The sequence below is a fragment of the Lissotriton helveticus genome, chromosome 12, assembly GCF_964261635.1.
Source record: "Lissotriton helveticus chromosome 12, aLisHel1.1, whole genome shotgun sequence".
Lineage (NCBI taxonomy): Eukaryota > Metazoa > Chordata > Amphibia > Caudata > Salamandridae > Lissotriton > Lissotriton helveticus.
This window is the reverse complement of record NC_136073.1, coordinates 652044242-652188420: the sequence shown is the minus strand read 5'-3', so window position 1 is coordinate 652188420 and position 144179 is coordinate 652044242. Positions and strand designations below refer to the sequence as shown.

The 144179-nt window shown below is 44.5% G+C and overlaps 1 protein-coding gene across 1 annotated transcript; it reads left to right on the top strand.

Annotated features, from left to right (window-relative positions):
• The first annotated feature begins 37810 nt into the window (after positions 1 to 37810).
• Positions 37811 to 116618, top strand: LOC144798523 (C-signal-like). The gene is made up of 6 exons (XM_078669445.1): positions 37811 to 38016; positions 65395 to 65446; positions 74941 to 75128; positions 90811 to 90972; positions 100970 to 101080; positions 116402 to 116618. The coding sequence occupies exons 1-6, from the start codon at positions 37870 to 37872 to the stop codon at positions 116513 to 116515; spliced, it is 774 nt and encodes a 257-aa protein (XP_078525571.1). The 5' UTR covers positions 37811 to 37869; the 3' UTR covers positions 116516 to 116618.
• The last annotated feature ends 27561 nt before the right edge of the window (positions 116619 to 144179 follow it).

The window sequence follows — 144179 nt, the reverse complement described above, 5'->3', positions numbered from 1 at the left end:
CTGCCGTATCGTGCTAAGATGGACCAGCAGGAGTAGCTATATCAAGAAAGAAAAAAGACAAATTGTAAACAATGTTCTGTGCAAAACACTTGTTTTAAATTATGTAGTGGCACAGTAGCAGTACATTGCTGGTCCCCTATGGCCTTTCGATTTTGATGTGATTAGAGTCACAGCAATTACCCACACATGCCTCACATAAAACTAAAGGCAAATAGCAAATGCACTAACTGTCTGAAAGGAATTAAGGCAGAATAAACAGTACACCAGTTTAAAATAACTGTTTTTTTTCATTATAAGGATTTCCTGGTAAAAAAAAACCTAAACAGACACTGCGTGTGGAAAAATAAAAATAAATTACCTGTCATTAATGAGTAAGGCATTATGCAATATGGAGTATAAGTATTCTCACTCTTCTTGTGCTAAATTAATGGAGGCATGCTAGCTGGCGCTCTAGTCGTACTCGTTAGTTGTACTTTGCTGCTCTCTGCAGTCTGTAGCTGGGGCAGCTGTAACAGACAGTTATCTTATTCCAATGGCCCTACTCTTCTCCAAAAGGCCTTTCAATTGTACCCTGAGTACTAGACAGATGAATAATACTGACACATGCATGTCATGTATACAATCCTGCAGACATCCTGTCTGCCATAAGTAGACTGTGGGAAAAGCAATGCGCTGCAATACAGGAAAAGGATTAAGGAACAGGATAAAGATTATATTTGGCACGTTCATCACAGACTTTCTCACCCTCAAAAGTCAAGACACTTAGTCCCACTTTACTCCCTGGCCTCACCCTCAACCACACATTCTAATAATTTTTTCCACCATATACATCTGCTTGGCAGTAAGGAATGGAAACGTAACTTATTCTACTGCAGGGTAAATTATTGGGATTATGCCAGGTAAGTAGACATTTTACTACAGATTAGTGGGGTGCCACTTATTATCCTCATATGCCTAGGCTTTGGCTAGTAAATCACTGTGGTTGATAAACGTTGAAAGGGAAAAATTTGAACAAGCATAAATCTATTATGGTTAATAACATGTCAGGTCTGGCACCCTATTCCTGTTTAGGAATATCCCATATTTGTTGCGGGTGAACACTCCAATGGGGTTCAGAACCTTGTTACCCCAGTCATAAAGTCGTTTGGTAGCAGAATAGAGGTGTCGCCCCTTTCAAAATAAGTGGCATCCATTCATTGTTAAACATGCACTTCTTTATTTTCAAGTGAATAATTCCATGTTCAAGTGAGAATAGGATGTGCCATTTTATGTATGGTATAACATTTGAGAACAGCTGACACATGTTTTTCACTCTGTGGCTGTTATGCCCAGGCCTTTCTCACGACTGTAAGGATAGAAAAGACAAAAAGAATAAAAGAAAAGATAAGGTAGTTAAGGTTGTGGCCCTATGTTCCAAAGTGACCATCACTAGGGGCTGAAGTGAAAGGACACCCATTCCTCCTTATGAAGAAAAGGAAGTAAGTTAATCAATCCAAATCTCCTGAAGTAATCGTTGGATGCACGTAGTAATCGCGATTAAACCCCATGTAGGGGAGAGGAAAGAAAGCAAGATTCTACATAGGATAGAAATAATTAGGTTTATAGGTGCCTGCAGGCCTTGGTGTAAATCGTTAATTAGGCTTTGCAAGTAAAAAGAATTTGAGGAAGTTAGGATAGAAGGAATAAATAGATCTCATGTGTGATAGTATTGAGATCATTCAGTTAGAGCAACAGATCAGAGATGTAAATCCTAGCCTAAGTTCAGCCTTATTCAAGCTGGCTTACCTCAAAAACATAACATATTCATGTCTTCTATACAATCAGTCTTGATCTATGTATATCTAAGTAGAAATCCCTTTTACACTCATCTGCCCATTAGTCAACATATGCCCTTCAACAATTCCTATCCATAGTAAATTAAATATAGAAAATAAATTATAGCAATACTACATGAAGACCTTGTTCACATTCTCGATGTGCAAAGGTAAAAAAAAAATAACCTTTAGGAACCAGGAGGAAGATACATCTTCAAGACCAACAAGTGGCTGATATGATCGTACATAAAAGCATCAATTGCACTTTTTTGGAAAGGTAACTGAATTAACAATTAGGGCATCAGCTGCATGACTTTAAGAAAAACATGTATTGATCAGATTATACAGAGCCAAATATGCAATTATTATTCTTGAAAAGCATACGCATGGCATCTTACTGTCGTTGGCAGCCTCTGAATAGACTTTGGTTCTGTTTAAACATTTAGAATGTGCTATGATGAAAAGGAGGCTCCTTACAGTTTTTGTAGCGGGTAGACAAACGAAGTATAAATGAATATTAAGATATGTTGTCTACTTCAAAGTAGTAAGGGGGACTCGGACTGGAGGAGTGAAGAAAGAAGATGTCCTGCCCAGATCGGTTTTATTGCTGGAGAAGCGCCTTTAGTGTTGTAATGCACCTGATGCCCAGATTTATTAGAGCCCAAAAGTATCACTGTTAGGTTTAGGCTGGGCATGTCAAGAAAAGACAAGTTGTGTGCTATGCATTGTTGGAGTGCACTAGGGCAAGGTATAATGCCTTGATAAAACACTGTAGCAGTAGTCGGGCACAATAAGATTTGTTTTTAAACCAGAAATATGTCTTGCATTAGTGACGGATGAGATCTCGCCTTGGTCTACGGGTTAATCCCTCTTCAGAGATGATGCCAGGCGTGGTGTTAAGATGCCATGTTTGAAAATAGTGAAAAGGTTGTCTTTTATGTCAATTCAGCCAAAGTGAAAGGGAGCACTCCTGCATTAACATGGCCGCCACGTTGAAATTGTGGTAATCGCCATCTGAAACTGATTTACTGTATTGTGAATTGCTCTAAAATTATAACTAAGAATGTAAATATCCTTTTGTTTGACTGACCTTTAACTTTGGTCCTTAGTTTGAATTCTTTCGCTGATCAAAGAAGAGAAGCAAAGCGGGAGCTGTTCTAACCGTTATGTTGCCGACATAGTGGAGAATATATTACTCTCCGTCTTTCAGTAGTAGTAGCTACATAGGGATCACATATTGAGAGTTAAAGAGGATCAATGATGATGTTTCAACCCAACATTCTAGGGCCATCTTTTCTAATCTATCTTATTCCTTTTGACCAATTAGGGTGAAAAAGATGAATGAGGGAGAGGAATAAGAATAATCCAATCAAAATGAGGGGAGAGGAAACATGTTCTTGTCCTATGTAGGTAGGAGCTTTTACTATCAGGAAAACAAATTTTCAGAATTAGTATAGACAGAGCAAAAAAAACTTGAGTCAGTTAAAAGAGACCTAGCAGCTGGTTAAGGACAGGCTATCTTGGCCAATCCTATCTTCATAGTCTAAGGAAGTATATCCAATGGCTCTCATAGAGGTATTTGGAAGACCATAACCATTATGGATAAACGTAGTTCCCAGTTAATGGTGGGTGGGTGTTTTAATTATTCCCCTAAAATAAAGGCTATGATTAGGCCATATCTAGACGTTTACAGGTAAATAATTACTGATTCTTTTATAGCCAATGGTGCCATTCCACATCTTTTTTTAAGCCATAATCAACTGTGTCAAAGTGGATGATCAGAGCACTTTCTTCCAGTCGTAGCTTTAATTTTGCATCTCCCTGAGTTGATTCTGTTTCACTTTGAGGGGGCCTCAGAAGGAAAATGTTTGTTGATGCTTATGGTGTGTTAGGAAATTGTCAACTAATGGTAGTTTATGGTCATCTTTGTGGATGCTTTGGTAATGTTCCTGTATTCTTATTTTGTGCGGTCTGGATGTAGTTCTTATATAATGTTGGTTTCTAGTTAAACCACAGTTCTACTTTCACAGTTTATAAAGTCCTATATTGTGAAGGGGCTGCCATTGATTCTCAGTTCTTTTGTTTTTGATGTTACAATTTGCGGATCGAACAATTCCGACAGGCATAAAAGCATTGGGGTGGTTGAAGGAAGTGGAAGATGCCTTTATGTCATCTAGAAAAGAAGGTGCTCTAAGATTAGGCCCCCGTTTACAGCTAAATTGTGGAAAGGAGATGAATGGCATCTTGAAAGGTGGAATTGCATATGAGGAGGTTCCTGTGTTTTTTTCAGAATTTTTCGTATGTGTTAGGAAACCTGCATTGGGAAACAACGCAGTTTATAAAATAAATAAAGTAAAAAATAAGAAAAACATCTGTACAACACGGGGTCTCCAACACACCGCACCCAACGTCTGCCAGAGCGAGGGGTGCAGCCTCGTGGGCTGTGTCCCCTGCGCCTGTGCAGTGCGGTTCACTCGAGAAGGCCCCTGTGCCTGCTGTGGTATTGAGCTTTCCTGCAAGAACTCAGTTTTAAGGGAACGGACTGAGCAACCTAAAGCAAGTTTCAGAGGATTTTGTAGATCTGTGCCTGGAATAAAAAGGTATAAAATCCACCCCAAATGAAAACTGCAGCTATTTACCTTGTAAGTACTTTATTTGCTGTCTTTTACTTACTTCGGTGCGCTAAATACGAGTGAATAACACGTGAATTCAATTACGCGTTTTAATGGTTCAAATGAGTTATTAAATATTACATTTAAAAAATTAAATGTTTATTTTGTATTTGCTTTTGTTTTCGGGTTCTGGCTTTCCTACCATTTCCCTATTAAATACAGGTCAGAGAGACAGCAGTGTGAGAAAACTTTTATTTATGTTTTGGTTTTTGAAACACAAAATAAAATGCATTGTTATTTGCAATGCCAATAGCTCAAACTCGCGTAAATACGCGATTTGTTGCATTGCAAATGCAATAGGTCTCGCATTTGCGAGAGATTAAGCTATTGGCATTGTTATTTATCTGTTTTCAAAACCAACAGATAAATAAAAAGTTTGTTATTTACAATGCCAATAGCTCTAACTTTTGCAAAGGCGAGACCGTTGCATTGTAAATGCTTGGTATATATGGCTGAACGGAAGAGGAGTGGCGCCGCGGCCAGGGCGACTGACGCTGGAATCTGGGGACCATGGTTCGATCTCCGGCTCCGGCAGCAGGTTAGCCCAGCACCATGTGACTCTGGGCAATAGCTCGCTTAATCTTCCCGACGGCCCCCAGCGCCTAGAGACCCTTACGGGTGATTGTGCGCTTTACAAATGTGGACTTTACTTTACTTCTTATAAATATATACAAACAAATGGCATATGGAGAAGTGATTAAGGTGAATAAAGTGATACTGGTCTGGTTAGGAAAGTCCTTCCCTGTAGAATGTGCACACTTGTTACATGGAAAAACAAAGGCTCCTTATCAATACTTGAAATAACGTTCAGAATAATTATGAAACCATTTTCATGATGAGTTCAATCTTCTTTATTTTATTTTTCAATGTTTTCAAAAATTCTTCATTTGCTCAATTTAATTCAAATCCAATCAATCACTGTGTATGCATCACATGAATTTGATAACCCAATGCATTTCGGGTCACTCCATGGACCCTTTCTTAGGGGTAAATAAAAGTAATAGACAAGAAGTTAATTAAACATAAAATATAAATCATGTATACACATGAAATTAACCAAACTGTTGAATTCATACAGGTAGAGAATCACTAGCTATAGTCTTACGCAAAATAATTTGTCCTATTTAATTATTGTGTCACTACATGATTGTGACTATACTATTAATCTTAATATCCATGTTACAAATAGCCAGGTCTGATGACTCTATCGTGAAAGACAGTCTATCTGATTTTCAATATGACACACAAAAGAAAAAACAATGGTAAAAGAATAATGTGATTAAATGCCATGATCGTTATAAAACCATTATTGAAATGTGGTTCTTTACCATTGCAGTAGCTGTAACGTACTTACTTATCTACACTCAGCTGTGCTTACAATCGTCATTGCGCATATGCTATACCCCGTGGCTCAACGGTTACCGATAACACATGAGTTCACGTGTATTTAATGAAGTCCACCCCGTTTCAACTTGGCATGAACTGAGCTGAAAACAATACGTGTGCTACACCTCAAGGAAAAAATCCTTCTTATTCCATCGACCTCAATACGCGCTGCCATATTTCCTTAGCAGACTTACTCTAAATTCACGAGTGCAGATTTTTTTCGAAGTCCGCGGACTGCAAGCCATCCCTTCAGGAGAGTTATAAACACTCTTCCTGTGTACGTAGTACGTGATAAACACCATGACGAGGTCACATGTCTACCTCGCGCTGTGAAATTTAAATGGGCCCATTCTTGCTGAACGAGTGAAATAAAGTTGTGTGGAAAGAAAAAACGAACAAACAGGCTATAGTTACTGATGTAGAGAACCAATCAGTTATAGCTCAGGATAGACTAAAAACGCTGGCTATTTATAAAGTTTCTACGCTCATTTGAATGCAAGAGAAGTGATAGCATTACCATATTATATGCTATAAATTTCAAACAATAATTCATAAAGAAATACATGCTAATACCGATAAAAATTTAAATTAAAAACACAAACTGGATAATTTAATACGGTTGTTCAACCCAAACGGTTGTAAGTGTTCAGTTTTTTTATCCAAATGAATTCTGATCTTAATAGCTGTTTATGTGAATTGAAGCCTGGCCCAATCTTTACAGCTTCCAGCACAGTGTATCTCAGTTGGGACACATTATGTCCTGCTTCTAACCAATGCATTGCAATCTTCGATTTTTCATTCTTCAGCCTTATGTTGCTTTTATGTTCCATTCTGCGAATTTTAATTTTCCTTTTCATGATGTCAACGTACATTTTGCCACACGGGCACTTGATGGCGTACACCAAATTTTTTGAGTCACAAGTGCTAGTGTGTTTCTAATTAATTTTAAAACCTTTAAAGGGATGTGGCAGTTCTTTTCCTTTAATTACATTGTTGCAATGCGTAACATTTCCACAGATTTGCATGCCTTTAAATTTCATAGGCGATTCTTTCGTGGCTTTTTTGGATAGCAGTTCCTTCATGTTCCTTGACCGTTGATAAGCAAAAATCATCTTGTGTTTGTTGATACATTCTAAATCTGTTTCATTCTCAATCAAATGCCAATGTTTTTTAACAATATTTTTTATCTTATTTGCTTCTGTTGAATACTTTAAGATACATATATTGAAGCTCTCCTCTGTTTTGATTCTCTGACTCAACAGAGTTGATCTTTCGATCTGTTGCACTTTCTCAATTGATTCATTCACCAGTGTTTCAGGATATCCTCTCTGACTGTACCTTTCAGCGAAGATGTTTATAGTTTGTTTGGCTTCCTCTTCCGTGTTAGTGATCCTTAGAAATTGTGAGAGTGGCAAATGTCTTTTCAGTGATTGCTGATGAAAACTTTTAAAATGTAAACAATTATTCCAGTCCGTAGGTTTTGTGTACACGTTGGTTTTAATAGTACAGCCCTCAATTTTTACCAAAACATCCAAAAAAGCTATACACTCTTTGTTGATAGTGTAGGTGAACTTCAAATGTTGATGACATTCATTCAACCTGCTGATGTTATCAATGAGGTGTTTTTCTTCTCCCTTCCAGATTATAAAAATGTTGTCTATGTATTGTTTAAACAATACCAGATGATCACTCCATGTTAGTTCTTGGAGGATGTTGTCATGTTCAAATTTGGACATAAACATGTTTGCGTAGGCTGGGGCTTCAGCAAAGCCCATGGATGTACAATTGCATTGGGCATAGAAGTTGTTGTCCCATTGAAAATAACTATGATACAATGCGAAATGCTTTAATTCTGAGAGAAAAATCTTATTTGCTCCAATGCATTCATTGTTGAGTAGAAACCATTCTATTGCTTCAAGGCCCTCATTGTGAGGAATTAAGGTGTATAAAGAAGTTACGTTGATTGTACATAACAACCAATCTGTCATTTCATCTTTCAGTAGTGTTTCCCAAAAATTTTAAAAGGCAGTAGTGTCTTTAATGTAGGTCTTTTAATTCTGTACCATTGGCTGAAAAAAATGGTCCAAATACCGACCCACCGGGATCCACATGCCGACACTATGGGTCTAAAAGGAGGTGATGTTAAACTTTTATGAACTTTTGGTAGCATGTAAATCTGAGGACATCTTGGGTGTTCACTATCCAAAAATGTATGTCTTTTTTTGCTGATCCAGCCCATCTCCAAAGCTTTATTGAGAATTTGTCTGAGGATCATTTCAAATTCTATAGTAGGATCTTCGTCAAGTTTCATATAAATTCTTTGATCTTGTACATGCATCGACACACTGTTACAGTAAAATTCTGTATCCATGGAGACTAACGCGCCGCCTTTATCTGCCTTTTGAAAAGTGAGATCAGGATTTTTGGCCATGTCTTGAAGTATAATCCATTCCTTTTTAGTGAAATTTGTTCTTTTTGGTTTGCCAAATCTGATTTTGTTGCAATCTGCCTTAACCAGATGTTCAAAAATATCTATTGTTTTGTGAGAAGATGGTGCGCACAAAGTACTCTTTTTTAAAAATTCCACATACTCTTGATTTGGCACCTTCTCAACGGTAGGAGGAATGAATTTTGATTAATTTTGCGTAACAGTATACAATTAAGTGTGCACAGAGAACCATTTAAAAATCTACTCTTCTATAAGGTGAATAAAATGACATATGTGACAATGTGATATTATATATGAGGTGTAAAGACATATAAGCATATATACAATAGTGGAATTCAATAAAGAACTGTCCTTTAAAGTTTGTTTCATATTTTTAAGAACCCCTTCATAGTCCATATCTTTCTCGGAGCAGAGAAAACTGTAAGACATGAGTTGGTATAACCGTCGATGTTTCGACCCTGTAGTATGCACAAATGAAAGTACGTCACGGCGGATCTTCCTCAGGACTAAAAACAGTGGAAGACAGCCAAAGCCAGAGAATGGTAAATGTTATCACACATCAAATGTGCATTAATGGAGGAGGCCAAGTGTCCAGACAACATCCATCAAGTGTGGAGGCCTGTGATGGTTATTTGTTGTATTTGGTTTTCTTAAGCATTGCAATGCTGGTGGTATTATTATTAGGGATATTTATAAAGCGCCTGGTTTACGCCCACAGGCGTGTCCCCGCGCTATGATAAGTGAAGTAAGCAGTCCAAGCAGCCATCACAGCCGTCTACCGTCTAAATAGGTGAGTCTTAAGTTTCCTTCTAAACATGGATTCTGAAGACTCCAAACGTAACTCTGACGGTAGGTCATTCCACTGCTTCGCAGCCAGATATCTGAAAGACCTTCCCCCATACGCGCTTTCTTGATTTTTGGGATTTTCAGAAGTCCTGTGCAGGAGGAATGCAGATTCCTTGTGGGCTCATACCTGGTGACCAGACTCTGTAACGGGGCAGGGGCTTTGCCACCCAGAATGCGGTGACACGTGGCAAGAGCTTTGAATTCCACCCTGCTCCTAACAGGAAGCCAGTGCAAGGCCTGGAGCGCTGCCCTTGAGGATGATCTTCTAGGAAGCCTCAGAATAAGGCAAGCGGCAGCATTTTGCAGCACCTGGAGGCGACTGAGAGCCTTTCCCGTGGCCCCCAGATACAGCAAATTGCCGTAGTCCAGGCGTGAGGTGACTAGGGCATGCACCAGCGTCCGGCGAGCTGTAATGGGCAAAAGATCCAAGACCTTCCTCAGAGTTCTTAAAACTCCGAAGCATGCCCCCACCACTCGGCCAATCTGGGGGCCAAAGGCAAGGTCAACGTCCAACCACACCCCAAGATTCCTTACTTCCTGGCAGGGAACCGGTGTCTCTCCTAGGCAGGGTGGCCAACATGCCGACGACCATACAGATGGGCATCACCCCACCACGAGTACCTCGGTCTTACTGCCATTAAGTTTCAGGCAGTTGGCGGACATCCAGGCTGCCAGTTCTTGCATGCACACTCTGAAATTGTCCGCCACCAGACCAGGCACACGTGAGAGGGATATTACCAGCTGCGTGTCGTCGGCATAGGACACAAGGCGTAATCCATAGCTTTCAACTATGGCCGCCAGCGGGGGGACATATAGATTGAACAAAGTCGGGCTCAGGGACGAGCCCTGCGGCACGCCCTGGCCCAACCCAATCTCCCTAGAATAGCACTCTCCCTGGCGGACCTGAAAGCATCTGCCTGACAGGAAAGACCGAATCCACCCAAGCGCAGCCCCTGATACCCCTCCATCATTCAGACACTGTAGCAAGGTGGAATGAGCTACAGTGTCGAATGCTGCGCTTAGGTCCAAGAGGATCAGGGCCATAGTCTGGTCCTCATCCACTCCCTGCCGTATGGACTCTACTGCCATGAGCAATGCTGACTCCGTCGAATGCCGTGGACGGAAGCCGAACTGAGAGTCATGGAGTAGGGAGGCTTCTTCTACAAAGCCCATCAGCTGGAGGTTTACAATTTTCTCAGCAACCTTTGCCATGTATGGCAACAGAGAAATAGGGCGAAGATTGTCTAACCTGTCATAGCTGATGTTGGGCTTCTTTTGGAGAGGAAGGACTACCGCCCGCTTCCAGGCATCAGGGACTGTATAGGTCCCAAAAGAGATGTTCAGGAGGTGGCGGATATAAGGCTCTAGTATATGCAGACTGCCCGTCAGGCGCCTCGGTGTAGTAGGATCTCTTGGGGAGCCTGATTTTATCGATCCACAGATCTGAATAAGTTTTTCAGTAGGCGGGGTGACGAGTGTAGTTAACACCTGGTGTCCTCCCTTTACCCCGCATACTTCTACAATCTCGGGGTCTATGGTAGCCCGACTTGGGAAGGCCGAATAAATAGTTGCTACCTTGTTAGCAAAAAACTCCGCTACTCGGTTACAACTGTCCACCGTACAGAATTCTTCAGGGACTGCTGCAGGCTTCCCGACCGAGAGTGATTTATAAATTGAAAACAATTCCTTCGAGTAGTTTTCTGCTTCCTTGATCCTGGTGTCATAATACACCTTTTTAGCCTTTCTGATTAATCTATGGTAGTTGCGCCTACTTACAACATAGTCCATTCTAGCTTGAGTGGCAAAATCTAATCTCCACTGCCTTTCTGCACGTTTGCACGCGCTCTTGGCTATGCGCACCTCTTCTGTATACCAAGATGCCGTTTTCAGGGCACGTCCCTCCGTTCTAATCAGGGCAAGCGGGGCAACCTGGTCCAGGGCAACCATAATGCGTTGGTTCAGGTTATTATTAGCTTTCTCCACATCCTCTCCCCCCGGATCACCCCCCATCATGAGTGCCTCATTAAACCTGGCTTGGGAGAAGTTAGCCCATCTCCGTCTTGGGTGATGTAATGCTACCTGTTCCGGTACTCTAGCTCCCGGAATGTAGATCGAGAAGGGCACCAGGTAATGGTCCGACCAGGGAATGGGTACGGGGGTCACGGCCTCCACCTGTCCCCAGTTGGCAAAGATAGGGTCCAATAAGTGGCTCCGCAAATTGGTGGGAAGTTTACCTATCAGCTCAAGCTGAAGCGCACTCATCGCTTTACAGAGGTCCCCGGCCGTCTTATCCACAGGATTGTCCAGGTGTAGGTTGAGATCACCCAGCACCAGGAACTTATCCGTGCGCAGGGCTACCTCTGTGATACCTTCAACCAGGCTATCAACGAATCTGGCAGATGGGCCAGGTGGCCTGTATATCAGGAGGCCCTTCACAGTGTACCCCCCATTGACTTGAATGGAGAACTCACCCGCCTCACTATCTGTGATAGCCGTCGGCTCCAAATGGCAGCATAGGCCCTGCCTGGCAGCAATGGCTATTCCTCCACCTCTACCCTTCGGTCTATCTTGCCTTACCAGTGTATAACACTCCGGAATGGCTTCGAGGGCCTCTGGGGAAGAGTCACAGTCCAGCCATGTCTCCGTGAAAAAGACTAGGTCCCATTGTTTTTCGCTAAGGAGATCATAAATATCTAGTCTGTGCTTGCGCAGCGACCGGACATTTAGCAAGCCACAAACCAGCTTGTGATGCTCTCTTTTAACCATCTTAGACAGGTCAAAAGTAAACTGGCAGTGACTACAACCCGTATTCTCTTCAACGCTTATGCTATGCAGACAAGAGCTGCTAGCGCACATGTTGCGGAAGGACAACAGGTCAGCTTTGCTCCAGCATGTGTGACCACTCAGAGGGGCAGGGGGCATGGCCCTGGCCCGCGCCCGGCCGCGGACGGGCGCAGACGGGCTTAACTTAGGCGCAACTTCGGCGCGCCTTCGTCGCGCCCGCTGCGCTGTCGGTAACACATCCGCCTTTTATCCCCCCAGCATCCCAACAACTAGAGCGCTGCACAACGCTACTGGAAGTAGCTGGCTCGGACCTTCCACGCCCTCTGCTCGAACGGTGCTAGTCACCGGCGTCAGAACGAGGCGGGAAGGAGGGACGAGTCCAGCGCTGTTTGTACCGTTGTTGCTACTGCCTGCCTTCAGGTGAGAGCATCAGCAGAGCAGAGCAGAGTGCAAAGTTTCCCAGACCGGTGAGCAACAGTAAATATGCAGATCAAGCAACATACGGGGGAGCGTACACACTCACACTCAGACAGTGCCCCTGATAAATTAAAAATGAGCTCACACGCTCTTGCAATTTAAAATGGTAGTAAATCACCAATACGCCGGGTAACCGTGTTGTAAAAGCAGCAGGGACACTGCCACCGTCCACTTACCACAAAGGGGCCCAGGATCCAGTGCCTTATATCCCCCCAGCGTCCCAACAACTAGAGCGCTGCACAACGCTACCGGAAGTAGATGGCTCGGACCTTCCACGCCCCCTGCTTGAACGGTGCTAGTCACCGGCGTCAGAACGAGGCGGGAAGGAGGGACGAGTCCAGCGCTGTTCGTACCGTTGCTGCTACTGCCTGCCTTCAGGTGAGAGCATCAGCAGAGCAGAGCAGAGTGCAAAGTTTCCCACACCGGTGAGCAACAGTAAATATGCAGATCAAGCAGCATACGGGGGAGCGTACACGCTCACACTCACACAGTGCCCCTGATAAATTCAAAATGAGCTCACACACTCTTGAAATTTAAAATGGTAGTAAATCACCAATACGCCGGGTAACCGTGTTGTAAAAGCGGCAAGGACACTGCCACTGTCCACTTACCACAAAGGGGCCCAGGATCCAGTGCCTTATATCCCCCAGTGTCCCAACAACTAGAGCACTGCACAACGCTACCGGAAGTAGCTGGCTCGGACCTTCCACGCCCTCTGCTCGAACGGTGCTAGTCACCGGCGTCAGAACGAGGCGGGAAGGAGGGACGAGTCCAGCGCTGTTCGTACCATTGCTGCTACTGCCTGCCTTCAGGTGAGAGCATCAGTAGAGCAGAGCAGAGTGCAAAGTTTCCCAGACCGGTGAGCAACAGTAAATATGCAGATCAAGCAGCATACGGGGGAGCGTACACGCTCACACTCACACAGTGCCCCTGATAAATTAAAAATGAGCTCACATGCTCTTACAATTTAAAATGGTAGTAAATCACCAATACGCCGGGTAACCGTGTTGTAAAAGCGGCAGGGACACTGCCACTGTCCACTGTATATGGCTTACCACACAAACAATGAAGGCAAGAAACCACCAGCTTGATTGGAATCTTGTCTGGAAGATCAGACTCAAGGTGGAATAACTTGTCTCTCTGTCATTATTCTTCGTTGGGGTACACAATGGATGTGCAACCTTTGAGAGGCTGCACATCCATTGTGTACTCCAAAGAAGAATAACAACGCTTTGAAACAATGATAAAGTCTGCTTATCTGTGTTCCATTCAAAGTCTATGAATTAATTTTTTAGACTTTGAATTTAAAAACAAATAATATTGTATGTACACAAAAATGTTCTTTGTATGTACTAAGGAATTGTTCTCCCTGACATAACCAATTGTAGTTATTCTTGCTATTAGTTTGTTAGCATCATATCCTCTTGAAATCAAGAGCATAGCAATTTCCCTGGCTTGCTGGTCATAATCGTTTGTTTACTACAGTTCCTTCTTGCACGTCTATATTCCCCAGTCGGGATGTTGGAAATGATGTGTCGTGGGTAGCAGCTAGTAGCATAAAGTATAATCTTCTGTGGGTGGCAGCTAGTAGCATAAAGTATAATCTATACTCATCTAGACACAACGTTAAAGGCTTAGAAGCTCTGTGTGCACAAGTTCAGTATTTCTAACTCAATTCAATCACTATCAACGCTCAACTCTTAGCGGTCCACCACTGTAGGACCACAATGAAACAATATATATAAAATAAAAAGAGCGTGTATTTTCACACATCATAATTCTCAATCAATTATTGCACATTAATCTAATCAATACAGTCCACAGACCAACTATTTCCAATTGCTTTCCAATGTTGGAAAATTCTTTATTCATGAAAGTTCATTCAATTTTCAGATCCATCAAATTTCTTGAAATTAAATATAAATGTTCATCATTTCCATATTCTTCACAAATTTCCAGATAGACCCATATATTTGTTTACAGTCATCAATTCTTAACAGCCACAACCTACGTGTTTCGTCCTTACAAAGGACTTCATCAGGGCTGTGAAAAAAAATAAATGAAAATACACTTATCCACATGTGTTTAATTTCTTTCATATAAATAATTAAACAACCAATATCCCTTTTCAATTACTCTCAGTTTGGTCTGCCTATCTCCATTCTACAACATTATTTGTTTTGACATAACAGGATGGAATCACCGCTACAGGAAAAGGATAATCACTACATCTTTTTATATGTATCCACATTTGATATACCCCACATTCCTAAGGTAGACAACCCCAAAATACTATACACGAACCTAAACCCAGTTTTTCTAAAAATCCTCTGTATATAATATTATGGCTGTATTTTGATCTAATTCGATTGAACAATGTCCAGGGGGATTTCCCTGAATTTCTATTCATGCACATATTACATAGTATGTGTTACCTCTATTATTCTCGCTGATTTGACTGTTATCGATCCACTGATCACTTCTATTCAATATTTGTTTCACTTCCTGTACTGTAGTTTTTGATTCTGATTAAAAAAAGGAATTATTGTTGAGTGGACAACCCTACACTAGTGGCCTCTTTAGCCAAAATGAAATAAATCTACATACCCAAAGCATAATCTGTTATGGAAGTGGTGCTGAAAAATATAATTTTGCCAAAAACATGTGGCTCACGCCACAAAAGGATTTTTCAAATTTTTGGAAACGCTAGGACAGAATTTAGGAAAGGATAAAGGAGGGAAGTACTAGGAAGTGACTGAGTGGGCACTAGGAGGGAAGGGAAACACACCTTGTTTTCGCATTGCCATGCAGTGAAAACTTTGTAAATGTCACATTAACTCAAGCTGACACACATTGCCCAGCCAAACTGGAGTGCCAAATTGAACCATGCAGCAGTTAGGTCATAATGGGTTGTACTGGCAGAATGCCATGGGTAGGGAGGAAGGTGATGAGTAATGATGGGTGAGAAACATAGGGCCTCATTCATGAAAAGTGACGCATCGCTGCGTGAAAACAGCGATGCACCACTTTTCATTGCACCCTCCTTGTGGCTCCAATGATGCGTCAAATTTACTATATGATGCATCATGTCGCAATGAGTTACAGAAACATCAGTATTTCTGAAGTATCTGTAGGCGTAAAAATGGCGCATTGCTGGAGTGTGTCACAAAAGTGACGCAACTCCAGAAATGGGTTATTACACATGGGCAAGGCCAATGTCCCTGCCTCAGTCTTACGTCTGCCATGAGGCAGGCGTAAGATATTGACGCATTTGCCTCCTTGAAGTGGCGTAGTGAAATCTTATAGATTTCACTGCGTCACTTCTACGACCCTTTCTTACTTTGGAACGTCGCTCCTGCATACATTATACCTGGTGCAGGTATAATGTGCAGGGGGTTACAAATTGGCGCATCTGCCTAGATGCGTCACTTTGCAAATATGGTGCAACAAGGTGCATTTTTTACTCCGCTAGTGCGTCACAAAAAGTGATGCACCGGCACGCAAAAGTGTCGCAAGTGCTCATAAATAAGCCCCATAGTATCTGCCTTGCTTAAAAAATATGGTGGGTGTGAGTGGGACAGGCGGAAGAAAAAACGAGGAGGCCGAAGTCGGGGCTCAATAATGCTAGGATTTATTTAGAATGTCCAACACAGAGGAACGATAAGAGGGTATGGGGTCGTCCTTGTCTCCTTGTAGTCATGGCTGCTGTCTCTCTCCGCCACGGGCTGTTCTTCTTTTGGTGGGTGTCCTGGGAGGCTCATGAATGAGAGGAGAAAACAAAACAGAAAACATCCGTAAGTTAACCTGAACCTTGATAAATCAGGCAAGATAGAGCCCTTCACCTCTCTCACAGGTTGGTAGGCATGCAGTCTCCAAGTAAAGAAAAAAACAATATATAAAAAAAAAAAGGGACAAAGAGCCAAGGTTCGGTTCGTCTGACATTTTCCTACCAAGGTCTCTTGAAATGCTTTCTGTGTTGGTGAGGGGGGAATTTCTGTGACGTGTTTAAGTGCAGGGCAGGTCAGTGGCAGGATGTGAGAGTTTGGGCACAGTGTAAGAAAACGGTGCAATCAGTATAAACAGTGATCCCGTAGCGGCTTTCCCCTCGTCCCCCTCCCTTTACTACATCCCTTCACTCCCACCCAAGTCACATACTGCATCAGCCGCAACTCTCCTGAGTTGCAGCAGCCCTCCAGCGTCCTCCGGGGGTGTATACCACTCATCCGACCAGACATCCGGATCTCCGCCTTCGTCCGGATCTTGAAAGTCGAGGTCTTCTGGTCTTTCCTGCTCTTCTCCAGTCAAGGGTATTTGCTCTCGTTTAGGCACTTGTAGCGTGGTGTCTGTTCTCCTGCTCCTTCTCTTCCGGGCTCAGCGCGTCTTCCGGGTCCTCTGGAGTTTCCCCTTCAGATTTCCATTTGTCGAAGTCTCCTAGCTGGGTCACACGTCCCTGCACGCAAGAGGCAGCAGGCAGAGTTAACTCTTGCTTTCCCGGCATTTTTGAACAATTAGTGCTTTGTACGGTGTGCGGGGGACATAAAGATAGAGATTGCGTCTCTGCGTCCCCGTCTGCCCTCTCACATCGAGTCTATAGAGTAGACAGAAATACCACCCCAAAACTTTGAATCAAAGCTTTGATAAAACCATTCCAAGCAAAAGAAGTAGGTGAGCACACCCCTATCCTGAAGAGCACTTTCAGTATTTTCATCCAAGCAATTATCATTTCATTGTTCTACTATTCTTAACCCTTGGCTTTGATACACACCATTTAAGCTTTACATTCTCTCATTCAGTCTTTCACCATTGAAAACCATCATTCCATATGTATCCATCTATCCATCCAAACATTGCTCTCAACTAACCTTTCACCAACATCCATTTATCGACCCACACATCCTTTCACTCATTCTGCTTTAACCCACCTGAGCATTCCTTTCACCCAACAAGGCAGGCATCCTTTTGCCCATATACCCTTGTATCCATCCTTCACCCACCCTTACATCCTATCACTCACCTATATGCATCCTTTCACCCATGCATCCTTTCACTCATATTATATTTTACCCATCCTTTCTCCTTCCCTCCTTTTCCCCTTTCCCATCAACCCATCTTTGCCATAGTTCATTATGAATAAGGCTCCTGGTTTTCCATTTAAACAGATTTTTACATATAAATATACACGGAAAACGTTTTGGTTTTTGTCTATATTTATATATAAAAACGGGAAAATACTAACAAAACCAATGCTCCTCCTGCCTCTGTGCTCCTCTGGAAAATCCGAGTCAGAGGAGCACAGGGGCGGCCAAATGAAACGGGAAACTGCTGCCCTGAAACTGCTCCAGAGACGGGGAAACTGGGAGAGCTGTGTCTGCGGAGACACTCCAGCACCCCTCAAAGCGGTAGTTCACGCAAGATAATTGTTGAAGCAGTGCAAGTAGCCAATGTCCATTAAGAGGTGTGAAAACACCGCAGGACATTGGCTTTTGTTGTTTTTTTGTATAGGAGGGTGAAGGAGGTTGATGTGGCAGGGCACAGGGGCAGAAATGTCTCCAACAACTTTTAGCATAAAGCCTGGCTGCATTTTTCAGTGACTATGCACACTGTTGGGCAGTGAGGGTGAGTGAGAGGTGAGCAAGTCAGTTAGCATGACTTCATTTTTCTATTTAATATTTATTTAAGTGCTACTTAAATAAAAAAATAAAAAAACAAGAACAAAAATAACTGTTGCACCACCTGTGCTCTACATTTTCTCCATAGTGTCCATATCAAAGCACTATTCTGTACAGATGAAGATGCAGGATTCTTTAGATATTTTGGCGATTTACAATGCGTCGTGGGGTAGGTCGTCTTCTAATGCACACTAAGAATGATCTGATGTTCTTTGAGCAGACACTCTCTGTGATGGCTGATTAAATGTGAGTAAAAGAGGTAGTAATGCGTTGAAATTTTGCAAGACATCTGCGCAAATGAGACCTACTCAAAATCACTAATTCACGCAACTTTTCTTAGAGGACAGGGAAGAAATTTGTTCCCAATATGTAAAGTGCACTTAGCATAGACTCCAATTTAAAACAAACAGCTATAACAACCTAGTGCAAGTGTGCATGGCAACTTAAATAAATGTGAAAAAATACTAGCTTTATCATTTTTTTTCTTGCGTCAAAAATAAATGGGGATAAATACAGATAAAATGCCCAAGAAATAAATATGGATAAATACAGACGGAAATGTGAAGAAAAAAAATACCATAAAACCGGGAACCCTAATTATGAACCTTTGTCTGCTGAGTTGCAGATAGAAGAGGCCATTAACTACTCAACTTCCATTCTATCTGCTAAAGCGGGGTGTTCACGAGTCAACTCCCTTGCATTGAGAATATTACAAACTGTCCTGAATTTCTTGTTCCGTTTCTTTCAATAAATCGCTGGGTTTTCCAGTCAGTTTGTGTCCTGGTGGTTTGTTGTTGATGAATGCCGGGGGTTTCTTGGGTATTCTCACTTTTTCATGAATGGGAGGAGCACAGGAGGGACCTTGGGGTAATGCCCTATTACCGGTAATCTTCATTACTCCTGGTCCCTTTGTCATGGTCCTATATTACTACCCACCCTCCCTCCCGGACTTGCAGGCTCTCATCGGTGGCTTGGTATTTTAGTAGGAATGCTGGTATAGGTACATATTTGTACACCCAGGGGTAGGGGGTGGGGTAGTGCCTAGATTCCTTCGTTTTTTTCTGTTGGTGAGATATTATTATCCCACTTTTTCACGAATGGGAAGAGGACAACAGGACCAGGAGTAATGAAGATTAATAGGGCATTACTTTGCAGTAGGGAGGCATTCCATGTGTTTTCCCATACATCCACCCATGTATTTAGGTGCAGTCACACATTTACTAAAGATAGTAAGCCTGGGAAAGCATCAAAATTCTACGTCCCTCTAAACTAAGCGTAACGAGGAGAAATATCTTTATTTCTCCTAATTAATTCCTCTTTCCATGTGTGTTGCATTCTGCAGAACACAGAAATAGGAAAATGCCTCTGAGGACTGTCTTTGTGCAGGAAGATGTACCCGGCTGGGTACATCGATGGCTCACATGTAACCCTGCATCAGACCGAATTGAGTCTATCTGGCATTCGTCCTTAGGAGACACATTTCTCTATTCAACATTTGAAGAGTTGTTTGGATCAGCACAACTCTTTTAAATAAATATACGTGAATATGCGTCCCGTCTTATTTAACTAGAAGACTGAGTACCATTGGGATTTAGCTGACACATAACATTTAGCCTACCGGACACCATATGTGAGTGTTCTAGAATATGCATTATAATTAAAAGACACTGTTGTATACCATGACAGCAGTCTAGTGGCCATTTCTATTGATATAGCACTTGCATCTATATAGCTTATATTCCCTGGGTGCACTGTGATTCTTTGGTATCTGGCAAGGTCCTGAGGAAGGTGGCCGCGCTGGCCTTCAAATGCCGCCGAAACGCGTGTCGACCTATATTGTTCAAATCCTGCTGAACACATCCATCATACATGGTCATGGAGATTTTGCAATCTATTGTCTCACTTTTTTCCAGATATATGTGTTTGTGAATGTTGTATGAGTCTGTATGAGTGTGGATGGTTTTGTTTGAGTATATATGAACATTTCTCTTTTGTATGGTTTCTCACTCAGGGGTTATTTGCTTAACAGTGTATTGTATTGTCTCTTGTAATTCCGTTTAGGACCTTTGTTCACTTGTATGTATATTTATATAAAAATAGTTTTATAAAAAAAGGAGAAAAAAGCAATTACATTTTTGATACATATATCTTCAATATTAAATAAACAACTATGATAAAAATCTATTTTATCTTATTAGTCTTGTTGATGTCAATATATTGTAGTTTAGCCTATGCTGAATTCAGTTCTATGTTTACGAAAGTAATATAGGTCACAAGGGAGCTCTTTATTGTGTGCCTTCCTGCAGAGAAACAAACCTTCCTGTAACGCTGATACCCTTCCACCATGGTGCAAGGTTGCCTGCATTAGTGCTAGGCAGCACACAGTACGCCAGTGCTAGGAGACAGCACATCTTAGTTGATAATGGCACATTGCTGTTTCCCTTTCATGCAAAGCAGCACAGCAACTTTGCTTGCTGCGCTGCGTTGCCTGAAATGTAAGCAAATATGACACCACTGGGAAATGACAGGAATGTACCATATATTGATGAGTATGGCAGATTCCTGCCCTTTCCCTATCTCACAGTACAGTGCTGCAAGGTGACTTGCTGCGCTGTGCTACTTGATTATTGGTTAAATATGCCCCAATGTGTTCTCTAGCACCAACGCAGGCACCTTTGCACCATGGTGCAAGGGAGCCTGGTTGTAAGCAGGATTGTTTTTAGGCAGGAAGAGGCAGCTTCCTGTACATAACCAATCCCCTGAGGTATTTCCCTCTTTGTATGTTTGCTGCAGAATGCAACACACATGAAAACAGCAATTAAATAAGTAAAATAAAGATATTTCTCCTCGTTACACTTCCCCTGTGGATGCGTAGCATTTTGACGCATTCCCAGGTCTTCCAGTAATGGTAAATCTGTGAATGCATCAAAATCCATGGGTGGATGTGTGGAAACACCCACGCTCCATCCCTGGAACCCCTACCTGTGGCAAAGTAACACAACATTGCGATCTGGACTGTGTTACTTTAGATTTATCAAACCACACAAGGTAGCCTTGTGTGGCTTGATAAATCTAACTTTAGTTTGCTTCGCCCTTGCCCTCCCTTGCCTAGTGCAGGTCTGACACAACACATTGGTAAATATGCCTCTGAGTGGGGAAGAAACCAGTTCCATGCCAAGGTGGACCAGAAAAGTAGCCCAGTCGATCTAATAACGTGAGAGACAATGTGTCTGGACCACTACTATGGATAAACAGAAAAAGGGTCCACAGCGTTCAATTATGGATCGAAAGGTGGTGTGGTGGGATCACTCGAGGACCCAAATAAAGATTACTGGATCTCAGCAGCTGTGAGTAAGCGCCCCTTCCTAGGGCACTGGGTATAATCCTGGCTGCTCGTGCCATGCCTCAAATGTAGAAGAGATAACATTTAAGGGAGCGGGCCAGCCAGGATATAGCAATCCAAGACATAAAACAAACATAGTAGGACAGGAACAAGGGAACTCTACTCACACGGAACCAGGGTAATAAACTTATTATCATAAAATAAAGGCTCCTGTGGACACTTAATGAAGTAATCTCAATGTATATGGGCACAATGGCAATATATTGGGTTATAGTGATATTGGAGAGAGAAGGAAGCAAATACACCTCTGATGAGTTTTTTAAGCAAAAATATTTATATAATTCTTGAAATGAAATACTGTTACAAAGTAATACATTTGAACATATAGTTCTGAGTGAGAGGTGTCCCAGTGAAAAACGGAACCTAGGAAATTAGTGACATATATGTGAAATATATACAAGGATTCCAATGCTTCATATAAACGACCATTAACATATATATCTACAGTGGACAGCGCTAGATACAGTGATCAGTGCTGGTAAACAATGGTTTGTTTATGCAACTTGTCGACGGCGTTTCGACCCTGTGTGCAGTGTAGGGTCTCTTCAGGACCTAGGATCGTAGGGACACCTATGAGAAGATGAGGGAGAATGTCAGTATGTGGCTTATTTCAAGCAACTGGTATTATATAGGGGAACTAAGGTTTCATTTGTATAGTACCTGAATATTAATGGACCAGCTCGTGTGGAGGGTGTGGCACCGTGCAAAGGATAAGAAAAAGATACTCACATGGGTCCTACTGCTACACATGTGAGAAAAACGAGTAATTAGTATTCCAATAGTGGGGGTTGGAGGCATGGCATAGTATTGCAACTGTAACCAGACCTGGAACTTACCCCAAATGTGAGGTGAGTGGTGATCCAGCTATTACGTGAATGCGCACAATGTAGGGAGGATGGCACGATCAAAGCGCTGTCATGACGGGTCTGTAGAGAGTGGGAGCATATGCATTGGTAATAATATGGGGACACTTGTAGTGGGGTGACAATAATATTAATTAAAAGCTCAATGCTTACCGAGTTCCGATTCTGAGCGCATGAATGGAAGCAGGCTACTTCCTTCTGTCGTCAATCACGACGAGGCCATACTTTTATCATATGGAGGGTGAGAATATTCTCACTTTGGTGTCTAAAAGAAGAGGTCAATGCATTAAAGATTGTGCGCTCGGGGAAAACGTGATTTAGCACTGCGCTGACAGCATTCAACCGCAGGGCGTGTGCCCACTTACCTCTTATGGAGAATGAATCAACTGCAGCCTGTAGCAACCCTTCCAAGTAGCAGGACAGCGTGTGTCTGTCTGCTGAAGTACGATGACAAGGGGTCAATGTTTGCTCTGGATTTATGTAGGCCTGCCTTCTCGCCGAAAGTCTGTGTTCAGACCCGGCTGCCGAGTGTTATCCGTGGATGAGATCTATATTTCTGTTATCAGTAATGAAAACCGAAAACAGACCTCTGCCTGACGTGTGTGTAAAGGCCATCCAAGATCTTTAAGGGCATGTAATGTGCGTGGATATTAATTATAGATTGCGGACATTTACACTGTGATGAATTGATGATTCTATTGAGTGTGGGGACAGGCCGGGTGTCCAGGTTTTAATGCGCGCTTACTTATATCCAATAACGATTGTGTTAAAAGGACAGTGATGTGGTGTGTCGTTTGCATGGTATGTATGCCTGTGCAAAGTCTTGTTCATAATAGCGCCAAGACGATTGGTGTTCCTATTGCCTACGGTGTGCATTTTGGTGGGTATAACAGGCTCCCCCACTTTGCGCTAGCCCATTGTTTGGTATTGGAGATCAAGACAATTACTCCACATTATTTACTTAGTCAAGAACATGATAAACAGCATTCATAACACATGTGTGAAGAGGCATTCAGGGTACACGATTGACAGTTGTGCCTTTATAGATTGGTATGACAGTGTAACACACCATACAATAATCCATTAATGGTACTTGACATCAGGACACTAAATTGCGTGTTCTAAATATTTTATTATATCACATGTATGACGATCCGCTCAGTGTACAAAACTTTACAGATGTAAGTGAGAATCACATCATATACAATGCTAATGTTAATATGTACAATTTCTCCATCCTATTGGGCTTATTGTTTACGACATGCCGAAATACTCACATAGCATTGTTTTGCTTTCCTTTATCAACAAATGCTCTATTGGATATGCATTGTAGTGATTGCATGCAGGGTATTTGACAGGTACCCTTGTTCCAATATCAGGAATATTGTATGCTCAATGTGATTTGTAGTGTAGCATATTTGTGACATGACAGCCGGTTGCAACTCTATACAAGTATGGCGGAATTACTACACGTTTTGTTACAATAGAGTGCCCTGTGTTGTGTTTTCTAGCCAACCCCGGTGATGAGGCCTATGTGTTATACAACCATTAGTACTGGCAAGGAGTTAGCTAGGAGTTATGTTCAATATAACCCCCTATTTCCACTGGCATGCCATTTCCAGTATTGTACATGCCATGTGTGTGTTTTACCCAGCTAAAGCTCAATTTACATGTGTAGAAAAAACAAACACAGTGCTGTCTGATTGTACAGCTAGTTGAGATCTAATGAGGTTAGTTGCTCAGTGTAGTGACAAATCCTCGCAACTCCTCTGCTGTATTCAGTCCCGGCGCTATCGAGTCAGTACGTTCTATCCAACGACATTCTAGTCGTTGGAGAATTTGTGAAAGATCTCCTCCTCTTTCTGGAATAGAGGCTCTGTCTATGACTTGCCACCTTATGTCATCTGCTGTGTGCTTTTTTTTGGTGAAGTGGCTGACTAATGGGGCGTTGACTACAGAGTGTCTGATGCAGCTACGGTGTTGGCTAATCCTAGCTTTTATCGGTTGCTGTGTCTGTCCAATGTAAGACAGTTGACAGGGGCAAAGTTCTTACACTTTATCCCTTTTGAAGACAGCACAACTGTTGCTGAAAATTATTTATCGCAGCTCCACAGCCGTCTTGCGTTATCCCGTCCCGGCTACCTTTTTATTATTTACCATTTTGCATTGTTGGGTATTTAATGATTATTAATCTAGATTGCTAAGATCTTTCTAGATGCGTTATTGTATCTTTTGATCACTACAAGCTTTTTTCAATGAGGGATATTCCGACTTAGCTGTGCATTTTCCTTCCTTTATCTTTCCTATTGACAAACTTGTCTTGCCTTAGTGTTATTTCTGTACCTACAGGCACCTTGTCTTCTTTCCTCACTAGGTTAGTTTGGCCACTGGGAATGACTAGGCTAATTTGAACATGTCCACTTATATAGTTGAGTATGTGCTGCATTTTGGGTACCCATATTTTAAGCCTCAGTTTTGTAAGGGACTCTTGTGGTGTTGCTTTCTGTTTAGTGCTTATGTTTCTTTTATTTATTATCAAAAAACAAAGGCTCCTCCAGGCAGGGCAAGATGGCATCTGAGTAGCAGCTACCCGACTCAGCTCTGCCGATCTGACCCTTAAACAGTTTCAAAAGTTATTTTATGGTACCGTGACCGCGACCAAGAGGGTGAACTTAGCTGCTAAATCCCCTGACGCATGGACCGGCTGTGTAGCTTAAGGATTACTGTGATCTCCGCGCGGAGCAGAAGTCAGAATGGGCTGTGCGCTGCAACGAGGCGTCTGTCTGGAGCTTCAGTGATGGTGAACGGCTCGGCTCCAGCATCTTTGACCTGCACTGTCCTGCTGCGGCTCTCAACGACTTGCTGCCTAGGGGAAACCATATTGGTCTTCTACAACCTCCTGACAGCTTCAATAGACACTGTTAGAGGCGTCAAGCACTGCAGTGGGTCCCAGTGCATAAACCGGGGGCAGAGGACACTTTGTTTCCAGGATTCAGGAGGCAATCAAGTAAGGATGACAGGGCGAGGGGCAAAAGCACTGAAAGCAAAAAAGTATAACCTGACAGCCCTCGTGGCAACCGAAGTTATACAGCAGAACCACACATTAACATCAGAAATCCCTCAGAAGCACCTGGAAACATGGGGGAAAAAAATAGGGAGCAAGCAGACTAGGCCTGACTTTGCCCTTGCCACCGTTGAGCGCAGATGGAGGTTGAGACAACTATTTGCTCCCTTACAACAACTTGGGGCAACCGGTTTTTTGCAGAATCCAGCTCGCCTAAAAGTTATACATAAGGGTGCCACAATCCGCTTTACTCCTGAAATTCAGGCCCAGTCTTATCTTCGAGAGATCACAGAGTCAAGAAGAGACAAAACTAATGACTAAAAACGTAAGACTAAAGGCTCAATGTTTCAAAAGTGGGGTTTTTTAGCAGGATTTTATAGTAATAGAATGATTACTGAACAGATTTACATAGCTGGAAGGCCGGGGTCACAAGGTGATTCTGTTTAGGGAGGGGGTTGGACCCGGGGGGGCACAGGGTCCTGATTGCTCAGATGCCCTCATCCTGGCTCTTGCAGAGCCAAGTAGCCTCAGTGGCAGGTGATGGGTGATGGGTGAGATCCGAGGGCGGAGAGGTAGAGGTAGGGTGGGGGAAGGGGTTGGCACCTGGAGGGATGACTCGTATCCTTTTTTCTTATTTGGTTTTTGGTCTTGTGTATCTGAGCAATTTTGCTATATATAATGAGTAAATTACGTCTAGTAGCAATCAATGTTTGAGGCCTTAACAAACCCAAAAAATGACAAAATACTGCTGCAGCACTCTGGCTACTTAAAGCATATATCATATGCTTGCAGGAAACGCATATCGAAAGAACCCAGATTTACTTAGTAGACTCACTAGGCTACACAGTGGTAGGGGCCACAACACAAAACTTTAGGACACGGGGTAGCAATATTGTCTGCCAAACGCTCGCTTCAATTCACACGCACAGCAGTTGATCAAAACGTGAGGTGGGTTATTACAGAATGTCGGAGAGAAAATGGAGAACTACTCACTGTATGCATTTTAAATGGAAGTACCTTGGATGATCCCGCATTCTTTGACTATATGACTAATGAATTGGCCGCTTGGCCGCTACCCATAATCATCTGTGGAGATTTTAATATAAATCTGCCGCCAATAAGAACATAACTCTAGATAAAAATTGGAGTTATAGCGGTCGGAAACCAAAGGTATTTAGAGCCTTGAGGACTCTGTCGTGAACAGGCACTTACTGACATTTGGCACTCACAACACCCCTTATGTTTTGGTCACACTTTTTATTCTTTTCCACACAATAAGCTTGCGAGATTAGATTTTATTTTTGCATCTCACTCTATTCTCCATGCGTGTTGAATAGAAAAGACCCCGCGCATAGTGACAGATCACAATCCCTTAGTTGTAGAAGTAAGAGGGGTAACAGTGGGTAATAGAGGTATGACCAGCTTGACTTTTGAACGATCTTTACTTTTAAATAAGGAATACTGTAACCATATGAGGCTATGGATTCCCCAATTCATTAAGGAAAATCTAGGGAGTAAAGGGTTTGAAGTATTGTGGGATGCATTGAAAGCAGCGATAAGAGGAGAGACACTTAGCTTTTCGCTTTCCCTGAATAGAGAAAAATGCCAATTGCTAGACGAACTGCAAATTCGATTGGCTGTAGCAGAAGAAGATTTAATCACTGCTCTCTGGGATGGCAGTGATTCTGCAGACGCACTTGCAAAAATAATGTTAGCTAAATCGTCCATCATGGAGCTAATAGCTAATAGGGCTGTAGATAGATTAGCGGTATGGAGGGAGGAAGCATACGAATGTAGCAAGCAGGTCGGACACCACCTTGCGATTAGGGCGCGACAAAAAGCTACACGGAATATAATCGCTGCAGTTAAAGACTCCACACAAGGTCTAATTTCAGATCCAGAGGGAATTCGAAAAGTGTTCCTTGCTTATTATCTAAGCTTATATCATAAGACCACCACGGCTCATTTAAAAGACATCACAATATATCTTAATCAAATGGCAGCAGTGCAACTATCTCAAGAAGATCAGTTACAACTTGAGGAGCCCCCCCAATGAGTCGATACTTAGCTATGTATTAATAGCCTCCCTAGCAGTAAAGCTACTGGCTTAAATAGTATTCCAGTTGAATTTTATAAGAAATTTTTGACTGAACTGAAAGAGTGCATGCATCAGCTATTTGCACATTTTTTCTTGAAAAAGCACAAAACAGAGTTAGACTCTGCCTCTTATCACTGATAAATTCGGACAGAAAGATTTATTCTAAAATCTTAGCTATTTGATTAGCTGGGGTAATCCATAAAATAATATCTCTCAGACAACATGGTTTTATCCCAGTATGCGGCACCATTAACCACATTGGAAGAACTATCTCACTCTTTGATGCCACCATCATCTCCAGGGATCCAATAGCACTTATCCTACTTGATGCCGAAAAGGCCTTTGATAGGGTGTCCTGGCCTAATTTATGGGAGACCCTGTCAAGGGTCGGAATAGGCCAGTGATTTATACAGGCATTCAAGATGCTGTATTTTCAGCCTACCGCAAAACTATTTTTAAATGGAGCCCTTACTGATACTTTGTAAATAACTAGAGGTACCCTGACTGGGATGCTCCAGCTCACCTCTCTTGTTATCACTATATATAGATTCCTTCTTACGACATCTGGAGGCTAATCAAAATATTAGCCCCATCATCTCCCCTGGTTGGGAAACCAAGGTATTGGCTTATGCCGACGATATTGCTTCTAATCCTGGAACATCTATGGCTTAATAGATCTAAAACCCAAATCATCTGTAAGAATGTTAGTATGGGCAATGACACCAGACAGGTAGAAAAGTCTACGTATCTTGGAGTAGATATTATGGCCAGTGTAGAAAATATTGTGGATGGTAATATTGACCCCTTGATAGACAAAACCAAATCCAAATTAGTTAGATTACATCATTTACTTTTATTGATAATAGATAGATGTAATATAATTAAAATGCGTTTTTTCCCCCAAATTTTTGTATTTTATAAGAGCAATCCCGCTAGAATTTAGTACTACCTGTTTGAAAAAGATTGAAGATTTGTTTTTCTCATTTTATCTGGGTATATAAAAAGCCCAGAAGAGCATATAAATATCTCTCTCTGCCAAAGGAAAGGGGTGGGTGGGCTCTACCAAATATAAGATTTTATTATTGGGCAACCACTCTTTTGTATAACCTTACTCTTATTTCTGATAAGCCAATAGGTAATCCACTAGAGGATATACCTACACCCATTGAACTTATAATGGGCAAAGACGCATGGGGATAGATTTGGAGGTTCCTGAAGGATTCCCATTATAAGAAATTACACTTCAAGATGCTGGTCGGTAGTTCAGAACAATGAAATTGGATCATAAAATACTAGGATTGAGTCACCTGAATTATTATACACCGATCTCTAATAATCCTAACCTGCTGGAAATCTTTAAAGACTTAGGGCCAGATGTAGGTCACCAAATACCGGTCGGTAATGGCCGATTTCGGCCGTTACCGATCGGTATTTGGTGATTGAGATGTAGGGGGCCTTAAATTTACTGATTTGGTATATTTACAGAATCGGTAAATTTACTGATTCTGTAAATTACCGAATCGGTAAATTTACTGAATCTCAAATTTGTGATGTAGGTGGCACTGAAAACAGTGCCACCGGCCCTTAAGAATTCGTCATTTACCATGACATACTATGTCATGGTAAATTAAGAATTCCTGTGTACATGCACATCTGTGCATGTACACCTGTGCCATGTGGCACACATACATGCCCTAAGGGCATGTATGTGTGTCACATGGCACACAAGCCAGAATCAGGGGTGCAACAGGATGTCAAAGTGACACCCTGTCCCCCTTGCAAATTCGGTAATTTTACCGAATCGGTATTTACCGGTTCTGTAATTGACATTGATTCCTATGGGCCTCAAGGCCCATAGGAATCAATGGCAATTACAGATTCTGTAAATACCGATTCATTCATTACCGAATCATACCGATTCGGTAATTAATTCGGTGAAATTACCTACATCCCGATTTCCAGTTCTTAAATACCGAATCGGTATGATTTGGTATTTAAGAATCGGTAATCTGGGATTACCTACATCGGGCCCTAAATAATTAAAAAGTGGCAAGACAACGGTCTGTGTAAACTCGGTGATTTTTATTCTCTAACTGATATAGTTTCTTTTGAAAATCTCAAAGAACGGCATGAATTAGATTGGAGGGACTTCTACAAGTACCTCCAAATGCGTAATTTTCTAAGCAAAAAAGGTGAGGGCCCATCAGGATTTATTAATAACCCTATTATAGATAAGAAATCGAAAGAATTGAGCGCCACCTATTGGAGCTGTGTATAACTCTTTTAATTCATTAATGCTGGATGATCTGAATACACGTGCCATTAAATGGAAAAAGGAAATTGGTATTTCTGAAGATTTATTTTTCCACCCAACTGAGCTAGCACAAAGACTGTTAATTACGGCGCGGCTCCAAGCTCAGTATTATAAATCCTGCTTCTCACTTTATTACACCCCGAAAAAGATTGCTAAATGGAGGACAGGGAGAGGGACTCTATGCCCCAGGTGTTGTCTGTATCAGGCGGATCTCAACCACATGTTTGCCTCCTGCGATACTCTAAACAATCTAAAACAGGAGATTGCAATTTTTTTTAAGGAGGTGTTAGGGGGGGATTTTTCTCTTTCTCCTTCCCTGATCTGTCTTGGTGTGGATCAGGAACTCCAAGGGAAGCCGGGAGAACAATTGGTTTTCATAGGCATGGCTGTATTTCAACTTTGCTTAGCTTCAGCTTGGCTAGATCCATCCCCCCCCAGGCTATCATCAATGGTTATCATGTGTATCGGTGAACTATAATTTTGAAAAAGCTATTTATGAAAAAAGAGGGTTACGGTCCTGCTGGAAAGGCCTAAAAATGTGGGAATCACTGACTAGATGGCTCAAGAGGTAGAGGGAGTTCCAAATCCATATCCGTTCTATCGCTTTATTTATCTATTGTTTTATCTGTTTTCTTCTTCTTCTATAAACTGATGATAAGTGTATGCCTAACTCCTGCGGGTGGGATGGGTAGGACAGGGTGTTAATAAATTAATAAAATTGTGCATGAGGAAATGTTGCTGATTCAATATATGCTCTTCTCTTGCAATTGTTTATCTGATGAGTTGGTACGTGTAATTCAGAACTTTGTGATCTAATATATGCATTTTTTTCTTTGCTGAACTTGTAAATTGCTTGAAAATTGAAAGGTGATATATGCAGTTTTGAAATCATGCACCAAATAAAAAAATTAAAATAAAAAACAAAGGTTCCTGTGGACACTTAATGAAGTAATCTCAATGTATATGGGCACAATGGCAATATATTGGGTTATATTGATATTGGAGAGAGAAGGAAGCAAATACACTTCTGATTTGTTTTTGAACCAAAAATATTTATATAATCCTTAAAATGAAATAGTGTTACAAAGTAATATATTTGAACATATAGTTCTGAGTGAGTGAGAGGTGTCCCAGTGAAAAACAGAACCTAGGAACCTAGGAAATTAGTGACATATATGTGAAATATATACAAGGTTTCCAATGCTTCATATAAACGACCATTAACATATATATGTACAGTGGTCAGCTCTAGATACAGTGATGAGTGCTGGTAAACAATGATTCATTTATGCAACTTGTCAACGGCGTTTCGACCCTGTGTGCAGTGTTGGGTCTCAGGACCTATGATCTTAGGGACACCTATGAGAAGATGAGGGATAATGTCAGTATGTGGCTCATTTTAAGCAACTGGTATTATATGGTGGAACTAAGGTTTTGTTTGTATAGTACCTGAAGGGTAATGGACCAGCTCGTGTGAAGGTTGTGGCCCTGTGTAAAGGATAAGAAAAAGATACTCACATGGGTCCCAGCCGGGAGCTACACTTGTGGGAAAACAAGTAATTAGTATTCCAATAGTGGGGGTTGGAGGCATGGCATAGTATTGTCACTAGAAACAGACCTTGAACTTACCCCAAATGTGAAGTGAGTGGTGAGCCGGCTATATAGCGAATGCGCAGAATGTAGGGCTCCACGTGTGCGGAGGATGGCACAATCAAAGCGCTGTCAAGACGGGTCTGTAGAGAGGGAGAGCATGTGCATTGGTAATAATACGGGGACACTTGTAGTGGGGTGAACATAATAATAAATAAAATCTCAGCGCTTACCGAGTTCCAATTCTGAGCGCATGAATGATGGTAGTGTTCTGTCACCTCCGTGACGCTGATCTGGTTTTCCTGTGGACTGCACCCCGTATGCCTCTTCCTCTTCTCCTTGGCCTACCCCGACCACGAGGTTCCTTGCTGGTGGTCTGTGGGGCTTGTGGGGTTCAAGTTGGCCTCTGCACTCGGTCCGGGTGCATCCATGGTGCTACGCAGTTTCTTATTTTCCCCCTTTTTTTGTTGCTTTTATATTGCATTTTCCCGCCTGACATGTGGGAATTGCAGGCCTGTCGCTGGTTTTAGCTGATTTTTGTATCGCAATTGGCCTTACCGCAACTTTTATTGTGTTTGTGTTTCGCATTTTTGCAGCGGCGCGTCAACTTTATCACGGACATTTGACGCTTTATCATGGGCCTCTCGAATGGTAACGCTGTGTTGTGAATACAACGTTAACACTGCATTATTTTCCCGCGATAGACTGCGATGTGAAGAGTTGCCTTAAGAAAATTGTGCGGTACTTATCACACGTTCTTGAAAATTTCCCCCATAGTTCATTCACGCTCAATTATGTGATCTGCATGGTACTCGTTCTTTGCAGCAGGCACATTAACCCTCCGTGCTACTTTACGATGACCCAAAACTGCAACTAGACTAAATTCTGAAATCTCACTAGTAGGAACATTATTCACCAGAGTTATCTTGATATTTTTATAGTTGCCTGAAAACTACTTGATGCACATGGACGTCAATGTGCTTTTAAAGCAAAAGTTATTTTTAAACCCAGCGCACTATCCCCAAAGTCAATGCCACGTGGGTATGCACCAGTCACACCGCCCTAAAGCCAGTCCTGCTCCCAGCAACGGGGAAGAACAAGCATTTCGAGGAATGGGGTGACAGCTAACTTCATACCCGTTATTTAAGAAAAATGATCTATGTAAGTGGTGGGTGTGATACTTCCCCAAAATTCCAGCAAGCAAAATAAGTTACCGGATTTCTTGTAGTTGATTTAAGGGAGAGTAGACATCTCCCCTGAGAATTTTTGGAAACTTTTGGAATCAAATTTGCTGAAACGCCACAGACCCTTCTGGGCATTCATGAAATATTCCAGTACTTTCATGCCTGCCCTTTCCTAGGAGTACATTTCGTATTTTTCATACGTCCTGGATCAGAAATTTCTTCCACTATAGCAAGGTCATCATTTTTTCATGGGTGAGCTTCTTATGCCAAGACTACATTCAATATGACAGTGACAGAAATGTACCATGGATACCTCAGCCACAGCCATGGGTACCTCTAATAATTCCCTCCGATATACAACAGTCAGCATTTTGCCATTGACACCCCCTATAAAATGAGTACAGGAAAGCTTATGACAAAAGGTACCACCAATATCAGTTCAAACATGTTGCTATGGATCCACCCATATGCATAGAATTGTGTGCATCATGTCAGTGCCTTCGGCCAGGTCAACTGGTGCATGTTCTGTGTCCCTAACGCTGGGCTAGCTGCTTTCTCAGTTAGACAGTTCGAATCCCCACAGTCAATGATGGTGTCTTAAAAGAAGCATGTCAGGGCCGGCAGTTTTCCATATGTAACACTTGCCATCCATATTCTTTTAGTGCCCTTATCCATAAGGCAATAATAACATCCAGTATGCAAGACCAATAGCATAACACGCATACACTGACACACACAAACACACACACATTCTCACTATATCTCTTGACCTCTTTTGTACATTTGTCACCTTCACACAGACACACCGCCATTCACACTTCCATTAGTCAATCTGCTTTTATTGTGTTAGAAAAGCTTGCCCTGCTGTTTCTGCTATACCTGCCTTTAAGTGAAGCTTATTTAAAACATATTCTCTATACGCTGTTTAAAAGTAATAATATATTGCCTTGTCAATGTTTGTTACAAGTATAATGTGCATGAAAGGTACACCTCTTTAAAATAGCTGTACAGGGCTTATATTTGGTTTCACGTTGTGGATCAAGCAGTTACAGTATAGGAAATAAACTAATCCATGTTCTAACATATAATATCACAGCATCCATCTGATCTTATGAAATGCTTGACTTCTTCGGCAGCCATGGATTTTTATCAAGTAACACTTTGCATTTTTGGGTTTTTGAGACCCAACTTAGAATGTGAGAAGAAAGCTACAAGTCCCAGAATAAAGCATTGCGGTGAATGGAAAGCCAGTAATGGCTGACGGTGTCACGTAATCCTCAATCCATCACTATACCCCAAAGTCTTGCCCTAGTCTATCCCGTGCCATCTCACATTCTCAGTTCACTCTCCCCTCTTGCACCAACCCCCTTGTTGCAGATGGAATTAAGTAGGCATTTATAACTACAGAAAAAGCAGGAATTCCTTTGTAGAAATATGTAAGTGCTGAATGATAGTGAACAGTGTGAGTGAGTGCAGCATGAGTGGTGTGAGTGTACTGTGAAAAATGTGCCAATGTGAGTGTTGGGTAAGCGGCATGAATGCAATGTGAGAGAAGGGCCCATGTGAGTGATGAGTTAGATGAGTGCATGCAGAGTGAGAGGAGTGACAGCAGGGTGGTGTGAGCGGTGTAAATGCAGGGTGAGTGATGTGCATGTGTGTGTGGTGCAGGTGAGCAGCAAGAGTGATGAGTGATCTGTGAGATTGACTAGTGAGTGCATGGTGAGTGGTGTGTCCCTATGAGTTCCAGCAGACTATTGTCCCTATGTGAAGGCAGGATGAACAGAGTGCCTATATGAATGGAGGCTGAGAGGTTTTCCCGTGTGAGTGCAGGGTGAAAGGAGGAAGTGCAGGGTTGTGTGGTGAGACTTCAGAGGGAGTGTGTGCTTGTTTGCATGCTGTGAGTGCAGGTTGAGCGCTGTGCCCATGTGAGTGAAGGGTGAGCTGCGTTAGGGACAGGAGGGCCCATGTGAGTGCACAGTGAGCGATGTGACTGTGTAAGAGTAGGGTGAGAGGAGTGACTGCCAGGTGACTGATGTACCATAGGAGTTTGGGTGCGGGTGAAAGTACAGAGTGGGAGGAATTAATGCATGGTAAATGATATGCTTGTTTGAGTGAGATTGCAGAGTGGGCAGTGATAGTGGCAGGTGAGTGAAGTGTCACATGAGTGCAGGCCGAGTAGTGTGCTCATGTAAGTGCAGGGTGAAAAGCATGAGTGCATGGTGATTGGTGTGAGTGTAGTGTGATCATTGTGAGTGCAGGGTAGGAGGAGGGTGAATGGTGTGCATGCATGGTGAGCATTGTCAGTCTAGTGTGAGCAGTGAAAGTGTAGGATGAACATAAAAGTGAAGGGTGAGTGGTGAGAATGAGAGAGTTGCCTGAATGCAGGATTGGCAGGTGCCGTAGTGTTTCAGATATAAGTTAAACTATTTCTATTCTAGCATCAGTCAGGGGTGGAGACTGGAGAAAATAAATAATGCTCTGATCCTGAAATAAACTTTTAGTTTCCTGATTAGGGGTGCCAGCTGATAGGATTGATACGGGCAACACCGGTAATTTAATGTCCCAGCCAGTACAAAAATAAGCAAAATCACCTATGCATTAACAATCCATGACTAATAATTAAAGAAACAAGACAGAAGAGTCATGGTACAAATTAATACATTCAATTGTATTTAAAGCCCTATTTAGTGTCAAGACGAGACCTTTGCAGACTCCTTAAACAACAAATGGCTGGTATTTTTCTCTGGGAAGGGTGGCATCCCCACTCATGAAATGCTTTTTTATGATATGCATTCTACCACTGTGGCAGCAAAAATAAAATACAAATATCAGGAATAGGCAGAATGAGGACCCAGGGAGTACTGGAATCAGTGAAAAAACATAAAGGGGCCTATTATGATGTGAGTCAGCAAGCCTCTGACCGCATGTCAGAGGCTTTCTGACTCACATTATACGTTTCAAATCCGACAGCCTTATTATGATGTAGGGTGTCGTATTTGAAACCGGCCAGCCCATCGGCCAGTCGGAGGCCACTCATAATCCCATGGGGATTATGATGCTGGTTTCCGACAGGCTTTTCAAGTTGGGTTTTCCGATATTAAAAGCCTGTCAGAAATCAACTTTGGGGGCCCCCAGCAGGGCCCCAATGTCTCACCAGGCTCCGGTCGGGGCCACCTATTGTGCCCCCCTGTAAATCCCTGCAATGTGAGCTGCCTGCCACTTGGTGCAGCGATTTACACAGGCTCCCAATTCTCCATGGGAACTTGTGCTACCGCCGGTTTACGGCCACAGCACAAGCTCCCATAGGGAAATGGGAGTATGCGACCGTAGCAGGAGCAGTCGCACTGTAATGGCGGTGTCTGGACCGCCGACCAGAGGTCGGTCAGTCCTGGGAGCGCGGTGATGACGGGCTGACGTGAGTCCACCCGTCATTGTAATCAGAGCCCAAACCTTGTTTAACCAGTTCACAAAGGCATGTAAATGGTCTAAAACCTGTGAAAACACTTGGGTGCGGCAGAGATAAGACTCCAGACTAGTGGCTGATTTGTAAAAAAAAGAAGTGCCTAGGCTTTTGTCAGGAGCCCATTTATCCTATTAGCACTGCATAAAATAAAACCAACTGCTAACCAAGAAAGTGGTGGGGGGATGTGGTGCAATGACCAGACCTGCTAACCTCTGAGCTGGGGAACCAGGTTCGAGTATGGGCGTCAACTCAACATCCTGTGATTCTGTGCAAACTACTTAATCTCCCGGTAAAAGAATGTGGGGGATATATACTAGGAAGTGGAGGAGAGAGGCGTTAGCCTTCCTGGCTTAACGCCTCTCTCCGACACTTCTGAAACGTATGGCTGCACCATATTTACAAGAATGTGGTGCAGCCCTGCGTTTCTCCCCTGCGATGGCGCTAAGTTTAGCAAGGTAGCGCCAACCCAGGCACCCTTGCACCAGAGTGCAAGGGTGTCTGCGTGCAGGGGAGGATAGAATGTGTAGGAAAGTGTCCCTTCCTACACATAAACAATCCTAAAATGCAATTCTGTCACTTTCTTGCATGCTGCTTCGTGCAGCACACATAAAAGTGACAAAATTGCTTCTTTTTTTTAAACATCATGTGTGCACAAGGCAGCACACATGGAAAAAGCAAAAACTAGGAGAAATAATGCATTTCTCCTCGTTTTGCCAACTTAAGACCAGTTTTTACCTGGTCTTAATTTTGGCACTGCCTCCTATGTACGCCATTCTTGTACATAGGGGGCAGCGTTAAAATGAATGGGTGTTGCGGTAGAACGCCCACCGCAACAACCACTGCCCACCCCTTCCACGCTAAACATAGCGTGAAAAGGGGCCTGATGCACAAGGCAGCGTTAAGCCATGTTAAGTGGTTTAACACTGCCTTGTACATAAGGCAAGGCCACTATCGCCACGGGAACGTCACAAAAAGTGACATTCCTGTGGCGATAAGGGCTTGTACATATGCCCCTGTGTGTTTAACTGGGGCTCACGAAAAGCTCCAGTGTTGATGATTAATTAATTAGGTGAGGGTGATGAACACTCCGATTAAGCACTGGCACCAGACACTGCCCAGCCGAGCCCATATCAGCTCAAGTTGCAGCAGCCCGGGCTCCCTAAGACACAGGAGGGGGGTAGTAAAGTCCATTTAGTCCTAAAGGTTGAGGTTGTGTGTGTCTGTGCCAGTTTACAGTATTTAGCTAAAATAGGGTTGGACTGAGGAGACCTTTCAGGTGAGTTTTGAAAGTCGTTTGCGCTCACCTCTCAATCAGCCCCCATTCTTTGTGACAAAACGCAGCGTTGGTTAAATCCTTTCTGCATACGAGAGGCCTAGGCACGAGGTCCCATTTAGAGAAGGGATGGGTGCGTTTGAGAGAGATTGCGCGCATTTTTAAAAGCAACCAAAGCAGGCTGTCAGGTAATGCGAGACTGAGCTCCAACCAGGTGCATGACGAGGCAAAAAATCCACGCTGCCTCGGTGTTAAGTGTTGGAAGAATGGAAGTGATTGTAGCTGTGTTTTTAAAACCTGGTCAATCCACAAAAACAGGGCGAGGCTGCCAACGGTTGGGAGAACGAGTCAAGTTGCAGCACCTCGAAAGGGTTCTGCCGAGATGACGCTGAGAGCGAGGGGCGGGGTGAATTGTGTAAGAATGAGTGGGCTGAATGCTTCGACTTATAGCGGCTGCAGTCAAGGAAATTTTCAGTGCAAGAGATCTTACCGTGCAGTCAAGATAACTTTTAGCTAGAAGATGTCGTCTCCACTAGCGCGCACCATTCTTATAACCGGCTGTAACCGGGGCCTCGGGCTGGAAATGGTCCGACAGCTGCTGGCAAAGCCCAGCGCCCCCGAGCAGATCTTTGCCACCTGCAGGGCCCCGGAATCCCCACAAAGTCAGGTAAAGAACGTCGTATCGTATAGTTATAAATTGTGCTGGAATGAAGGAGGTGGTGGTGGGGGGGGGGGGTCTATCATTTTAGAGTCTGCGTAATTTCCCCTCTCCGGCACCAATTCAACAGTAACCGCTCTATGGAGCAGATTTTTTAAAACTTTGATACGCCTCAAAATCGTGCAAAGCAGCGCACAATCTTGATAATGGGGCAGATTTATGTTAACTGGCGCATCCCCAGGGATGCGCCAGTTAATGTGCGCCACAGTGCGCCACAGCTCCGCCACCCATGGTGCGCCGCATTTACAATGCGGCGCACCATGGGGCAAAACCGGCACAGATGCGTGACGCATCTGTGCCGTAAAGGTGGCGCATTGCTGGAGTTGCGTTGCAAGCGCGACGCAGCTCCAGCAAGGCTCGGGGGTGCCCCATCTTCACAATGCTGCGTCAAGACCTACGCCTGCTTCAAGCAGGCGCAGGGTTTTGACGCAGCATTGTCCTGAAAGTGACAGAGTGAAATCCTATAGATTTCACTCAGCCACTTTCAGGAGGCGTTCCTGCGCAGGAACGCCCCCCCCTGCGCAGGAACGCCTCCTAATGGCGCAGGGGTTTACAATGTGACGCATCTCCTAGATGCGTCACGTTGTAAATAGGGTGCATTGTTTGCGCCGCCGTTGCGTCAAATAAAGTGACGCAATTGCGGCGCAAGGAGGCGCAAGGGCCTCATAAATCTGCTATTTAGGGGCATATTTACGTCTTCTGGTGCATCTCTGCAAATCAGCAGGGATGCGCCAGAACCGATGCGTCATGCAATTCCCTCCTTGCGCCACCACAGATGCGCCGCATTTACATGCGGCGCATCATGGTGCAAGGAAGGGCAGATCATGTGGTGTACGGGCGGCGCATTGCTGGAGTCGCGTCGCAAGCACGACGCAACTCCAGCAATGCTCAGGGCCGCCCAATACTTAACATGCTGCGTCAGTTCTTACGCCTGCTTCAAGCAGGCGTAAGGAATTGACGTAGCAGCGTCGCAGAAGTTCCTGCGTGAAATCTTGTAGATTTCACGCAGGCACTTTTGCGAGGCACACAGGCGCCAGAACACCCACCCTGTGTGGGAACGCCCCCGTTGTGGCGCTGGGCTTTATAACGTGACGCATCTCCCTAGATGCGTCACGTTGTAAATGCCTCGCAGGGATGCGCCACGTTTATGCCGCCGTTGCGTGACGCAAGGTAGCGTAAACGTGGCGCAAGGGGCTTGTAAATCTGCCCCTTACTTTCCATATGTTCGTGTGCTGTAAAGTTGCCTTTGTTAGGCACTGCTGTCTCCTACATTGCTTCAAATAGGAGTCCCATGAGTGGTACTTGGACGTGGTAAGCTCTTATTTTGATGCAAAGCTGCGTCCACAAAGATTCTCAGACCTGGCTTTTCTTCAAGAATTTACGACTCCTTCAGGAGAAATGTTTTAATTTCTCCCACCATTTCAAACATTGAGTGGTGTACCGTAGAGGAAATGTTAACAAGCATAGGCAAAGCCAATAGGACTTGCCTATGGAAGAGCTATTGTCTTTGCCAATGCGTTTTAGCCATGTTCATGGCTGCTGTTCAGCATGGCTAAAAGTTAGTGGCGCAGAGGAGAGTGATGTGCAGTGTCGTAGAGTGGAATGGCGAAGAGTGGAGTAGAGTGTCATAGAGTGGAGTGGAGTGGCATGGAGCGCGGTGTATTGGAGAGGCATAGAGTATAGTTGTGTAGAGTGGACTAGTGTAGAGTAGTGCGGACTGGTGTTGAGTGCATTGGCGTGAAGTGTGGCAGAGCATAGTGGCACAGAGTGCAGTGGCATGCAGTGCAGTGACATACAATGCAGCATCATAGAATGCAGTGCCTGAATTAGTGTGTTGTATAGTCTAGTGCAGTGGTACAGAGTGGAGTGGTGCAGAGTAGAGTGGCATACAGTGCAGTGACATAGAGTGGTGCAGAGCACAGAGGCATAGAGTGCAGTGGGGTAAAGTGGGTTCTGTAGAGTGCAGTGGCATAGGGTGGAATGATGCAGAGTACAGTTGTGTAAAGTGCAGTGGTGTAGAGTGCTCTGGCATAGAATGCAGTAGTGCAGATTAGCATGTGGTAGAGGTCGGTGGCGTAAAGTGCAGTGTTGCATAGTAGAGTGTTGTAGAGTACAGTGGTGTAGAGTGACCTAGAGTGGTGTAGAGTAGAGTAGCCTAGAGTGCAGCAACACTGAGTACAGCACTGCAGAGTAGAGTGCAGAGGCATAGAGCAGAGTGGCTTAGAGTGCAGTGGAATGGTACAGAGTATATTGCATTGGTGTAGAGTGTATTGGCATAGAGTGCAGTTGTGTACAGTGCAGTGTTGCAGAATGGCATAGTATGGAGTGGAGTAGAGTGGAGTTCTGTAGAGTAGAGTGTCTTAGATTGGAGTGGTGTAGAGTAGAGTGATGTGGAAAATCCACCCCAGAAAGGAAATGGAGGAAGAAGTACGGAGAGTTAGATAAAGCAGCATTAAAACATTTGCTTTATATCTACAAATAGTCAATAGGCAAAGCCAAAACCAAATACCTTGAGGAGACCATCCTACACTCAGCCAATAAGTCACAAACTTTATTCTGCCTAGTTAGAGGCTTGTCCAATCCAGATAGTGCCAAATCTAATATCCAGGCCTCACAATAACTATGTGACGATTTGGCTATCTTTTTCGAGGATAAAATCAATACAATTTTAACAGGACCTAAACCCTTGGTGGAAGAGGTTGTGCACCAGCATACTGGTAATGATACCTCATTACAATGTGGCATAACTGATAGGGAAGATAGGACAGTTCTAGATCACTTCCAGATGCCCTCACAAGAGGAATTTAATGCAATTGCTGCCGGCGTTTCCTCAGGTTCCCCTATGGATCCACTTCCACACAAGTTTTGGAAATTGTTTGGTGGTGAACTCTTTCTGTTTCTTCACCACATCTGTTGTCAATCCCTAACCAATGCTGTAGTTCCGGATTGTGGAAAAAGGCAGTTGTTTACCCACTACTAAAAAAGGCCACACCGGATCCCCAGTGTCCCTCTAACTACAGACCCATCTCCCTGCTACCCTATCCAATTAAGATCTTGGAGAGGGTAGTGACTAAATCTCTTTCAAAATATGTTGAGGACAACAAATTGCTGGACGAAGTCCAATTTGGGTTTCGCCCTGCACACAGGACCGAGACTGCCTTGGTGACAGTCTTGGATGACCTGAGAATGCGGGCCGACAGTGGTCAAACAGCCTTTTTAGTGCTGCTTGACATGTCGGCCGCGTTCGATACGGTCAACCATAAGATTCTGATTAAGAGATTGGAGGAATTGGGCGTGGTAGGCAGGGCGCTGGACTGGCTGCATTCTTATCTCTCTAAAAGGCAGCTGGAAGTGACTCTGTCGCCCTTTATCTCTCAGTACAGAGATGTTAAACAGGGGGTCCCACAGGGCTCGGCTATCAGCCCAATCTTGTTTAATTTATATCTTCGCCCTCTTATTGTTCTAATAAAATCCTTTCGACATTGATGTCATTAATTATGCGAATGACACTCATCTTGTCTTTGCTGTTGAGGGCAACAATGCAGTGTCTCTGGAAAAATTCCACAATTGTGTGCACAGAACCGCAGAATGGCTGAAAGTGAATTCCTTACAATTTAATGAGGAATAAACTGAAGTCCTGTGTTGTACGGCAGGTAGAATTCAGCGTCCTCTTCCAGCTGATTTTTGGCTTGACTCAGCTAACAACTCCTTAGTGCCCACTAACCCACTGCGTATATTAGGAGTGCTGAAGGATAGCAATCTACAATTGGATTCAGAGGTGAACAAAACGGTGAGCACCTGTCTATCCCTGCTTCGAGCTCTGTGGAAGGTACTCCTGTTTCTACCCACTATTGCTAGATCTCAAGTGGTACGGAGTATTGTTCTAAGCAGAATAGACTATTGTAACACTCTTCTTCTAGGTGCCCCAAAGAATACAGACCATGGCGGCCAAGTTGGCATTAAATCGACCACGTGGAGCCTCGGCCTCCCTGGCCCTTAAGGACCTACATTGGCTGCCCGTTGTGCAAAGAGTCCAATTTAAGGCACTCTGCATTGTCTATAAGGCAATACACAAAACTGGGCCTAAAGTACTACAAATGACATCTGTATGGTACTCTCCTGTTAGATCCCTGCGCTCTTCCTCTGCGAACCTGGTCTGTGTACCCCATGTTAAGAAAACCCTATGGGAGGCAGATCCTTCAGTTTCACAGCATCCAGACTGTGGAATGGACTGCCTCTGGAGCTCAGACAACTGAACACCTTGTCACGTTTCAGAAAGGAACTGAAAACTAGACGCTCTCCTTGAGAATAGCTCTTTGCCTATCTCAGTTCTGATACTCACTGATTGGTAATCCAAGCGCCAGGATACCCTTGGGGTGACGGCAGCGCTATGCAAGTGTACCTTACATTACATTACATTGTGTTGCTTGTTTTCATTGGGTGTGAGGATATCTCTTACAGGTCTTGTCTACTAGACAGATTTTGTGTAGAAGAGTCCCTTCTGTGCCATACCAAAAACTTACTTACAAAGTTAAATTGTGTGCTCTCAGCTAAAGACATTAACGTTGACAAAGCCAATAGCTCTAGCATTGCCGAGAACTATTGGCTTTGCCAATGGTTTTTAGTAGATAGGGCTTACTGCCAAAATTCATGGGTGTTTGCATGGGACCATCCATGTGCCACCCAAGGAACGCCCCCTTGATGTGAAATGCAGCCTACAATCTAATGGTGCAAAGTTCAGAAAGCATGTTCAAGATTAGGTGCTACAGACCGCAGGTTCTTTTCATCGCATCCCGCCTGAGGATGCTGAACTTTTCCAAATGTTCGTTTTCATTGACGATTAGACTGATATATTTGCAGCTGCCATATTTGCCTTGAAGAAGCCCTGGCCTGCAGACCACTGGGCAAAACAAGTGTCGGCTGTCTGGTTTCACCTACATTAAAAAAAATAAAAAGGGCAAAATTGATGCAGACATTTTGCTATTATTTGCACACTGCAACTGCAACAACATACCATGTCACTTCGTGTCTCTTATACACCAATTTAAACTCCGGGATTGCATCAACCCTGAGATTCAATTGAATGTTTGTAGGCACAAACCTATCCACTCTGTGTTCAAGATTATTGATGGCACCTTTCAACAATCTTTTGTGCCGCCTGGTAAATGTGCACCTGGCCGCTTTTTAGCAAATTTCTTCTCCCATACAGAGTATTGTTTTCAGAGAGAGATAATAGTAGCTGTCCCTGGTATCTTTATTTGCAGTTTAATGTCACTATCATTGTAACATTCCCACAGGTATTTGATAAGACTGCCCTCAATTGCTCGCACACTTCTACTTGAAGCTGCAGTTTAAGCGGAGTAATTTAGGCCATTGGCCATGAAGAATAAGTCCTTAGCTGTTGGCTTAACAAGGTTTTTTAACTTCCAAAGTACAGCCAAAAATGTCAGTTTCTAAATGAATGGCACATTACATTCACTGGCAATAGTAGAACACAGCAATATATATAGCAGACCACCAGTGAAGAGGAGCAAGTTATTTGCTTTGATGCATTAACTCTTCATTGGGTGTCCCTACGTCTTCTCCTCCAAGAATCCAAGTGTATTAGTCCAACATGGTCGCACTCAGGGCTCATGTATTCCATCGGGCTTTTCCCCGATGGGCTGGAGCCACTATTGGCGTGTTTTATGTCAAAGGGCCTCCTCTGCTACTTTCACTCGCTTCCCAGTTGAACTGCGGTAGGTACAGTGATAGCGGAAAGAGACGAAAGACTAAAGAAGGGGGAATGTATGACGTTACAACGAATTCCGTTGCAACGCATGCCTTTACCACGCATGCGTTACAACGGAATTCGTTTTCCACGCATAACCTTTACCTCGACTACTTGCGTGGTGACGTCATACGTCGTTAAGAGGAAACGGAAGTTTTTTTTCCGATTTCTCATAAACAACGCTGATTATTTGCAGATCCCGACGTGACTTCTAGTGAGTTTTTTTATTTGGGGGGAGACCCCCCCCGTCCGCCATTTTTTTACTTTTTACCTTTACCACATATGCCTTTACTACAAACCTCGTAGTAAAGGTATGCGTGGTAAAGGCTTTAGTGGTAACCACGCATGCGTTGTACTGCATGCGTGGTTAAAGATTTCGTGGAAACGCCTTCGTTGGAAAGGCCGGTTCCCAAGAAGAGAGAGAGAAGGGAGGAGGAAAGTAGGAGTGCTTTTTTGCCTGCTTTTGATTCCCAGTCCCTCTCCGCCAACAGCAGGTAGTACGAGTGCAGTCGCAATTTCATCTTTGAGAAAATTTAGACTGTGCGCACAATATTTTGTACGGCTTGGATGTAGGAGAGGAGAGAAAGGCATGACATAAATGTATGGCTTATAGAGGGACAATTGATTATACATTCAATTGATTGAAATCATATTTAATTTAAGGTTGATTGCAGGTTTAAAACTATGAACAAGGTGCAAAAGTCTGTCTTGAACCATGGAAACCTCCACTTCACAGGTCAACTAAAACCTCCCGGGGTCATCTGTCCAAGGTTCTTTCCTACAGCATGATTGAAGCGAATGCTGAGTAAACACATTAAAGCCACAGAAATCTAACCAATCAAAGGTTGTCTATATCGAAGGTCCCCTTACCTTCAATATATAGCTGTATTTATTTCTATATGAAAGAACGGTTTATGCAAAGAAAGCTGTCATTATAATTCTATGTGTAAAGTAGCAAGATCCCAATGGGTAGATTATTTGAAGAGAATTATCACACACTTGATAAGTCTCAAGATATCATTCACTCCTTTCACTCACCAACAGCATACTATGGTCCCTATTCCTGTATATACCTCAAAGACCACTGAATTCCATTAATTGCAATTTATTTGGTTACAAATTCATTTAAAATTTCACATTAAAAATTACCATACAGTTGTATATACCATCACATAATTAAAAACAATATGAAAAAAACAATATTCACAAATAACTGCAAACATATACGAGAGAATTTATAAAAGAGTGTTCTACCAGACCTATTCACTTGATCTTAGTGATATACACATCCCCTAAATTGCTATATAATTCAAACAATACTTGACAACATTTCCATATAGTTTAGCCGTTCAAGTAGTGCGATGCAGAGGGATTGTGTACTACTTAGTGTGCGTCGACGCGTTTCGATGGGTTCTCATTTTATTCCATCTTTTTCAAGACCAAAACTTATTTCACTCTCGTTTAAACAGGAAACAGTCGTAGATGGCAAAGCGTCTAATGTTTGTAGGGTAACCTATTGTGTGGACACCACGGCTACTGTCACCTGGTTAGGTCTGGTTCTGTGCCTTGGATTATATTCGAAAATCAGAGTTCTTGGTGGATGCTTTGTGGACTGATCGTGGGTGTTATCTCCACTATTTTATTTTTCCTATCCGCTGGTTTTGTTGGTGCAGTTCCACCTCAATCTGAGAAAGCAGTAATCATCCTTCTGTTAAAATGCTATTTAATTCCTCCTTTTGAATTTCCGGCGATGGCGCGAGACTGGTAGGCGCTAGAGTTAATTTCAATACGCTTCATATCTTGTTCCAGTATCTAGATAGAGCGTCCAGTCAGCTGCCTACTCGGGATGATTATAATTCTATGACATAGAAAGAAGACAAGGACCGGCCCGTGTCTGGACATGAAGGTCAGTCACTTTAGTGTTCCCCACTGATGATAGGGCTCTCTTTTGATGCTTTCTTTTCGTGTTGACAATCACATGATTGCATTCAATAAAGATCTGGCTCTTTAATTGATTAAGAGTTATCATACTTTTAAACTATTTCTCCTCTGATTGGCATGGCAGCAGTGCCAAGGCGCCTCAGGGCATTTGAGCGCTATATAAAATTAAAAATCAAATCAAATCACAGCTGAGTCTCCACCCTTGGCTCGAGTTAAGAGGTCTTTGTGGTGAACTCAGAGGTTTGTCAGCTCAAGCTTTTGTCCTGGGTAAAAATAGATTTCTGAGGTCAGCACTGCTGATGTGTGTTGCAGGGTATGTGTGTGTGTCCTTCTTGTCACATATAATAGGACTGATTGCCCATAGCCCATTCTTATTCAAATTAAGCAGTGCGGGATCGAAGGCTAGTTATGGGCCCAGTGCCAAAGGAGGATCCAAAGACCAAGGGACAGGGGCGTGAACTGCTGGGTGGCGGATGTGTTTGCGCTTGCACAAAGTTGTTGCATATGTCCACACACCAGCACAAAGTCTGCCATCAGGAACGAGGTACAGGTGACACTGGGAAATGGCAGGGAAACTTGTTGTTTTACATAAATTGGGAAGATGTGGAAAGAAGTAAGCGGGCGGGGATGAGCATCAAGAAACAATGTGAACGTGCATCACAGATTTGACCCCCCCATTGCAAGTACCCAGAATTAAGTTGCGGTATTCAGTGGATATTTATCACACCTGATAAAATTTGTCTCTGCAGCGGTCTTGATTTATCGGGTGCTGTAAATAGCACTTCTTAAAGGTTTTTGGGGTATAACATGGATTTTGGTGCTTTCTCCTAAAAATCTTCATGTCCCAGTGTAATTCAGAAATTTTTTCCTCAGTAAATTTTGGCAGGTTTGACCTGTTGGTGCGGTATTTGCCAGGAAACATATGATCCCATATGTGTGGTTAACAGGCGGTACCACGTATCAGGAATTGACCCATAGTCTGCTAATTGGACCTAAGAAGGATTATTTGAAACTGAATTAATGGATGCATCTGGGTGGATGTTATGAGCATTATAGAAAGAGAAAATTTAGACCGTTGGTTCAACTCCCAGAAATATTTAACAACTGCAGGTAAGATCTTGATTGGGGAAAAAAGTGAGAGAGAAAGAGAGTTAGAAAGTGTGTGTGTGCGTGTCTACGCTTGCATACATTCGCACATCAGGACAATGACTGACCGGAGGGAAGCACAGGGAAGGACATCAGGAAAGGCCTTAGTAACTTGAAGTGTGACGTAAATTGGGATGTGGAGAGATTAAACATTGATCAGCAATAAGAAACAGTGTTTTTATAAATCAGATGTACTAAGAAGGATCATTTTGAAAAAATTGTTTTAATGCCACATAATATGAAAGTAACACCTTACTGTGGAAAATGATATCCCAATCTTTGTGTCTTTACAAGATTTTCAAGATCCAGTGGATCTCGTGAAACATTCCATCCTTTGCCTTCACCCTTATTTTCATCAGTACTCTGTGTTTTCTGCTTTTGAGCAAATGCGGGTCTTTGGTACAATATTAGGTGATATCTCTGGCAGTGATTTATTTGATTCACTTTTTCATCTTTGGTGTGCAGTCTTTTTTAGTGTAATCTGTTTGTTTGCATTTACACCTTTTCGTGCTTGCTTTCCAGTTTGCGCTATTTATGGAGAGAGCGGCGGCTATTTTCTCCCTTTGTAAGTGATCCCGTCTAGATGTACCAAATTGGTAGTGCACGGCCTAGCCTTCTGCCATCTCCTGAATGTCTCGGTCAGATTTGCTCTGTTTAAGGCCTATTGCAGCAGGGATGCGCCAGGTAAGGCTATCTGTGCCCGCCTTTGCCTGTCTGCTCCCCATTCTTGCTTGGGAGACTACTCAGTCTGCCTCACTTAGTTGAGGAGAGACCTTATGGTAGCTCTTCATAATTGATCTCTGTGTAGCAGAGAACCTATTATTTCACAATCTCTTCCGAGGGACTTGGAGGCATATTTTCAACAGATAGCGATAATTATCACAAAGCGCGCTTAGCGCGTTATTTATTATAGACGGCTATCTCTGGATTTCATTGCCCTGGTAGCGTGGTATCAACAACGCTTTGCTCTAAGGTGATATGAAATCCAGCCATAGCCATGAGAACATGCTTTATCATGAGAAAACAAGCAATACATTTCCTGCGACACTGAAAACCTTGCTAATAGGCAGGTTTGGACTTAGCCTTGCAATCCACATCCCATATAAAAGATGGCTAAGTCGTATTTTTAGCAGGAGTTAAAAACCTGCGATAAAGCGGGCTTAGCGTGGCTTTTATTCTCGCATCACCGGTCCGGTGCAGCCTTGTTAATATCCCAAAGCTGTCTTAGCGAGTGTTTGTTATGGAATTGTGTGAAGGAAGGCCCACTTTACATGTCATTAGCGATACATTTCGCTCACATGCAAATTGGCAAAAAACGGCTGCTAACTGAAGGTAACAAGCACTAATGCTTGTTAGCGAGTCCTTGTTAATAGTGCGATAGAAAAATTGCTGCTTTTTCGGCGATATGTTCCAAAAAAACAGGGATACTTCTCTTGATAATATTCCCCTTGGAGTGTTTTAACCACACATGGCCAGTTTAATGGGCAGTAGCTAGGTAGGAATACTAATGCAAACATTATTTGTTTACCACAAAATGCTCGGTCCCCGGTGAAGCATGGAAGTGAGCTTAGAGGTCTCTTGCGGACTCCAGTGTGGATGTAGCATTTATAACTGAAACGTGGATCAAAGAAGAGTCTGCACTGGACCTTGCTTTGGCTATACCCCGGCTATTGTCTTAACCCCTTCGCAGCTGGCGGGATTCCCCCGCTGTGCTGGGGGCAGGGGGGCGTGTACAGCGCCCCCATGCTCATAACAAGGTCAGCTCGTCATGAGCCACGGCGCTCCGGTGCTCATGACGAGCTGACCGCGCCCGTTCCAATGGAAGGTTCAGCACAGCAGGGGAATCAGCCCAGCGTGCAAGCGTTCCATGTAACGGGTGCAGTCATGACGAGCTCAGCTTGTCATGAGCACCGGAGCGCCGTGGCTCATGACGAGCTGACCTCGTCATGAGCGCTCAAGAGGTTAAAGCATCTAATTGTACACTGCACCATGAGTAATGTAAGCATAGCGGTCATATATATGAAACTTCAATAAGTAGATTGCCAGTGCATTATATCTAATACTAATTATTAAATCTTTCACTTTGCCTTGCTCCTCTCCATCTGCCCCTTGGTACACAATTGATTCGACCTCAGCCAAGAGGAGATGCAAAGGATTTGAAAGATTAAAGTGGCTCAACTATTATTTGGGAGATAAACAGATTTTCAAACTAGCTCAAGAATGATAAAACACTTCTTATGAATGCTCGTACAAAATTCTATCAAGAAAGGATCAGGCTCGAAAAAGAGCCCACAAAAGAGGTTTTAGCTCTTCATACATTTTTTGCTAATTCTTAAACTCTCGCCTCTCCCTTCATTGGGTCACACGCGTTATGCTCAGAGCTAGCCAATAATTTTCATGAAAAGATTGTGCGTCCTAGGGTCCTTTTCGACAGCTTCCAACACTGACCCAACAGCTGTTTATATGACTTGTCCAACACCATCTACGTGTGTTTTGTCATGTTGGTTGGAATTTTGTCCAGCAACTATGGATTCTTTTTTTTCTAACCTTAACTCTATTATCTCAGGTGCCCCTCTTCACCCCTGTCCTGCTAAATGTGTCAGGATCATGATACCTGTGGTGACTCCCGCACTTGCCTCCATCTGTAATCCTTCTGTTGCACTGGGTCAGACTCCACTGTGGATGTAGCATGTATAATTGAAACTTGGATCATAGAAGAGTTGGCACTGGACCTTGCTTTGTCTATTCTCCTGGCTATCATCTTTAAGCATCTCTTTGTACACTGCACTATGAGAAAGGCATAGCGTCATATATAAGAAACTATTAACTGTCTCACAGTGGATAATTAATACATTACCCAAGACGGAATATATTTCCATTAACGTTCTGATTAATCCAAATAAGTCAATCAAGATTGTGCTAATCTACCTCCTGCTTCTGTCGAGAATTTTATTTCAATGATTCAAGAAGATATTGCCTCAGCACAATTTCGATGCTAGTAATTACATTTTACTTGGAATTGTATTCTTCGTGAGGACAGGGATACAGATAAGGCTGCATTAGATGTGTTGAATATCTGTGCAGTCTTTGATTAAGCTTAATGTGTCAAAGGATCTACCCACTCAGGTGGTTGTACTCTTGATCAAGTATACTCTAGTGAGGATCTAGTTGATATTCTTTTCATTTTAAAATTAACATGGACTGACCATCAGACAATTTTTATTTCTATTATTTCTAAGAGATGCAAAACTAAAAAACGAAGGCATCCTCTACAACAGCGGGTCAATCATTTTTGGAGGCAGGGGACCCACAGCTCAATTTCTACGATTGGACTTTCAGAATAATACACAAAAATACAAAAAGATGTGTACACCAAACACACTTCCAAATATTGGAATATTTACTTTATTCCACAATCAAATGTGGAAACTTTTTCACATTTTCAATTATTTTTTATTTGTATATATTTTATTGATTTTAATTTTAATATGATTTAGTTTTTCAGAACCGAAGCCTGACCTGAAAAGGCCTTGTGGACCCCAAGGGGTCTCCCGACTACAGCAAACACAAGGAGATGATGGACGGAGTGCTGAAACTTTTCAGACACTCACCCCCAGCACAGATCTGGGTTGAATCCACCATCGCTCTTTAGCTCACTTCGCCACCTCTGTTCAGACCCAGCTATATGCAAATCAGTCTTGACCATGTGCGTCATGGGAACAGTCCTGCCCGAGCTGCCAAGCCAAGTCTTCCCTGAACCGGAAACAAGCACCCTGGGACCGATTTCTGGGTAACACCGCTCATCAACCAGGCTAGCTGGAATCCAGTGGCAAAGTGAGCAAGGGACCCACTCTGGCCATACCTTGCCAACTTAGGGTGAACAAAGCAAACACAAGGAGGAACCACAGCTCTAAAATAACCTATCTCCTATGGTATGTAGACCGTTTCAGTAAGTAGATAACCAATGCATCAGATCTAATGCTACATAGCAGATCTTTTTCTTCTCATTTCTCCACTCCACATGCCCCTTGATACACATTTGATTTGACCTCAGTCAAGAGGAAATGCAAAGGATTTGGAAGATTATGGCGGCTCAACTACAAGTTAGGACAGAAGCAGATCTACAAACAAGCTCAGGAATTATACAGCCCCACTTAAGAATACTCGTACAAAATTATATAAAAAAAGAACCAAGGATGCAAAAACACAACAAAAGAGGTGTTTGTAATTTATAAATCTTTGGCTATTCCTGAAACACTCACCTCTCCCATCATTGCTTCACAAAATGTATGCTCAGAGCTAGCCAATATTTTTCATCAATAAGATTGTGCGTTTCCTCTCGTCCTTTTGGACCTTTTACAGCACTGACCTAATGCTGATTCAATGACTCCCCCCAAATCCCTCTATACGTATTTCATCACCCTGGTTGGAATTCTGTCCTGTAACTATAGATTGTATTTTTTCTAATGTTACCTCCATTAGCTCAGGCATGTCCTGCTAAATGTCTCTAGATTATAGTCTCTCTAGTGGCTGCTGGGCTTGCCTCCATCTGCAAATATTCTTTTGGACTAGGTCAGGTCCCTTATGTTTGTAAAATTGCATCTGTCAACCCAATCCTTAAGAAACCGTCCATGGATCTGCTCACTTTGGCTAATTATTCACCTATATCCTTTCTTCAAGCAAGGGCCAAAATCATGGAAAGCTATGTTAACCCCAAGTTGCCATGTTACATTGAAGATAATGTTTTTCTCAATACATTTCAATCTATCGTCCGCCCTGTCTTCAACACTGAGACACGTTGACGGTCACCTGCAGTGCCGCCCCATGATATTTGATACAGATGTATGACGTTACAACGCATACTTTTACATCGCATGCCTTTACAACACGATATTTACAACGAATACCTTTACAACGCATAATGCTTTTGGGCGCTGGATAGTGAATAGTTTAATTTACTATTCCAACTCCAGTCCCCGTGGATAGTAGGGAAGGTGTTGGATAGTACATTAAACCTATTCCCTATCCTAGAGCGCCCCCCAGTGCAATGCGTTGTAATGGTTTGCGTTGTAAAAGTTGCATCGTAAAGGCACTGCGTGGTAAAAGTTGCGTTGTAAAGGTTGTTCACCATTTGACACTGGGGCCTCTACGGCCCATATGCTCCTTGATCCGTTGGTGTCCTTTAACATTATCTCATACAAGATTCTCCTAGACAGATTTAGTGTTGTAGGTCAGGGGCGTAACACAGGCCCCCGCAGCGCGGGCGGCCCTTCGGTACTGCACACTGGCAAGAGAGCTCCTGATTGAGCCTGGAGGGGGCCCGTCTTCGCACCGTACAGGGAGGCCCCCTCCATTTTCGTTACACCAGTGCTGTAGGTTTGCAGAAGATGGTGCTAGGTTGGTAAAATCTTTTTGGAGCATGTGGTCACCTGCTTTTCACCTGCTTCTTCTCCACTCTACTTATCAACAGCTGGCCTGCGGGGTTCCCCAATGCTCATTGCTGTCTTAGAATTTGATCAGTGTATATGTAAGGCCACTTGCTAATCTCATCGTCTCCTCCAGGTTTCAGTTTGAGTCATGCCAATGACACCGGATTATTCTGTGGCTAGAGTGTAGTCAGATTACCAATGTCAGCAGTATTTAACATCAGTAGCCCATTGAATGGATGCCAATTCCTTTAGGCTAAATGCTGATAAGAGTAAGGTCTAACAGGCACATGCATCAAAGCCTTTTGCGATCGCAAACGGTGTGATTCACAAAAATCGGCCGTTTGCGATTGCAAAATTAGCTTTTGCGATGCATCAAGGGTCAAGGCCCTCGCAATTTGAGAATTCGCAATTAATTGCGAGTTCTCAAATTGCGATTGCATTTAAGGAATCGCATTGTGCGATTCCTTAAATGCAAAGCATGAAAGTAAAAAAATCAGCTATTTCGCTATTTGGGGGAGCAAATTACCATGAAAGTTGACTTCATGGTAATTTGCAAAAACTTTGAAAAATGCACTTTTGTGCATTTTTCAAAGTTTCATGTTGCGCACACACATGCCCTTAGGGCATGCGTGTGTGCAACATATGTGCATGGATCAATTTCAGGGGTGCATCAGGGTGTCCTTTTCACACCCTGGCACCCTTGAAATTGCATTCTCAATTTGCGATTCTCTAATTGAGATTCGCAAATTGAGAATGTCTTCCCATTCATTCCTATGGGCCTCTAGGCCCATAGGAAGGAATGGGAGGTATTCCTTAATTGCGAGTCGCAAATTGCGAGTCGCAGATAGGGAATGTTTAGAAATCGCAATTTTTTAGGCGATTTCTACATGCATAGGGTTTTGCGATTCCATAATTACGGTTCCTAAAAAATCGCAATTAAGGAATTGCAAAAGCCAACTATGATGCATGTGCCTGTATATGTTTAGAAATCCTTCCGTTTGGTTGTCAAACTGGTGGCCTCCATTCCTCGGTAGCTGGCTGAGCCTTTTCCATTGCCCATAATATGTCTGTTATTTTGACAGCAAGTTATCTTTCCGGATCCATTTTAATACATTTATGGCCCACCTGATTCGGCATAGTGAAGATTCTCAGGAAAATCATTTCTTCTGCGCAGAGCTCTTCAATGATAACTCTGATGCACCTATTTTTTCTGACCAGCCAACTGTACACTGCACCTGCCATTACCCGGGAGACTCTAGTCCGCTTTTCCTGCGTCTTGCTGAGCTCAGGCTCAGGTCCATGTTCGGTGGAAGAAGCCTCCATGCTGTGGCCTATAGTAGTGGAAGGATGGCTTTGTCAGAGAACTGTCCTCTCTACGAGTTTACTTTCCTTACCCTCAAGTGAACCATTACCTAGAAGGTTAATGATGACCTGAATGATGGAAATTTCATGGTAAGGACTGAAAAGAACCCACACAGCTAATGTAATGTCAACAGCCAAGCATGAACTAAAAGATCAAGTTAACTAGTTGCCTTATTAACATCAAAACGTTGAACCCTATTATGGACCTCGGAAGGCGAGTATCAGTGTCTGCACTGTGCATGACATCAACACCCTAATGTGCCAGAGTTGCCCTTGTTGGAAATGCCAGCAGCAGGAGTGAAAGCATTTAGCAGGGCTGTGGAAATAAGGCTGTATACTTATAGCAGCAAATTTGGTGACCATAATAGAAGCCGTATCCCCATTGGTGAGGTCCTTCCCTTGGCCTGCTATAGTGCTTGCAATTCAAATCTAGCATCTTTCCCTTTCTTGCCTAGTGAATGCACCCGTGCAGCCGAGCTGAGCTGACCAGTCCTAGAATTTCAGTGGTGCTGGATTCAAAGCAGATCGGAAAACTATTCACCTCAGCCTCATTCATGTACTTACTCAGAATCTGGTATCATTCTTTGAACTCAGGGTCATTTGATGAGTGGCGGCTGGTGAACTTTGAAAGTGATGAGGCGCAAGAACAAACCATGAATTTGTGTGCCTGCGCAGTTCAAGGGAAATGAGGTTTTAAGTGGTCCTCCCCTCTAGTAAAGTTTTAAAAATGTGGTGATGCCTACAAACATACTGCAGAGAGAGACACGGAGGCATGGTCCTTCGGCATACATGTCCATGAACATGATTATCAACAGGGCAACACTGAATCCACATCTAAATTGTGTTCATCCATTCTCATTCCACTGCATAACGTGCACCCTGAGATGCCACCAGCACCTCTGGGGATTAGTATATGTGTCCTTTGGTACTTCAGAGGATTAGTCTGTGCCCGCAGATAAGTTGTGTGTGTTGTCATACCCTATTTAGTGCATTAACACCTGCATTAATGTCCTTCAGGTCTCGTTCTGCACCGGACTTCAGATAATTGGACACACTGAGCGCCACACCCTTGTCTGAGCCCCATGCGTTTCCCAGCGTATCACAGGGTCTAGTAATCAGTGAGGGTTGCTGATGGCACACCAGTCTGCGGTGATCTGGGAAAGATGCACCCTCTCTGATTGACAAACAGCCTAGGTAAGAACATGCGGTACAAAAGGGGGTGTTGATGGACGGAGCATCTGAATCAATCAAACACTCACACCCAGTCAAAAGATCTGGGTTTAATCCATCACCGTTCTTTAGCCCACTCTGCCACCCCAGTTCAGACATGGCCATATGCAAATCAGTCTGACCCAGTGCCTCATGGGAACAGTCCAGCCCGAACTGGTAAGAACATGGGCTGAAGCTGATAGCACCCAGGCTGTGTTCAATCAGCGAGGGTGCTCTGCGTCACGGGTGGGTGCAGTCCGACAGCATTGTAGGTCACAAGGGGCGAGAGCTGATGCTAGAGAAGCTGGTGAGTCATGATGAATTCTTTATCATGGATCACTTTGTCAGATATGTGCCAGTGCTTGTCGACTCGGAAGTTCACAGAAACATACATGGAAACACGGCCGCGGTGAGCTGGACTGTAAGTGTACTCGCTAACAGGAGAATTTTGTGGACACACATTTTACCAGGGAGCTAAAAAAAATTGGAAGATTTATGGATCATCAACCCTGATTACGGGTGAATTCATTAATTGTGTGAAACTCCACATGGCAGAGGATACTTTCTCACACGACCGGGACGTAAGTAGAAACGGCATAGAGGTGTGACAAGAAGTTAAAGTATGTCAGCCTTACAGCCCTGAAGAAGTCGCGGGGTACTCCCCTAATGACGAAACGTGTGTTGGCTGGGCACAGAAATAATGACAATTAAAGACAAAGACCAGGAAAACAATTCTGTGTTGTTATTACTTATTGAATAACTGTAAAATTAGGCGTGTGCTTAGGACGGAACAGCGGCACGTCGGAGGAGCAGTGCCCCATTTCGAGCTCGACGTTTGCGAGCCCGAATACAAGCACATACCTGATGATTGCTTTACACAAAGTCTGACAATTCGTTTGGACACATATTAAATCAAGAGCTCTTTAATAGTCAGCGACCAGGAAGATTTTAACCATTTACAAACTTAGCCAGGATTAGAAATTCCATATGGAATGCCCATAAGGGTAGTTCAACACTTTTAACTCATCGTTCTGAAGATGGTCTAAAGGATGCTTACACCAAATAGACCGGAATGTCGACAACTTCATCTATTTCCTCAGTGATTGATTTTCCTTAAGGAAGCGATTTCTGTATTGATCAGGCCCATTTTCCATTTAAGTATTTTGTTTGGAATAAATGTTCACATTAATCACTCTGAGGTATTCGTAATTGTGAATCATTTGTAAACCTTGGTCACTGTGTGTTGTTCTAGTCTTTTTTTTTTTTTGAAAATCTGTTTATTAGCATAGTAGGTAAAGCAGTTACAAATACCTTCAATCCCGGAGGGATACAGAGTAATACACATATACGGTCGCTTAGAACATATAATAGCATAGTTGTCTTAATTTCCATTTTGTTGGTGACATTAACCGTCACAGTTTATGCAAACCCCTGTCAAAAAACTATCCCTCCCACCACCCTCAACAGATCCATTCGACACTCACACAACAACATATAATCGAGTAATCAGTAGACCGGGGTACTCAGAGAATCACATCATATGGCTCTATTCGACTGTCCACATAGATGGAACTAGACCAATACAGAAAATACAAAATATAAAATATAAAAAGGGGGGTCTCTCTCCATTTCTCCGCATCGCACCTCAGTTAGCGACCGTGCATGGCAGTCCGACCAAGGACATATTTATCGTGCAATCGAAGAGGCACTTGTGCCCTCGTCTTCCCCGTCTCCCCCAGTTTCAAACATACCTAATATGGTATACCAGCCCAGCGAAATCGGCTTTTTCCTCAGACCCCTGTGTTCCTCCCTCTGTAGTGCAACTCCCTCCGCCTTACCCCATCTCACCACCTCCGCCCTCCATAACTCCGGGTCAGGAGGCCTAGCTGACTTCCACCTCATAGTGATGGCACGTTTCGCCAGCAACAGGGCCAAATCCGCAAAACGTGTCGCCACGGTTCTAGTGCGCTGTGAGGGCCCCAACCCCAGTAACGCGCCTTCCAGTGTTGGGGGCCGGGTCAAAGCACCCGCTTCCTGTAGCGAAGCATGGACCGAGGTCCAGTAGTATCCTAGTTTGGGGCATTGCCAAAGCATGTGTGTTAGTGTTGCGTCCTCAGTGTCACATCGGGGGCAAGTACTGTTCGCATCAGGAAACATCATGTGTATGCGGCGTGGGGTCAGGTAGGCTCTGTGCAGAAGCATCGACTGAATAAACTTGAACTTGGGGTTCCTAGCCACTTTTTTGGGGAACTGAAGGATACGTTCCCACTCCCTATCTCTCAGGGGCCTGCCAATGTCTACCTCCCATGCTGCCCGGAGTGGTGACAGATCGAAAGCCCTCCCCTTCTTAATACTAGCAGTGAGCCACTTAGTAAGGTGGGCGCCCGTGCCCATCAGGTAGTGCATGGCGATGAGAGGATTCGTGTCTGGCTCCAGGCCCCTAGGGGACCACTTATGTGCGATATAGTGGCGAAGGCCAGAGTGTAGCAGGAAGGTGCCCCCCGGGACTCCATGGGTAGTTCTAAAGTCTGCAAAGGACAGTAGGCGCTCTTCCGCGAACAGGTCACCCACGTGCGACACCCCGGCGTCGTGCCATTGCTCCAGCAAGTCCGCCGTCAGAGTCCCCGTAGCCAGCGGTATACCCAAGAGCGGGATCGAGGGGGCATAGGATGACCCAGGGGATGTGTATTTCAACGCCTTCCGCCAGTATGTTATCGCCAGTTTAAGGAGAGGTGGGACATCCCTAGGTACAATTGAGTTGGGCAAAAGTAACGTGTGTATTCTCCCCAATGCATGATCCCTGTTCGTCATGTTAATCTCCTGGAGATTGCGACCCGCCACCCAAAAGGCCAGCCATTGCAGTTGACACGCATAGTTGTAAGCCCTAAAATCAGGCAAACCCATGCCACCGGCTTCAGAGGGGAGCTGCAGCTTGGACAGACCTACACGCCTGCGGCCGTGCCCCCATACAAGTTCGGTGAGTAGAGTGTCTAGGGTCTTAAAGGTAGCTGCCGGGATCAGGTGCGGCAAGTTAGTGAAGTGGTAGAGAAGGCGGGGGAGCATCACCATCTTGGATATCGCCACTCTTCCGGGTATAGAGAGTGGCAGTGTGAGCCAAAATTGTATCTGCGACTTCAGCGCTCTAATGGCCCTCCCAAGGTTACCGTCGATCATCTGACCTGCTTCCCTGTAAATCTGCATCCCCAGATATCTGAAGGTGGTCTCAGCTATCTGGAACTCATGGGGGGCGAAGGGCAATGGAGTAGTCAGACCAGCGGCCGCAAATGTGAAGCCATATGATTTGGACTCGCTTATGGTCAGGCCTGAGACCGACCTAAAGACCTCAAATACCTGGGCAACAGGGCTCAGGTCGCTTCTTAAGTCTCGGAAATATAAGATAATATCATCCGCATAAGCGGACACTATATGCGTCGTCCCATGCCGCAGAATGCCAAACCGGGGGGCCATGTGGCGGAGCCTACAGAGCATCGGCTCAAGGGCAAGGACAAATAGGAGGGGGGAAAGTGGGCAGCCCTGTCTGGTGCCCCGCGCAATAGCTATAGGAACTGATATATGACCTGAGGTGCGCACTCTAGCAGTGGGATCTGTATACAGCAATCTGACCCAAGCGAGAAATTCGGGGGGTATCCCAAATTTCGACAATGTGTCAAACATGTAATCCCATCTAAGGGAGTCAAAGGCTTGTTTCAAATCCAGTGAGATGCAGCCTTCAGAGCCCGTGCCCTCTCGATCGCCGAGCATGAGCTGGGCTAGTCGTCTGAGGTTCATGGCTGTATTGCGGCCAGGGACAAAGCCGCATTGATCAGGGTGGACTAATTGAGGTACATATTGCACGAGCCTTGATGCCAGCACCTTGCTCAATATCTTGGAGTCAGTATTGAGAAGGGACAGGGGTCTATAGTCAGCCATCTGAAGCCCTCCTTTATTAGGCTTTAAGAGGGACGTAATTAACGCCTGCATAGACGACTGCGGTAGGGTAGTTGTTCGCAGCGCTTCCAAGTAGATAGCGTGTAACCGTGGGGCCAGTAGGTCTATGTATGTTGCATAAAAGTCGGCCGGTAGGCCGTCTGTCCCAGGGGTCTTACCCTTTGGAAGGGCGCGTATTGCCTGTCTAATTTCGGCTATGGTAATGGTGCGCTTAAGGTCTGTGATCTGCCCCTCTGTAAGCCGAGGTATGGCTAAGTCCCTCGTAAAGGCCTCAAATGCGACCTCTGGAAGGGGCTGTGGGGGACTGTACAGCGCTGTGTAGTATTCCCTGAATGCAGTGTTGATCCCAACCTGGGTGGTGACTGGATTTCCTGCTTGGTCCAAGATTCTCAGAATGGGTTGGCTCACTGGGGAGTCCCTTAATAGGCGGGCTAGGAGGGGGCCAGCTCTATCTGCCAGTGCATGCTGCCTGTTCGTATATTCCCTGTAGTCTAGGAGCCTCAGGTCTTCCAATAGCTCTGCGTGTCGAATGTGAGCCTCCTGCAGTGGTGTGAAGGGCGCATGTGTGCCGGCAGCCTCACTTTCTAGGGAAGCCAGGGAGCCCTCCACCTCCTTCAATTGATTAATTATCTCCCTTTTCCTGCCCATTCCAGCGGCCATGGCCGCCCCCCTAATACAGACCTTAAATGCGTCCCATTCCACTTGACGGGTGCTGGCCGTGTTCATGTTTGTGGAGAAATATGTTCCTACAGCGTCGGACAGGGAGGCCCTGAACACTGAGTCTTCAAGAAGATCTGGGGACAGTCTCCAAGTAGGGATGGGGGCCAGCCGCCTGCCCCACTGCCATGTGAGTTCTACAGAGCTATGATCTGACAGAGTTTTCCCCATGTGTTGGGCCTTAACAATTGTATCCGCTACGGAGCGGGAACAGAAGATGTGGTCAATTCTAGTATGAAGCTGATGTGGTGGGGAGAAAAAGGTATATTCCCTCTCCTGTGAATGTGTACTGCGCCATACATCAGTCAGGTCCCAGCCCTCAGCCCATCCACCAAGAGCATCCGCTTGTTTCCTACTCTCAGTTGCCTGTAAAGGGGGATGTGACCTATCCAATGCAACATCAAGCACAGCATTAAAATCACCCCCAATAAACCATCGATGATCAGCCCACTCCGTCAGCACCCCGTTTACCGTCAACAAGAACTCCGATTGAGTAGAGTTCGGCGAGTAAACACATCCAAATACAACAGCATCCCCGTCCAACATCCCCCGCACAAATACATATCGGCCCTCTGTATCAATTCTATGCTCTAGTATCTGAAAGGGGACAGAGCCACGGAACCAGATCGCCGCCCCCCTTGAAAACGCAGAATAAGAGGTAGCAAATAATTGTCCCCTCCATTTTTTGCGCAGTTTCACAGCTTCAGAGGCGTTCAAATGCGTCTCTTGTAGGCATGCAATCTGGGTTCCCCTGCGGTTGAGCTGGGCCAAAATTCTATGTCTTTTCTGGACTGCTCCCATGCCACGCACGTTCCAGGTGCACATTTGGTAATTATTAAGTGGCCCCATATCCAATCATGTGGTGCGACTCAGTGAAGCTCCCTGGGCCCCATGCCAGCTTTGCGTTGAGATAAGGTGAGTGTGTCGTGGAAACAGATAACCCCTTAACAAAAAGGTCCCCAAGCCAACGTGCTCGGGATCCAAACCGTGATGCCCAACGTGGGCACAAGTCATTGGAGTCCGTGTGCATACCGGGGGGTGACAGGCCTCTGTCAACTGTCATTGAACGGTCTGCATAGGCTCGGTAGTCCTCAACAAAGTGAGTTCCCCATGCAACCCACCACTAGCGAAAGGAGGGGGAGGGGGGGGAAAGTTCAAGCATACATTACCACCCGGTGGGGATCAAATTTCCAGCAATTCAGAACTCCTCTGCCATTTGGGCTGTAATTTTCGGGAACAGCGGCAAGCTGTCCATTGAGCCAGACACCTCTGTTTGGGTGTCAGTGGTTGCGGAGTGCCTGTCGTTAAGTGCTCGGGAGTCGTGTGCTGCTAGTGCCTCCTCCGTGAGCTGTTGCCGGCGAGATGACGATGGGTCGCTCGTCCCTCGATCATCAGGAGGGTGCGCCTTCGCAGGGGGTCCACGGGAGGAGTGGAGTCCAGGGCCCGGAATGGTGTGTCGTCTACCCGGCGAATCTCCGTGCTCGTTGCGGCCGTCCCCCCGGTGCTCCCCAAATGGATCCTGTGTGGCCGGCGGTGTCAGAGTGACCTCCATCCATTCCTCCGCCTCCTCTGGCGAGTCGGAGAAGTGGGATCTGTTGTCGTGCAGGATTTTGAGCCGAGCCGGGAACAGCAGCGCGTACTTCATATTTCTGTCCCTTAACTTGCGTTTGACACTCATGAAGGTGGACCTGGCGCGCTGCACAGTGGGCGTGAAATCAGGATAGACTGAAATGTTTTTATCCTCAAATCTTATCGGTGCTTTTTCCCTGGCCGCACGCAATACAGTGTCTCGGTCTCTGAAATGAAGGAGGCGCGCGATCAGGGGACGAGGGGGTGCCCCTGGTTTGGGGGGCCTAGGAGGCATCCGATGAGCCCTCTCCACGCTGTACAGTGCAGTGAGATCTTCTTGGCCCACTAGCTTCCGTAGCCAGTCCTCCACGAATTGGGTGGGGTTCCTCCCTTCACTTCTCTCCGGAATGCCTAAGATGCGAACGTTGTTGCGGCGCGCACGTCCTTCTGCCTCATCCACTTTATCCCAGAGATGTTTAAGCTGTTTCTCCACTCCCTCCAGCCTCGTGGAATGCTCTGTCTGTTGTGGCACTAGGTCATTCAGTGCCAGCTTCTGCTCCGCCACTCGTTCCGCCAACTTGTTATGGTCCGCCTTTAGTAATGAGAGGCCAGTCGCCATATTGTCAATACGCGATTCCAAGGCCTCACGAGTCGCTCGTATCTCATTAAGGATAAGGTCTAATTTTGCGTCCTGGGACCCTTTCCCAGTCGGCGGGATGATGTCCATGTTGGAGGAGGCCAGAGGGTCCTCCGAGCCTGTGGACTGCAGGTCCGCTGCAGCGCCCTGTTCACGAGTCTTGCCCCTTGGCTTGCCCATGGCTCTTGTTAGCGGGGTGGTGCCGGAAAGGGCACAGTAGCTCGCCGCCGCCTTCTCCCGTATCTACTCCGGGCGCCGGGCCGCGTTCGCCGCAGGATCAGGGAGTGGAGTTCAAGGGTGGGAGCAGCACAGGCCCAGGGCCGGCAGGGAGCGAGTAGAATCCCTGTCTTCGCCGTCGGTGTCAGTATTGGCGGCTTACCCAGGGGAGGCCCCGTGTGCAGAGTCGACTACAGCTTCCCGCAGTCCAGTTGAAGGAGGTAAGGTGGCCCGCTGCCAGTGTCTGATGAATCGGCCTTACGCAGGTGCACTCTCGTGGTCTGGGCCAGTGTGTTGTAGTAGGCCTGTGGCAGGCCTGCAGGGAGGGGGTCTCACTCTCCCGTCGTCACTCTTGGCCGGTCGCCCCGTTAGCCAGATCATGCAGCCCACCGCCCCATGCTCATCGCCGGGCACCCCGCTCTCCGTAGGGCGTTGCACTTCGAGGAATCCCAGTCGCGGTTTCACTAATTGACCTGTGTAAGGGCCAGGGGAGCTCCTCCTGGCCGAGTCCCAGCAACAAGATGGCGCCAAAGGACTGCCAATGAGGCCTGCAGTGTCGGGGGGGGGGCTCCGGGGCAAGCGACGCTTGTAGCTGATGTCCGGCGCTGTCTGCCTTACAGTCCCGGGCGTCGCAGCAGGGAACGGGCGTCCTGTCCACCGCGTGAATGCAGACGGGCAGCTAGGTGGAAGGAGCCTCCGCCCGATTCTCAGAGCGCCCAGCAGGATGGCCGTGTGGGGCCCCGCAGCGTAGGCGGGGGCCGCTGGGTCACCGCACGATCAGGACACCCCCCCTCCGCCGCTGGGGTCCGTATCAGTGGTCCGGCGCGGAGTCCGGTCCTACCGCGCCAGAGGCTATGGGGAGGCCGGGGAGACCGGCCACTCGAGCCCGGGGCTTCACCTTGCGCAGTAGGCCGCTTCCGGGACAGCCGCGCCAAACTTCAGCAGAGCGGGCGGACTGGAGAAGCACCGCTCCGCTTCTAGGATGACCCCCTCGGAGACCTCCGGTACAAGTATGAGGTGGGTTGCAGTGGGGGAAAGCAGGATATTCCGCTAGTGTAAAGGATTACGGACGGAGCTCTCGGGCTACACGTCCACCATCTTCAGCTTCAGGCCACGCCCCCCGTCTGTGTTGTTCTAGTCTTTTGTACCATTTCTAGTTTTCATCAAAAAAGTTTGTATTTTGAAAAATTCAAGAGTATCTTTGACAGATTTATTGTGACAAAAATGAGCTAAATTGCATTATTGATTGTTCAACTGTAGGTTACCGGTTGGATCTTACTAGCATTGCTGTGTGTATCAATTGTTGAACTAAGTGCACTAAAAAGAATCCCTTGTAGGCACAGTTACCTGTTAGTAGATTTCCTGAAAGGGGCAAATGTCAAACAGAACCTACCATGTTTAAATTGTACGTGTACTTATCAGCAAGATACACTATCAACATTACTCCTGACATGCACAGCTGTACTCGAGGCCTGGAAAAAAACTTTTGAGATTACCTTTTAAACAAGATGGTATAAGGATTATGGAAAATGCTTGTTAGGTGTATTAGGCTTGAAACTGTCAAGATTGCCTCCAGAGTGGCGCTGTTTCTAATTTAGGTAAGGGAAAATATAAGAGTGTTTTTAAAAGTTGCTACATTGAGATATGTGTATGATGTAAATTCTGTTTAGATTCAGTAGTGGGGGTACTGCTCCTTTTGTATTGTAATATGTATTGATAATGTAAATGCTCAATTATAGCAAAGGCATAATATATATTGAGTGCGGAAATAGCCAAATTAACATTAGTTTACAGCTTGCAATGACTAAAGCACACAGGTTGCAGATATTAGGTGGATATACGTAAAAAGGTAAGTATAGGACCAATATGAATTGTTTTATGTTGCAAATGTGAACATCATATTTAAATAACTGTGCCTTTAAATAATATTCTTGAGTCCCTGAGTTCAACTCGCCTCTAAGTGGCCTTGGTTGTTTTCCCTTGATTTATGATTTTTCTGTTGAAATAAAAAAAACTCTTTGAATGGCAGATGAAGGCTCACACAACAAAAATATCAATTTTGTGGCCAGATAACTAAAACATAAAAAATGCATATATAGCCAATACTTTGTTTGCGCTAGTTGTGGGGTGACTTTGTTTGTTGTCGCTGCGCTCCACATTTTTGCTCGTTCTATTTCATTCAGTTGCCTGCCTAGGAGCATCTCCCATGTGTTGGTGGCCTTCTTGTTCTGCGCCAGCGTGGAGGGGCTTAGGAGCTTGTAGATCCTTGCAGTTTGGTGACCTGCTGAGTTGAGGACTTGCAGGTACTTGATGATACTTGGCTCCCCTCTGTGTAGGTTCGCTTTCGTTATGGCTGTCTTGATCTTTAGGAAGTTGTAGAGTTCTTGGTTTGGGAGGTTGTGTAGCTGCTGTAGGTTCTGGAACGTCAGCGGTCCGTGCTTGGCTTCCGTCTGGTTAGGAAGGCTTATGCCTTTCTCGATCCATGTGTCGTTGTGCAGTGTCGCTCCATGATAGGTTACTTTTGTGTTGAACCAGATCGACTCCCATGATGAGCCTTTCAGCTTCTGCGCCATGTGTCTTTCTACTTTCATCAGTGCCTCTCTCGTGTGTTTCAGTATGGCGTTAGTTTTTTGTGGGTGTTTGTTTGCTGTTAGGAGGGCTATTGGCTTGAGCCCTCCCAGGATGTCTTGTTCAACCTCAAGCCATACTGGTTTGAAAGAAGAAGGCACCCTCGAACACCTCATCTTCAGCTGTGTAAAGGTCAAGAGGTTCTGGACACAAATTAACACATTCATAAACGATATGCTCAAAGCCGACCTAACAATTAGCTTCGTAAGCCTGGCGACAGAAAACATGACCGCGAACCTGAAAAGTAGGGAAGAGAGAGAACTACTAGACCTACTCCTCACAGCAGCCCTTAAAATAATCCTGACAAACTGGAAGAACACAGCCAAAGCAAATTTTAAAACATGGATTAATTGGGTCACCTTCCTGAGAGGGGCTGACAACATCACAGGCAACTTCTCGAAAGAACACAACGCCAAACTACACATGTGGGGCCCACTCGACGACCACCTGAGGAAACCCCAGTGAGACCCCCCCCCCCTCTCTCTCTCCCCCTCTTTCTCTTCCTTCCCTCCTCGTAACTGAGGGAAAACAAACGAAAAGAGCGCGCATCCACAAATGGACTGTAGATATAGAAAAAGCCGCTAATGTACACTCCACCTATATATATATTTTTGTATGTTTTTTGGATATTCGTGCTGATGCCAATAAAAGTTTTTTAAATTAAAAAAAATTAAAAAAAAATGCATATATAGAAATACAGTTCAGAAATTATTAGTCTTTAAAACATGAACTTTTACTTGCTTGTATTTTTTTAGGCATTGAATGAACTTGCGGCCAAGCATTCCAACTTGAAGGTGGTTCAGCTAGGTAGGTGTATCGCTCTACAATCCTCTTTGTTTTTGATACATCTCTAGAACTGTTTGCACAGGAAAGCAAAACTAGTGATTTATTTCTGAAGGAATGCATTACATGTCTGAAATTACTTTCAAATTCCTGTGTAGGTCTGAACTCTCTGAGATTGTACGTAAAGGTACATTATTCACATAGACTCCTAAACAATCATTTGAACCTATATTAATATTGCTCCACTATTAATCTATATCTCTTGAGGTACCGCTGACTACACCAGAAAGCAAAAGCTGTCTAAGTGATTGTTTTATCCTGACCTTCCGTGCTTTGTCTATGTTGGGCTGTGTCTTGGCCTCCTAAAATTCTCCTGTATTGGAAGGTATGACAAGTGAAAGGTTCGGAGTGGAGTTTCTGTCTCTGAATGTTTAGAGGATTCTGTTGGCCAGAAGGCAGAGTCATCAGAACACCGATGTTATTGGTAAGTGTAAGCTGAAGAGTAACTGTTGTAAATGTCTGAAACTGTAGTCAGTACCAGTCCTCCCTTGAGGCTTGCAGACTTTAAACACAATGATGAGGATGAAACTTAAGGTTGACACAGAAGGAAGTACAAATCAAGATGCAACCACAAAAAAGAAGACAACAAATGACACACTGGTGCTTTTAGAGCTTGGAGTCATCCTGCTGATGAGATCTGTCGTAACCTGACTATAGTTAAGGCTGCAGACGTAAGCATTGTCTGTTAACAGAAGCATACTATAGCCAAGGAAAGAGTCTGTTGGCCATGATATTAAGAACTAGCTCCTCTTCCTGAATCCACAAAACATTTTAGGGAAGAGGGTTGGCCTGTTCCCTTCCCAAAGTTGTTCTGTGAGTCAAATCGAATTGTGAGCAAGACTTTTAGCAAGCAGTGGTTGAACGGAGGCTGACCCAAAGCATATCAAACTGTTATTGTTTCTTTATTACATGATCTCTTTCAGACGGATGTAACTGTCATACCAGACCTAAAATATAATTAATATTGAAATTACATATGCCCTGTTGGTTGGGTGCCTATTGCAGGAACAGATACCCCACAAGGCAGTGTCCCTAACATACAGGACCCAGAATAATAACATGCCAGTCAGGCTGGTGAAGCTGAGGGAAACGTGGGAACAGAACCTGGGTGCACTAAAAACAGTTGTCTGGGAGGCGGTCCTGATGCACCACAAAGAAGTGGCTATTATATCTCGCCTTTGACTTATCCAATATAAATATTGCACAGAGTGTACTATGATCGGGCTCGACTCCGTCGTATGGGCCGAGCCAGCGAACCGCATTGCCTGAGATGCAGACAGCCACAGGGGGACTTTTACCATACTATTTGGGACTACCCCGTCATCCGAACATACTGGGTACACGTACTGGGAGAATTGAGTAAAGTACTGGGCGAAACATTACCCCTAGATCCCAAATGTATACTATTGGGCATACCCAGAGATGTTGATCTGAGCCACCCGCAGCTTATCTTTGCATTCTTGGCACTGGTGGTAGCGAAACAAGACGTGGCCTGCACCTGGGAGGCGACGCTACCTCCCCAGCTAGGGGAGTGGAAGAGGGGGATGGACATGTATATGGCGGTGGAAAGATTCACATGCAAAGCGAGAGGCTGCCTGCGGAAGTTCCGTATGGTGTGAGGGAAATGAAGAAAATACTATGGAATGGATGGAGGCTGGGAGCCGACTAGCCAGCCACAGCTTTGGGGCCAGACCATGTTTCTGCCAGGGGGGCCACTGGGCCTGTTTCTGAGACTCTCGTGAAAGACGAGGGATGAGGGGGAAGGCCTTGCTAGAATTGATACTTGCTAGGGATCCGCAGATCTCCCCGGCCAGAAGAAGGGAGGAGGTGACATGTCTTATGATGTGGATCGTATATAACTGTCTTTGCACGACTGTAAATAAATGTGACATGCTTACTGTTTTGTATTGGTTTAAAATGCAATTGAAAATATTTAAAAACCATGTATATATATTGAAATTACAATGACACACACACACAAGAAAAAATGATACATTGACTTAGGCTTACCATATCTGCGCGGAGCAACCAACTACACCCAACCACATCAACAGCCTCTTATGCATCCACATAACTGGACCCTCCTTTAGTATGGTACCATAAAAACATGCTACGAATATCATCTGTCTAATTAGCTTCAGAAATCCCTCATCCAAGATGGATGCTTGAACAAGGGGTTCTACTTACCTGCCATGAAATTCTGTTATGCTACTAAGTCCTAAAACAACCAGTGAGCAGCGTCTGTTCCAGAGAAATGGGCACAGGAAGGAGCACAGCAGGGGAGGGGAGTTAAACATGTGGTGAGGCAGGCGAGGTCCAGAATGTAGGTGCAAAATAGCTCACAAAAAACAACAAATATGGGGCAGCGTCTGCTGCGTTAAACTGCCTATTGAAGCTGCTCCGCACGGATAAAGAAAAACTGAAACCCGCTGGAGCTTACCAAGTGCCAGTGGGGCACCTGCACCATGCTAGGGACTGATGGGGGCGTAAATCAATACAAATTAATTGTGGCGGCAAGACTTGTAATTCCTAACACTCACTGCTAAAGCAATTTTTAATACAGTGCATGTTTGAGTTAAATAATTGAAGTCCATCATGGTACTATCAAGCACTGTTAGTGGTAAGAAGAATCAGCTGCAATATCGAATAGAGTTCTTGCTACATAGATTTTTTTTGCATTAACTATATCCTGCAACCCAGAATGTGGCCAGGAAAACGGGCTATTCAGATCCCAAGCAGGCCAAACTCTAGTTTTAGACCAGAACATCCCTAAAGCTTCCCTCAAAGGAGGAAGCAAATTGCTTACCAAAACCAGACATTGAGACTAGCGATAACACTAACAAAAGCAAAAGGTTGGCTACTTGATACGAAACCGAGTCTGTGAACAATAGATCATAAATAATACACCCTCAACAACATATGCATAAAATGAATGACAAGATAGAAAAATGTGAGGAAAGGTCGGGCATATCAGAATAGCGCATCACAGAAATAAAAGGCAAAACCAAAGGACATGGGAAGATGATCCTGCTATTGGAAAAGGGAGGAAAGCTCTCTGCGACTCCAGCACTGTGGCTATAAAATCGAGGTAAAATTCAATTTCCACTCCTTTGTATTGCAACTTAGTGCCAAGAATGAAGACTTGGAGTCTCGCTTTAGCAGTAACAAATTGCACGAGTCTGCCAGCACTGCCCCAGTGATTCACTTTGTAGACTATTAAAGATGTAGAAGTTATTGTTATGAGACAGCTTCTCTCTCCTGTCTTGACCATCACTGGGCTTGCCTCCACGGGCAATCATAGCATGAATCCTAAACTAAAGAGATGATGATTACGTAGCATTCAGGCTAGCAAGGGATTTTTTTAACAGGAGTAACAATACAAATGAATGGTCAATGAATTCTACCTTGATTTTACAGCCACAGTACTGGAGAAGCAATGAGCTTTCATACCAGTGAAAATGAAATGGAAACACTGACTGGTGTAATGCTACATCCTGCAACATTTAAACTCAAGCATAAGGACAGATGGTCTGATTTATATCTATAAAATTATTATGGGGCTACCCTGTAACCATTGGACCCGGGCTAGTACACACAAGAAAAATACAATGGTCTTCGGGAGAGGTTTTAAGCCTAAACCTCCTAGCCGAAATATTATGAATCAGAAACAACCGCTTAGAATCATCCAATTATTTTAATTCAATCTGTCAAATTACATACAGGTGCTCAGGGAATGACGCAGTGAAAGTGAATAATGCCAGTGAAAAAAGATGCACGTTTGATGGGGATAACTTAAAACAGTACAGACAAACAAAAATGAGCAAAAACCGAAGGTGAGTACAAAGTGTTACCACCCTGACTGGGAAAACGTGATAAGGACAAGTGCAGTGAGAGTGATGTTAAAACTGCCTCATGGGTACTCTATACATTATTTTTTTTTATTCCGGAGTCCCACGGACAGGATTAAAAATAGAAAGGAGTGAGTATATCTGTGAGGGTTAAAGACTCACGTCAGCCACCCCAGGACTGCTAAAGTCAACATGTTTCGACCGAATTACCCTGTCCCCAAATTCGAGGGTCACGCCGGTCTCCTTCAGGACTCCTTATCCGGCCCAGTCCACCCTTTTTTATTTGGTTATGAATTTATTTTTCATATTTAAAACCTTTTATTTCTCTCCATCCCGAGGCTGCACTTTGGAATATAAGAATGTCAAAAAAAGGGCATTTCCTGCAAGAGTGTTTTTCTTTTTTGGATCCATTTCACAAAGGCAAGCAACTAAATGAAAGAAGGAAAGAGAGGTTGTGAACCGTTTCTTCAAGTCACAGTTTTGAGTGAGGAGCAAGACAGAAAGAGAGAGAATCAGGGGCGTAGCTAGACTTACTGACAGTAGTGTCAGTGAGTGCCCCGGTCCCCAAATAAACTACAAAGGCTGTCGCCCCCAAAATAGTGCCTCCTGGGGCAGACCACCCCCCACTTAGCTATGCCACTGTACCCTCCCCACAGCTACTAAGCAGATACGTTTAAACACCACCAAAAAATGGACATATTCAATACGTTCCACATGGTTTGTCGACAGGAAAACAACATAAATGTTCCACCCCATATTAGCAAGAACCCTGCGTAAAATTATCACCGTTTTATCGGCAGGAAACTGCAGATAAAATGCCGATAATGGGCTTGCTAATATGCGTTATAAAATTCCAATAGAAGCCCAGGTTAGATGTCCTGCACATCAAACCTGGGCTTCTATTGGAATTCTATAACGCATATTAGCAAGCCCATTATCGCCGTTTTATCGGCAGTTTCCTGTCGATAAAACGGCGATAATTTTAGGCAGGGTTCTTGCTAATATGCCCCATGGTGTGAAGATCACTCACACTACAAGTGCAACAGGTTCCGCTAAATTAGAGGTTGCCCAACGAAAACATTTTTTCAACCTGCACTTTTTACACGCATTTTTCACTTTTACGCCCTCTGGTCAGGGTGGGCCTTAGCGCGCCCATACGACCGAGGTTCAATTCTCATGGTCCTGACGAATGGCAGGTAAATGTACACCTTAATGGCAGAAACATGTTAACCCCACCTAAGAGGAAGCAGCCGAACAATTTATTTGGCTTCCTTCCGACACTTTGTTTTTAATATGTCTGATTGACCACGCAATAAAATAAAATTCTGTGACACAATCCAGACATTTTTAAGTAATCCACACTATCACTTTTTCACTTGTCACTACACAAAAAAACAGCTCCGCAGTAACTCTGGTGTTGAAGCACACCGGGGAGGCACTCGTCCTCTCCCGGTGGGGCCCAATGATGAAGCATGTCACCAACCAGGTTGGTGAGTGAGGGCCTTCTATATAAATCAAAAAGATTTATATATCTATCCCCATGCTCCCTCTTTTGAGGTTACAGTAATCACACTCTTTTGTTGTTTAAACTACGTAAGAGCCCAAGCAGCTGGGAAGGTGCAAGGCAAACACACTCCAGCTCCCTTCACAATCGTCTAACTCTGGCGGGGAGAAGCCCCCCCCCCCACCTACACAGGTCTCAAAGCTGTTAAGGCTAGGACCCCCTGCCTATTCTAAACATATATATAAGGCAGAGACATTACAATCACACATACAGGGAGAGCAAAACTTTCCTAATGTAGAGATCAAAATGTTTAAGCCCTTGACACCCCCATCAACAACAGTCATAATAATGTAGGGCAATAGAAACATCCCAGGTCTGATAAACAGTCACAGGGCTTCACCAGACATTCAGAGGGAGGTGTTGTCATTTGGATATTGGGTACCTTGCTGCTCTTGGGAGGCCATATCCGACTCAGGTACATATCTCGTAGAGTGCCATTTGGGCAAGCTTGTATTCTCCTGGATCCCGCACTAGTGTCTCCTGCCCTCCAGCGGCCTTACGTCTTTGACCATGGCCATAACGGACCGATGTTGAGGATTGGGTTGACCCCGTCTGGGACACCGTGCATCCACCCGAGTTTCCACTAAAGTGCTGCCAAGCACTAACCTCCGCAGGTGAGAAAAAAAAAAAGACTTTTCCCTGATACTCCGCTCTCAGCTTAGTGGGGAAAAGGAGGCTATATTTCATGTTAAGTTCCCTTAAGCATTTGTTCACAGTCAGGAATGTTTTCCTTTGATCCGGCATACGTTGAGTGTAATCCGGATAAATTGAAATAGGGTGTCCCTCAAACAAAAGAGGTCCTCAAGTGCAAGTTGTCTGCAGGATTGCATTACGGTCTCTAAATTTGAACAACCGGGCTATGATTGCCCGAGGTGGTGCACTGGGCCTAAGCGGAGGAACCAAAGCTCTGTGCACTCGCTCAACAGGGAAGAACTTAGAGAGCCTCTTGGGTACTAAAGTGGTAGTGATCCATTCTTCAAGGAATAGTTCAGTGGATGGACCTTCCTCTTTTCCAGGAAATCCCACAAAACGCAGATTATTCCTCCTTCACCTCCCCTCCACATCCTCCACTCGATCTTCCCTGCGCACAGCCTGTCTGTGGAGCCCAATAGCAGTGTCCTGAAACGTACGGAGCTCCTCTTGTAGAACTGTCATGTTCTGTTCCATGGTGGTCACTCGCTTTGATACTTTAAGTAAATCAGCAAGCAGCAGGTTAACATCAGTGGCCACAGAGTCAATTTTGTGGACCATCTCATCCCTTAAGTTTGAATTGCTGCCAAAAGATCCGCAAGGGAGGGGGTCGATGTCACAGCTTGTGATATCTGGTCATTGTTCCCTTCTAAGAACAATTCCTAGACCTCAGGTCTCAGAGGCACCGGCTGGGCATAGTTAAGGATTTTGTTGGTTTGGATTGCTCAGTTTCCTTTCTCCTTCACCATCTTGAAATTTGGAGAGCGAACTGCCGCCGGCTACCAACCATAGGTGAAACAGAGACCCAAATAGGTCTATCCAGGTTCCACCTCAACCACCATCAGCAAGGCTCCTCACCCCCAATCCAGGTTAGGGTTCCACTTAGTGAGCTAATCACAGCTTTGTGCCAAATAGAATGTCCTAAGACCTGGGGAGTCAGCGCTGCAATACCTCAGACCTAAGATTCAGCCCAGGAGGTCCGAACAGGGCATCACTCAGCCAATTATAGACCCTAGCCCCTCCAAGTAAGCAGTCACAGTGAGAGCCAAGTGGCTTGTCCTGCAATCTGGCTGCGCCTCTCAGTAGAATAGACCATTGTTAAAGTGCACCCCAACCAGCAGGATACTATGAAAGTACACCCCCTCACTACTCTCCTCTAGTTCAGCAGCCACTGACCGTGGCTTTCAAAGTTGGCTCAGAGTCAAATTACAGGTACAGTGAAAAACACCCAGGCAAAGACTACAGGAGGAGGCCAACAGCCTTTCATTTCAACTTCGCTGTATGGCCCCAGTCAGCTCACCTGTCAGGGCTCACCGCCACGGCCTACTGTGGCACTCGCTGGTCCTGCAGATTGAAGTCTCCTCACTATGGGAGGAACCTTGGCAGCAGCAGTCCGGGTTCCTCTGTCTCCCGAAGGGAGCGCAGCAGCACAGGAGACTGCTATGAAATAACGCAGCGCAGCGGCTGGCCTACCACATTACCGATCCCCAGGCAGGCAGCTCTGTCCAGGTTGCGGCCACTGTCCTCTCTCCATTTTGAGGTTTCAGGGTAATCCACACCCCTTGCTGAATTCAGGATGCCCTTCGGGGCACCCAATCCACTTCACCTCGGCCAGGCCTCAGGAGCGCCTCAGGGCCACAGTACTCCCCTACCATGGCCCGTCCCCAGGCCAAACACGCTGCCCTCAGAATGGCGCTGGCTCCTTTTGACAGGTCACAACGTTGCAGGACAATCAACCTATCCCACGAACGTGGATGGGAACTCCTCTGCTCACCACAGTCAGTGCTGGCATCCCCGTAGTGTATTTTGACCGGGTTCGTGCCGGAGGTTCAGGCCTGGACTGGCAGTTGCGGGCACCGGGCAATCCCCGGTGCGCCGCAAGGGTGGGGGCCGGTTTTGGTTCCCTGGGGGACGGTTTTGTTACAGGGCAGTTTTTGCAGCATAGCTGCAAAATCGGCCCTGTAACAAAATCGGCCGACAATCGGCCCTGGCAAAGAGCTCGGTTGCACCCCCAGGGGGCTGGCCGAGCACTTTGCCAGGGCCGGTTTTGGTTCTCAGTCCGGCCCTGCGGAGGTTCCAAGGATTACGGCAGGATGGATCTTTTCGTGTCAGCGGTAGCACCGTCAGGCACCTCTACTCGGCCATCTTGCCGGCGACCAGGCCCGGTTCTAGAGGGTGGACCGGTTGGGCCAGCCCATACCAATCATGAGCCTTGGCCCTCGTGGTGAATCTGCCACCGATGTACAACAACAGTAAAAAATGTTCAGATAACTGGTGCAGTACTCAATAGGGGACATTCTCCATTCTTACCGTGGCAGCAAGCACACTGATGAAAGGCGGTTCTTATTCTTAGAGCCCAGGCGCTCTCGTGCGCTTATGGTTGTACTAAAGTAAAGTCAAAGCGAAGTATCTGACTGCTATGGCATTGACTCGCGTTTTGATGCTTTTCGTTCCGTACTTTCACTCTCTCTGACCCCTCTTTGTATGCCTCTGGGCCCGAGGTAGAGCACCTCGGACAACTCTCTCTCTCACAGACATGCGTTAAAGAGTCATTATTGCCCTAGGACAACATGCTGGACTTGTTTGCCAAATAAACGCATCCGTTTTTGCACTGCTATCAGAGGTCCCTGCCCCAGGCCCAGGGTGTGGATTCTTGTGGGCAGGTCTCAGATGTTTTTTTTCTTCAAAATTATTATTATTATTAAGGGTTCTGGAGGACTTCTGCGTGCCGGTTGCTCCCTGTTAAGGCAACATGCACGACAATAAACAGTGGGGGGCATTTCAATTATTTCAGTGTGAAGGCACTCCTGGAATTTTGCCCTAGACCGGGCTCATTTTCAATTACATATAGAGGGTGCAATCACGTTTTAACAATTATGATTTAATGTCGTTTTTGTCTTTTCTTTGGACTGTAATGTAGTACAAACCTTCCCTAACTTGCACCCCGCCCTCTCTCTCTCTTTCTCTCTCACACCCACACACCCCTAACTAATACACCGACACCCCCCTATATAATACACTCCAGGCGCGCAACACCAATTGGGCTCACGGGGCCTGCATTTTGAACATGCAATACCCTTTCAAATGTAAAGATCCCTGACAAAAAAAACAAAGCAGCAGGCAAGGTGCAGTGTTTCAAGTGCTTGTATTGAAAGATCCACATGATACTTCAATTAAGTGTTTTACTTTTTGTATAAGAAAAACTATGATGCCAACCCAGTCAGCACCAATCACTTGTGGAAATGTATGACTCTCTGTTCAGAAGAATAACAGACTCATACATGATGCCACCATTTTGTTTGGAATACAGTATTTATGGGTGCCCAGTTTTACTGATTTCATGCTCTATTTTTTAGAAGCTACAGACCCCACAAGTGTCAACAAAGCTGCGAAAGAAGTTGAGGCACACCTGAAAGGAGCTGGTTTAAATGTGCTTATCAACAATGCCGGGATCATGCCTCCAAGCACCCTTGAGACAGTGGATGCCGAGGACTTGATGCATCTGTACACAACCAATGTGGTTGGTCCTCTTTTGGTGACCAAGGTAGGAAGACAGTAAAGCACTGCTCATCCTCAAACAGTTTAAGAGGGTGGTGAAGACCTGTTTTGAAAAAGCAACTGTGGTTTCTTAAGAACTGTTCTTTAGCCTGAATGTGGACCTTAACTCAGGTATGGAAGAGTACCAAGTTCTGGTGATGCTTTACACCCCTTCAGCACTGCCCATCCCTCCTTGCAATACAGACTTGATTGTTCTACACTTCTGCTTTGCTTTAATAGGGCATAGCCAGCAGGTCAGTTCTCATCAATACAGGTGTGTGAAGACTATTGAGTTCAGCAGCCCAGGGCTCTGCTGGGTGGCAGTGAGATGAGGTGAGATGAGGCTGTCAGTAGCACTGGTGCTCACTCCTGCTTGCCTTCCTCTGGTTCTTGGCTTTAGTGCAATGCGAGGGCCATGCCAAACAAGCATGCACCAACACTAACCAGGAAGCAGTTTGATCCCAAAGACCCAGGGAATGTTGGGGAAACAAAGCTGCAATTCTTGTGATCCCACTATCTGAAGCTCTTGAGAACTGTAGAGTCTTAAGTATAAATATCAGAGTGTCACAGTTACATATACAGTTCAGTTAGACAAAATCCACTTTTTCCTCCTTATTATCTTTATTCCCTTGACAACTTTGCACGGAACTGTGGGAGAATAGCCTTTAACATTATCCCTTGCTGTATTTGTTGTAGATTAGTCAATATTATTAAATGGCCTTCGAAATTTAACCTTACCGTATTTATTGTGTATTAGTCAATATTATCAAAAGTTATAATCTGGGTCCCACATTCAGTGACATTTTCTAAAAAGAATGTGTGAGAAATTGGGTTATTGGTTAAGCAGGATATGAGCCCTTCTCAAGCACCAGCAACAATCCCTCTTAGTAAACCACTAAAGTCACTAAATTAACCTGTGCTTAACCCTCTGGTAGCTTGGCACAAAAGCAGTCAGGCTCAACTTAAATGCAATGTGTAAAGTGTGTATGCAGCACACAAACAGTAATAAAGTGAAAACACAACACCAGAAAAATCCTACACCAATTTAGAAAAATTGAGTGCATTTTAATACATTTTTTTTACATGACAGCTACAAAAATCAAATCAGTAGAACCAGAGTGATGAACATTTAAAATTGTAAGTGAAAACTAGCACCTAAAAGATGAAAGTGTCAACTATTGACATCTAGTTGCATAAGACCAGAGCAAAGTCTGAAGTTATGTCCGACCGCGTTGGAGCGCGGATCGGATACAAGAAGTGGATTCAGCCCAGTCTCCACTTGCCTGCAGCCTTATAAGAAATTTTGCAGAAAAATGTCTGCGAAGGTAAAGTTCAGTAGGGCAAAGGCAGCTGACGTTGTCTGAGGAGGAGGTGTAGTTGTCGGGGAGCCGCTGGCCGAAATCACATTGAAGATTTCTTAGTTTGGACTTAGTCTCTTTTTTTGGAAGTCAGAGATCTCCAGAGAGACAAAGGCTGTAGACCTTAGCTGACGAGGGCTCCATAAGACCAGATACCCCTTCTGCAACAAGCTGCTGAACAGTATTTGCTGCTTTGGAAAAGAACAGAGCAAGAGCTACTGCAAAGTCAAGTGTCCTGCAATGCACCATGGGTGGATCGACAAGCAGGTTAGTCCTGGTTTCCTCTTGGTTCTCTGAACACGTTTTGGTTGAAAATGTTCTATGCTCCAAGTTTCGGATTTAGGCTTTTTGGCCACCTTTAGCACCACTTCCAAGGGTCCATGGCTGGAGGGGCACCACTTGGAGGGTTGGGACTCACTCAGATGCAGGTTCAAGATGGTTTGAGCCCTTTATGTCCTTGAGGCTCTGATTAGGAGGCCAGCCAACTCGCCCTTGGAATCACTTTGGTAGTCCTGGGTTCAAGGAAAAGTGCAGATCACAAGCAGCAGGGCAGACCTCTTGGGCATCTGGAGAGTTTTCAGGCAGCAGAGTAGTCCTTCTTGGTGCAGTAAAACAGTCTTCTGAAGTACACAGCAGGCCACAGCAGCATTCAGTCCTCTGAGAGTCCTTCCGCAGGTCCACAAAGTGAACTGAAGTGTGAGTCTGACTGTCTTATTTTTCCTTATGACTCCTTTGAAGTAGGAGAAGTTTCTAGATGTTCCATGGTCAAGACGACTTGGAAATTCCTGCCTCCAGCCTGGCTTTAGGAACAAAAGTCTAGTGTGAAGTTCCTATTGTGTGATCCGGTCCCAGTATATTGATCCGTAAGGTGGACTGTGCCATACTCTGTCACCCAGCCTGCCTGAGATGGCCCATTCAGGCACCCCTAATCCCTCTATTGTGTGGCTGTCTGGAAGGAATATACAAAGGCCAACTGCCACTCACACCTAGTCATGAGACCCAGGAACAGGTGTCAGGCACCAAATGGTTGGGACAAGAAAATTCCAACTTTATAAAGGTGGTATTTCCAAACTTGTGAGTTAAAAGCCAATGTTACCATTAAGGAGGTTTTAAATTACAAATTCTCAGACATCATACATGCCTTTTTTTTGTGCTCCCAATCAAAAGCTCTCATTTATTTAAGGTAATAAGGTAACTCAATATTGTACTATTGGAGAGATAGGCTTCACATAGGGAAAAATACATTTGTGAGTTTTTCACTACCAAGAGTACATGACCGACTTTTAAATACAATGCACCCTGCCTTAAGGGCTGTCTAGGACCTACGTTAGGGGTGAACTATATTTAAGAAAAATAGAGTTTATGGCTTGGCAAGGTGGTTATTTTGCCAAATCAAATTGGCACTTTAAAATTTAACACTGTTAACCAACTACAATGGCAAGTCAGAGAAATTGTTTTAAGGACCTACTGAAGTGGGTGGCACCATAAGTGCTGCCACCCCACTAGTAGCATTTAATTTACTGGCCCTGGGTATACATTATACCAATTTACTAGGGACTTATAACTAAATTAAATATGTAAATCAGGAGTAAGCCAATTTTGCCATGTTTTAGGGAGTGAGCACAAACACTGTAGCACTGGTTTGCAGTGGTCATGTGTGCAGTGTCCTAAGGCCAACAAAAACGAATTCAGCAAAATTAGGAGGGGTGAAGACAAAAACGTTGGGGGAAAACCACCCTGAGGCTGACCGGTCTAACAGCATGGGAATTGCCTGACATACTCATGAACAACTGAATGAAAGTCTCTCAAATATTGTATGTAACATACTTCGTTTTTTAGTTGGCTGAATTTTTATTTTTAAAAAAACTGTTGGTCTAATTTACAAGGTTTTGGTGCAGGGCAGCACCCCAAGGAATCTTACTGCGCTGCCCTGCATCAAAAGAAAAGGGCAGGAATGCACCATATCTATGAGATGCAGCACATTCCTGTCCTTTTCCTCTGTGCTGGCACACAATAGGCTGCCATGCGCCAATGCAAGAACCCTTGCGTGATGGTGCAAGGGTGCCTGCGTTGCAGGGCTGATTGATTTTATGCATTAAGGGACAACTTTCTGCTAAAAATCAATCAATTGAGGCGATTTCCTCTTTCTATGTGTGCAGAACACATACAAAGAGGAAAAAACAATGACACATGAAAACATTTCTCCTTGTTGTGCCTCTCTAACGCTACCCCTGAGGTGGCATTAGAATCTGGTGCATTGCCAGGTTTACGATTCCTCTTCAATCTGGGAATGCTTCAGATTCCATGGGTGATGTGTGGGAACACTTACCGCAACACCCATGGAACGCCCCTTTCTCGCAGTGTTCTGCGTGAAAGGGGCACATATTTACAAGGGCATGAAAAGCCACAAACATTTCGCCGTGGGAACGTCAAAAAAGTGATGCTCCGGCCGTGCAAATTTGCCACAAGGAGTCTCATAAATGAGCCCCTGAGTGTCTATCCTGCATGCACATACCTGTGCTGTGTATTATCAAAAATCTTGCCAAACAATAGATAAAGATTAGTAAACAACTAAAGTGGTGGCCATTGTTTATGTGCTAAGTCATAAGAGGCATGTTTCCTCACCCTTCCCAAGAGTTTGTGAACAATACTGGCCGTAGACGCTGTGGGTTACACACATCACACTCAAAAGCACAGTGAAACTCTGTGTGGGTGAAGCCCATGGCCTGGCAGGCACAGCTGTCATAACTACCAGGCACAAATAGAAGGCAACTTATTTTGGCTTCAAAAAGAACGCCTACTCAAGGGTTTGTTAATTTCAAATGAACCACATCGACAACCTGGGCATGGACGAAGCTCAATGCAGGCTCAATGGTCACAATGAAAAGATACTCTAGTCCTGAACGTTTGTTTAGCGCTAAATTCAGACCCATGTGACTGTTCTTAAGCAGCAAACTAGAAACATCCACAACCTTGGCATGGCCAAAGTCCTTTACCTGGTGGACCCCCACTGTCACATCCATCATACACACACAAACAGGACACAACATATATTGGGTGCAAAAAGCTGCCCTACTCCAGTGATTGCATACATTAAACTGAGCACTAACAATAAACATTTTGATTTTCCTAAACTTGTATGTATAATATGCATCCATCTCTTTTTATCCATTTGTTATTGTTTTGTCATTCATATTTTGCTTCCACCCCTTACAGCATACATACAGCACAGAGCAGTGATTCTGTGTACTTGAGGTACTGGTTAACTTCACTTTAAGTGACTGCACTTTTGTCTTTAACAAGGAGCATATATATGTGCACACTCGGTAGTTCACGTCAGTGCCATTGTTATTTTTTTGTTTTTTATTAGTCATTAGTATAGTGTTGCCTTTGTGTTGATGTGGTAGCAGGATGCTTTCTACCATCCCTTCATTTTGCTTCTGATGTCCGCACAAGGCACATTCCAGCTTTATGAGGTCCAGTCTCCTGCTAATGTAAATTCCTTGTGCAGTGGCTTTTGTTTATCTGACTGCTGCGGTGTCACAGCATATTAGATTGTGTCCATTTGATACTGTTCTCTATAAAGTTATCATCATTTGAGAATGCACACATTAAAGTGCATTTATAACTGCACTCATATTGGAAGTGGCATAAATTTGAATTGAGGACTACAATTAGACTTGTACACTAAATGTGTTGGTATGTCCTGCTTGTGTAAATGTTTAGTTTGCCTTCAGTACTCTTGCAAGGAGTGCTCATATAGACCTTTAACTGTTATTTTACTAATTAAAACTGTGTTGTTTATTCCTATCTATCTATCTATCTATCTATCTATCTATCTATCTATCTATCTATCTATCTATCTATCTATCTATCTATCTATCTATCTATCTATCTATCTATCTATCTATCTATCTATCTATCTATCTATACAACACTAGGGCTAGATGCATCAAAGGGTTTTTCCCATTCGGTGTCTATGGGAAAATGTGTTCATGCATATGGCCCTAAATACCTATATGGTTATGTTAACAGAGGCCAGGGTATTGGGTTTATGTCTAGGCAAGGGAATGAACATTTGTCATTACGACCCAACACCCCCCAGCCTATGTGGAATCCGGCAGCAAATGGATGGGGTCAGGTGCCCACTCCCTTTGACTGGGGATTGGGAATGGGAAATAGATATGGGGTTTTGTCAGGTCTAAACGACTGCGATTGACATACAGAGGTTACAAATCAGGGTATAGATGTCACAGCCCAACAATTGGATGCGGCACCAGCTCCAGGCCTAGTATCTGAGACTCATAGGGATTCCTGTAGGCTAGTGAGTTGGAATATTGCGGGGTTAAATGGTAAACGTGAGGATAAATCCTGGTCAAGCTTTGTCTTTGACCATCATATCATAGCCCTCCAAGAAACGTGGGACACTTCTGACAATCTGTGGTGGGATGGGTTTATCAGTTTTACCAAAGCCGCTGTCCATAGTCGCATGGGGAGGGCCAAGGGAGGCCTTTTATTTTTGTTTTCATTAGACTTAAAGGGTAGCTGGAGGCAGATTGACACTGACTCTCCTAATATCCTGTTGGTCGAAAGAGTGATCAAAAACACTAGTAGGACTATTTTTATTAACTTTTATAATTCAGGTAAGAGTGAGCACAGAGGCCGTAATATTATGGATTTGGACAGGATTTTAAACATGGTCAGTCAGATTAAAACGCTTGATACAGATTACATTTTATTAGGGGATTTTAACATCCATCCGTGCAATTTAAATTGCAGGAGAAGTAGCCCTGATGGGGACGATGGGCCTGAGGAACCCCACTTTGAACATTCTATTGAGGGAGAGGAATTAGAGGACTTTCTTGCCAACTTTGACCTGTATGAACCAGATGGTGGCATTAGACAGCCAACCTTTACTGGTATCCCGCATGGTACCATTATTGACTATATATTTGTATCCCTAAGCACTCTCACACGGGTCAACGCTTATTGCACCACACAATCACACCTCAGTGACCATAACCCTGTAGAGTTAGAAGTGGCTTGGGGAGGCAATTTTGGACCATCCCCACTGGAAATTACTTCCCATCCATTAAGGACAACCAGACAGGGAAGACGTCTGAAATGGGCCAAGGTGGTTCCAGAAAAATTTTATGCTGAAAATTTCCCAAAGATTAAGGGAAAGGTTGAGGTTTGCAAAAATCCCTGCGCACAGGGTCAAGAAATTGTAGAGGCCTTTGAGGCCATATGTGTGCAGGTGTCACAGGATCTCCTGGTAAAGACCAAAAATGTAACTCTAGGTAATAAGCGCTGGTTTGACTCAGCCTGCTCAAAAGCACATAGATTATTATTGATTGCCTTAAAAAGTATCCCCAGGGCAAATGATGAGATTGCTAGACTCAGGAAAATCTATAAATTAGCATTAAAAAGACGGAAGGACACCATCAAACAAGAAGCATGGGAAGATCTCCTTTCGGCGGCAGTCCTGAAGAATAGTAAAAAGTTCTGGGAGATTATTAAACAGCCTTTTTTCTCGGATGACGATAATGATATTATGGATTGCGTTATCCCTGATGAAAAATGGTTATCCCACTTTAAAAATGTCTATGGGGACACTGTTGATGCAACTACAGACGCTCAGTCGATAAGATCAGCCACCTGCTCCATTATCTTTAATCAAGATGAGGTGGAGAAAGCCATCATGTCCACCACAAAGCACAAGGCACCTGGCCCTGATGGCGTGCCTGCTGACTTCTTCATGTATTCCCCAAAATTGTGGGCTGAAGTCTTGACAAACGTGTTTAATGCAGTGAACGCAAACCTTGTACCTGCATCATGGAACATTTCCACCATTGTTCCCATTTTTAAAAAAGGCCAACGAGATAACCCAGGCTGTTATAGGCCTATATCCCTCTTAGCTTCATCGGTAAAAATCTTAGGCAGAGTCCTCCTATCTAGGTTAAGGGAGAATGTCGAGGGCTGTGGTGGATTGTCCGAAATCCAATACGGATTCAGGGAAAAAAAGGGTACCATCGAACAGTGCATTAATTTACACCTGCTCATCTCCAAATACACTATAGCCAAGGAGGGGTCTTTGTATCTTGCATTCATGGACCTCTCCTCGGCCTTTGACTTGGTTAATAGGGCCAAGTTGTGGTCCATCTTGTTGGAGATCGGCATAGATGAAGCATTGGTCACCTTTATGTCCTCCCTGCACCAAGAACTTTTCTCGAGTGTACGGGTGACCAATGAGGGCAGGTGTACCGCTCTCTTCAGATCCTTAAGGGGCGTGAGGCAGGGCTGCATTTTGGCCCCCTTACTGTTTACTATCTACATTAATGGCTTGGGGGCACATCTGGAGGGGCAGGAAGCCGACGTCCCGCGTGTAGGAGCAACCAAGATCCCGGCACTCCTATACGCGGATGACGCAGTGCTGATTGCGCGTACGGGAGTTGGTCTTCAGCGCCTATTAAATGCTTTTGGCACGTTTATGGACCAACTAGACCTTAAAACAAACGTAACCAAGTCACACACCATGGTGGTGGGCTCAGAGTGTCGCAGGAAGAGATCCAAAACATTCACCTGTAGGGGGGACCTGGTCACCAGGGTATCTACATTTCCCTACTTAGGCATTTTGTTTGACCAGAAAGGGACCTGGGGACCACAGGTTAGAGCTAAGAGGTTGGCCGTCACTCGATCATCTTCAGTAATTCTGAGTTTTGCTGCTAGGTTAGGAGCTAGGCCTATGGAAGCCATAATTAAAATTTACAATAGTAAATCTGTGGCTATTGCACTATATGGTGCCGCATTGTGGGGGTACGCAAACGTAGAGCCAATACAGAGAGCGGAGAATGGATTCATTAGAGCCCTGCTCTCTGTACCTCAGTCCACTCCGACGTACTCTATACACAAAGAAGTTGGCCTTCAGTTTCTCTCGGATAAGTTGCGTATGGCCCCTCTGATCTTATGGTTAAAAACATGGATGAATGAAGAACTTCCATTAAACCATAAGATCCTGACCGATGTCCTGTCCCTTGACAGATTTAATAAAATTCCATGGCTGGCCTATCTTGCAAAAGCTTTTGCCGACATAGGTCGCCCGGAGCTTTTTATCTCTCCGGAGTCCATTAGGATCCAAGATCTTGACTCGGTTAAAAAGTCTTTTTTAGGAAGGATGGAGATGTGCCGTGAAGAGAGTGAATTAGTAAAGCCGGCTGTGAGGGATCATTGTTTGTTGCTTACTACACCTTCACTTGAACCTTATCTTGGCTATGTCACACTTCCTTTTCACAGGTTTCTTTTAATAAAATTTAGATTTAATTTGTTGCATTATTATTTAGGTTCTTTTCAAAATTGGCAGAAACCAGAATCTGCCCCGCCCTGCAGCTGTGATCAATTCTCAGTGCAGGACACAATGCATTTTGTCATGTTTTGCGGTTTATATATAGAGCCTAGGAAGAAATTCCTGCTACCAATCCTCAAGGAGGCCGGCTTCACACAGGTGAGGCCGGCTTTACTCTATTTACAACTACTACCTAACCCTCACATTACCTATTGCGTTGCTAAATTTTTGGTAGCTGCCTCAGGGGCAAAAGCCGCCTGCCAAGATTAATTATAAATGTTAAGCATATTTTTCTTTTTAAATTGTTTACTATAAATTTTAAATTGTTGTTAGATATCTGTATCATGTATTTTATGAAATTTTGTATGAAATGTATTTTACTGTTTACTTCTTTGTATGGTTTTTAAAAAAAAAGCCGAATAAAGATAATTTGACTTGATTGACTATCTATCTATCTATCTATCTATCTATCTATCTATCTATCTATCTATCTATCTATCTATCTATCTATCTATCTATCTATCTATCTATCTATCTATCTATACAACACTAGGGCTAGATGCATCAAAGGGTTTTTCCCATTCGGTGTCTATGGGAAAATGTGTTCATGCATATGGCCCTAAATACCTATATATGTAGGTTACACTATGTAACTGTCCATCTATGCAGCACTATATATCGGTCTATGTAGGCAACACTATATATCTGTTTATCTAGGTAACACTACTTATCTATACAACCACCTCTTTTTATCTGTCTGTGCAACCCTCCATCTATCAACTATATCTATTGTAATATAGATTTACAAAAACAGTACAAAAAAATCATTGCAAAGGCCAGCGACTAGCACCCAACGCAGATCAACTGGCTTTTTTTAGTTCTGGCCCTCTGATTTTACTAATATTCTGTGTATAACAGTTATAGGGTCTGTCAGGCAGACTTCATCCAATAGTCTGTTTTCTTGTCATTCAAGCTTTTCTTCCACTCACTGCATTATGAACCATGGGGCAATGGGTCAGTTCATTTCAGCCTTTGAATGACTTCACTGTGGTATTATTGTTGGTGAAGCTGCCAACCCTCATCAATCTAAAAAAACATTTTTTACAGGCAAGAATATTTTTTGGTCTCAATAAGCACACATTACCTTAGCAGTCCCTGACACGTACTGGAACTAATCGGTGTGTGGCTGTCCTCCTTGTGAAAAGGCATCATGCTGTCACTCACAGACGAGAGAGCAAAGTGAGAATTGCCAAAGGCAAAAGGCTGGTGGCTAATGCCAGACCTATTGCCGTTGCCAGTGTTTGTTTAAAGAATTAATCTACAATAAGTCAGCAGTTAATTATTGGTTCCCCTCATGGTTACTTTCCGTGCTCACTCACATTTCCTTTTATTTATTTATTTATTTATGTCATTTGTAGAGCACATGAATCACCCGCGGGGTATTTCCGCGCTGTGGCTGTGTAAAGGTGAAGCACTTCAATGTTAGAAAAGTGAGGTTTTGAGTTTTATCCTAAAGCTCAGATAATTAGTGCAGACGCGAATGTCCAGAGGTAGTTGGTTCCAGAGTTGGGGGGCTAGGTAGGAGAACTATTTGCCTCCCAATCTGGTTTGTTTTATGCGTGGGATGATAAGAAGGCCTTTCCCTTTTGATCGAAGGGTATGTGATGGTGTTTGTCTGACCAGTTTGTCTGCCAGATATGTAGGACCCATCTGGTTTAGGCCTTTGAGCACCATGCAGCAGATTTTGAATTGGATTCTTTTGTGTATGGGTAACCAGTGAAGTTTGTGTAGCAGGGGAAGTGAGGGAGCTCGGTAGGGTGCACTGGTTACCAGGCGGGCTGCTGTGTTCTTCACCACCTGTAAACTGTTCAGGGAGGATTCCTTGACAGAGATCAGCAAAGCATTGCTGAAGTCCAACCGGCTAAGTACTAGAGCGTGTACCAGGGTTTTATGTGTGGAAGCGGGAAGGAAGTGAAAGACCTTGCGGAGCAGGCTGAGTGCGTGGAAGCAAGCTCGTTTGGTTGCAGCTATGTGCTCATCAAGATTAAGTTTGCTGTCTATTAAGACCCCCAGGTTTTTAACCACAGTCTTAGGGGATGGTGCCGAGCCTAGTTCCTCTGGCCACCAGCTAGGTGACCAGCAGGTGACTGCGTCTTTGAAGAGCATTATTTCTGTTTTTTCCTGCGTTTAACTGCAGCAAATTATTGCTCATCCATGATGTTATAGTTTTCATGCCTTCTGTGAATATGTTTTTAATGTTGGGGGTGTCTTTATCAAAGGAAAGAAGGAGTTGCGTGTCATCTGCGTAGGAAATGGGGGTAAACCCGATATTCCTGAGGAGTGCTGCAAGTGGGGCTACATATACATTAAATAGAGAGGAGCTGAGGCAGGAGCCCAGTGGTACGCCTTTGGTAACTGGGGTGGTCTTGGATTTAAAAGGTCCGAGATTCACCGTTTGGGTTCTGCCTTTAAGAAAGTCCCTCATCCAGCCTAGTGCTGTATCCTGGAGGCCTATGATTCGCAGTCTTTCTAGCAGTATCTGGCGTGAGATGGTGTCGAATGCGGCGGACATGTCAAGCAGTATGAGAATTACTGCTCGGCCTGCGTCCGCCTGCATTCGGATGTCATCTATTACATTAACCAGGGCCGATTCAGTGCTAAACCTGGGACGGAATCCTGACTGTGAGTGATCGAGACAGTCGGAGGATTCGATAAATGCAGATAGATGTGTGTTGATATGTATTTCCAACAGTTTGCTGTGAAGGGGAAGGAGTGAGATAGGTCGGTAGTTTGATATTACGTCGGGGGCATTTTGGTGTTTTTTCTGATGGGTATAATCTGGGCAGCTTCCCATTCTTCGGGAAGTTTACCTTCTTTAATTGAGCTATTAAGAATGGGGCAAAGAGGTGATGCCAGTCAGCTGCGAGTTTTTTGGCAGTTTTAGCTGGTATTAGATCTTTGGGGGAGCCAGATTTGGCCAATTTAAATAAGGATTCTGTGTCATGGATGGTGAGCAGAGGGAATTCTTTTAAGGTGAAGGGTCTAGGTGAGGCTGGGGCGGGTTCAGCTATCAAGTTATGACAAGCATTGATATTGGACGCAGTTATCTTATTGTAAATGTCATCAATTTTTTGTGAGAACTGGTCAGCACTCATTCTTACTCTTGCTGTCTCTTGCTTGCACTCACTCATTGACACTTTCATTTTCACTCTGTTGCAGTTATTGTCACTCACTATCTTGCTCACTAACTTTTATTCATTTGAACTCACATGTACCCAGCGCATACACATGCTAACACATATACACATGTACATGCTCAGACATACACATGCTCTCTCATGCATTTTTGTTTTATTTACCTTCAGGTGCCTGAACCATTCATCAGTTGTTGTTTCTTCATGGCCCCTCAGGGCAGCAACACAATCCCTTCCCACCTGAAGTACTTAAGCAATTATTCAAAGCTCAGGCCTGCACAGCTTGTACATCAGCCTGATGCACCACAGGGGCTCGAACCGTCAGCCTCTAGCTGTTTCATCCCATACTCCCGTCGTTACAAGGTGATGAGAGACCAGTGATGGTCCTAACCACATCCCACCCTTCAATGAGATGGGAGAGGGTGAGGTGACAGCCTGGGCACTCTAGGGCTTAAGGCTGAAGCGCCTGGGACTAACTTTACCAGTGATGCTGATGCTCGCGACTAAGGGGGTGGCGCCTGAGGGGGAAGACCCAGAAGCAAGGGCTCTGATATCACCCTCTCTGGTAAAACCTTTTGATGGCTGGCGCAGGCGCCTTTCTATGCCTGTGCCAGCCCATAACACAGATTCATTGCCTGAAGCTGCTCCTTGCAACAGGAGTCCGTATTTTCTCAATTACAATTGTAATTTTTTTAATTATTATTATTATTAGGTAATAATAAAACGATGATTTAATATTCGTGTGATAAGAAAGGTCACAAATCAAGGATCTCAGAGGGCAGCCTCCATTGGCCAATCCTAGACTACGGAAATAATTTAATGCTGCTTCATCAAACGGATGTTAAACTGTCATATGACCGGATTATAACCTAATTTCTCCTTGTGGGGGTTCTTTTTCTAAGCTTATAGTGAATTTTGAACTGTTTACAATCAGTCTTTAATTACATTTCCCACTGTATAGTATTCCCCGGTATCTCAACAAGAAAATCCGTTTTGGGCACAAACAATCTGAACAGCGAGAGGGAGCAGTGCCCCTTACGCTACATAATATTTACTTATTCCTAATTCCCCACAGTTACATTTTCTCTTTAGGGGTTCCACTTGCTAGGCATATGTCTATCTGGTGATTAGCTTAATTTATTAAGAAAGATAATTGGGGACATTTTCAGCATTTTTGTCCTATTTACTTAAACAAGAATCTGTTATGGGGCTACCCAATGTCATAACTTTAGTTTTATTTAGATTCATGATTAGTTATTTTTCCCAATTGGAAATGTCCCTAGCAAATTAAAGGTGATGCCGTCTTAAAAGGGTGCTGTCAACTAAAACTTAATCCTCCGGGTATGCTAACATAGAAGAATGACTTCTGCCGCAGTATATGCAATATAGAGACCAAAATGTACACTCTTCGTAAATCATTTTTTTGTATCGGCTCTGCTTCCTCTAAAACAAGCATTGGCGTAGCCAATGGGTCTCGCTTTTGGGACCTTATAAGTATTTTGTTATGCAGCACACTATCCTTGGTGCAACAACATTAACTGTTGCATGGTTAAACACTTATAAGGCCCCAAAGGCGAGACCTATTGGCTATGCAACGAAGAGGAGAGGGAAAAGATGAAAGAACAGTGTAAAGCACAGTAGAAAGGTGAGTGTGGAAACGAGAAGTGAAAAACGATGAAACAGAAGGGAAAAGGGAAAGTAGCTTAAAGGTGAAAGCGCAAACAAAGAAGGGACAAAGGAGTGATTGTGGGATGAAGAGAAAATGTGAAAACAAGAAAATATTAGAAACATGACAGAACGTGGAAGAAAGGAAAGGAGCGAGCCCAAGGACGAGAGGATAGAACAAAATGGCAGAGGAGAAAATGGGCAGGAAGGAAAATGTATAGAGGAGCTAGAACAAGGTTAGACAGTACAGAAAGGGGTGGGATGCACCCAAAGCGAGCTCAGAAAATTGAAAAGAGATGAAACAGCAAAGAGAGTGAGGAGGCTGCAGAGTAGACTGGTGAGAAAGAAAGAAAAGAGGACAGTGAGAGAAGAAAACGTGGGCAATGGGGCTCAGAAAAAAAGAACCCTGAGGGAAGTCCAGAAGTGAGAAAAGACAGCAGGGTAGGACTGGAATAAATAAAAGTGGCCTCCTAACAAACAAAACGCATAGCTAAAAAACTAACCCACATATGCAAATCGGGTAGGTTTTGAACTTATGAAGACAAGCTGTACAGGTGTTTAGCAAGGTACGGGAGAATGCATGCATGCATGCTTACCGCATGCAATGTTTGTGGTAACATCTGAGAAATCAAGAGTAAAAACCGTCCCACCAGACCTTAAAAAAGCTCACACACTGGATGACCTGACAGACCAGCCTTTCTGGCACTGGCAGATTACCCTAAAATGTCATTCCGACTCTGTCGGAGAGTATGGGTATTAAGGACAGTCAGAACGAGCAATGGAAAGCATACGATGGTACAAGGAGGGAACAGGACATAACTAGGCGGGAGTGCAAAGAAAGGCCGTCCACGCTGCACATTCCACTGAAAAACCCCGTATTAAAAATTCAGCAGCCAGTGAATTTCCATGGGACTTGTAGTGATTAGATGATAAAATGCTGGCAAATCTATGGCATGCCGAAGATGTTCCTCGGGGTCGGAGACTCTACCCTTTTAGCTGGGTAATTTGAAGGTGTCAATCATGCGCAGTTATTGGGGAGAAGGGACGGATCCGGCGCCTGCATTCTAACTAACTCCAGTGCCTTGCTTTGAGCCATGCTGCCTACCAGTGGCCCCTCCATCAAAGGCTGCGGCTGTCAGCAGCTCTCCAAGGTAGGAGGCCCAACATGCTGCCGGCACCAGCCTCTCTCGGAGCTGCATCCGTGCCCCACCCAAGTGCGTTCAGAGGGAGAGAGGCTGCAGACAGAGGCAGCGGGAAGTGGATGCGAGAGTCACGAACAAAGGGGGAAGTCGCGATATGCGACTCACAAGACAAGCATTGGCCGTGGGGGAAAAGCGGGAGTTGTGTGCGCGCGTGCACGCAAAAGGGAGGTACAAAGCCCGGGAGCTGTGTGTGTGTGCGTGCACTAAAAGACATTTTTTTAAAAGCACGTGAGTGGCAAAGCTGCCAGCTGCGCGCGTGCACGCAAGCTTGAGGCCTGCAAAAGCGGGTGGCAGCACTTTTAAAAGCCACTTACTTAATGTCTCTCTGAGCAACGCATGCGCTGGCACAGCAAGACCTAAAAAGGGGCTCCTTCCTGCACAAAACCTATCCTAAATGGCGGTTTCCCCTGCCTATGTGTGCATCAGAATGCAGCACACATAGAAAGAGGAAAAAACAGGAGAAAATAAAGATATTTCTCCACGTTAGCCTTCACCTCGGGAGACGTACGGATTTGGCGCTGCTCCAGGTCTACATGCTTTTGTAAATCTGGGGCGGCGTCAAATTCCATGGGTGTTGAATGGGAAAACCCACTGCAACGCTCATGGAACGACTCTTGGGTGCACAGTAAGGCGAGGCAGCAATTTTTTAATTTATAGACATGACCCAGAAACACATTACTAAATAAAACTCCATGAGTCTCCTGGTCCAGTCACCAACAAAAATCACTTTATGTTGCTAAACACTATTCAAACAACAGAAATTCTCTCTCTGCAATTATTGTATTTATTTCAACATTGTAATTGTCAAAGCTAAAGAACTGAAAGGAATGGTCACCTAATGCAGTTTTCCCTCAGAAAGGCCTCAGCACTGCTTTTTCTAGAATGTTTGTGTCCCAAATGGCTGCTTATATGATTTCTGTCTTTTCAGGCATTTCTACACCTCTTAAAGAAGGCTGCAAAGGACAATGCCCAGGCTGGTATGAGCTGCAGCAAAGCAGCCGTGATCAACATGTCTACAAGATTGTCATCAATCGCTGCATGTTATGAACAATTCGATCATGTTCCTGTTGTCTCCTATCGTTGTAGCAAGGTAAGGCAAGCAAGTTCAATTCAATGCACAAATGTACATCGCCTTGTTTCATTGTCAATATATTGCTTTGTCTGTGATGTAATCCGTTTTTGCTGTTGCCCTCCCACGAGGTTCTCTGGAGTGTCAGCATTTCCATTTGTAATATTCAACTGGCTCCACGGTAAACCACATATGGCTTTGGAGGGCTCTTTTATTTTATTTGGATTTTTTTTCAATTGAGGCCTCAAATAGATCTTAGGTGTCTAACCAGCAGGACACCTCTGCCATTTGGAGGTGGGCACTTGAGTAATGGAACATCTGGAGCTCAAGGGAGAGAGGGTTGTTGCCCTGCCATCATGGCAGGAAATTCGAGCAGCCCAACATAAAGGGGACAAAAGACTACCAGTTGCCTCTGACATATCAGCCCAGGCAGGTTTTTTACCCAACTCCAATGACATTCTTCCCCACATATCCCCTCACCCCACCCTACAAAAGTTCCCCTCACCTCTCCATAAACTCTCTTTCACATGAATTTCTTTATTTTTATATAGTGTTACTCTTATCAGTAGGCTGTCATAGGACTTTACATCACACACACATTATACAGACGATGAATCATATGTGTGTAAGTCTATAGGAAATGTTACATAAGTCAAAGAGGAATACAAGGTTTAGGACTCACACGCCATCCATACTGGTAGGCAGTATATTTTTTGAGTGATTGGTTCTCTCCCCTAAACGTGGTTCGATTGGCAAACCTGTAATTGGCATATTTAATTTACCTATAAGTCCCTAGTAAAGTGCAGTACATGGCAGGGCCTGTAATTTGAATGCTACTAGTAGGCCTGCAGCACTGATTGTGCGACTCACTTAAGTAGCCTGTTAAACATGGCTCAGGCCTTCCACTGCAGAGCCTGTGTGTGCAGTTTAAATTGCCATATTTAGCACCCCTTGCCAAGCTGTAAACTCCCCTTTTATTACATGTACGTAATGCCTAAGGTGGGCCCTATGTAGCCAATAGAGCAGTATGCTGTGCAATTAAAAGGTAGAACATGTACTTTTAAGTTGTACATGTCTTGATAGTGGAAAGACCCCCAAATTTGTATTCCAGTGCTATGAGGTTTACCCCTTCTCTTGGTTAGCATTGGCGATTCCTTGTTACATCTGATAAGCTGTAACTCCTAATTAGAAGGAGGTATAGCTGTCATGTCTAGTCCCTATGGATTTGTAATGATAAATCCTCTTTAGTGGTAAAGTTGAATTTATCATTACAATTTTAAGAATACCACTTTTAGGAAGATGGTAATTGTTATTTGCTCTTAGACCTGTGTGCCTGAGCCTGTCTCCAATATATTCTGGGGTGGGTGACAGCTGGGCTTTGTGCATTCCCTCTAGACATCCAAACACAAAAGGAGCTTAGGGGTGACTTGATTCACATCCTGATGGGTCATCCTGGGAAGGATGGGTGGGCACAGCTGGACACAGCTTACACTTGCACCTGAATAGGTTGTGTCCTGTTGCCATACAAAGGACTGCTCAGGCCCCTGTAGTAAATCTGGAGCCTGGGCAGCAAAGGAGGACCTCTGTGCACTTCAAAGTCCTTTGTTGAAGTATGCCCCACTTCAAAGGTACCACTGTGTATAAGAACTGGATTTCTGCCCCAACCACTTCAGTACACTTCTGAACGTGAATACTCTGCAATAACGACAGCATGCTGTGCTGTTGAAGAACTGCCACTCTGCTGAACTGCTGCTGGGAAGAATTGCTTTCTTGCTCTGCTGACCTACTGCCTGCTTCCCTCCTTACCTGGGAGACAGGGACTGGACCCACATAAGGTGAACCCTGAACCAAAGGGACTCCAAGGGTTTGCTGGCGTACCTCCTAATTGAAGTCTCAGAGACATAAAAGAATTCTAAGGCACCTGCCTCAGCACTAGTACTTTGTCATCTGTGAGTCTGGCCTGCCAAGTGGTGCCAATCCAGACCTGGGCCCTTGGAAGTGGGTTTAAAGTGCCGCTCCAGCAGAATCCACACATTGTCGTTGCTATAAGGGACTCAGAACGGCGCATCTCCTCCACTGCGGATGCATCAATGTATTTGCAGGGATCAATTCTGATGCATCGCTGACTGCGTGCCACATCAACTTCATCCTCAATGCATAATCATCGTTGCGCAACTTGGATCCAACGCACCTTCTACCTGTGTGGATCGATGATGACTCATTAACTCCCCTGCACCTCGCCTTTGATGATGACACACTTAAGGTACTTTGCAATGCGCCAAAGCTAGTCCTCATATTCGACCCGTGCTCCTAAGCGGTTGGCCTGAACATTTGGATTTGACCTGTTCCACCTCAATCAGATAGGCCAGATTGTTGCTCATTGCTTTTCAGCAGTATATTTCAGTTCATTATTTATAAATCACACCTTGGGTTCTTAGTTATTTGATCTTTGTTGTTTTGGTCTTGTTTTATTCATTAGATTGTGGTACCTTTTTGTTCTAGTGTTTTCACTGTTTTACTGTTTGAATTGTTGCACCAATACTTTACAGATTGCCTCTTAAGTTAAGCCTGACTGCTCTGTACCAAGCTACCTGGGGTGAGCAGAGGTTAATTTAAGGTGTAAACAACAACACAGTCCCCAGCATATGCTAGACAATCAAAGTATTTTCTTTTATTCTTCTTTTCTCTAATTCTTTATTTCATTGTATTAATTTCTAAGCCAACATGTGTTTCATTGACTGGTGGGCACACTGTCCCACAACTTCTTTAAGGCTCAATCTTCTATTCGTAGCACTTCTCTTTCGGTGATCTTTCCGTCCCGAACAATAACCAAAAATTTAAATTTGTCCATGTATTATCAATAGATCATCAAAGTGGTTTCAGCTGGTCATCAGTACATATCAAACCATCCTGTGTATTATAATGATAAATCTTATTTATTGTAATTTTAATTGTATTTATATAGCGCGTACTACCCCTGACGATCCTTTGAAGCGCATTTCGGCGCGTAGCACACTAATTATGACTCACTTTCATTTCCTGGCTTTGGCGTATAGCAGGATTATGCCGACATAATGAACCTGGAGGTCAGATTTGAATCATCTCTTTTAGAAAGTACAACATAATCTACGTTCATCTTTGGGACATAGACTGTTTCCTGGTACATAATGTCATTTTTTAGGAAGCGGCAGCACAGGAAAAGTCCACATGATCTCAGCCTTTCTGTGCTTGTAGCTAGTCATTTAGTCCACCAAGGATATCCTAATGTCACAATCTACGATTCTTTGTTTTTCATGGAACTAACGTAAACCCTGGCACATGCCATTAGGCAGGAGTTAGTGGTAGTAAATCTTTATATGCCCTTGTCAACAACACAAGTATCTGATAAATTAGATAAGCTGTTACAAACATTAGAGTAATATCACATATTTGTTCTGCTCTAATTAATTTAACTGCAGATTTCAATTTAAAACATATTCATAGAGAGGGGGATTTAAGATAGTGGGGTATAAAGAGATGCATACTCTGCAGTTCCACGATTACTTTATTCATTTCAAAGACAATATCCAATAAACAAAATATTCAACGTGTTAGATAAGTGTGGATATATGACCCTTAACAAAAAGGTTCAAAATTATTGTCCAACACTAATTACATACTCCTCGCATGTCACGAATACAGTGTTCGATTATACACACCTACAGATCTCAAACTGGTTTCTTTGCATTGACATTGCGGACAATATTTTAAGCATAGTGTTTCTCACCCTCAATCTATTTATGGCACTCATTATGTAATAAAGCTACACAATACCAGCACTCAAACAGATCTTAGTGGCTGCCTTTATATAAAAATATGAAGAATCTTAAGTGAATGCTTGGAATTGCATGGGTAAATCTACAGTTTAGTGCATCATTGCCTTTTCTAGTAGTAAATAAGTTTCTTTTCACTGTAGAGCAACAGTTATGAAATTAGGTTTACATTTACTGTCTTATCCGTAGTATGGCAAATGTAGTACTGTGGAATAAGCTTTTAATATGAAAAGTCAGTTTATTGATCATTAAACTCAGAGGTTTAAAACAGAATTTAGAAAAGAGCTAGAGGGCTCTGTAAGTGATGGATAGACATGGGTAGGTATACTTTAATTAGATCTTTGAAAGGAACGTACAGAAGGAGTCCTGTGACAGCTGTTCATCACAAATGACATAAGGAGACTTGCGCTACACTTCTGGAGGTGATAATGTCGGAAGACAGTAGTACGTTTTTGTCCTTGTAGGAATGGTGTAGGGGAACATCAGCTGGACTCCAACATCCATATTTTGTCTGAAGTCTGGAAGTCCTAGGTTGGCATCCTTTACATATTTTGTGAACTGAGTTTCTTTATACTGATCTTGGGAACTTAGGTTGGATTCAGTAGCTCTATCCTGCTAGACCTGTAGATCCTGCTAATCACCCCGTGGAATCCAGCAGATGGTTTGAAAAAGGGCATTGTACGGTGGTCAAGGACTTTACTCCTACAGTATAAAAACGCATTGCATCACAGCTTCATCCCATGGTCAGTCATTAAGGGTATCCAGAAACTGGGATCAATTAGCGACCCCCAGAATTGTCACCTAATAGTGATGCTAGATGTTGATGTTACATTTTTGGTAGTTTACTGCATTACCTTAAAGTTTGGACACAAACGTGTCAGTGAATTGATTTCATCCAAACAAGTTTAGGAAAGAAAGGTCCTTCATAGAACAAAATCACAGTACAGATATTATTAGCAAGAACAGAATTAAGCTCAAAGGATCACAATTTTCCTGAATGCCGTATTGACTAGAGTGTGTCATGACTGCCTATGCTCCACCGCCGATTCGTTGTATAGTAAACAGTAGCCGATCCAAAGTACGGGGTTGGCAATCCCTAACGGTTGACAAACTCAGGAGTACAACCTTAGGACGCATGCGCGTAGAGCCACGCATGCGCAGTAAAACGAATCGGGACATTTAGACCCACCTCACGCTCCCGGAAACGCTTCGCGATTAGCTAGCGTTCGAGCATTCGTTCCCGGTCATGGTGTGCGGTTCGTCCGAGGAGCTAGTGGTGAGACCTCCGTTCTCGTTGTTTCCAGCGTTTCCAAAAACGTCCGCTTCGTGAGTAAAGAAGCCGTTTGCTTCTTATATATGTTTTCCTAGCTTTCCGTTGTTTCTCATTAGTAGCAAGCGAGAGTTCTATCGCTTGCATGGTGTGCACACCGCTTTTCTCTTTAACAGAAAAGGAAAACCTTTATTTAAGAGAATACCTTGACACTATGCTGGAGTTAGGATACATCAGACCCTCCAGATCCCCTGCATCCTCAGCCCTTTACTTTATCCCTAAAAGGGAGGGAGGTTTGCGTTGTTGCATAGACTATAGAGCCCTGAATACCATTACAATCAAGAACAGATACCCTTTGCCACTCATCTCCTCTTTGTTAGACCAAATCAAAGACGCCGAATGGTTCACAAAGTTAGACCTACCTTGTTAGAGTCAAAGATGGAGATGAGTGGAAAACGGCATTCTGTACCAAGTTCGGATCGTATGAATATTTAGTGATGCCCTTCGGGCTTTGTAATGCTCCTTCAGCATTTCAATATTTCATCAATGAGGTGCTGAAGGAGTACCTTGACATAAGCGTAATAGCTTATATTGATGATCTACTTATTTATTCCAAGACCTTAAAAGACCACATTCTACATGTACAAGCAGTGTTACACAAACTACAGGAGAACCATTTATTTTGTAAATTAGATAAATGTTTTTTCCATCGACATCAAGTTGCCTTCCTGGGGTATATTGTGTCTGCCCAGGGTTTGCGAATGGATCACCAAAAGATCAATGCTGTTTTACAATGGCCACCCCCTAAAAGCGTGAAAGAAGTTCAACAGTTTATAGGGTTTTCTAATTTCTATAGACGTTTCATCCACCAGTTTTCAGATGTAGTCGCTCCTATTACCCGTTTGTTACGCAAGGGTATCCCCTTTTTGTGGTCTGAGGAAGCCGATAAAGCATTCAACATCCCGAAAACGTCATTCACTCAAGCCCCCAGTCTGAAACATCCTGATCCTGGGAGTCCTTTTGTAGTGGAGGTAGATGCCTCACAAGTGGCAGTGGGCGGCATCCTTTCTCAAGCTGATTTGGTTACAGGGGAGCTACATCCCGTTGCTTATTACTCACATAAACTTACACCTGCTGAAGTCAATTACGCAGTGGGGGAAAAATAACTACTAGCGATCAAAAAGTTCTTGGAAGAATGGCAGCAGTATTTACTGGGCACACACCTTACGGTAACTGTTCTGACTGACCATCGTAATCTACAGTACCTAAAAACTGCCAGAGCATTATCTATGAGGCAATTGAGATGGACACAGTTCTTTAGCGAATATGACTTCGTTATTCATTTTCGTGCAGGAAAACAGAACGGGAAGGCGGATGCTCTGTCTCATCTAGGCTTTGAACCTTTCCCTCTTGACGACAAACCTCCTTGTATCATAGGTCCCTAAAAATCATAGGGGTACTCACTACAGAGGAAAGCTTTTTACTGCAGGTGAAGAACGCCCAGCAAGACCCTTCATTACAAACATTGTTGGGGAACCAACCGTCCCTTGTCAAGGCTGGTCTACATTATGTACAAGGCGGGTTGTTTGTCCCTACATTACCCCTTCAGAATCAGGTTTTGGGATGGTGCCATTCCCATGGTGTGGCAGGACATCCTGGATATTAGAGGACATTGGAATTAGTGAAGAGGTATTGTTGGTGGCCTCATTTAGCCGGTGATGTGCAACAATATGTTAAGACATGTCACATTTATGCTCAAGGAAAACCGTCACATGAAGGGTTGGTGGGTTTATTACATCCTATTCCCACTCCTCCTGCACCATGGCATACGGTGTCCATGGACTTTATCGTGGAGTTGCCATGTACGAAAGGGGGATATACTACACTCCTGGTCGTAGTGGATTTATTTACTAAAACCGCCCATTTTGTTCCCTAAAGAGCCTTCCTACATCTACCGTATTGGCAAAGGTCTTTTTACTCCACATAGTCAGACTACATGGACTACCATCAGTTGTGATCACTGATAGCGGTACACAATTTGTATCACGATTCTGGAGACAGTTATGTAACACATTACATATTGAGGTTCGTCTCTCGTCCAGTCATCACCCTCAAACAGATGGGCAAACCGAAAGGGTGAACCAGAGTTTTGAACAGTTCCTTCGATGCCAATTCTTACAAGACCAGAAAGAATGGGATGAGTTGGTTTGGCTAGCAGAACTATCCTACAACAACAGCCATCATTTTTCCACCTTGTTCACTCCCTTTTATGGTTCATATGGTTTCCATCCTAGAGTTCTGCCTTTCTCTCCATTACAACCCTGTGACACTCCTGCTGTGCGAGACCTAGTCTGCCACCTCCAAACAGTGCATTCTAACATCCATGTCAATCTTGACAGAGCTAAATCTGACTATAAAAAAAAGGCAGACGCACATAAACACCTAGAACCTACTTATCAGAAAGATGACAAGGTATGGCTTACCACCAAGTATTTGGCCTTGAAAGGATCTTGCAAGTTCAAGCCCAAGTATGTTGGTCCCTTTCTTATTGCACAAGTAATCAATCCTGTGGCTATGAAGTTGGACTTACCTCCATCCATGAAAATTCACCCTGTATTTCATGTATCCCTTTTAAAACTTGTTGCACCCGGTACTCGCCTTCCAACAGTCCCCGTTCCTACACTGATTGATAATAGTGAAGAATACGAGGTCGGGGCTATTATTGATTCCAGACGTGTAAGACGTCGACTCCAATATCTCATACATTGGAAAGGTTATGGCATTGAAGAATGTTCTTGGGACCCTGCGAGCCAGGTACATGCTCCTCGTCTGATAAGAGCATTCCACAGAAGATACCCTCACAAGCCCAAACCAGTGGGGGGTGTTGTGGGGGGGTGTTCTGTCATGCCTGCCTATGCTCCACCGCCGATCCGTTGTATAGCAAACAGTAGCCGATCCAAAGTACGGGGTTGGCAATCCCTAACGGTTGGCAAACTCAGGAGGACAACCTTAGGATGCATGCGCGGAGAGCCGCGCATGCGCAGTAAAACAAATCAGGACATTTAGACCCACCTCACGCTCCCAGAAACGCTTCGCGATTAGCTAGCGTTCGAGTAGTCGTCATGGGTCACGGTGTGGGGTTCGTCCGAGGAGCTAGTGGTGAGACCTCCGTTCTCGTTGTTTCCAGCGTTTCCAAAAACGTCCGCTTCGTGAGTAAAGAAGCCGTTTGCTTCTTATGTATGTTTTCTTAGCTTTCCGTTGTTTCTCATTAGTAGCAAGCGAGAGATCTATCGCTTGCATGGTGTGCACACCGCTTTTCTCTTTAGTCCTCCCGTGGAAGTGTTTGCACATTGCTATCTTTGTGTGTTTCAATATCCCGACCTTGTGACTATTAACAAGGTATTTGCATCGGCAAGTTCTGATATGGCCTCCGTTATTTTATGTCTACAAGCCTGGTAGTTATAGGTGAGCACTTCACAGATAGTTTGTCGTTCATTCACATAGAAGGCTTGCTGTTTTCTTATAGTTTCTTCCTACTTACAGGAACCAGACATATCCTTCCAGCACATATAACTCCCAGAAACCTGATTACACCCTACAATCTGAAGGTACACCATTGGGTCATAGACAAGTCATTTGCGAATAGCGTGGGGAGGGGTTTTATACTAATTTCTACTTTGTCTTCATACAGTCCCAGACTAGAAAAGCCTGACCTGAATCCACCCCTGGTAAAGATTTCAGAGTACTGTTTACTTTCCGTTCTACCCTTGTTTTTGTTCCCCTGTTTTCCCCCTGGTTACCTCATGGGTGTTGGTGTTATATCCTGACTCCCGGGAGTGATAGGGGTGAAGCAGGGTGTTTAGCATCGAGATTCCACGACACTCCTGAGACAATAAGGTGCTGCATTCAACAAATTTGATGGGGCTCAACAAAGTTGATTGAGATGTGGTCTTAGATCTTGGGAAATCAATCATTCACTTTTTAGTTTGTTACGGAATTCCATGAAGAGGCCTTGCTCAGGATGAAATGTACCCTACCCACAAAAATCTGTGCACCTGTCAAAAACTCACTACTGTGCTTCTTAACGACTGGTCCCAGAGCACATGTAGGTAAAGCAGAACACTTGACACCAATGTACCCTTCTTCCAGGACCATGGACTTGTCAAACCTTCCTCTACGTACACAATGGTGACTGCTTCCAGAGCACATACAGGCAGAAGATAGGACTGCCATTCTCTACACCAACTGGCATTTTAATTGCCCAGGTTGTTTTATACCATGCTCCTCTTGTCCAACGAGATAAGGTTCTTGACTCAGATTATTTTTTTTATAACAAAAGGGTTATACTTTTCTGACGCTTTATTCTTTGATTATTTCAGTATCATAGCCAAAGCAATACACAGCATAATGACATGTTGAAATGTAACTTAAGGTCCTTGGTGTTTATTTGCTGGCATCAAAGTTGGTAACACTGACACCAATTAAAAAAGCAAACTAAATGAGGGTGCGCACAATTAAAGGAGAATTTATGGCAAGCATCTCTTTATTAAAGTTTTCAAACTTTTGAAGGGGATTATGAACTCTTGATTTGATCAGATATAATCTGGAGTGATAGTGGAATCTGTGACTAAAGAGGCTGGAGTTTGTAAAGAAGTGTTTTTTACAGTTATATAGTCTGCAGGAAGCTGTCGTGTTTTATGGCCCTCAGGAAATATTGGTATTGGAGCATGCTCAAAAAATGACACATGACTAAATCTCAGGTAATGTTGTTAAGTGGCATGACAGGTGTCATGGTCTACGAGGACGCTTCTGTGATTAATCTTGGATTGACTTTGTCACATGTGTGGATGAAATGTGAAGTTTTAGGACTGCATCTCTTCGTTTAACTCTTAGCCCTGTTCAACATGCCTTATCCTTGTTTCCTGTTTCCCTGCAGGCTGCTCTGAACATGCTCACTAAGTGCCAGTCATTGGGGTACAAACCAGACGGCATCATGTGCACCGCCATCCATCCTGGCTGGGTCCAGACTGATCTCGGTGGATCAGAGGTAGGTACAAACATGCATTGGCTTGTCTACTGATAAGGAGTCTGCCAAACTAAACTCACAAAATCCTTCCAAGGTCTTACAACCAGCATTCCATATTTTAAAAGCTAGTGTTTACTACCCATTGTAGAGTCCCCATTATCACCACAGGTTGTCTGCCCTATGGAGCCATTACATTTTTTAAACCATATTCAGGATCTGTCCCTCTGATGGACAGGGCCCTATGTGGACCAATCTCCCTCAGGAAGAACCGGGCATAATTATGTATAGAATCCACGCTGTACTCCAGAACTCCTTACCTGCCAGTATGCAAAGGAGCAATCAGAGCTGTGAAGTGGCTATTTGTCAACATGTCAACGCAATGAAAGGGCCATAGAAAAGTTAATAAACAAACTATAAACAATAACCCTATCTTCAGCACAATTGACAAAAAAAGGTGCTTGTGGGTAAATCACCCTCAGGTGACCACACTTTGCCTAGGATTACCTATTTCCAGCAACCCATCATGTCCTAGCCTCTGTAATATGGACCCCGCCCCCACGAATATTCCTGATCAGATTCCATGTTCAAGATGCCTTAACTGTTGTAAAAATATTACTTCTAAAGCGTTCCATTCTCTCTTGCTGTAGTGAAAATGATGCTAATGTACATGAATGCCATGTTAATTATGACGCAGTGTACCCCTTTACACCCTGGTCTGGCCTGTGACCTTCTTAGATCCCATTTCGGCCTGTTTCACTTTTAGAGCCTATTTTGGTCTATGCTCCCCATATGCCTTGTGCCCCACTTACATTTCAGTATGCCCTGTGTTCTTCTCCTCATCAACTTACATTAGAGACTGGTCTGTGCCCCATTTGTGCCCCAAATTGCCCAAACATCATGCTTACAAGGCGTATGTGCTAACGATTTCATCAGCAGCTCTTGAGGTGTTGAATGTATTCTCTGTTCAAAATACACGTACCTTGCTAGAGCAGAAGGTAATATATCCAGAATTCCAGATTATTACTTACCGTAAGAGGAAACATCCAGTTCAACAAATTCATCTTGAGTTAGGCCTAGCTGCCGGTCACCTCAAAGCGTATAGTGCTATCTTGAGATGGGAATATAAGATTGCCACAGCAAGTACAATATGGCAGCTAGTTAGAGGGAATTATGGTTGGATGAATTCCATAGATCTACTTTAATAAATAATCGTAACCTGGCGTTTACACGTCTAGATCTTAAATCTGGGCAGAATTTAACAAATATTCCTTTAAAAAATCCTATTTTGCTCTAATAAAAATGTTGACAGTGAACCCCAATCTTACAGCAGATGTTGTCTACATTATACAAAAATAGTATCATCAGTATATCTCTGAAAGCTTTCCCCCTAAAAAGATGCAACCTTATCCGCTGCTTCTTGTAAACCATAATTTATGTATGCTCCGTTTTAGACTTCTAATTTCAGATTAGTCTTGCAAAAAGATATAAGAACTTTGATTTGATTGCACTTTGTACTTAATGCCAGACTGCAATTCAAGATTTGAAGCATGTTTCATTTATTTCTCCACCATTGCAATATTTATGACATCATTATTTAAAAAGAATGTTTTTACCACATCACATTTGCTCACAAATAACGCTCTGTGTTGTTTTTTTAATCCAATCATTCGACCAGAAGTTCATAGGATTTTTAATATAATTAAATGTTTTTAAATTGTGATGTCATTTTAAAGTGATTAACCCCTTAACTGCTGGGACTTTCCCCCCTAGTGCTGAGGTTTTTTTTTGTTGCTATTTGGGGTAGTTTGCTCTTAAGGTTCTATAACTTTTTTCCCATTAGGTACCCACGCCAAATTTGCTTTCTTTATTTTTTTGAACAACCTGGGAATTCTAAAGGTACTCAAGGGTTGTGGATTCCCCTGGACGAGACTAAGAAAGTATTTAAATTTAGATTTTTCAGGGAAAGATAGAAAAAAAAGTGCTCTGGATAAAAGAGCCTATTTTTTTTTTCTTATAAAAAATGCCATTAGCGAACAGTTTGCTGTGCTAAAGTTTCAATCTTCCCAGGTTTCAGGAGCATGCAGATCTGAATAAAAAAAATCGAATTTGTTTGCCACAGTTTTGGCATTTTTAAAGAGGTAGCCCATTATTCTGATTTTTGGTGCTGGCAACCTATTTCCAGTTTGTGGTGGAAACCAGTGAATAACCCATGCGTGATCCAGGACAGCTAGAGATTTCTAAAAAGTAGACAAAAATCCATCTTCAGCAAGTGGTCATGTAGCCAAATTCAATTGGTAATAAGAAATGTTCTACTATTCTACACTCCCACGTGTCTTCCGATAAAAGTGGTACCAAACTTGCATACATAGGCCTTGTGCCCGCAACAGAAAATGGGTCAAAACACAGCATGGATGCATCACATTTTTTTCTCTAAAAATTGACCCTTTTTTCCAATGTGTGTAGCTTCGGATTTTGAACACTAGCTCAGCTGACACCTAGGAAAACCTAGTTTAACCTGCAAATTTTTTAAAACTAGACACCTCGGGGAATCCAAGTTGAGGTGACTTGCAGGACTTACACCAAGTTTTTTTTACCTAGAATCCCTAGCAGACCTCAAAATTTGACTTAAAAAACCCATGTTCCTCATGTTTCTGTGATGGAAAGTTCTGGAATTTGCAGGGAGTCTCATACTTACTTCCACCCAGCATTCCGCTAAGACTCCCAATAAAAAAAAGGTACCTCACTTGTGTGGGCTATCCTAGTGTCCGTGACAGGAAAGAGCCCAAAACGCAACATTGATACATCACATTTTTTCACTCTAACCAAACCCTTTTTCTATCAATGCAGGTTCCATGTGGATTTTGGGCCCTAGCACAGCTGGCACCAAGGGATACTAAGCAAACCTGCACAATTTTGAAAACTAGGTACCTGGGGGAGTCGAGAGTAGTGTACCTTGGATAGATCTCACAAGGTTTTCTCACCTACAATGCCCAATAAACCGTGCCTGAAATCACCCATTTTCATGACATTTCTGTGATGGAAACGTCCAGAACCAATCAATCAATCAGGAATTTATAGAGCGTGCTACTCACCCGTTAGGGTCTCAAGGCGCTGGGGGGGTGGGGGGGGGGCAGCTCCGGATCAGTCGAAGAGCCAAGTCTTGAGGCACTTACTGAAGGTGTGCAGAGTAGGGGAGTTTCTGATTTTGACTGGGAGGTCGTTCCAGGCCTTTGCTGCGACGTAGGAAAAGGCTCTTCCACCTGCTTTGGTTCGGCGGATGCGTGGGGTCTCTGCCAGGGCGAGGTCGGCAGAGCGGAGGTTCCTTTTGGGTACCTGGGAGGTTACTCTCTCGTTGAGGTATTTTTATTTACTTATTTATTTATTTGATATTTATATGGCGCAGCGAATCATCCCCAGGGGGATCTCTCGGCGCTTGGCAGCACACTAGCAAGACCCTCGCCCACACCGACCCCCTAAAAAAAATCAGGTTTTTAGACATTTTCTAAAGTGTCCCAGAGAGGTGCAGCGGCGTATCTCTTCTGGTAATCTGTTCCAATGAAAGGGGGCAAGGTAGGAAAAAGCGCACCCTCCCATTCTAGATTTATTGATCTTGAATGGAACTAGAAGGTTTTGATTGCTTGATCTCAGCTGGCGGCCCGGGATATAAGCCCTTACCTTCTTCCTAAGGTATACTGGCCCCAGGCCTCGCCTTGCCTTGAACACCAACATGTGAGAAGTTTAAAGACTGCTCTCTTTCTGACGGGCAGCCAGTGTAAGTCTTGCAGCAAGGGTCAAGACGGGGAAAGTCTAGGCTTATTCAAAGCCATTCTTGCAGCAGTATTTTGCAGTACCTGGAGCCTAGAGAAAAGGTCTTCCCTTGCTCCTACCAGTAGTGCGTTGCCATAGTCCAGCCTGCTCACGATAAGCACCTGAATAAGGGTCTTACTTTCCTTAGCATTCTCAATATCCCAAAACAGGTGCTCGAAAGTACCTTTACATGATCTTCAGATGATAATTTACTATCCAACATGACCCCCAAATTCCTAACCTGTTTTGTGGGGGAAGGAGGCTCCCCCAATTCCGAGGGTCACCAATCTGTCGTCCACTGTTCCTCCCCCTTCCCGAACAGGAGAATCTCTGTTTTGTTGGAGTCAAGCTGGAGGAAATTGTCCCCCATCCAGGCAGCTATGTTCACCATTCAGGTCTTAAACTTGGCCCTCGTGACAGCTGGATCCAATTCGAATGGGATTATCACCTGCGTGTCATCCACATACGAAATCGTCTCAAAGCCGCAAGCTCTTATGATGGCGGACAAAGGGGCCACATATATGTTGAACAGAGTAGGGCTGAGGATGGAACCCTGAGATACCCCCTTGTCAAGTGGGGTGGTTACTGACACAAATGAGTCTAATTTGACACATTGTGATCTGTTTGACAGGAAGCTTTGCAGCCAAGCCAGTGCTGGACCTTCGACACCAGTCTCAGGATGTTATGCGAGATGTTGTCGAAGGCGGCGGACAGATCAAGGAGCACCAGCATGGTGGGAGTCCCTCTGTCTAAAGACATCCTAATGCTGTCAGTAACTTCCATCAGGGCCGCTCCGTGCTGTGACGTGCTCTAAAACCCGATTGAGCTGGGTCCTGCAGTTAATTCTGTTCCAGATAGTCTGTCAGTTGCTGATTGATCATCTTCTCCATGACTTTCGTACAGCATGGGAGAAGGGAGATTGGCTATATTTTTCATCTCTGCCAGATCTGCTGTCATTTTCTTCAGGAGAGGTTTGATCAGTGCTTTCTTCCACTTGTTTGGAAAAGTGGCAGTGTCCCAGGAGATGTTGCAAACTTCCGAGGGCGAGGCAGCTAAGACTGTGGCCAATTCTGCCATGATGAAAGGAGGGGCGCAGTCTGACTCTGACCCTGACTTCGTTACTGCAAGTGCCACCCTTACTTGCTCAGTGGTGATGATGGAAAATGAGTCCAGCTTAGGTAAAGAAGGATCCCTACCCTTCAGGTTGGGTACCCATGAGGCCTCTCTTCCCCCCAAGGAGTTATAGATGTTATCCATCTTTTCTCTGAAGTGGGTGGCCACATTGTGGGGGAGAAGGAAGATCAACGCCCCCCTCTTATTTTATTTGTTTCTATCACTGACCAGGTTGCGTTATTGTTTGTTTGATAACTAGGGTGATGCACTGGATTGCACTTGCCCGTTGGCTGTAGTATGGGACGCTCCCCATAAAAATTGTATTACTAAGTCTGACTATTATAGCTGGGATGCTATTGCTGCACACCAAGTCACACATCTGTACATGATATAGGGCTCTGTGGGCACCAGGATTGGTTACTTAATAGACTAGAGTATCCAAGTTAGATGAGTAGGCGCTAACCCCGTGAGGGCACCTTGTTAGTTCCCAAATATAATGTGACAATAGTAGCTCTAAAGCAGCAGATAGCAGGGGTCACGATATCGTAGCTGCAGCCTTTAGAGCAAATTACTTATTGAACTTGAGCGGCAGCCAACGGTTTCAAGATGCTCAGTTAGACTGTGCGAGAGAGAATTCTTATTATTAAGATATGTATCTGCCATAATAGTATTGAAATGGCTGTTGGTTACCCTTGGTGGTTGCCAGCAGCATGACGGCGGAGTGGCAACATCCGCCCCGTGTGTATACCACCAGATGGCAAGTTGCCATCATTGTTTGATTCTTGGAGGGGGAGGGAAAACCGTTTGTGTCCAGTTGGGGTTGGCACAAGTGAAGGGGGTGATTATTGAGAATTTTAATTTGGGCTGCAGCACAGTAACAAACACAAGAAGCACTCTACCTATTTCTATCAGTTGGCAAGGGTGGACATGGTGGGGTTGCTTCTGCCACCTGTCGCTCCCTGTATCCCTATATGATGACACAGCAGGAAGGACAAACAATTAGATTTTTAACTTGGAATGTCCGAGGCCTCAATAATCATCGCAAGTTGCACAATATAATTGCTTACCTTAAACAACACTCTATAGACATAGCCCTATTTCAAGAAACCCACCTGCCCACGGATAGTACAATGTTAACACAGAGAGTGCTCCAGCGCCGGTTCCACGCCTCAGGATTCACCTCACATGCCAGAGGGGTACTTACGTGGGTTAACCCGAAGTCAGGCTTCACAATTGAACCAGGCGCGACGGATACTGAGGGGAGGTTCACCATTTCCAGGTGTAGGGGGAAGGGACTTCACTTACTGGTAATTAATGTGTATGGACCCAATTATGATAGCTCACAATTCTACCAGTCCCTTTTCACATCCCCAAGTGTAAATGTAACACTCCCTCTGCTAGTCGGAGGTGATTTTAATTGCGTTCGAAATCCACTACTGGACCACTCTGGCGGCCCTGAACATCGCACCTCGGCCTCAGCTAAACTTATAAGGGATACTACAATACAATTGAATATGGTTGATGTCTGGAGGGCACGATCTCCAGGACAAGGAGGGTACACACATTACTCTGCTCCACAGGCCCTCCATACATGAATAGCCGATTGGTTACTGTCACAGGTAATGTATTCAGAAGTTAGAGACTGTAGGGTACACCCATGCACTTTGTCAGACCATGCTTTTGTGCTCTTAGTCCTGCGCAGCCTAATGAGGCGACCTGCCCTGTTCACATGGAGATTGCCACCATATTCGCTGCTAGATACAGCTTTCACAGCTGAAATGGCTGAGGCAATCGAAGATTTCTTTGCAAACTATATAGGATCTGTATCGCAGTTCTCCACAGTCTGGGAAGCCTTTACGGTATATATTACAGGCTTAGCTATATCTAAGCACTCTGAGGTGTTACACGCAATTAGGACCATGCAAAATCAGCTGAAGAAACGTCTGACTGAGCAGGAGGCGGCGTTATGTGGTGATGAGGTGGCGGAGGGTGATGACGAACTGCAAAAAACACTTGTGGAATACCAGGAGACTGCAGATAGTGAAGTCCAACATATGGGGAAATACGGGGTATCCAGAAGTTATAGTGAAGGAGAACTGCCGGGAGTTACATTATCGGCTCTGATGAGAAATAGGAGCGGGGCATCTATGATCACGGAAATACGATCGGAGGAGGGCGAGATGCTGTTTGACCCGGAAGGTATAGCCAACCAATTCAAACAGTACTACATGTCCCTTTATAACTCTTGCTCGCAGGCAGATGACAGTGCTATTTGCGACTATTTAGAACACATAAAACTACCCTGGCATGTGAACGACCAACGTGAGTACTTGATGCGACCCCTGGAGGCCTGGGAAATACATAAGCCTTACGCCATAGGAGATCTCGCAGCGCCCCGGGGCAAGACGGCTTGACAGTGGCCTTCTATACAGAATTTAAGGATCTCTTTATCCCACATTTAGTAGTGCTTTTCAAAGAGTTCTCTGAGTCGGGGGAACTGCCGCCTTCAATGAGGGAGGCCATGATAGTCACTATATTTAAACATGGCAAACCCCCAGAGTAATGCTCCTCTTTCCGGACGCTGTCAATGTTGAATGTGGCCACTAAAATATACACCCAAATATTAGCTAACTGTCTTGCTCCCTTGGTCCCGAGACTGACCAGTACAGAACAGGCGGGGTTTGTTCCCGGTCGCAATCTAACATACAACCTACGCACTTTCTTTGGTGTACTTCAACATGTCAAACCCTAGGTCAAGGCTACAGCGGTATTTTTGGGCGCAGAAAAAGTGTTTGACTCAGTGGAATGGCCGTTTATGCTGGCAGTGTTAGAAAGAATAAGAGTGGGTGGCTTTTCCTGAAATTAATAGCAGTGCTGTACAATTCATAAACTGCAAGAATTTGCATGGGTGATATAATTTCCTGAAATTAATAGCAGTGCTGTACAATTCATCAACTGCAAGAATTTGCATGGGTGATATAATCACTGCCCCAGTAAAAATCTCTAGGGGTACTAGGCAGGATTGCCTGCTGTCACCTCTCCTATATGCCATTGTATCAGAACCCCTCGCCTGTGCTCTCAGGGAATATCATGGATTCCGAGGGCTCTGGTTCCCGGACTACAACCTGATAGTGTCAACATACGCTGACAACACATTACTTTATATCAGGAACCCAGAGGTTAACCTATCCCCAGTGCTCAGGGAAGTCGTTCGTTTTGGGGAACTTTCTGGTTTAAAGATCAACTGGACTAAGTCCATAATTTTCCAGCTGACTCCATCCACCACTCCAATTGAGCTAGATTTCCCCTTAACATGGACCACAGAGCCGGTCTGCTATCTGGAAATACAAATTCATACTGATCCATAGACAGTTTTTAAAGAAAATTATGGTAGGGCAATCAATAATTTGGAGGAGGACGTAGAAAGATGGAAGCAGCTGCCTATCTCACTCCTGGGGCGGATTTTGTTGATGAAAATGGTGGTATTGCCGCGGTTCCTATTTCTATTTTTAAATATTCCTATGATCCTTCCAGCACACTTTTTTAAAACCATGACCTCTATATTGATAAACTTGGTGAGGGCCGGAAAGCAACCGAGAGTACAGTGGAAAGTACTCACATTACTCTATTGTCTAGGAGGCCTAGGAGCTCCATGCATGGACTTGTACTACCGAGTAGAGAAGAGCTCCCATGCGTTTCACTGGCTGCATCCAATACTGGACCCCCGCATTTACACATCCAGAAGGTGGAGGTCGCCCCGTCTCCTCTTCCCGTTAGTATATTCCGGTCTCCTGATCGCTACACGGGCATCCTAGACTCCATAAATTCTACGGTTCATGCATGGCATGACCTGGTTAAAAGACAGGATTGCAAAATGTCATACTCCCCATTGGTCCCGCTGGAATGCTGCACTTGGCTCCCTATGTACAGAGACCGCTCTGCGGTCATTGGGCTCAACTGTAGCGGGCGATCTTTTCAATGAGGGGAAAGCTTGTACATGGGGAAAGATAGTGACAGAGGGCACTGTGGTCACCCCATTGGTCCAGTTTCACAATCATAGGGTAAGACACGTTATGCGTGAGGTGTGGATATGGCAGAAACCCCTGAGGTCACCTCACTTACACTTATGCTAAAAGCAGAAACTCCAACCAAATTAGTGTCTAACTTTTATGGTGCTGCCCAAGCATATTGCATGAACTCCTACACAAAGTCTAGACTGTAGTGGCAAAAGGACCTAGGCTTGAATATAGATGACGATATTTGGAGGTATAGCTGTGAGATGACCCCTAGAGAGTCCCTAAACGGTCGACATCCACTAATTCATTTGAAAAATTTGCAAAGAGTCTAATATACTCTGGAGCGGCTTTTTCGTTATGGACTGTGTGAAACGGGTGAGTGCGAGAGGTGTAGGGGGAGTCCGGCAGACTTTCATCATGCAGCCTGGCTGTGCCTGGCTATAGCCAGGTACTGGAAAAGGTATTTCAAGCAGTAAGTGACATTACAGAGACCCCAATACTCCCTGAACAGTTAATTGCATTGTTGGGATATATCCAAAAATTAAAGGATGGGAATCAGACAATTGATTGAAATGGGTGTTTTAATTGCAAAGGGCAGATTAGCAATGCGTTGGGCATGTGGCTCTCCGCCCACCATGCAGGAGTGGTCGTGAGACATGCTGTACTGTAACACTCAATCTGAACTGTATAGTGGGCTACTTCCCCCCCGAAGTCGCCCCAAAAACTTTTGGGGGTTATATCAAACATTCCTAGCTGAAAGTGACCCTATGACCATAGACGCAACCCCTGTCACAGAGGATAATGTAGGATAAATGTTAATAGGGTTACTTAACGAGGCACAGACGTCTGTGATTGAGCTGTGTATTTAATCTATCGACTGCAACATAGAGCTATAGAGATGTGCATGTTATGATCACTAGAGGCTTTCGCTGCGGGTCTTGTTTGATTGGGTTTTTTGTATTTAAGAATAATAAAGGGTCACCTTACATCTTTGATGGTACATATATTCATGTTTAAGCTTCAAGAACATATACTTTGTAATAAGTCCTACGTATTGTATAACTTGCAGAACTGTGACATGTTTCTCATTTACTGTATACCCTAGTAAATACAATACAAAATACAATAGTTTGCCTTTAGGTAAAAAGGTGGATGGAACAGTAGTCTGGTTGAGGGAACAAGGCAGAGTGAATGAAACCTAGCAGTTATATGAAGAGTACAGTATAAATGCAGGAAGTTAGTGTCTAGTAACATATTTATTTGAAGTTAATGGACATGTTGGAGTGGGAAAAATGTGGGTGCAAAATGTTATGTAGTGATCATGATTCCATTGAGGAAAGTAAGGGCAATATCCATAGAGACCTTGCGGAGAGTACTGGGTGTAATCATAAGTATTCAAATCCAAACTGATCTGTTGTGGACAAGTTTTAATATCAGTGTTCGTATAGTCTCAATCTATTCGTAGTCAGGTAGTGGTTGCACTATAAAGGGGAAGGACATGATGGTCTAGTTAGACATATCATTATTGACAGACTGACTAAAGAACAGATGGATGCTGGAAAGAGGGATGATGGTGCTTCAAATATTGAGTCCAAGTTTGTTTTTGATCATACGGTTTAAATCATACTTGGTACAAAGTATACAAAACTTCAAAAAGTACAGAGCATGCAGATGAGTGGTAAATGCTTGATTTTGGCAAATCTATAAAGAAAAACAGAAGAGGTTTAAGAAATCAAAAGGTTGTAGAAAAATGCCTTGAAGAATATTCGGGTAGTTTCCAGATTGATGCAAGTAAGTTCAATATATATAATCATTCCATAGGTATGGAACATACAGGTCAATTGGAGAAAAAGGTGGAAAAAAGATTTAAAATATAAGTTCCATACATATAATGTATTTAATCAAACAGAGCATATCTGTTCTATGATGGTGCAATAATTTGCCTTGAGATTACAATTTAAGTACCTAATTAAGGTGACATCAAGATGGAGGGGAATCGATTAAAAGACATCGAGCAGCACTGATTTGGATATGAGTGGTAGTTGGACTGTACCATCTGATCTTTGCTTTAAGGAGGGTACGGCCTATTCAGTTTAGGCGTAATTCCTAGCTGGTTTGCAGAGCATTCCCTAGTGCACATATGGTGTTAAAGGTAGGACTCTTGAGCAAGACGTATTTAGCATAGCCGGCGTCAGTATTGATCATCAAGATCCATTCACATTCCTGTTTATCTAAATGTATGTCACGATAGCTGCTTCTTGGATTGCTGGTGATTTGTTCAGGGTCAATAAATGTGAAATGCCGCTGGTGTTCCTGGTTTCTGAGGAAGTGTTTCGATAGTGCAGTGACGTTGTCTTCTTTTAGAATGTTCATATATGTTTCTTTGATGCAGTTTTTTAGAAGTCGAATGGGGCTACCTATGTAGAATTGATTTGTTTTGTAGATCACAAAAGTACTATTAAAGTTAATCCAGTTCTTCAGTTGGTAAGTTGATCCGTTATGAAGTGTGATTTTAGTTGTTCCCAGTTTACAAACTGAACAATGTTGACAAATATAGAAGCCTTTTGTTTTTTCCCAGAAATGTTTTACGGGTTGTTCGTTTATCCTCAATAAGGAAAAGGCATAGATATTGTTTCAGACTTTGAGCTTTTCAAAAGCCCTTCTGCAAAAGGTGCTGTATTGCTTTAAATTGCTGGATGGTTTTCCAGGAGGTTCAAGGAGATACCAGTGTTTTTTAAGTACCTTCCTAATGTAGAGGTGACCATTGTGAAATTGGGTAAATTGGGTAAGTTCTTAGGTTCACTGAAGATGCATCATTCAACTCAATGTTTTGGAAATAAATCGCAATTAGTAAACCGTCAAATTGTTTTTTCACACTAAATGTACTTTTAAAAGTCAACCAGACTCACACATTTTGTGGGAAAAAAGCTTTAAACACTAGGGGGCAGATTTACAATAACTGGCGCATCCCCAGGGATGCGCCAGTTATTGTGCGCCACAGCTCCGCCACCCATGGTGCGCCGCATTTACAATGCGGCGCACCATGGTGCAAGGAAGGGCAGATGAGTGAAGCATCTTTTGGCTTACGGGCGGCGCATTGCTGGAGTCGCGTCGCAAGCGCGACGCAACTCCTGCAATGCGCAGGGGCCACCCATACATTACATGGTGCATCACTCCTTACGCCTGCTTCAAGCAGGCGTAAGGAATTGACGTAGCAGCTTTGGGAAAGTGACTCAGTGAAATCTTGTAGATTTCACTGAGCCACTTTCCAGGGGCGTTCCTGCGACGGAACGCCCCCCCCCCCTGCACCGGAACGCCTACATGAAACCTGACGCAGGTTTTATGTGGCGCGGGGCCTTACACCGTGACGCATCTCCATAGATGCGTCACGTTGTAAATGCCTCGTAGGGGTGCGCCACGTTTATGCCGCCTTGCGTGACGCAACAGCGGCGTAAACGTGGCGCAAGGGGCTCGTAAATCTGCCCCTAATGCCCTAAATACGGGGCCCTAGGAGGGTGTGGTGCTATGTATGTAACCCATTAAAACTAATACTTAATAACTGGAGTTTAACCAGAAGTTTATTGGTGGGAAAAAATGGCAGTGTGGTCTGTATCACACCTGGTTATTACCGAGTGTGACTAATATTACACAACAGGTTATTACGATGTCTGTGAAAGCAGGTGTTTGTGCAGGGGTTGTTAATAAACAAGGCACTTATAATTGAGACCACAGGAAAACAGACCTGCTATGAGTTGGGAAACTAGGAAATCATCAATTTAGGGAGTGGCTGAGGAAATCTGGACTATTGGCTAACGTGGCCTTTATCTTGCTTGCATGAGGGTCCTAAAAAACCTTTCTGCACCCCTGGGGTTGTGAGTAATCTTGACAGTAACACAAGAGAGAGGTTAGACTCTCACTCACTTGATATGAGGTTGATTAGGTCACTGTCCTGGCATTACAGGAAGAGAAAGGTTCAAGGTATTATTTGATATCGGGGTTGTGGTGTATATCTGTGCAGTTCGCTATAATGTTACTTAAGTAGGAGGGATGACAACGATGTAGGTCTTTTTTATTTTGTTCAATGTATGCAAATAATTGAAAGTTTGTGTTGTATGTCATATATTCACATATTTTCTCAAATATGATGAATCCAAAGAGGCCATACACAATAGAAATAAATAATGATACTTTAAAACGCCTTAAAACACAGAGGGGCATATTACCAAGGGTGGCGATAGGCAATTGTCGCCGGTTTAGCAATCGTTTTCGGCCGCTAAGCGGCGATAATTCTATCACTCTATTAGCAAGCTGTCGCTAACTGATGTTAGCGACAGCTTTTAGGCGATAGCGAGCGGTTTGGGGCCCGCTTTGCATGTCAGCGATATTTATCGCCAATGACATACAAAGTGGGCGTACCCAACCTGTTAGCGACTGAAAGCAGTCGCTAACGTCGCTATCGCCTATTAGCAAGGCAGGCGTAGCGATGGAAATATTCCCGCTATCGCCAAAAACCAACGCCTGCTCAGACCAGTTCTTAGCCATGTTATCCAATGGGAGGTGGATAACATGGCTAAGAGCATTTCGACGCTAATGCGTGAATATCACTGTATTCTCAGCGATATTCACGCATTTCGCCGCTATCGCTGGATATTTTAGCACTATAGAGATAAACGTTGTTAATAGCATGTTTTCTCCGCTAACATATCCAGCGATAGGCAGCGATAAGAAAATCGTCGCTAAGCCTATTTAGCGATAATTATCCCTAGTTCATTGTAAACTTAAATTGATTACGAAGATTAGATCCTGCCAAGTCTTGCAGAGTTATAAGCAACTGTTTAATCTTCCTTAGGGAAAAGTTTTACATTCAGTGTTGCCTCATATGTATTTTATCTTAATAGAACATATACCCTAGAATGTGTATTTATACCATAAAACATAGACTTCATTCTATCACCATTTTAGGTACAAAAGTTTAAGATATTCTAGTTTAAGCGATTCAAAGCCCCTGAATGTAGTGTTCCTCAGAATGGGCCCAGGACCTAATAGTCCAAATATTAAGGCACTCTTGAGCTGTACTGACAACTAGCAGAGGACAAGAAACATGATTGCCAAGCATACTCACTGTTACAAAACCTTACTCACTATATACATTACTTAGTAGACCTTGCTCAGACATTGCACATTTGCCGCAATCTGCAGAATGCAGGTTGCTCTTACATTGTATGCAGTTCCTTAAATGATTTGTCCAAATATTTAACCGTAAAAACAACAAGGTGATGGATTGAATGGTTGAATTCATATTAGCCACTGGCAGTCGGTCAGGCCACATCCAAATCCAATGTTTTTTTACCACCATGCCAACTCACTTTGGACCGATCCATATGCAAATCAGTCTTGACCCTGTTCTTCACGGGAACAGTCCTGCCCAACCTACCAGGCCGGGTCAACCCATGATCAGAGCAGAAGCGACCTAGGACAGGTTTTGCTCAATGTTATGGTCCTAGGTTGCTTGTGTTCCGGTTCAGGGAGGACCTGGCCTGGCAGTTTGGGGTGGACTGTCAATTTTTTGCATTCCGAGGTTTACGATTTCTTGTTGCGTGGGAACCCATGGAACGCCCCTTTCATTCAGTGTTCTGTGAGAAAGGGGCACATATTTACAAGGCCAGGAAAAGCCACGTAAAGTGGCTTTACGTGGCCGTGTAAATATGCTGTGGCACATTGTGCCACCGGCACGTCAAAAAAGTGCCGCAGAGGGGCCCATAAATGAGGTCCTAAAATGTGAACTCCATTTGGACTTGGGAAAATATTACCCCTGAAGGAAGATAGAGTCTTGTAAACTTTTTTTTTTCTCTGAGAATTCCAATATGGTCGAATACAATTGTAAAGGCTCAGATTTAGCATCCGGGTGATAATATAACTAAGTTAAGTAGCCCATCCAAATGATTGAACTGATTGCTCTAAATTTCGAATGAGACTCACACCTTTTTTCCATTGTGTAAATTTGCCCATTCGGTAATGTCATGCCATTGTTCAGCTCAAAAAAATTGTTTTTTAGGTATTTAATGCTAATCATATGTCAGAAACCCGAAAGATGCACCTGTCCATGAGCGAAGCTTGAGCAGCCCATTCAGGCGGCGTTTCAAGGATCTCGGAGCTGGGGTATAATATGTTAGGTGCTGATTTTTAAAATCTAACTACTTAACAGATGTGAAGTTGTGAGGTAACTGGAGGAACCAAATGGAGCTACTACGCCACAAAGCTAAGATATCTGAGACACTACCAATACCCATTTACCATGCTGGAATTCAAGAAACTGCAGACATGCTAAGGCTTTTTGTGTAAATGTTTTAACTAAGCATAGCAGGATTGTTACCAGCAGTACTAAACATTGTGTTTCTTTTTCCAGGCCCCCTTGACCACAAAAGACAGCATAAGAGGGATTTTGAATGTTCTCTGCAGTCTCTCTGAAAAAGACAATGGATGTCTGGTAGACTGGGAAGGAAATTCAGTCCCTTGGTGAGGGACCAACCTGCCATCAGCATCAAAGATACCTCAAGAAGAACCTATGATGGTTTTATGCTCATTACTTGAAATTCCACGAAATAAATCGTGTTTTATCATTATGAGAGTTTACTGTGATTGTTGACCTTTCTTTGAGCTGAGCAGTTAGTACCTATGTGTATGGATGTCCATGCGTGTGTGATCGTGTTTAAGTGGTTTGTCGGCCAGACAAAACGCAGTACAGTGAACTGCCCTACAATTTTCCACATTGTCCCTTCAATGGAGAGTCTCAGTCATAGCAGCGGAGTAAAAATCTCGTTGAAAGTGTAGACCGGAAAAACGAAAGAAATACAAATATTAAAAAAGGGTAAGCAAGGTGATATAAAGGCCTGCAAAAATTGCATGTTTTGAACGTCCTGTATCACCATTACCTTTTTAGATTTTTTTTTTTTAGGCAAGCCGTGCTGAGAAATGTCTCTTCTCTCAAAACTTTCCTGGGACAGATGATCTGGCAAAACGCCCGGTGATGCCCAGATTTAACTCCCACACCATAAAGATACTCAAATATTTCATTAGTGCCTTTTCACAACCTATGGCTTTTTAGTAAATCTGAGACAAATATGCTGCAAAATTCACTGTTTGGCCAAATTTTTAAAAAAATTAACCTGGTGGAGAAAATCATCCCCCAACCTTTCCAGAGGGTGTTGGTGTTGCACACTCGCTGCAGGTTTGGGAAGGTGACAGTCCACCATTTTAAAGCTCACCAGTTGCCACTATGTACAGGTTGCTCTGTGAGGCATGCTATATTCAGGTAGGGACTTGAAGCTCTGCCCACTCTCCGCCCATTTTTTTCATTGGCTTTGTCATTGTCCACTGTAAACTGAGGCTTTTCATTGGTCAATAGGTTTAGAAGTCCCCCCTTAGTACCGCCTTGTCTCATTTTGTAACCTCCAATGAGGACACACCCTGTTACATGTGTTGTTACTCAGTAGGCTTTAATTACATCCTCTGAGCACAATTTTCTCAAATAGCTTTGTCCTGCCTGCTGTTGCAGGCAGGACATGCTCTTTCCTAACACTTAAAAAACGAGAATAAAAACTTTATAGCACAGACGTGGAACACATTTGCAATGCAATAGGTCTCGCATTTGTGAGTTTAAGCTATTGGCATTGTAAATGACAATGCCGTTATTTATCTGTTTTAAAAGCAGCACATGAATAAAAGGCATACAGGCACATGCATCAAAGGAAAAACCTGTTGCAAACGGGCAGATTCTCAGAATCTGCCCCTTTGCGACCGGTATTTTTTCATTTGGGGTGCATCATCCCAAATGCAAAAATCGCAATTTAAGGAATCTCTAAATTGCGATTCCTTAAATTGCAATTGCATTTAAGGAATCCCAAATTGAGATTCCTTAAATGCAGTGCATGAAAGTTAAAAAATTAGCGACTTCGCTATTAGGAGTAGCAAATTACCAGGAAGTTGAACGTTATGGTAATTTGCAAAAACTTTGAAAAATGCACTTTTGTGCATTTTTCAAAGTTTCATGTTGCGCACACACATGCCCTTAGGGCATGTGTGTGTGCAACATATGTGCACAGATCAATTTCAGGGGTGCAACAGGGTGTAATTTTGACACCCTTGTACCCTTGAAGTTGCATGAGCAACTACTGGTACTCGTAAATTGCTCATGCAATCTCCAATTCATTGCTTTGGGCCTGGAGGCCCATAGGAATGAATGGGAAAGCATTCCTTAATTGCGACTAGCAATTTGCAAGTATCAATTAAGGAATGTGTAGGAATCGCTATTTTTATAGCAATTCCTTCATGCATAGGCTTTTGCGATTCCTAAATAGCGATTCCTTAAAAATCGCTATTTAGGAATCGCAATTCCTTCTGTTGCTGCATTTATAATGCCAATCGCTCAAACTCGCATAAATGTGCGACCTATTGCATTGCAAATGCTAATTTATTTTTGTATCTAAGTACCCCCAAGTTTTATTTTATTTATTTTATTTATAATTACATTTGTACAGCGCGACAGCTACCCGAAGATTTCCCGGCGCTAAGAACGCAGAGGGTGAGAAGACAGATGGATCAATCTAGAAGATGGGTCTACTAGTCATACTTTTCTTCACCCCTGAGGCGGAAGCCGGGGGTTCTTTAGCGCTCTGCTCCTTGAGGGACTCTGTGCTCCATGCTCCATGCTAGTTATTGATTACGAATAACCTGCTTTTAAAAATTGTAGATATCTTAATGGACAGATTTTAATTGAGTGACTTTGTGCTCTATGCTCCATGCTAGTTATTGATTATGAATACTTTGCTTTTAAAAATTGTAGATATCTTAATGGACAGATTTTAATTTGCTCTACCTTGGTGTGAGACTCGCGTCGCCCAGGGCGGCCCCCCCTCCTGCTCAGCTGTCAGAGCGCCGCTGTTGTCGGGCGCTGGGCGCTGAATTGACTTTGGGCGCCATCTTGGGTAGGGGAAGGATCGCGGTCTAGTTGATCGCTTATCCCACCCTCCTCCCTCCCCTTACAGTGGATAAAAACATCAGACCCACCCGTCCGCGCAGCGGGCGGGCGCAGCGGGTGCGCCGGCGGCGCGCCGAAGGCGCGCCAAAGGCAAGCCCGTCTGCGCCCGTCCGTGACCGGACGGGACCAGGGGCTACCCCCCCTGCTCAATGCGGAACAGAAAGCAGCACAACGATGCGGTACGACTCTATTTCATTAAAAAACTTGATGCCGCCAATTAACGATACCTGTCGGCACTCTATCCATCCCAACACTACCACCGGAACTTGTTCCCACTGCAAGTTCCTACTTTCCAGCCATGAAGGTAAATCGCACTCTGCCAAAACTTATAAAATGTTTCTCTTAAACTGTCGTTCATTAACTAAACACGCAGTGCAAATGTCACTTCTGTTAGAAGAGACCAATCCTGACGTAATATTTTTGACAGAGACGTGGCTAAAAGATGCGTCTGACCCTGACATCACTTCCATCATGCAACTAGGATACATTTTGCAGAGGGTCGACAGACCGGAAGGCAGAGGAGGAGGCTTAGGCATTCTTTTTAAAAACCACTACCTCTGTAGGACCTCTCCGGCCGCAATCTCCAACTGCGAGAGTATGTTTTTCACAGTGGATTTCTCACCTACAGTCTCATTCTCTGGGGTCCTTATCTATCGTCCCCCTAACCAATTGGGAGAATTTTTGGACTCACTCCAATCTAATATTGCAGAGGCAGTGGTTAGTAGACCCTACTTCTCTCTATTAGGAGATATTAATATTCATCTAGATGACCCTAACAATTCAATGGCTAGGGCGCTCCTGGACAGTCTGGCGGCTCTCCAGATCATACAGAAGGGCTTTGATCCCACACACGAAAAGGGCCATCTCTTAGATGGGGTATTTAGTAACGACCATAGACTGGAAGTAGGGACCCCCCTGCCCCTTACATGGACGGACCACTATTTAATACCTATACAGTGGACGCCAGCTACGCCATTCCAGGCTCCCCCTCGCATCATTCTACAAGGGAGAGACTGGTCAAAAATTTCCCCAGATCAATGGGCCAACTCTCTCTCCCCGGTTCCCCCCCAAAATGAGATAGACCCGGCGTCGCAGTATGAGAATTACACTAACTGGATGCGCACAGCCCTGGACTCCATCGCACCCATTAAAGCCCTCAAAGAAAAGACCAAATCGAAGGACTCGCCCTGGTACACTCCCCACCTTAAAGAACTAAAAAGGGTGTGTAGGAAACTCGAAAGGAACTGGCGGGTCTCCCGCAGTAACGTAGACAAAACCATCCATCTTGAAGCTATCAAAAAATATAAAACAGAAATTAGATGCACTAAAACCTCGTACTTCGAGGAAAAAATTACTACGGCCTCCAACTCATCCAGAGAAATTTTTCAGATAGCTAAATTTCTGATCGATACCCCTCCGACCCCCATTGACCCTAGCAAAGCTCAGACTCGCTGTGACACTCAAGCCGAATATTTTCACAATAAAATACCGAAAATTGCCTCTGCTTTTAACCCACCCAATCTGATTCAGGATGTAGGAACCACCTTACCAAGCACCGTGACTCCCAAATTAGATGAGTTTCCGCTGCTGGATGAGGACTCGCTTGGGGCCCTCATGCTGAAAATCAAATCTGGGTCTCCCACGGATCCTGCCCCCCCCTGTCAGTTAGTAAAAATCAAGGACACCATCAAACCTGTTATTCTTAATATTCTGAACGCCTCTATTACCACAGGCTCAGTGCCCACTGCCTGAATACGTGCCCAAGTTAGGGCACTACTGAAAAAGCCTACCCTGGACCCGGAGAACATGGCCAATTACCGACCTATTTCTCTCCTTCCATGGGTCAGTAAACTTTTAGAAAAACACATTAACGCGTCCATTACCCAATTCTTAGAAAATTATCATCTACTTCATGATTCCCAAGCTGGTTTCCGTCCCAAGCTGGGAACTGAGGCGGCTCTTTTGGCGGTAACTGAGCTGGCCAGGAAACAAATGGATCAAGGCGGCACCACAGCAATCATGTTGCTCGACCTTAGTGCCGCCTTCGACACTGTCAACACCAGCATTCTCCTTTACCGCCTTTGCCAAATGGGAATTTCTGGGAAGGCCATGCACTGGCTTCAGTCTTTCTTGGAGAATCGTTCCTTCGAGGTTGTTGAGGGCAATACCCACTCAAAAATCTGGCCCTTGGACCAAGGCGTGCCCCAGGGCTCTGCCTAGAGCCCCACCCTTTTTAATATTTATATGCAGCCTCTTGCTGATATAGTGCACTCGTTCGGCCTTGACATAGTGACTTACGCCGACGATACTCAATTAGTTGTATCTATGAATCAATCTGACTCTTCCCCTTCGAATTTAAGCAACTGTTTGGTAGCGGTCGCCCAGTGGATGGCTGCATCGCATTTGAAATTAAATGGCGAGAAAACGGAGCTCATGATGTTAGGCAATTCAACCATCCCCAGTCCTATGATGGACTGGCCCCCGTGTATGGGCCCCTCGCCCCAACCAAAGCCCCATATAAAAAGTCTGGGCATCTGGCTGGACGCTAACCTTAGCTTTTTGCAACAAGCTACCACTCTATCCGCCACCTGTTTTGGACTCATGCGCATGCTGAGGAAGGTGCTACCTTTACTCCCCTTCAAAGCCCGTAGAATAATGGTGCAAGCCATTATCTTGTCCCGGTTGGACTATGGGAACTCCCTATATTTAGGGGCTCCCACCTCCACAATAAGGAAGATGCAGGTGACCCAAAATGCTGCAGCCCGCCTTTTACTAGGCCTTAATCAACGGGAATCAGGCACAGCGGCCCTGAGGAAATTGCACTGGCTCCCCATTAAGGCCAGAGTGCTGTTCAAATCCATGTGTATTATGCACAAAGCCATGTGGAAGACAGCTCCAACTATGATTTGCTCTCTAGCAAACCCCTACCATCCCCATAGAGCGCTGCGATCTAGCACAGCTTTTCTGGCTACGGTTAATAAGATCAGACGCACCAGATGGGGCGGGCGTTCCTTCTCTTGGAATGCCGCCAGGGCATGGAACTCCTTGCCCATCTCCCTTCGTAGTGAACCCAGCCTTCTAAAATTTCGGAAGGAATTGAAAACCCACCTGTTCATCTAATTCTCTTCACCTTATATTAGTCTGACTATACATAGCGCTACGAGGCCTCCGGGTTGTTTGCGCTCTACAAAACTCAATTAATAATAAATAATAAATAATATTGATTAAAAAGCCAAGTTTTTAGATTGTTGCGAAATTTATGGTATTGTAGTTCAGTGCGTAGATGAATAGGTAAAGAGTTCCAGAGTGATGGAGCCAAATTAGAAAAGGAGCGTCTACCCATTCTGGCTCTTTAGATCCTGGGGATCTGGAATTTATGCTGATTAGAGGATTGGAGAAGGCGAGAAGGGCAGTATTGATGTACTAAGGCCTTTTAATAATGGGGTGCTACCCCAGAGTAGATCCTATGCATGTAACACAGTGCTTTAAACTTAACACGGTTTTCAATCTTAAGCCAGTGAAGATCACGTAATGAGGCTGAGATGGACGTTCTGTTAGGAAGATTGCAGAGCAGTCTTGCGGCAGAGTTTTGTACCATCGGTAACCTGTGCAGCACTTCCTTCCCTGCTCCTAAATACAATACATTTCCATAATCCAGTCTGGATGTTACAAGAGCTTGGATTACAGTTCTTTGGGTAGGCGGTGGAAGCATCCACAGGATCTTTTTCAGCCACTTCCAGATGACAAAACAGGTAGATGCTACCTTACCAGCTTGTTACCTCATAGTTAGTTGATCATCGACCATGAAGCCAAGATTCCGGGCGGATTGCACAGGAGACGGAGGGGGTCCCATCTGTGTGGGCCAGTGTTGAGGGCCCCAGAGGGTTTTGTTGTTACCGAAAAGAAGAAGCTCGGTTTTCCCACTGTTAAGTTTTAGTTTGTTGGCGTGCATCCAATCTGCAATGTTTATCAACCCGGATCTGAGCAATGAGGTGTTATTGTTGGATTTGGTCGAGAGTGAAAAGATAAGCTGGGTGTCATCGGCATAAGAGTATACCGTGAGCCCGGCTTGTTCAGCGATAGTGGCTAAAGGGCTAACATAAATATTAAAGAACAGAGGGCTCAATATGGGACCCTGAGGAACTCCATATTGAGACGGATGAACTTCAGATTTAGAAATAGAGGAAAAGACCTGAAAGGTCCTATTCGTCAAAAAGCTATATAACCACTCAAGTGCCAAACCCGTGATGCCACATGATTGAGGGGTGTTCAAGAGAATAGAATGAGAGACAGTATCGAACGCGGCACTTAAGTCAAGGAGAATAAGTGCCACGGTTTCACCTCTGTACACTTGAAGACGGATGTTATCCGTGACACCTAGTAATGTGGACTCCGTAGAGAAACCCGTTCTGAAGCCAGATTGGGAGGTGGGAAGAAGATTATGTGTCTCAATGAAGTTAGCAAGCTGGATATATATATGCTTCTCCAGGATTTTAGAAAAAAATTGGGAGAAGAGAGATGGGACGGAAATTAGATGGTACTTCCGGGTCCAAATTTGCTTTCTTCAAGAGGGGCACAATCATGGCATGTTTCCAGACTGCAGGAACTTTAGCTTCCAGTAAGGAAGTGTTAAGTAGTTCCATGATTAGATTAAGTGTGGAGAGATTTAAAGTTTGGAAGACTAAGGGCGGAAAAGGATCATTGGGGGAACCAGATTTAATACTACTCAAGATGTTACGAAATGAGGTAATATCCAGTTGAGACCATTTATCTAGTACAATACCATTGTTAGGGGGAATAGTTTCCCTGAGGGAAGATTGATTGGGGAAGATGGAGACTGTCGATGGCTGTTTCTCGAAATCAGCATAAATAGTAGTGATTTTTGTAACAAAGTAATCAGCTAAATCGTCGCATTGTTTGGAATCGAGGCAAGGGGGCTTAGGCTGACAGGAAGACCCTTAGAGCTCTTTAACAACTTTGAAAAGTGTTTTGGGACTATTTTGGGCTTCTAGAATCGTTCATTTGGCGTGCTCTGCCCGAGCGTTGTGTTGACACCTATATCTAGGATCTGTTCAGCACATATCTTAATGTGTACTTTTAACCCTCTCACTTGCTGGCCAGAGATCGCCATTCCGAATTAGCAGTAGCAGCGAGTGAGCTGCTCTGCTTCGCTCCGCCAAACTGCTTAGCCGCTGTTTAGCAGTCAGCGCTTGTGCCCTCTCCTCATCTTAAATCCTCGGAAAACCCACGGGAGCCCCATGGCTTGCTCCCTTTGCCGGCTGTCTTCCCCGCACCAGTCACCCGTACCTGTGTGTTTCTGACCCCGGTGCAGCACCCGGCGGGTCAGCAGGTCGAGCTCGGTGCGCGCGGCGGGCTGAGGTGGAGCTGCAGCTTCCGGCACACTGAGGGGAGGACCGGCCGGGGATTGAATTGCGATCCAGTGATCCAGTGTGCTGGAGAACTGGAGAGCTGGTGAGCGTCCCGGCGGGTATTGCAGTGGGGGCTAGATGACATCAAGATGGAGTGAGTAGGGGGGGTGAGCAGAGGAGTGGCGGAGTGGAGGCCGAAAAGGCTGTGGAGGATGTTGTGGATGTAGCTGCAGCGGTAGCTGTGCCTGGGTGGCATGGTTGCCCGTTCGGCGGCCCTCAAAGCTTGAGCTCCTACCCCCCTGTTTAAAAAAAAAAAGGGGGGGTAACTGCATCTGGCCCTGCTCACGGGCCTAAGCCCTCTGTGCTCCGTAATATCTGTAAAAGGATTTGGACAAGCATCTGCCGGTAGTTAATAAAAGTAACTAATTGCGCTGAGTGCGAGTGTGATTGCCTTGCCTGCCGGCAAATTTTCTACCATCTGGAAAGCGGCACAAGGTCCGGTGAGCTCTTTGTTGTGAAAATCCTCATAAGGAATAAAGGTTGGATTAAGACAAGATAAGATTTAGCATCCTCAGGATACACCATAAGGTCAGGCAAAGTGAGGAAGGCACCAGGTGACAAGATACCAGCCTCAAGAGGGGCACTAAAGTGGAAAAGACTTGATAAATTGAATGCTAACAAGGCAAATAGTCCATGGCAAAATCCATTAATCTCACCAATTGCTTCCCTCTTTGAAAAGTCTACTCTAAATCAAAACTCGTTGTTTTTGCGATTTCAGTTCCTGAAAGACCCCGGGGCAGTCATGTTCTCCTCAACGGAGGGAGTCTCGGGCTTATCATCTCCTATCGCCCCCAATATCATGACGTTCCCGGGGGAGCATGTGGAGGTAAAACCGAATGAAACTCTTTCAACATCAACTTCCACAACAGCCCTTGGAAGTCAAAGCACTCAAATAAGCGAGACTTGTGATCCCTTCAAACATACTGATCAATTAGAGATCACTGAAAACATAACAGGTCCTTGGGGAAAAAAAAGTGGAATAATAACAGCAGCATTAGTACACACTACCCCCGAGGACAAACTTATGATGTCATCTAAACTGCAGTATTCAAAAACTCCAACAACTGATAATCCAAGCTCAGTTATAACAGACTCAACAATAAATCTGGAGCCGGGAAGTGGGTCCAGACGAGTTGGCCCTCTTCTGTCCAATCACAAGTCGCTCTTTTGATAAAAGTAAAGGGAAGGTTGATCCGGATGAGCTCTGCCTAGGCAACGGAGAGTTAGTGGGGGGAGTAGTAATTGAGAGTCCCAAAGAGGACAGGCATTTGGACAGTGGGTGCCACATTGAGCACTCACAAAGGACAATGGGCCTGAGGGAGGTCCAAATGCCAACAGTTAATACAGGCTACAAGGAACCATAAAAAGAGGAACTCATGTCTAAATCCCAAATGGATACGGCGTTTGTGAATCTGGTCGCCCCTCTTCTAAAAGCATTGCAAACGTCAACATTAACTTTGATAATGCAATCGGATAAACTGGACATACAAATTGATTTAAGGAACATTATTGCGTCCAATATTGCCGGGATAAACACAAAGTTGGACAATCTGAATAGTCTAATAAACAGAGCACAAGGTCAAGCACAAGCACATACATATCAATCTCAATCTTCCTGCCCCTGTGGACCCGTCTTGGACAAATACAGCTCTCTTCCTATTATTCTAGAACAGATACTCACTTTAAATCAAAGATTGATCAATGCGGACCAGAAGCTGGACGGGCTGATCAGTCCTAAATCTGAAGTAAATTTACGGGATGATGAAAATCACTCAAACGTGTTATCCACCAATGAGGACAATCTGGCATTTGTAAAGTCAAATACGAGTGATGTCACCAATATAATTGCTGAGAAAGAGTCCAGAAACAATGAGTCCGTAAAGCAAACCTTAACAAAAAGACAAAGGAAAAAAGAGAGGAAAGCTAGAAACAAGAAAAGTGAGGCAGTTTCAAACTTAGGCAATGGAATATATCCTATTTTCTCTAACTTGTACCAAAGATCATTTAAAAATGCTGGCACTGGTGAAAGTCATTCCGAGACATTAGTAAGTGATGACATGCTTAACAGAGGAAAGTCGATGATTAAAAATGCCCCCAAAAGCTTCCAACAATCAGGCACTGTGGCCAATCCCTCACTCATTGCAAAAAATCAGCGAATTGGGATGTTTGGCACAAATCAATTGTCTACTCCAACTCTTGACAAAAAGTGCAATACAATTGGTGAACAGTGCACGCAGTCAGTAGTAAAGCATAAGATCAAGCCCTCTGATGATCCAGTCCAAGGCACGGATAATGACAACAAGGAGGGGCAATTGCAATCAAGTGGCATTACATTGAAAACAATACCAACAAAACTGAAGGTCGATGATCAGCTAGCAGGTAAAAATACCGCTTCAGATAGTTTAATCAGCCATGCACAACGGTCGTTGTGTAGCGAAGAAGGGGCAAAGGCAATTTCAGTCTCAACTACTGAAATAAAAACAGATCTGGCCGTTCCAGTTAGAATGGATACTCTTTACTGTGAGCAACAAGGAGTTTCCGCAGAGTCATTAAGTACCTCAGCACAAGGATCTCTAAAATTTTGTGTAATGAATACAGACGTGGCACAAGTCACGAAGGAATCTGGCATCGCGACACGGTCAACTAGCCCTAAAACCGGCACAGAGCTGCATAAAATTATTTGGTCTCCAGAGTATAAGACACAGGGAGCCCATGATATATTGAATAGGAGCAACATCCTGAAACTTTTGGCTGAATTTGAGGACCTAAAAGAAATTAAAACAACCGACCTTGAGCTGGTTCAATTCCTTAAAGGCCCTAATGACACATCAACCGAGCAAACTGTGACAACTTGGAAAACACCGGTAATAGCTGAAGCAATTATGGGGAAATCAGACATTTTTCAAACTTGGGGTATTCAAATATACCCAATTTCACCACGCTGCCAGCCCCCTTTGAAGAGGTCGGGTGGTGTTCAACTTATTAGGAAAATGAATGAGGCACTTCCAATCTACTCCAAGCCAGTCTACTCAATCCTATACTCAATCCTATATAACGCAAAGGGCAGAAGTGAAGCCCCCATCGCGTGTGTAGGAACAGAACTGTGTAATGGGGAATTGCAAAATAGTAAGGATAACTGGAAATGGTTTCCTGGTATGTTAAATAATAAACGGAAGATCTGACCGTTTAAAGGTAAACAGAAACAAAATACTAACAAGGACATACATGTGTTATCCTGGAACATCACAGGCGCAAAAAGATTGCTAGAAGGAGGAACACCATTGGAAGAATGGAGCGGATGTGACATAATTGCGCTTCAGGAAACTTGGCTACGAGAAGAAATTGCCCTTGTTGGGTTTATACATCACAGTGTAGCAGCTGAAAAATGCAAGATCTATGGCCGTGCCATCGGTGGTCTCTCAGTATATATGTCAACATCTTTAAAAATTAACTCGGAACAACTACAATGTCCAGATGCAAGTATCCAATTAATGAAACGAACTGATCAAAATACCACCAATACCAAGTCAACAATTTTGGTTAACTATTATACGCAACCCAAATTTTTGGTGAAAAAAACAAAGAATGCGATATTGTGCAACGCTATAATGGACCTACGGACCACAGACCCACTATCTAATATTATAATCACTGGTGACTTCAATTCCAACTTGATTCTTACTTTGGAAGAAGAGGATAAATTAACAGCTGATAACATCCATTGGGGTGTTCCTCAACAGACACAATGTGTAGCAGGTACACGGAAGGACCAACTAGCAATCCAATTAGTCAGAACTAGAATTTCTCGGTATGCGTGTACTGAATGGAAGGTTCCCTGAAGACCAACCCCCTAGTAAAACGTACTATGGTCCACATGCTCAATCAACTTTGGACTTTACAATAGTTAGCGTTTCATTAATCCCTTTAGTAATTAGCTTTCATATCGAGTTTTCCCTGGTGAGCGATCATGCAATGCAGCACAATAAATTCAACCTTAACAAGGAAAGATTGCAACCATCATATATACTAGAAGGTCAACTAAGTTCTGTCAATTTGAAACGTATAAACTGGTCCAACACAAATGAAAACGAGTGGTTTATGATAATGAAGGACACACTGAATGGTAGAGGGAATGCAGCAATGAATGCGATTCATGCATGGTCTCTCTTCTTGTCAAAATTAAAACAAAATATGAAGCTACCTGTCATGAAAGCGGGCACAGACGGATCACAGAGAAAACTTTCGAAAGAGCTACAAGAGCTGCGAAGGTCACTTCAACAAACTCGCAAGAAATTGCAGTCTGTTGACCGCGGTGCATGTCAGTGGGTCACCTTTCGTGCGCAAAGAAACATATATAAAAATAAGGTCTGGGAACAAAAAAGGATAACCAATGAGAGCTTTTGGTCCAAACTAATCTTCAGCTCAAAACTTCAGAACACAAATACATTTTGGCAAACCATAAATATGCCCTTGTTAATTCCCATAGAAGCCCATGTTAACACAAGAACATGGGCTTCTATGGGAATTAACAAGGGCGTATTATCAAGCCTATTATCGCAGTTTTATCGGCAGTTTCCTGCCGATAAAACGGCGATAATTTTAACACCGGTCCTTGATAATATGCCCCTTGGTGTCAATGCAAGCAGACATCACATTAATACATCAGACCCCCCCCGATTGAGACGATCATCGTCTTGCTCTGCAAACCTCAACGCTTTTGAGACCTGCTAGGTCTATGGCTTAATGAACATAAGACAGTAAGGGTCCCCCTGGCAACACACGCTGGATTTCCCCCCCCGAACAGTTGCCAGCGGTGGGACTGCAATGGAAAGTGAAACAGTTCTGCTATTTCGGAATATAAGTCACACGCACAACCCGAATCGATCATACACCTACAACATAGGCAGAATACTCACACGGTTGGAGGCAATGGTTAAGTTCTAGAATATATTTCCTATTTCAGTTACCGGTTAGGAAGGCATTGGCGAGCATTATCTTTCTATGCCACTGCCTGCATGCACTATAGAACTCCATACAGCACATCCCACAATAGACCTATAAGGCATTAGACACATTGTTGAGCTTTGTGTCCTGAGCCGGCAAGAGGAGCAGGGTGCGACAAACACACAACAAGCTGGAAAGAGTCGAGGGAGACCTAGGGCTCCAAGACTTAGAACTCTGCTGCATAGCCACACAGCTCCGGCACGCAATGGATAGTGTGAGGAAGGGGCACCATAGAAATGGAAAAGCTACCCACAACTTGGTGCAGGAATCCCACCAAACTGATAAACTCCTGACCATAGTCCAAAGGGCGGCTGCAGCATGGGAAATAACTGTCATGGGGGTCTAGGCAGACCAGCGTTCTCCAGGGCGCTACAACTGGAATGGGTGAAGCCTTTCCGAGACAAAAGTAGAGTTATGTTCCTAGAGTGCTGACGAGGGGCTGTACCACTCTGGGTGACCTATACCCAGTCGTTATGTTCATAACCTACTTTGATGCCTGTTCGACCTATGGAATATGTAAGGGCCAATTTTTGCAATTTGCAAAATTGAGTAAAACTTCCAGAAAGGGTTGTGCAGAGTTCCAGAATAGGCCTAGGGTGTCAGTCACATTAGAAACGATTCTAGAAGGGCTAAGGGACAGACATTTAAATCTAGATTATATAAAAGCCCTGAAAGGGAATAGGATGAGGGAACCAATGGATGTCTGGATAAGATCGGAGAAGGGCCTTAGGGAGCCCCGCGTCCACCTGCGAATGAGTTCAAACAATAACCAGCAACCCATGATTTAAATTGACCCATTTTCAGGTTTTACACTGCACCCAGCTAACCCCAGTGGTGTCCACAAAATCTACCCACAATGCCCTCTGAGCTGCCCTAAGTGTGGCGCAAATAGGGCAACCTTCATCCATATATTTTGGGAAGGTGAGCAGGTGCGCAGATACTGGCAGGTGACTGTCACAACCTTAAGATGGTGACCCATGTGTCAATCACCGTACAGCAACTCAAACTGGGACTTCTGCCATGGTCTGGTGGAACCAAAATGCCCCGCAAATTTGCAAGTCTGGACTGGTACTGGGGAAGTGACGTATAGCAATCCACTGAATCTCCCGAAGAGCACCCACATACAATGCGTGGCTGAAAGGTATAACTAAATGGATACTAACAGAAGAAAGATACCTCAGAGAAGTCAGGACAGACGTTAAGGCTCTAGGTAACATTGAACAGTGGACAGAATGTATACATCAGCTCTCTGAAACCACACACAACTCATCCATCAGGCGAGGGGGGTTGGGACACAGATGGGCCTCATCTATGAGGTTTTGACGTGGGGCAATGCTGCAAGGAATCTTGCTGCACTGCCCTATGTCAAAACAAAAGGGCAGGAATGTCACATATCAATGAGATATGGGGCATTCCTGTCCTTTCCCCCTGCGCTGGCCCACCATGGGCTGCAATGCGCCAATGCAGGCACCCTTGCACCATGGTGCAAGGGTGCCTGCGTTGGGGGCTGATTGATGTTGTGCAGGAAGAGACACCGTCCTGCACAAAATCAATCAATTCAGGGGATTTCCTCTTTCTGCAGCACACATAGAAAAAGGAAACATTGAGGAGAAACCAACATATTGTTCCTCGTTATGCCTCCCTTAAGCCACCCCTTTAGGGTTGTGAGAAGTTAGCCTGGCATATGATGTCCACTAGTTCTAGTGGACACCTTGCACCAGTCTAATCAACCCTTATTGATGGTGGTTGCAAAGTCAACCTTATAGAAAGCTATCCTAGTGGTAGCATGAGCCAGCAGTCTTCAGGCTAAGACTTCAGTAGGCAAGTTAAGCAAGTTGCTTTACCACATATAATCCCTTGAATAGCAAATGAAAGGACACCACACAAGGTATATATCAAATATATATGTATTTAATCTCAACACAACCCCTCTGCACTTTTTATGAGGTCAGAGGTAAAAATACAATACAAGTCACACAGTTAATATACAATAAGTTGCATAGTATACATTATGCCCTAGGGGCCTCAAAAACCATATACTAAGAAAGTGGTATAAGTACCACGTGAGAGTTAGAAAGCAGGCCTGGGGCCTGTGGAATCGCTGGGGCTACACTAAACAACCAAAGGTTAGGAAGTAGGAGGCCCACAGGAGACGCGTGCAGTGTCTAAACACAGACGCGGGTTACCATTGACTTTCTATGGGAAACGAAGAAGTTACAAATATACAATTCAAGGACACTTCCAGATGGACTAGGATGGAACCCTTTTACACCCTTTAGGACACTTCGAGAGTCAAGACCCACAGGAGCACCGGAGTACTCGTGTTACCTCACCCAGAGAAGCCGGGTACATAGGTGTCTTTTCGTGTCGGGTTTCGTCGTCGTTTTCTATGGAGAGCTGCAAAGAAGTGCTGCAGGCGACCAGAGGAAAAGCGTCCGGGTGGATCCAAGGGTGGATCGGAGATGTGCAGAAACTGAAAGCAGAGGGGACAGAGACTGGGTCACTAGCCAGTGACCAGGAAGGTACCAGGAAGGAACCAGGCGATGTCGGGTGCTTGAAGGTGAAGAAGGTGAGTTTGTCTCTACAGCCACGAGGCCCAGGAGGCATCAACGATGACCAGGTGCTGGATTCAAGCTCTCCCACGATGGATCTAGATGACTGCAGTATCGGTATCCGGATTGGACCCAACAAGCCTTGGCAACTGCAACCCATGCAGGATGTCGAGATTGGCTCTGTTGCAGACCAGCAAGGTCTGTGGTGCTTCTCCTTTTGAGGGAAGCTGGGACAAGCCTGGAGCAACTAGGAAAGCAAGTTAAATTGAAAGGAAGGTCTTCAGGGGGCTCAGTAGCCAATGGGCAAGGAACCGGGAAGACGCGTCGAGCTCAAATGCAAAGGCGGGGCCCAAGGGACAGTCGCGGAGTGTGGGGGCCTGGGCTTCGGTGCACATGGTGCGCGGGGCTGGGGCTTCTCGTACCCCAATGCACAACTTATTGAGGCTTCAGGAAAGGAGTGCAGGTAGCAAAATGCAGGATGTCCAAGATGTCCGGTCCCACATCTCTCATGTCCGCCACGGGTCTCAGCTTTGCTGTGGATGCAGGTCGGGGTTAGAGAAGTCTGGAAGTCTAGTTCTTGTGTCGCAGAGTCTTCGGGATCCGAAGGGAGCCTTGAAACTGCAGATGAGCAAAGTTGCTGTTGGGGCCTGTTTGCATAGGGTGGTCACTCCTTGACCACAAGGGAGATGTCTTCCATCTTCCAGTCAGACTGGAATGTCGAAGGTCCAAGATATGTCTTTCAAAGATTCATCTGGGATAATCTAAAGTCCCAGGGACACAGCTCCTATACTTATACTAAGAAAGGGGGCTGGATTACCTGACTAGGTCCCTCCTATGAGTGGACCTGAGAAGGGGGTGGTTACACCCCTTTCCCTTTGTCCAGTTTCGTGCCAGAGCTGGGGCTGGAGTGCCCCAGCAACTGGTTTGAACCAGGCTATGCATGGAGCACCTTGTGTGCCCCAGGCAGTGTCTAGATGCATTCACTGAATGCAGCCCTCCCTCCCCAATACACAAAACCCCTGTCTGGGGAGGTGCCAGCACCTCCCTAGACAGGAAACCTATTGTCCAGGCCTCCCCTGCCGGGGTTTCATCCAGTAGCAGGAGGTCAGACTCGTGTCTGTGGCAGCAGCATCCATTTTGTGATGCTGAGGCTCTGTTTAACTTTAACTGGGTAAAGCAGTAACTACATGTCTTCTCCCTCTAGAAGGGTGGAATGCTACCCCCGCCATCAGAATTGGCGGGGGGTAGTATTCCAAAGTGTTTGGCACCTTACACGACAAGTTTTGATAAAGCCAAACCAAAGTTAGCATTAACCGCCAGGATTATAATGCACTTAACAGTATATGTATGGTATGGCTATCATAGAACAGCTTTAAGGAGATGGTTCTGAAAGCTGCAGAGGTGCTCAGCTCATGCTAGGGCACCCTCTCACATAAAACCAAGCACTCTGCCTCCAGGATTGTCGAGGCCTACCATAGGAGTGGCTTATAGGTGTATATGTGTCTATATTTAAAGGTAGATATAGGTATACTATATCTATGTAAGGGGTGATTACACCACCTTACCCAGGCTGGGGAAACAGACCTGTGGTGTCAGTTTGGAAGGCAAACCAGGGGTGGAACAATACATGCTGCAGCCCCTGGTAGGCCTAGGGTACACCTATGCCCTGGGTACCTATGGTACACTATACAGGTGCTCACAAGAGTGACCAAGTAACCAATCTGGTATGTACCTAAAGTACATGGTATCAATGTAGAGAGAGAACAGCTGGGCTGTGGGTCTGATTAGCAGGCCCACAGCCACATTAAAGTTGAAAAACCAGAGAATCACAGCAAAACGTGGGGGTGACCATAGGAAGCAGACCCTACTCTCCTACACAACCCCCTCCCCCCCAACCGCAGGGACATTAAACTAACCTTGACCAGTTGAGTCTTCATGTTCTAAGTGGAAATATCTGGAGAGTCCATCTGCATTGGCATGGTCAGTCCCAGGTCTATGTTCCACTGTAAAGCCCATCCCCTGTAGGGAAATGGACCACCTGAGTAGTGTGGGATTTTCACCCTTCATCTGGTTTAGCCACAAGAGGAGCTTATGGTCTGTCTGAATTTTGAAGTGAGTGCCAAACAAGTATGGCCCCAGCTTCTTCAGGGCCCAAACCACAGCAAAGGCCTCTCTCTCAATAGCTGACCAACGTTTCTCTCTAGGGTCAGCCTTCTGCTAATAAAAGCTACTGGCTCGTCTTGACCACCTTTATTCATGTGTGAAAGCACGGCACCTACCCCCAACGCAGAAGCATCTGTTTGAACAATTAATTTTTTGGAGTAGTCTGGACTTTGCAGAATAGGAGCAGTGCACGTGGCCTGCTTCAGGTCATCAAAGGCCTTTTGACAGCTGACTGTCCACTGAACTTTGGCATTTTCTTGGAAGTTAAGTCATTCCGGGGTGTCACTATGGAACCATACCCCTTGACAAATTTCCTGTAGTAACCAGTCAGGCTCAAAAAATCTCTGACCTGAGTCTGGGTGGTTGGAGCAGTCCAGTCCATTATGGTCTGGATCTTGCTCTGCAATGGTTGAACCTGGCCTCCACCTACAAGGTGGCCCAGGTATACAACCTGACTCCGCCCTATCTGGCACTTAGTAGCCTTGATAGTTAGGCCTGCCTTTTGCAGGGCCTCCAAAACATTCTTCAGGTGGATCAGGTGATCTTCCCAAGTGGAGCTAAAGACAGCAATATCATCTAGATAAGCTGCACAGTAGTCATCCAGACCTGAGAGGACTTGGTTCACCAACCTTTGGAATGTGGCAGGTGCATTTTTCAGAACAAAGGGCATCACCACAAATTGATAGTGCCCACCAGGGGTTGAAAATGCTGTCTTTGGCTTTGCATCATCAGCTAGTCTGATCTGCCAGTAGCCAGCTGTCAGGTCAAATGTACTCAAAAACTTGGCAGATGCCAATCTGTCAATGAGTTCATCTACCCTGGGTATTGGATGGGCATTTGTCCTAGTGACAGCATTGATGCCTCTGTAATCCACGCAAAACCTCATCTCTCTCTTACCATCTTGGGTGTGAGGTTTAGGCACCAGGACTACTGGACTGGCCCAAGGGCTCTCTGAGGGCTCAATGACTCCGAAATCCAACATCTTTTGGACATCTGTCCTGATACAGTCCCTGACATGATCAGGTTGCCTATAAATCTTACTTTTAACAGGCAGACTGTCCCCAGTGTCCACTTCATGAGTGCACCAGGTAGTCTGACTTGGAGTCAGAGAAAACATATGTCTGTAGGACTGTAGAACTTGTCTGCAGTCCTGCTGCTGTTGGTCAGTGAGGCTGCCTGCCAAGGCTACACCATCAACTGAACCATCATCAGGGTTCTGAGAAAGCAGGTCTGGGAGAGGGTCACTCTCCTCCTCCTGTCCCTCATATGTAGCCATGAGCAAGCCCATGTCTGCCCTGTCAACATATGGTTTAAATCTGTTGACATGACGCACCCTGTGGGGGCTCCTGGGAGTTCCAAGGTCAACTAAATAGGTGACTTCTCCCTTCTGTTCAACAATAGTGTGTGTCCACTCCACTTGTCTTGGAGAGCTGCTGGGGCCACAGGCTCCAACACCCACACTTTCTGCCCAGGCTGGTAAACAGTCAGCACAGCATTTGGTCTTGCCAGGCCTTTAGCAATTCCTGACTAGCCTCAAGGATTTTGGATGCCTTTTTCATGTACTTGGCCATCCTGGAGTAGAGACCAAGTACATAATCCACAATGTCTTGTTTGGGAGGTTTGAGAGGTAACTCCCATCCCTCCTTCACCAGGCACAGGGGTCCTCTTACAGGATGCCCAAACAGAAGTTCAAAAGGGCTGTAGCCAACCCCCTTCTGTGGGACCTCTCTGTAAGCAAACAAAAGGCAGGGCAGCAGGATGTCTCTTCTCTGCCTAAGCTTTTCAGGGAGACCCTTAATCATGCCCTTTACAGTCTTGTTGAATCTCTCAACTAGACCATTGCACTGTGGGTGATAGGGTGTGGTGAACTTGTAGTTCACTCCACACTCCTTCCACATTGCAGTCAGGTATCCAGACATAAAGTTTGCACCTCTGTGTGAGACAACCTCCTTCGGAAAGCCCACTCTTGAGAAAACTCCCAGGAGGGCTCTTGCCACAACAGGTGCTGTTGTGGTCCTTAGGGGAATGGCTTCTGGGTATCTGGTAGATGCTGTTTGGGGATCCATTGGTCCAACAATGTCAATCCCTACATGTTCAAAGGAAACCCCCACCACAGGTAGTGGTATTAGGGGGGCCTTTGTGGCGCCACCTGATTTGCCACTGGCTTGGCAGATGACACAGGAGCGACAAAACTACTTGGTATACTCTGACATATGAGGCCAGTGAAAGTGAGGGACAAGCCTGTCCCAAGTCTTATTCCGGCCAAGATGTCCTGCAAGGGGAATTTCATGGGCTAGTGTGAGAAGGACGCCCCTGAATGCCAAAGGTATGACCAACCTCCTGGAAGCTCCAGGCTTGGGGTCTCTAGCCTCTGAATACAGGAGCCCATCATCCCAGTAGACGGTGTGGGTCCCACTAGCATTCCCAGCAGCCTCAGCAGCAACTTGCTGTCTGAGGGGTTCAAGAAAAGGGCAGTCCAACTGCGCCTGCCTCAGATCTGCCCTGGAGGGTCCCCCTGTCCCAAGAAACTCAACCTGATCAGGCTCAAGCTCTTCTAGGACAGTTTCCTCCTGGGTCACACAATCAGCTTCCTGAGAAGGCTGATTCTCTTCCTGAGGCAAGGGGGAAGGCACTCCCTTTCCGCTACTGCTTCTCCTCCCGGTAGGCAACTGGTCCATTGATCCAGAATCCAGTACCTGTTCAGTGTTACAATTTCTGACCTGTGACCTAGTCACAGCAAGGACACGTGCTGATATCCCTAACATTTCTGCATGGGTCCTATACTCTACTTCAGCCCAAGCTGAAGCCTCCAGGTCATTTCCAAGCAAACATTCTACAGGGAGGTCTGAGCTAACCACAACCTTTTTGAGGCCAGTTACCCCTCCCCAGGAGAAATTAACAATTGCCAGACTGTGAGTGGTAGTGACATTGCTAGCATTGGTCACTAGGTAATGTTCACCTAGTATGATCTTTCCAGGGTCCACAAAGCCAGGCGTCACCATTATTACACTAGCACATGGGTCCCTGTAGGCCTGAGCCACTTTGTCATTAATTAAAGGAGTTTGTCTGTACTTGCCCAAGTTATTGAGACTCGCAGTAGAGGACAGAATTGTGTCCCCATCACAGATCAAAACAGCTTGAGTTGATATTCTGACTAGGCCAGAATCCATCTCACTTCCCAGGGTTAACCCTACTACACCCTTCTGTTGAGAACCACCACTTGGAGCTGAACTAGGGGGAACAGTTGCCTTAGGGGCAATGGTGGCTGGAGCTGTCTCCTTTTTGGCATAAATCATTGGTCCAGTGAGTATTTACTTTACAAATCTTGCACCAAGGTTTCTTTGGGCCTTCTTTCTTCTTAGATTTTTGGGAACCCCCACCATTAGAAGCTTTTTGGGGACCTTGAGAAGACTTCTGGTCTTTTGCTTTCTCTCCACCCTTTTGGTCTTGCTTCTTCTGATCACTACCTTGGTTCTGTACCTTCTGCTTCACCCTGGTTCTGACCCATTTGTCTGCCTTCTTTCCCAATTCTTGGGGAGAGGTCAGATCAGAGTCATCCAAGTGCTGATGCAACAACTGGTTTTAACAGTTGCTAAGAATTTGTTCTCTCATAATCAGATTATACAATCCTGTATAGTCACTTACTTTACTGCCCAGTAACCAGCCTTCCAGAGCCTTAGTAGCACAATCTACAAAATCAGTCCAGTCCTGAGTCTGTGTCTTTTGTGTATCTCTGAACAGCAACCTGTACTGCTCAGTGGTTAGGCCAAACCCATCTATCAGAGCACTCTTCAGGACTGTGTAGTTGTCAGCATCCTCTTCTCTAACAGTGAGGAGCATATCTCTACCTTTGTCTGCAAAGGAGAGCCACAAGATTGCTTCCCACTGCTCCTTGGGGACCTTTTGTACTTTGCAGGCCCTTTCCAAAGCAGTTATGTTTTTGTGGATGTCATCCCCAATCTGATAGGGAGGGACAATCTTGTTCAGGTTTCTATGGTCATGAGACCTTTCCATATCTCTAGGAATTATGCTGCCACCAGTGTGCTCTAGCCCACTCAATTCCTTCTCTCTTTCAAGAGCTAGGGTCTCTTTTGCAAGAGGAACTTCTTGCCTCTTGATCCTCAGCTTGACCTCTTTCATTCTAGCTTTGTGCTCTCTCCTCTGAGGGGAAGTCATCCTCCTCTGAGCAGAAGCACTGGACCCTACTGAGGAATCAGAATGCTCAGAACCACTGGAAAGTGAACTGCGCCTTCTGTTTCCACTGTTAGGCCTATTTGGAAGGTTAGAGGGGGACCTACCATGGCCCTCTCCACCTCCAGATAGTCCTGTGTTGCCCAGGTCAGGTTCATCAACCTCTTCCTGGTCAGCATCCACTTCCTCATCAGAGACCACTGGATCCTCCCCAGTATTATTCTCTTCTGTGGAGGGATGGCCCTCCTCTCTACTACCTTGGTTACCTGGGTCTGATGCATTCTCTACACCATGAGCCACTAAGATATCTACCAGGTGGTTAAAGGTTGGACTCTGTCCTTGTCTCAGTCTTCTGACTGAACACAAAAGTGAATATGTCATATTTAGAAGGCAACCTTGGGTTGTCTTCTAGCAGAGGCCCACTAGGCCCTGTTCCAAGGACATTTCTAGTGAAGTGTGGTGTGTGCACCTACTTACACTATTTGGTTTCCTACTAGAACCTCTCTAGGAGTTGTAGTCAGGGTGTGCTAAGCCGAATCTGTAACTTAAGGGATCGGTAAATTACCAAATTCTTAACATACCAATTCAGTAAATTACCGAATCCGTAATGTAGGGAGCAGTCAAATGAGTGCTTTTCCCATTTTAGGATTCGTTATTTACCAACAACTACAAGTTGGTGGTAAATATCGAAAACCCTAAAAGAAGCAATTTTTTGCACTTTAAAACAGTGACATGTGGCAGACATACATGCCCTTAGGGCATGTATGTGTGCCACATGTGCACCCGTGCACTATTGAGGGGTGCAACAGGGTGTCAAAGTGACACCCTGCCACCCTTTAATGTGTTCCCCCTTTTAACTAATCGGTATTTACCGATTCGGTAATTCCCCTTCATTCCTATGGGCCTCCAGGCCCATAGGAATGAAGGGGAATTACCAAATTGGTAAATACCGATTCGGTAAATATGAAACGGTTCGATTGGGTAATACTTACTGAATTTTTACCTACATTGCATTTACCGATACTAAAATACATAATCGCTAAAATTCGGTATTTTAGAATCGGTAAATGTAGTTTACCTACATATGGCCCATAATCCCTTGAATACCAAATGAAAGGACACCACACAAGGTATATATCAAATATATATGTATTTAATCTAAACACAACCCCTTTGCACTCTTTATGAGGTCAGAGGTAAAAATACAATACAAGTCACACAGTTAATATACGATAAGTAGCACAGTATATGTTATGCCCTATATAAGTACCACGTGAGAGTTAGAAAGCAGGCCTGGGGCCTGTGGAATCACTGGGGCTACACTAAACAACCAAAGGTTAGGAAGTAGGAGGCCCATGGGACACGTGTGCAGTGTCTAAACACAGTCGCGGGTTACCATTGACTTTCTATGGGAAACAAAGAAGTTACAAATATACAATTTAAGGACACTTCCGGATGGACTCGGATGGAACCCTTTTAGACTAGAACACTTCGAGAGTCAAGACCCACGGGATCACCGGAGTACTCGTGTTACCTCACCCAGGGAAGCCGGGTGTATAGGTGTCTTTTCGTGTCGGGTTTCGTCGTTGTTTTCTATGGAGAGCTGCAAAGAAGTGCTGCAGGCGACCAGAGAAAAAGTGTCCAGGTGGATCCAAGGGTGGATCGGAGATGTGAAGAACCTGAAAGCAGAGGGACAGAGTCTGGGTCACTAGCCAGTGACCAGGAAGGAACCAGGCGATGTCGGGTGCTTGAAGGTGAAGAAGGTGAGTTTGTCTCTTCAGCCACGAGGTCCAGGAGGCATAGACGATGACCAGGCGCTGGATTTGAGCTGTCCCACGATGGATGTAGATGACTGCGGTGTCGGTATCTGGATTGGACCCAACAAACCTTGGCAATCGCAACCCACGCAGAATGTCGAGATTAGCTCTGTTGCAGACCAGCAAAGTCTGTGGCGCTTCTCCTTTTCAGGGAAGCTGGGCAAGCTTGGAGCAGCCAGGAAAGTAAGTTAAATTCAAAGGAAGGTCTTCAGGGAGCTCACAAGCCAATGGGCATAGAACCAGGAAGACGCGTCAAGCTCAAATGCAAAGGCGGGGCCCACGGGACACTCCCGGAGTGTGAGGGCCTGGGCTTCGGTGCAAATGGTGCTCGGGCTGGGGCTTCTCGTACCGCAATGCACAACTTACTGAGGCTTCAGGAAAGGAGTGCAGGTAGCAAACTGCAGGATGTCCAAGATGTCCGGTCCCACGTCTCTCGTATCCGCCACGGGTCTCAGCTTTGCTGTGGATGTGGGTCTGGGTCAGAGAAGTCTGGAAGTCTAGTTCTTGTGTCGCAGAGTCTTCGGGATCCGAGGGGAGCCTTGAAACTGCAGACCAGCAAAGTTGCTGTTGGTGCCTGTTTGCATAGGGTGGTCACTCCTTGACCACAAGGGAGATGTCTTCCGTCTTCCAGTCAGAATGGAATGTCGAAGGTCCAAGATATGTCTTTCAAAGATTCGTCCGGAATAATCTAAAGTCCCAGGGACGCAGCTCCTATACTTATACTAAGAAAGGGGGCTGGATTACCTGACTAGGTCTCTCCTATGGGTGGACCTGAGAAGGGGGTGGTTACACCCCTTTCCCTTTGTCCAGTTTCACGCCAGAGCTGGGGCTGGAGTGCCCCAGCAACTGGTTTGAACCGGGCTATGCATGGAGCACTTTGTCTGCCCCAGGCAGTGTCTAGATGCATTCACTGAATGCAGCCCTCCCTGCCCCAATACGCAAAACCCCTGTCTGGGGAGGTGCCACCACCTCCCTTGACAGGAAACCTATTGTTCAGGCCTCCCCTGCCAGAGTTTCGGCCAGCAGCAGGAGGTCAGACTCGTGTCTGTGGCAGCAGCATCCATTTTGTGATGCTGAGGCTCTGTTTAACTTTAACCAGGTAAAGCAGTAACTACATGTCTTCTCCCTCTAGAAGGGTGGAATGCTACCCCTGCTGCCAGAATTGGTGGGGGGTAGTATTCCAAAGTGTTTGACACCTTACACAACATGTTTTGATAAAGCCAAACCAAAGTTAGCATTAACCGCGAGGATTATAATTCACTTAACAGTATATGGTATGGCTATATCATAGAACAGCTATAAGGAGATGGTTCCGAAAGCTGCAGAGGGGCTCAGCTCATGCTAGGGCACCCTGTCACATAAAACCAAGCACTCTGCCTCCAGGATTGTCGAGGCCTACCATAGGAGTGGCTTATAGGTGTATATGTGTCTATATGTAAAGGTAGATATAGGTATACTATATCTATGTAAGGGGTGATTGCACCACCTTACCCAGGCTGGGGAAACAGACCTGTGGTGTCAGTTTGGAAGGCAAACCAGGGGTGGGACAATACATGCTGCAGCCCCTGGTAGGCCTAGGGTACACCTATGCCCTGGGTACCTATGGTAAACTATACATGGGCTCACAAGAGTGACCCAGTAACCAATCTGGTATGTACCTAAAGTACATGGTATCAATTTAGAGAGAGAACAGCTGGGCTGTGGGTCTGATTAGCAGGCCCACAGCCACATTAAAGTTGAAAAACCAGAGAATCACAGCAAAACGTGGGGGTGACCATAGGAAGCAGACCCTACTCTCCTACAAGGGTGGCTTTAGATTCTGAAGCATTCCCATGTATACGATTTCTCATACATCTGGGAATGCTTCAGATTCCTTCCGTGGGTATTGCTTGGGAACAGTAGAAAAACAAAGAGGGAGAGCAAGGGATGGTGTTCACCTAGAGGTGAACGGAGAATACTCCTATTCCCCTGATCAAGGATTCAATTAAACAAAGAAAGGAGTACCACCAGAGGTAACCAGGAAGGTTTCCTAATGGGGCTGTTTAGATGACAAAAAGGAAAAGATTCACCAGGGTGTGCTTCAACAACTGACCTACACTGTAGTTCAGGTGTTGAAGCACACCCTGGTGACGCTAGGCCACCAGGGTGGACCCCGATGATGAAGCATGTCACCACTAGGTTGGTGAGTGAGGTTTTTTTTACAAAAGGATGAATCTTTTCCTTTTTGTCATCTAAACAACCCCATTAGGAAACCTTCCTGGTTTAACCCTGGTGGTACTCCTTTCTTTGTTTAATTGAATTGCTTGGGAACACCCACAGCAACACCCATGGAACGCCCCTTTTATGCAGTGTTCTGCGTGAAAAGGGGACATATTTAAAAGGCCATGAAAAGCCACATAAAGTGGCTTTACGTATCCTTGTAAATATGCCAGGCCACATTGCACTACAAGACCATCGAAATAGTGACGTTCCAGCGGTGCTGACATTTTTTTCAGAAACGTAAAGGGGACTCTTTGAAATCAGTATTTTAGATATGGTTAATGAACAGAGTAAAGAGACCTTTTGGGGACCGAACATAGCACAAAACATTGTAGTTATTCATACCAGAATGTAAATGTATTTTCCTGGCTGTGTGCAGTGATGTTCTTCACAGCAGGGAAGTTTCCTGCCTAGAGCACGCACAAAGAGGTGTGAGGTTTCTGAATGTGCCTGTGACCAAGAAAGACAAAAGGCTAGGCCTCAACGAAAGGGTCCCTTTCAGCTTGCACAAACAGACTCTGTAGTCCCAAATTGCTCCCATGGAATTTACAAAGGGGCTGAGATTCAGGAAGTTTATTCAGTAGCTCCTTGTTAACAAAGGGTTTATTTGAAATCTAAGGCGAGCACAGTCACCACCCTACTAAACTCAATGGACCTCATTTATGAGATTAAGCCTTGGGGCCGCAGACCTTCCTGCTGTGCTGCCCTACAGCAAAAGAAAAGGGCAGGAATGCGCTGTATCTATCAGATAGAGCACATTCAAGTCCTTTTCCCCTGCAGGCACCTTTGCAGTATGGTGCAAGGGTGCCTGCGTTGCGGAAAGGATTGTTTTTGTGTAGGAAGCAAAACCTTCCTGCACAAAACCAGTCACAAGAGGCTTTTTCCTCTTTATATGTAGAAAAAAGAAAAATGATGAGAAATAAGTACTGAGAGGTGAGGAATAGATAAATTAGATTTCTCCTTGTTGTGCTTCCCTTACGCCTGTAGATTTTTGGTGCCGCCTCAGAGTTACAATTATGTGTAAATCTGGGGGAGTGTCAAAAAGCCATGGATGTTGCTGGGAACACCCCCAGCAATCCCCATTGCACTCCCCTTTAACGCAGAAAACCGCTTTAAAGGCAACAATATATACAAGGCAGCATTAAGCCAAAAAAAGTGGCTTAGTGCTGCCTGGTAAATATGGAGCAAGCTCCTGCGCCACCAGTGACCGGAGTGCCACAAAAAGTGACATACCGGCGGTGCAAGGGGCTTTTAAATAACCCCTGAGTCTTGTTCTCTTCTCTCAAGCCGCAGTAATGAAAGCAATACATTTCCGTTGTTCAGGAAGCTCGCTTCACCCTCCCTCTCTTGCTGTGCCACAAACAGGGGCATCCTAAAACAAGCATTGGCCATGCCAATTGGTTTCGCCATATTAGTGTATTATGAAAATATGTTCTCGGAGCAGTGCAGATTTGGAAAAGCCCGACCCTGCTGCAGCCATGGTTGGAGGCGCGGAGGAACAGACAGCACAAAACTTTATTAATGTTTACATCAAATACTGTTGCTCCCACTGTGCATTTGTTTGTCTTTATTCATAAGTTGCTAAGGAGATGCCATCATTTTTCCTGTTTCAATTGAGTATCACTCTTTGACATCATTAAATTATGTGCAGTGATTCCTTCCAAAAGTCCTAAAAAATGAAGGCCAATAAAACCAGATATATGTCTGAAAAACCTGGGTGTCTCTCAAAGGG

Coding starts and splice junctions, on each gene's coding strand:
- LOC144798523 (XM_078669445.1), top strand. CDS start 37,870: ATGTCGTCTCCACTAGCGCGCACCATTCTTATAACCGGCTGTAACCGG. Junction 75,129..90,810: donor GTCCTCTTTTGGTGACCAAG/GTAGGAAGACAG, acceptor CTGTCTTTTCAG/GCATTTCTACACCTCTTAAA. Junction 101,081..116,401: donor CTGATCTCGGTGGATCAGAG/GTAGGTACAAAC, acceptor TTCTTTTTCCAG/GCCCCCTTGACCACAAAAGA.